General features: G+C 38.3%; 2 protein-coding genes and 2 pseudogenes across 6 annotated transcripts in view; 2 read left to right on the forward strand and 2 right to left on the reverse strand.

Annotated features, from left to right (window-relative positions):
* LOC122726602 (putative ferric-chelate reductase 1) overlaps window positions 1-18,504 on the forward strand; it is a 67,016-nt gene extending 48,512 nt beyond the window's left edge. Inside the window, exons 10-16 of the mRNA XM_043964428.1 lie at window positions 1,184-1,296; window positions 4,519-4,602; window positions 5,929-6,026; window positions 8,618-8,676; window positions 10,101-10,238; window positions 10,339-10,361; window positions 18,395-18,504. Of these exons, the coding sequence (XP_043820363.1) occupies window positions 1,184-1,296; window positions 4,519-4,602; window positions 5,929-6,026; window positions 8,618-8,676; window positions 10,101-10,238; window positions 10,339-10,361; window positions 18,395-18,484 (605 nt within the window). The 3' untranslated portion in view covers window positions 18,485-18,504. The remainder of the gene's footprint in view (window positions 1-1,183; window positions 1,297-4,518; window positions 4,603-5,928; window positions 6,027-8,617; window positions 8,677-10,100; window positions 10,239-10,338; window positions 10,362-18,394) is intronic.
* A 27,669-nt stretch (window positions 18,505-46,173) lies between these two features.
* LOC122755190 lies at window positions 46,174-51,995 on the reverse strand (annotated as a pseudogene).
* A 6,791-nt stretch (window positions 51,996-58,786) lies between these two features.
* Window positions 58,787-117,015, forward strand: SLC35A3 (solute carrier family 35 member A3). 5 transcript variants are annotated; one of them, XM_044005382.1, is made up of 9 exons: window positions 58,970-59,108; window positions 71,602-71,692; window positions 76,218-76,422; window positions 86,907-87,061; window positions 87,147-87,269; window positions 93,174-93,345; window positions 96,385-96,503; window positions 103,620-103,753; window positions 112,782-117,015. In XM_044005382.1, exons 2-9 carry the CDS (start codon window positions 71,648-71,650, stop codon window positions 112,870-112,872), a joined length of 1,044 nt encoding a protein of 347 aa, XP_043861317.1. In that variant the 5' UTR covers window positions 58,970-59,108; window positions 71,602-71,647; the 3' UTR covers window positions 112,873-117,015. The 5 variants fall into 5 exon arrangements, with proteins under 5 accessions (XP_043861320.1, XP_043861317.1, XP_043861316.1 ...); XM_044005381.1 differs by having other exon boundaries at window positions 58,997-59,108; window positions 71,599-71,692; XM_044005384.1 differs by lacking the exon at window positions 112,782-117,015 and adding an exon at window positions 104,883-104,975 and having other exon boundaries at window positions 58,997-59,108; window positions 71,599-71,692.
* LOC122756208 lies at window positions 88,870-89,600 on the reverse strand (annotated as a pseudogene).
* Window positions 117,016-121,896: the final 4,881 nt, after the last annotated feature.

Genomic DNA, 121,896 nt, shown 5'->3' on the forward strand with positions numbered 1-121,896 from the left:
AAGGAGAATCTAAGCTGTGTTTGTGTTCAGTTAACATTTATATTAAATACTCAGAATAGAAAAAAAATTTAACACTGTGGAAGGATATTGATGTCTCAGTTTAAATGTCTACCTTGATAAGAGCTCTTTTCCAACCTTGAATTTTATTTGTTTAGCAGCAAATATACACGTGTTCAGTAATAATAATAATAATAATATCATTTTAAGTTTGCAAAGCACTGTCTGTGCCTAGTTTGTGTGCACGTGAATGTGTGTGCTCGTGGTGTGTGTTATGTCACTTGATCCTTGACAGAACCCTGGAAGATAAGTTTTATTATTATCCTCATTTTACTGATAAGGAAACTAGGGCTGAAAGAGGTTGAACCTTGCCCTGCTAATAACAGCCTAAGGCAGGAAATGAATTGCTAATTCCAGGTCCATCTCGATCCAGCATACCACCTAACTGCCTCTAGCAGAATACAAAGTTTGAAGATGTGTATTGTTTGTCAGAGAAGAAAAGAGCAAATGACGGGGAGTTAAGGGTCAGGGAGACACCTTTAGGATTCCTATGTAAAAGCTGGAATCAATTCACACCCTCTTTTTGGGCATGAACCCTTTAAATTGCTGTTCTTCCAATAATATAACACAGCAATTAGGTTGCAAGTTTGGGGTTTTTTTTCCTACTAAATGGTTAAATTAATCAACAAGCATTTATTAAATGCCTAGTGTGTGCCAGAAACCATGCTTGGTGCTGGAGATATACACAGTGAATGAAACAATCCCTGCTAGCAAGGACGTTATATTCTGATAGGGGACTATATTAAAGCATATTCTTTTATTACACAAAATGGTAGGAGAGTGGCAAATCTCATGATCACAGGAACGAGAATGAAGTCATTAATACCAATTTTTCCTGTAGTAATCAATTCTCTTATTTAATGCCATAGTTATCCCCATCTTAATGATGGTCGGAATGCCTGTGGAGATCTGAAGAGAAAGAGGCCTAGGGTCCAGTGGGGAAAAAAATTCTACTGTTCTGCAGGCAAGAGGTTTCATAAAGGTATAAATTGGGCTTTAAACATTGAATGAGCAAGAGAAGAGATTTAAATAACAGCATACAACAACTTTAGTCAGAGAACTGGTTAGAATATAAGGCCTATTAAGATAAAAAGTTTTATGATTGTTCCTGCCCTTCTAAAAACAGGTTCCATGATGCTTATTGCCTGGGTGACAGTAGGAAGTGTAGGCATGGTCTTCGCCCGGTTCTGGAAAGGTGTGATGGTAAAACAAGTTCTTGGCAAAGATCTCTGGTTCCAGGTTCGTGAATCATTCTTAATGTATAGTATCTGAAAATGTATCTGGCATTTTGACATCATTTGTCATGATAACCAACCCATCCCATTTTTATAACAGTTTTTTTATTTTCCTTAAATGTGGGTTTTCACTGTGAATTATCATCTTGCCTTTATTATAGGTTGTTAAACTTTACATTTGTTCTGTTTATAATATTAGCAGCTTCTTTTGTACTGAAAATCCCATTATCCTAAAAAACAAAGAGAGAAGTCAGATTAAGTAGCTAAAGTTACTGCATATCACAAACTAAATCGAATCATTTAGCCATGTTGGATTTTTTCTTTAATTTTAGTTAACAGAGATTATGTTTTAAAGTCATGCTATCTTCTCCCTTTAGAATGTAAGCTCCTTAAGGGCAGACACTGTCTTTCTTTTTCCTTTTATTTACATCCCCAGAGCTAAGCACAGAGTCTAGCACAGGAGAAGTGATTAATTAATGTTTGTTGGCAGGGGCAGCTAGGTGGCGCAGTGGATAGAGCACCGACCCTGGAGTCAGGAGGATGTGATTTCAAATCCAGCCTCAGACACTTAACACTTACTAGCTGTGTGACCCTGGGCCAGTCACTTAACCCCAATTGCCTCACAAAACAAAACAAAACAAAAAAACCCCAACAAATTAACGTTTGTTGGCATAGCTTGACTTGAAATGGACAGAAATATGATAGACAAAGTGAATCTACAGTCAATTAGTTAACAACCATTTATTGACCACGCATTATGTACCAGTTTGTGCTAAGCACAAGAAAGACAAAAACATGATCTCTATCCTCAAAGAACTCGCCTGGTAATAGGGAGAAAACATGTAAAAAACTGTGTACATACAAGATATATTGTTGAGTCATTCTTCATTTGTGTCTGGCTCTTCATGACACTATTGGAGGTTTTCTTGACAAAGATACTGGAGTGGTTTGCCATTTCATTCTCCAGCTCATTTTACAGATGGGGAAACTGAGGCAAAGAGGGCTAAGTGACTTGCCCAGGGTCATGCAGCTAGTAAGTGTCTGAGGCCAGATTTGAACTCAGGAACAGGAGTCTTCCTGATTTCGGTGAATTCCCTACCCCCACCTGATTTCAGGCCCAGCACTCTATCTACTACATCAGCTAGCTGTCCATATACAAGATATATGTAGTGTAAATGGAAGGTGTTCTCAAAGGGAAGAACTTGGCAATGGGGAATTGAGTTGAGTTGAGGCAAACCAAGAAATGGAAGTGAGGAGGGAGAGCATCCATATGCACAGGTGGCAATGGAGAAAGACTACTGGCAAGAGGGCTATGCTTGGAGGAAAGAGAGATTTGGGTTTGAATCTTGGCTTTAACACTTACTAGCGGGGGCAGCTAGGTGGCGCAGTGGATAGAGCACCGGCCCTGGATTCAGGAGGACCTGAGTTCAAATCTGGCCTCAGACACTTGACACTTACTAGCTGTGTGACCCTGGGCAAGTCACTTAACCCCAATTGCCTCATCAACAACAACAACAACAACAACAACAACAACAAACCACTTACTAGCTAGTAATTATTTGTGACCCTAGACATATCATATCATCTTTCTGATCCCCAGTTTTCCCAATATAAAATGAGGACAGTGCCTGCACTAACTGTTCCCACAGGGTTGGTGTAAGCATAACACACAGTAAACCTTAAAAGCAGCATAGAAATGTGACTTTTTAAAATGTCAGTTCATACTAAAGCATCTTTGGATATTTTTAAAACAGCTTTCTAAAATTGTTCATTGAATAATTGGTATCTATAACTTAATTGTTGAGAGGCCATATGGCACTGAAACCAAGAAGATGTAGGTTCGAGTCCCTCCTCAGACACATAGTGGCTATGATCTGGGGATGTACTGGTAAATGTTTTACAACTGGCTCTCGAAAGGAAGGAAGGAAAGAAGGATACATAATACACTTAAGTTTAACCTGCTTAAGTAACATTTTCTCTATAACTTTAAGTCCAGTCAATCAACAAAACAGTAAAGCGAGCTGTGATTTGTATCATTTGCCAATTTCAAAGGTGTAAATGCTCGTACCAGTGGTAGCCAGCAAGCAAACTCCTAGAGTTCTATGTCCTTGAACAAGTCATAGTTCTCTAGATAACTCTCTGAGACTACAGCTTGCAGAGAAAGTGTCAGCCTTCCTTGGTAAAGGGAGTTTCCTTACCTAGGAGTTCCCTAGATCAATGAAATTAGAATGTGAGCTCCCTGAAGGCAAAGGACCAAGTCTTTTTGTTATTATTGTTTGTTTATTTTGTGTTGTCTTATTTTGTTGACAATTCCAATAAAGAAATTATTATTGATTGATTGAAAGCACAGGTCTGGCCCCTACCCCTGTCCTAACCTATTAATTAAAAGAAAGACTTATTTTTAGTATAAGAATGAATTCCCTGCCCCCACCCCCACCCCAATGGCAACAAACTATAATGAAAAGAATAGCTCTGAGGGAAAGTAAGATCAAGAGAGAATTTTGAAATATTGAGAACATTCATATTTCTGTTTGAACACTATGCCCTTTAGTTGGATAAAATAAACACAACTACAAAGGATTCTATTGATGAGAAATGTGTCAACAGCACTTCTACAAATTTACTTTGTAATGAAAATTAACATTCTTAATGAGGACCAATGTGATTCAGTTACCAATTTATGCATAATATGTTTTAGCATTAAATGTATTTTTATTCTTGTATTTTTAAAACTGTAATTCATGTAATGTGTTGTTAATCAGATAACCTCATGTCAGATGAAAATTTACTGTAACTGTATTGTTATTAGCAAACGTTTTATGGAAATATCTTTCAATGATCGTTAAGATACCTGTCTTTCCAGTTTAAAAAACAGGAGGATTCTTTTTGTTGTTGTTGTTGTTGTTGTTGTTCAGTCACATCTGGCTTTTTGTGATTCCATTTGGGTAAACCATACTGGACTGGTTTGCCATTTCCTTCTCCAGATCATTTTGCGGATGAGGAAGGAAATTGTGGCAAACAGGGTTAAGTGACTTGCCCAGGGTCATAGGCTAGATTTGAAGTCGGGTCTTTCTGGCTCCAGGTCTGGTACACTGTATCACCCAGTTACCCAAGATTCTTTTACCCCAAGGATAAAATCATCAATGGCTAGCTATAATAATTGCCTATTCAGTTAAAACTGAAATGTCAGTTAAATCTTCTAAAGCTAGATGTCATTTTTCTTTAGGTCCACAGATCTCTGATGACATTAACAGTGGTATCCACAATGATAGCCTTTATACTGCCTTTTATACAAGCCCAAGGATGGAGTGTAAGTTTATCTTCTGTTTTATTGTTGTTGAGTACCTATTGATTTTGTATCAAAATGTAAATATCTTCTGATTATTTACACCTTGGTTTCATTAATAGCTGATGATTCATTGATGAATATGGGGTTATATCTAGAAGATTATAGAAAGAACATGAGTCATGTTTGCTAAATGACATCTAATAGATATCAGGGCCAAAGTTCCTACTTTCATCTCCAGATTGAGTTCCAAGTTCTTTCAAGAAGTAGGTCTACAATGACACATAGGTGTAGATAAAGACGGAAATATACCGGTATTCTCATCTGAGGTCAGTACTCCTCAATCTTTTGCATGTGTAAATCTCTAAATTTGTCAAAGTAAACCTAAAAGGGCAGTGAGAGGAAGATGAATGAATCGAAGGGGATAATGGATGCCTCTGGGCTACTCACCAAAATCAGTGAAGGGCATATGATGATGAGGTGGTACTATATTTTTTCTTTGCTACAAGACACTTGAAAATGTGGTACGAAAGGAGAGCTAGAGACAAATTAATTTCAATTAGGGAAATATTTATTAGACAGCTGCTATGTGATAGTCCTCTTGTTCTTCAGAGTAGTTGGAGAGGGATTATTGAGGGTGGAAAATCCATTGACTATGGTCCAGGGAACATTTGAAGAATAGATCAACTCTCCACTGTTGGAACTATGTTTGCTGAGGTGGGAAGTGGGAAGAGAGAGTACTCTCCTCAGTCTGCCTTTAGGCTTGCCAACTTTTGCCATACTTTGCCAAAAACATGGATATGTGGTGATTTGGGCTCATAACTGGCCAGGCCATGAATCTTTCTGCTATAAGAGGTTGGATTTTTTTTGTTTTTTAGGGTGGTAACTGTGGGAATACATATATATTCAAATATGTTCTTACATATGATTTAAATGTTATAAAGCCTTTGAGAGAGCATAGACCCCTCTCTCTTCAATATTTCAGCATATATCATATTGCAATACATATGTATTGTTCAGTCATGTCTGACTATTAAAGTACACATGTACCCCAGTGAATCTGTGATCTCCATGATGGGTTATTGCTTCCAATGATGCAAATCATAACTCACCAATGACTACCCATCCATGAGCTTTTTATCCATGTCCTTCCATAAATACTCCACTGGGGATCCACCTATTGTGTTGGGTGGGAAGACCTTTCCCATGTTTTCCTGATATCATGATCACTCCTTACTTTCACTAAATACACCAATCTCTCCTTTTTTATCAAACATTTATTTGATTTTTTTCTAAAACTTATTTCTAAAAAATATATATATCAAAACAGGCAATTTATTTCCTCTGCAGGGCAACTGGCCTCATCCTATTATGGGATGTGTTGTAATGTCACTGGCTTTCCTTCAACCAGTGGTTGCTCTCTTTCGACCTCTACCTCATCACAAAAGGTAAATCCCCTTTAAAATGGGAAATTCCAAATAAGAGTTATTCAAATCACTACAAACCAATGGCCCAGTTCCAGATGCCCTTGAAATCCACTTATCTGAGAGTTAGGACTTCAAGGAATAATGTAAGTGAGAAGTACAAAGAATAGTAGACCTAGAGTGAGTGGGTACAGTGGAGTAGAATGGGCAATTTTGAAATCATATGAATTGCTTTCGGAATTTTACATGATCTAATATAATCATAAAATATAAAAGCTATAAAGTACTACAGACACCTGCACTAACCTAAACCTAAGTAAAATCCCTTTCTATAATATCTCTAAAAAGTGCTCATCAAGGCATTCCTCAGCTCCAATGAAAGGAGAAATACTAGACAGCCTATTCCACTTTTAAATATGTCCAATTGTTAGAAATTTTCTAGATTGAGCCTAAATCTGCGTCTCTGTCCTCCACCTATTACTATTCCTAGCTCTATTCTCCACAGTCAAGCCCAACCATTTCTCATGTTGCTCCTTCAAATACTCAAAATGGCTTAACCAGTTTTCCCTTTGGAAAGTTTTCTCCATAGTGTATATCTTCATTCCTTCAGCTATCCTTCATTTATATTGGATTCTAGTACTTTTTGACATTCTGGTCACCTCCTCTTGATACATTTTAGTTTATCAATATCCTTCCAAAAATGTGGTTTCTAAGTTCCTAAAATACAAGATTCCAGATATGGTCTAATCAAAGCACAGTAGAATATACCCAAAAGGACTTGTCTTGTTTCAGACACAATTACTATTTTCTATGGTCCCATCTCTTAACCATATGAATTTACTAATGCGGCCTAAGCTTACAATAACATTTTTGGCTGACAACTTTTATCTGTATAATTTTTTTAACTGAAGTATAAGAGATTATTTAGTTTATTCTTACTCAGTTTCACTACCTTAGATTAAGCTCATTGTTCTAGTCTATAGAGATATTTTGGGATTCTGATTCTGTCACCCAACATCAATCAAACAATAACATAATCAAAACATTTATTAAGTGCCTACTGTGTGCCAGGCACTAAGTGCTCTGCATACCAAAAAAAAGGCAAAAGACAGTACCTTCTCTCAAGGAATTTACAATCTAATGGGGAAGGCAACATGAGAGTGAATATGTAGATATATAGATATAGATAGATTGATAGATAGACAGACTGTATATATATAGTGACATGTATGTGTGTATATCTATATATAGATATGTATTTATATCACAACCTATATACAGGATAAATAGGAAATGATTACAGAGGGAAGGCACTGGAGTTAAGAGGGGTTAAGAAAGGCTTCCTATCGAAGGTAAGATTTTAGTTGGAACTTAAAGGAAGTCAACAAGGCCAGTAGTCAGAGCAGAGGAACTATTCCCAATTTGATACTATCTTGAAATTTTGTCTTTGTTCAAGTCATCAGTTAAAATATTGAACAGTTCAGTGCCCAAGAAGTGAGCTTTACTAGAAAGTTTTCCCCAATTTAGTATCAATCTATCAGTCAGCCCTCTACCATCCTTTATCCTCATTTTCTGTCTGTAAAACAGGAATAATAATGCCTGTAGTACCTATCACAGGGTTGTTGTGAAGTTCAAATGAGATCATATAGGCAAAATGCTTCACAAACTTTAAAACACTAGAATGATGAATTTTAAGACCATGACATCAAGCTTATGACAAGTCAGACCATTACCCACCCTCTGCCATACCATACCACACTACATCCTACCACCATACTGACCAAACCAAAGTATCACACTCCACCCCTTCATCCTTACCCCATTCAAGACAACACTACATTTAATTCCACTGCTTCCTCACTATCTTTTTCTTCTTGGCTTCATTTATTTTTTTTCCATCCTACCTAGGAACGCTTCATTCTTTCTAAGACATCACTCTATTGTTTTTCCTTGTCTTATATGAAGGAAAAAAACTTCCATTTAATTTGTGGCTGCCACCAACAGAAAGAAAGACATAGCACAAACCCTGTGAATCTTCTATTTCCTTTTCCCTCTGTTTTGCTTCCTCTCCCATGTCAATTTTTTCTTTATCTAGCTAAATCTTAGGTCCTGCCAGTAGCACTTACAGGCATTTCTTAGTCCCATTGGACTAAAGGACTTGAGTACCTAGAATCCAAATCATACCAATCCCGAAACTCCTCTGATTGAAGTTATAAAAATAAAAATTTCCATGAAGAAAAAAAGGCAATAAAAAACAAAGCCCAGAGGCAGCTAGGTGGTGCAGTGGATAAAATCACCGGCTCTGGATTCAGGAGGACCTGAGTTCAAATTCGACCTGAGACACTGGACACTTACTAGCTGTGTGACCCTGGGCAAGTCACTTAACCCTGTTTGCCTCACCAAAACAAACAAACAACAACAACAACAACAACAAACCCATAAAAACAAAGCCCAGATTTAGTTCTGTACCTTTTTTGTTTCCAGTAAAAATAGCCCCAGATAATGTCACTAACTTCCTTGTAATATCTAGTGTCAAAGTAAAATTCAGAAATTCTTAATAAAAATGCTATTAAAAGGAAGATGTGAACCTTATACTGTTTTTGTTGTTTCTATAGGAGATTTATCTTTAATTGGTTCCATGCTCTAACTGGTTTTGCATTAAGGGTTTTATCAGGTAACTACTTCAACTTCTTTGTATGTGTAAATCTTTTTTTTTTAATTCTTGAATATTATTAGCTTGAAATTATTTTGGATGTTTAGATATTAAATTAATATGTCATTACATAATGTTTTCATTTAAGTGTCACTGGAAACGTTTCAAATCCCTGATTCCAGACACACAAATTTTATTACAAAGCATGGTATAAATTTCTTTTTATCCAAAAGTAGTCAATGCCTTACGATCTTTCTGTTAGTTAGCACAAGAGAAAAATATTAGGTGTACCTGAATAGTTGTTTCACTACTAGTGACTTGACACTTTACAAGCTGCCTCTTCAGCAAGCATTGAACCAGTTAAGAAAGCAAAGTTTCCCACAGAATGAACTACTTTTGATCTCCAAAAGAAAAAGTGTGATCCTTTTTAAGAGGTAGCTCTGATTTTAAAGGTACTTGGTTTAACATGAAAAGACTGTAAATGCTGAAGAAAAAATGAATACTTTAATAAAAGACAACCAAAGGCAAGGAATCTTAATTTCAAATTCAAAAGAAGGTTAGGAAATTCTTTGTTGGTTATCCTTTTTTTTTTTTTTTTTTTTTGCGGGGCAATGGGGGTTAAGTGACTTGCCCAGGGTCACACAGCTAGTTAAGTGTCAAGTGTGTGAGGCCGGATTTGAACTCAGGTACTCCTGAATCCAAGGCCAGTGCTTTATCCACTGCACCACCTAGCCGCCCCGGTTATCTTTTTTTGACATTGAAGTTGTCACCCCCAAAGTGAGGGGTCATCTTAGAAAATACAAGTATGAAGAATTATCTTACCTTTTTTATTCAAGAGATGGAGAAGAAAAGACTCAGAATTGTTTATTTCAGTCTAAGTTTCTTCACAGATAATAAATTGTTATATTTAATCCATCTTAAAGCATTCCTATCAGTAGATATTTATTGAACTATTATTAAATGTCAGGCTCTGTGTAAGGTAGTTTACCACAGAGAAAGACAATAATGACTAGCATTTATATAATGGATGGCATTTACATTGTACTTTGAGGCTTGTGAAACACTTTATTTTACGAATATGATTTCATTTTATCCTCACAAACCACCCTGGGAGGTAGCTGCTATTCCCATTTTACAGAAGAGGAAATTGGGACACAGAGAGGTTGATTGTATTGCCAGGATCATATAGTCAGTAAGTGTCTGAGGCTGGATTTGGAGTGACTCCAAATTCCACACTATCAGCTGTACTACTTAGCTGCCCCCCATTCATTTCAACAATGAATAAATCAAAAGGCAGTTTAACACATCTCGATTTCAATATTTTGTACCTTAACTGTAAAAAAACAATAATAAAACCAATTCATAAGGCAACCCTGCCTGAATAATTTTATATATAGTCAAAAAAGACAATATTTACCTTGGACAATATTCCCCTTTCTTTTTAGATGCTACTATATTTCTAGGATTTCGGATGATTGATGAGTCTTCAAATGGATGGATGAAAAAAGTGATGGGAGGATTAATTGGCTGGGGAATATTAAGAGATGTGCTGTTCTATGTAAATGTTTATTTCTGGAAGAAAGGTAAGCATCAGCTTCAACCACTTGAAAAGTAACAAAATTCACTTGCTTGACAAAATTATTTCTCTTTATTTTTGTTAATTTTAATGTTTCTATTTTTCAGATGGTGGTAACCCAAAAGGAAAGGTAAAGTCTTTGCTTTTACAGCAACACTGATTTCTCTTAATGGACTATAAAAGCTCCTTGGGGGTTGTCCAGTCCAACTTTAAAATATCTGGTCAATAAACATATCCCAGCTCCAGTAATTTGAAATTTATATCATTTAGATAAGGCTAGAATTTACTGTTTGGTTGCAGGTTTAATAGGGAAAAGAAGGAAGAAAAGAGGCCTCTAAGAAATTATACCATAAATAAGAAAACAAACTAGTTAAAAGAAATCATTTAGAGTATCAATCAGCAAGCACTTATAAAGCACCTACTATATGACAGACACTATGCCAAAGCGCAGATACAAAGGAAAAAGCCAAATACTTCCTGCCTTCAAAGAACTTCTATTCTAACTGGGACCAACATGAAGGTGTATGGGGATATACTGAACAGATAATGAAATGACCATGGGGTGAGAGGAGAGCACTAGTAGATAGTGGCAATTGTAGGACGAGTACCAGGAAAGGCAACATGTAGAATTGAAGTGTACAATGCAGCCCATAACAGTCCCGAGTACAGCCAGAACCAAAAGTAATTTAGGGAAAATGTAATTGGGAAATACCAAAATTAAAATACAAGATAGCATTCCTTTTTTTTGGGGGGGGGGGCAGGGCAATGAGGGTTAAGTGACTTGCCCAGGGTCACAGAGCTAGTAAGTGTCAAGTGTCTGAGGCCACATTTGAACTCAGGTCCTCCCGAATCCAGGGCCGGTACTTTATCCACTGTGCCACCTAGCTGCCCCAGCATTACTTTTTAAAACTAAGCCAGTATGTGGCCTATAGGGATCCTTATGTGTAAAATAGTGGCCCCTGCTTCTATTTGAGTTTGATACCACTGATAGGGAAGATGGAGCCCAGGCTGAATTTTGCAGGAAACCAAGAATTCTAAAGGGGCAGCTAGGTGGCATGGTGGATAGAATGCCGGACCTGGAGTCAGGAAGATCTGAGTTCACATTTTACCTCAGACACTTAGTAGTGTGACACTAGTTTGCCTCAGTTTCCAAACCACTCCAGCATCTCTACCAAGAAAACCCCAAATGGGGTTGAGAAGAGTTAAACAACAGACTGAACAACAAGAATCCTGAGAGAGGGAGTGCTTCTTAGGTATGGGCAACGGTTCATGAGAAGAACAGCAAGTAGGCCCCATTAGAGCCAGATTATAGAGTGTGTGAAGAGGTGATAGAACCCAATCCTCACCTGAACAAGGATCTACCAAATGGTTATCCGATCCTTTCTTGAAGTGTTCCAGAGAGAGATAAGCCGCTAGGCCCCCATTAAGACCAGTCTGTGCTGGTCTATTTCTGATTATTAAGGAGTTTATCTTTACACCGAGGCTAAATCTGCTTCTTCATCTCCTATCCATTGCTTCTTGCTGTATCCCATCAAAGAGAGAGACTCATCCATCTTCCATATGACAGTTCCTCCCAAATTTGAAAATAGCATCACGTTCTCCCCCAACTCTACTTATCTTTATGGCTAATGGAACTCTGTTCCTTCAACCAAATCACTTATGGCATGACCTTGAATACCCTGACCAGAAAAATCATTCACTTGCCTACATGGGCACATGGACCCTTTACCGTTTGATAAAAAGTCTGATGCTCTACTACTATACTGCCATTTTACACATAATAAGTTAAGTTATAACTCATTTTTATTAAAATTTTTTAAAATTCACAAGCATTTTTTTTCTTTCCCTTTTATCTCTTCTCCACATACACATTAGAAAAAGAAAAAAAGAACAAAACCCTGGTAACAAACATATATAAATCAAGCAAAACTAACTCCCCATTGGCCAAGTCCAAATATGCTTATTTAGTCTATGAAATTTAGTCTAGCACCTCTCTGTCAGGAGATGGGTAGTATCCTTCATCATTGGTCATTTGGAATTGACCTCCTTGAAACCTTTTAAATTGTCAATTTTATGCATTTGGAAGCCATTTAACTTCATCTATTTTTTTACAAATTAATTTAGATGGGCCTTCTTCATGCTCTAAATAAGTGTTTAATGTATTAACATGTATCTTAGTCTGTTATTTTGCATGAATATTAAAAGGACACTAATGAGGAGATTAAGAATTTGTGACCCTGTTTCTTCCTGGCTGTTGCTTTTCCCCTTTGTCTGAACTTGGTTTAAAAAAAAAAAAAAGAGCAGTTACTCATTTTATTTATGGCAACCCTTCCTAATTGAATGTCTTTATCAAGGCGTACTTTGCCTTCTTATGGCAGACCTATCCTGTGTGACTCATCAATCTTACGATTCACAATGACTCTTCTTTTTCTCTCACACATTTATGTATGTAGCCTTTGTGTTAGATGGTCTGAGCCTATCTGGGGTGTTTCTTCCTCCTTCTCCTGACTTGGATGTTTCCACCCTAGAAACTTGGAGAAATCTACACTTGACACGTTGCTCCCACCACAAAAGAACTAATACTAACCCCCCACTATCAATTAGGCAGTTCACAGTATTAGTGAAACAAGTTTTATTTTTTTTTAATGAATTGAAACCCACTGATAGACTGATAACCACCAGCCAAACATCTATGAAAATTCCCAGAGTCATCAATAATCCTATATACCACCAACCAAACATCTATGAAAATTCCCAGTCATCAATAATCCTATAAATTTACTTCCTCATCTGTTACAGTTTTCATTAGATAGTTTCAAATGCTACTCTCAGCTGCTCTTTACTATTCTTCATGAAGAATATCATTTTCTCTTGCTGTTGTCTTTTTTTTTTTTTTTGGTGAGGCAATTGGGGTTAAGTGACTTGCCCAAGGTCACACAGCTAGTAAGTTGGCAGGTGTCTGAGGTCATATTTGAACTCAGGTCCTACTGACTCCAAGGCCAATGCTCTATCCACTGTGCCACCTAGCTGCCCCTTACTGTTGTCTTTTGACCCTAGAAGACAATAGCAAAACAAAGCAAAGTCCTGTCTGAGACAAAGGTTTCTCTGTTTAAGAGTATTATCTTCAGGAACTAAATCTGCTGCTAGACATTACTGCTCCAAGCTACACTATGAGCTCAAGGGGATGCCCTCTCAACATCTGGCCCCACAACCTAGTGGAGAGACTGTCTGCTTGTTTCCCAGCTTCAGAATCTCTTCCCAAATTTCAATGCAGTGACTACCAGTCTTTCCCCGTGTGATCAATGTGATCAAAGGAACCTTCCCTATTTGTATAGCATTGTAGGGGCTCTGAAGTTAGCTCTTAGCATTTTGATCAGAGATATCAAACTGTGGGAGAGCTGTCTTTATATAAGAGTTCTACTAAAGGTGGAACCTCAGGCCTGGTATGCCCTTAAGAGGACACTGTTCTGGCTCAGCGGGAAAAGAGCAAAGAGGTTAGAGTTAGAGACAAAGATCCCAGTGCAGGCTACATATTTATCCTCATTTGTCAAATGAAGGGATGGAGCTCTTTATGGTAACCTTGACCTCTAAATTCTTTTCCAGACCTAAATCCAGAATCTTAGGATCCATGGCTACATTGTTTCTAAAAGTGGCTACTATCACTATAGTCAGTCAGTCAGTCAGTCAACTAGAATTGATTAAGCATCTATTATGTGTCAAGAAATCTGCTAAACACTGGGATACAAGGAAAAAGAAAACAATCCCTTTTCTCAAGGAGCTCACAATCTAACACAGAAGACAACATGCAAACAGCTTTGTATAAGCAAGATATATAGGCTAAATTGGAGGTAATCTCAGAGGGAAGTGATTAAAGTGAATGGAAAACATTTCTTGCAGAAGGCGAGATTGTAGCTGAGAACTGAAGATAGGGGAGCTGGGTGATGGAAGTGAGGATGGAGGTGTTCCAGGCATGTAGGACACCCAGTGAAAATGCTTAGAATTGAGAGATGGAATGACATCTTTGAGAACAGCGAGGAAGCCCAGTGTCACTGGATCTCAGTATATGGAGGGGAATGAGGTATAAGACTAGAGAGGAAGGAAGGTGGTATGTTATGAAGGGCTTTAAAAGCCAGGCAGAGGAGTTCATATTTGATCCTGGAGGTAATAGGGAGCCACTAGGATTTAGTGAATCGGAGGTTATATGATCGGACCTGCATTTTAGGAGTGAGGAGAGAGAGACCTGTCACAGGAAGATCAGCCAGTAGGCTGTTGCAGTAGTTCAGGCATTAAGGTGAAGTGGTCCTACACCAGAGTAGTTGCAGTATCAGAAGAGAAGGGGACACATGCAACAGATGTTACAAAGGTAAAAACAACATGACTTGGGGCAGCTAGGTGGCGCAGTGGATAAAGCACCGGCCCTGGAGTCAGGAGTACCTGAGTTCAAATCCGACCTCAGACACTTGACATGTACTAGCTGTGTGACCCTGGGCAAGTCACTTGACCCTCATAGTCCCGCCAAAAAAAACCAAAACAAAACAAAACAAAATGACTTGACCATTGATTCGATATGGGGGATGAGAGAATGTGAGGAGTTGAGTATGATGCCTTGGTTGTGAGCTTAGGTGACAGAGAGGACGGTGGTGCCCTCAAAAGAAATAGGGAAGTTAGGACGAGAGGAGGATTTGAGAGGAAACATAAGTTCCATTTTTGACATGCTGAGTTTTAGACATGTTGAGTCTGAGATGGCTAAAATGCAGCTGGAGATACAAGACTGGCAGTGGGGAGAGAGGTTAGGGTTGAACAAGTAAATCTGAGGGTGATTTACATGGAGACGTTAATTGAAACAATGGGAGCTGATAAGATCACCGAGTGAGATAGTATAGAGGGAGAAGAGAAGATGCCTCAGAGCCCTTGGGGGATACTCATGGTCAGTTTGATCAGGATGAAGATCCAGTGAAGGAAACAGGGAATGGTCAGACAAGGAAGAAGAAAACCAGGGGAGAGCAATATCATGAAAACCTAGGTAAGAGAGTTCAAGGATAAAAGGATGATTTACAGGATCAAAGGCTGCAGAGAGGTCCATAAGGATGAGGATTGAGAAAAGACCATTAGATTTGGCCTTTAAGAAATCATTAGCATCCTTGTCGAAAGCCATTTCAGTTGAATGATGAGATCAGAAGCCAGACTGCAAAGCGTTAGGAAGAGAGTGAGAAAAAATGAATTAGAGGCACTTGTTGTAGACAGGTCACAAAGAGTTTAGATCTACAAAAGGGAAGAGAGCTATAGGATGAGAGTTGGAATGGATGGACAGATCAAGTGGCAGGTCTTTGAGAATAGGGGAGACATAAGCATGTTTGTAGGTACCAGGAAAACATCGAGTAGACAGGAAGTGACTGAAGATTAGTGAGAGGTTAGGGATGATAGAAGGGGCAATACCGCTGGAAAAGCTGGGATGGAATAGGAAGTCTTGTGCATGTAGTGGGGTTAACTCTGGCAAGGAAAAAGGCTACCTCCTTCATTTAAATTGGATACAAGAAGAAATAGTGGCAAAAGGCATTTGAGTGATATGAAATGAGAAAGGGGAGAAGAAGAGGAAGATTCTCAACTGAGAGAGTGGAAGGAGAGGGAGCTCTAGAAAGATTGAGGAAGAGCTAACAGGGTATGTTTTGTGCTCTCAAAGTCACTTATGATTAATGTTAACTGGTACAGAACTCGGAATCTGTTCCTATTGGGCATTATTTCATGCCTATTTGTCTACTGAGGGAAACAGAATTATTGATTGCCTGTTGACATGATATTTCCAAAAGTTTGAGAAGACAGTTCTCTGTTATCACAGAGAAGCTGATAAAGATAATATGATAATGAGATATTATCACAAAATATCCATAATAAATCACCATATTTTCCTAACACCAACTTGAAAACATATTGATAGTGCTTTAATGTTTAAAAAGGAACCAAAAAGGGGCAGCTAGATGGTACCTAGTCAGGAGTACCTGAGTTCAAATCCGGCCTCAGACACTTAACACTTACTAGCTGTGTGACCCTGGGCAGGTCACTTAACCCCAATTGCCTCACTAAAAAAACCCAAAAAAACACCAAAAAGAAAAAAAAAAAAAAGGAAGCAGGACATGAGAGGGATGATGAATTCAAGGTGCAGATTGACCCAGATCCAGTTTTTTGAAATGGCATATATATGGATTTGCTTTGTTTGACCATGATTGTTAGTTAAAGTATCGTGTTTTTCTTTTTTGATGGGGAGAACTAGCAATAGTGTTCTCCCCATAACAAAAAAAAAATTGAAAAGGTGATATTGACACAATTTTTGAAATGCTTCGAAGAGAACAGAAGCAAGTTCATAAGGAAACATATAAGCAGGATAGCTTTGAAAGTAATATGTCAAAGTTATTATACACTTTTTTAAAAAGCAAGCTGTACACTATAGTTTTGCTGTTTCACATATAATCCTCTTTTTCTGTTCTATTTTTTACATGGAAATGTTCCCTTTTTGGTGTTTGTTATATTCAGAATATAAAAAAAAATACTTTAAAAAGTTAACAAGGAGGGGACAGCTAGGTGGCGCAGTGGATAAAGCACTGGTCCACTGGCCCTGGATTCAGAAGGACCTGAATTCAAATCCGACCTCAGACACTTGACACTTACTAGCTGGTCAAGTAACTTAATCCTCATTACCCTGAAAAAAAAAGTTAACAAGGAGAAATTTACCCTCCTAAAATCATAGTTTGTAAAGCTTAGACCTCAGAAGGACCTTGAGGGTCATCCATTTCAACTGCCTCTTTTTTATATATATTTTCTTTTTAAAGAAATATTTTATTGATGCTCTTAATTTGAATTCCATTACTTCCCAGTTCCTTATATAGTTTGTTTATATATTCTTGTTTGCTTGTTGTCTCCCCCTTTAGATTGTGAATTCCTTGAGGGCAGGGACTGCCTTTCTGCCTCTTTGTATCCCCAGAGCTTAGCACAGTGCCTGACACATAGTAGGTGCTTAATAGATGTGTATTGACCGACTTCCTTATTTAAAAAAAGGAGGGGGGGGGGACAGTTCAGCAAAATATTGGCCATATCTAAATATTTCTCAATCTGCAACTGCCTCTAATAAGAGATGTGGGAATCATGTTTCACCATCAAGTCTCTGAAGTCATGACTGGGCTGTAATTCCATTGCCAAACTGTTCATTTTACAGATAGGGAAAGTGAGGCCCTGAGAGATTGTGGCTTGCATAAATCATGAGAAGTTATCTCAGATCCTGCTCTAGAGGTGGGAGGATTTGGGTAGGGATGATCCTAAATATGGGGGAGGGAGGGGTATATAGGTCTGTACACACATGCTTGGGCCCAGTGCCCCACCCCTAGGTGTCTGCATAGAGTTAGGGTTAAACACTGAAACATCTGTTAGCTTGACCCTAATAAGAAAACAATTAGCCAATTTATGATTTTTCTCCTTATAAAAGTACTCCACTTCCCTCAACCAAATTGAGTTGTCTCAGGACATATTTGAGATCTGAGTTAGGTTTCTTGGTTTCTTTTCATCATATGAATAAAAATAATACATCATATGACTGAAAAAAATAATTGACCTGGGTTCAAATTACACCTCGGACACTTAAACCTTAGGTGAATGAAATAAGTTGAAACCTGCAAAGAGAGTTCTCATGCTGAAGCCACCATGCCCACTGACCGTTTCATTATTTGGGTATCATTGAAAAGTACATTTGCTTTATTCAGAGTCCTAAAGCTGGGGCAGCTAGGTGTCACAGTGGATAAAGCGCCGGCCCTGGATTCAGGAGTACCTGAGTTCAAATCCGACCTCAGACACTTGACACTTACCAGCTATGTGACCCTGGGCAAGTCACTTAACCCCCATTGCCCCGCCAAAAAAAAACAAAAACAAAAAAACAAAGTCCTAAAGCTTTGAATCTAAAACTAAAACTGTCCAATCCAGTTAAGTGACTGTCAGAGTTGAAGTATACCTGTGCCTACTAGATGCAAAAATGTTCTAATGTCTTCTATGGTAGTAGAGTCTTTAAAGGTATTTCATAGCATCCTAGGATTTAGGGCTAGAAGAGACCTTTGAAATAATAGATCGTCTTGGAACAGACTTACAAAGTAAATGTTTAACTGATTTTTCTTCTTTTCTCAGATAAGAAATGAAAAAATTCTGCTAATAGCTTACTTGTGTGGAAACCTCATGTTTGTAATAGCCCTGCTTGTTGGAATTGGACAATCGTAGAGAAAGGACTTTTCGCCCAATTTTTTTATTAAATGAAGATTCTCAGAATCACTCAGTTTGACTAAATTTTCTACCTAATAAAAACTAGGAAAATAAACAGTTTGAACAGAGTTTCCAAGTCAAGGGGTTTTTTTGTTTGTTTTTTTGTCTTCACAATATTGTTGTTCTTATATGCTTTTCTCCTGGTTCTGTTTCCATTTCCTTTTATTGAATTTACTCATTTTTATTATAGTTTTTTTTCTTTCTGAAAATTTAAAGCCATCTTGTTCCCTGAGTATTTATAATTTCTAATGATTATTTCTAGGTACAATTAGACATTCATTTTTATGATTCAGTCAGTCATCAAGCATTTATTAAGTACCAAGCACTGTCCTGAGTGCTGGGGATACAAAGATGAAAAGTAAAAATATCTCCTATCCTCCAGGAGTTTGCCTTCTTTCAGGGGAGACAATGTGTGCTCATGGAAATAGATACAAAAAAAAAGGTAAGAGGACACAATAGTGGTTATGGACAATAGGAAAAGAAAGCCTCGTGTAGAAGAAGGTACTTGAACTTGGAACTATGTCTCCAGAATTATTAAACTGCATATCAGTTGCCCCAGCAAAACCATTACTTGTTCTATATGCCAAAGAGGTTAAAGAAAGAAGAAAAGGAATGCAATGGACACAAATATCTATAGCAGCTCATTGTTTGTTGGCAAAGAACTAAAAACTAAGGAATTTGTACCCATAAATTGGTGACTAGCTGAACAAAATATGGTATATGAATGTAATAATATTGTTGGGGTTGTAAAAAATGATAAAGGATATATAACCTATATCAGATTGCTTGCTGTCTTGGGGAGGGGGGAGGGAAGGAAGGGAGGGAGTAAAACTTGGAACTAGAAATCTTATAAAAACAAATGCTGACCTCTATCTCTACATGTAACTAGAAAATAATAACATATTTTTATGATTTAAAAAAATGATGGAGGGGGCAGCTAAGTGGTGCAGTGGATAGAGCACCGGCCCTGGATTCAGGAGGACCTGAGTTCAAATCCAGCCTTAGACACTTAACACTTACTAGCTGTGTGACCCTGGGCAAGTCACTTAACCCCAATTGCCTCACCAAAAAAAAAAAATTATGGAGATTTTTTTTTAAGTGAGGCAATTGGGGTTAAGTGACTTGCCCAGGGTCACACAGCTAGTAAGTGTTAAGTGTCTAAGGCTGGATTTGAACTCAGGTCCTCCTGAATCCAGGGCCGGTGCTCTATCCACTGCGCCATCTAGCTGCCCCACGGAGATGCTTTCTAAGAAACCTGGGAAGACTTTTATGAACTGATACATAGTAAAGTAAGTAGAACAAGAACAATTTATACAATAAGAATATTCTAAAGACAACTTTAAAAGGCTTAGAAACTGTTCAAGGCAATGATCAACCATGGTGAAGCATACTACCCACCTCCTGACCCAGAATACAGATTGAAACATTATACACATACACATATGCATGCATATATATATATATATATATACACGTATTACATTATGTGTGTGTATTTGACACAGCTCAAGTGGGAATTTGTTTTTGCTTCATTGTTGTTTGTACTTTGTTCTCAAAGAGGGCCATGACATTGGGGTGATGTCATGACTTTCACTGAATTGGATTTAAGTGAGGGAGGGCTGTGCAAGGTCACCAATCTCTCTTCTCCAGAGCCTTCTGGGTCCAGTGGCCCAGATAGAGATGGACCTGGATGTTTAAGGGGATTGGGGTTAAGTAACTTGTTCAGGGTCACACAGCTAATAAGTGTCTGAGGTAAGATTTGAAATCAGGTCTTCCTGACTTCAGGACCAGTGCTTTATCCACAGTGCCACCTAGTTGCCCCCTTCTTACTATATATGCCCTTGCTTCACTATATATGTATTAAAGGATTTTTTTTCTCTTTTTAAAAACATTTAATTAATTTTCTTTTTTTGTGAGGCAATTTTTGTACAAACAGAAGCAATGCATCCAAAATTGGAAGGGAGGCAGAAAGCTGGGAAACAATTTTTGAGGCCAGTGCTTCTGATAAAGGCCTCATCTCTAAAATATATAGGGAATTAAATCAAATTTATAAGAATCCAAGTCATTCCCCAATTGAGAAATGGTCAAAGGATATGAACAGGCAGTTTTCTGATGAAGAAACCAAAGCTATCTATTCCCATATGAAAAAATGCTCTAAATCTCTAATGATTAGAGAGATGCAAATTAAAACAACTCTGAGGTACCACCTGACACCTATCAGATTGGCTAAAATGACAAAAAAGGAAGATAATAAATGTTGGAGAGGCTGTGGGAAAATTGGAACACTAATGCATTGTTGGTGGAGCTGTGAGCTGATCCAACCATTCTGGAGAGCAATTTGGAATTATGCCCAAAGGGCGATAAAGCTGTGCATACCCTTTGACCCAGCAATCCCACTTTTAGGTCTTTTGCCCAAAGAAATCATGGAAGGGGGAAAGGGACCCACATGTACAAAAATATTTATAGCTGCTCTTTACGTGGTAGCAAGGAATTGGAAGTTGAGGGGGTGCCCATCAATTGGGGAATGGCTGGACAAGTTGTGGTATATGAATACAATGGAATACTATTGTGCTGTAAGAAATGATGAGCAGGAAGAGTTCAGAGAAACCTGGAGGGTCTTACGTGAGCTGATGATGAGTGAGATGAGCAGAACCAGAAGAACATTGTACACAGTATCATCAACATTGAGTGTTGACCTACTGTGATAGACTATATTCTTCTCACCAATGCAATGGTACAGAAGAGTTCCAGGGAACTCATGATAGAAGAGGATCTCCAAATCCAAGGAAAAAAAAGAAAGAAAGAACTGTGGAGTATAGATGCTGATTGAACCATATTATTTCTTTTGTTTTGGGTGCTGTTGGTTGTTTTTTTTCTTTCTATTTTGAGGTTTTGCATCACTGCTCTGATTCTTTCTCTTGTAACAGGATGAATGCAGAAATAAGATTAATGTTATTATGTGTATATATATGTGTGTGTATATATATATCTATATGTATATGTATATGTATAGAGATATATAGATATAACCTATATCAGATTACCTGCTGTCTAGGGGAGGGGGGAGGGAGGGGTGGGAGGGAGAAAAATCTGAAATTGTAAAGCATGTATAAGCAGAAGTTGAGAACTATCTTTACATGTAATGGAAAAAATAAAATACCTCATACATTAAAAAAAATAACAACAACAAAAAAAACATTTAATTAATTTTTTTTTTTTTGGTGAGGCAATTTGGGTTAAGTGACTTGCTCAGGGTCACACAGCTAATAAGTGTTAAGTGTCTGAGGCCAGATTTGAACCCAGGTCCTCCTGAACCCAGGGCTGGTACTCTATCCACTGCGTCACCTAGCTGCCGCCGATTTTTTTTTTTCTTAATGGAAAGAGAGAAAAGCTGGATTTTCACTGACTGAAAAAAAAAAACAGTTAAAAAATGTAGAGACAAAAAAGGAGATATTTGAGCTAAATCTTGAAAAAGACTATGGATTCTAAAAGGCTAAGGAAACAGTACATAATCAGGCATGGGAGCAGGTGTAGCCAGTACTAAGGCAAGGAAACTAGGGATAGAGGAGTTATAGTTGAAGAATAATAAGAAGGCCATTTAGGCTAGACCATAGAGTTCACAGAAGAGAGTGACCTATGATAAGGCTAAAAAAAGGTAGAATGGAATCAAGAGCTTGCGATACCAAACACAGTGGTTTATTGAATCCTGGAGATAATGGCGAACACTGGAGTTTGATTCAGACCTGCACCTTAGAAAAAACACCTTGGGTGTTAAGTGGAAAGTGGATTTGGGGGAAGCTAGGTGGCGCAGTGGATAGACCACCGGCCCTGGAGTCAGGAGTACCTGAGTTCAAATCCGGCCTCAGACACTTAACACTTACTAGCTGTGTGACCCTGGGCAAGTCACTTAACCCCAATTGCCTCACTAAAAAAAAAGAAAAAAAAAAGAAGGAAAGTGGATTTGAATGAGGATGGAGATGAGGAAAGGAGACAGGAGATGATGAGGTTGAGACTTTATTATGTGGAGAGAAAAGAATGATTATGAGAAGTGTTCTATAAAGATAACAAGATTTGACAACAGATGGGAGGTGCAGGTGAGAATAAGTGGTAGAGGATGACAAAGAGGATGCAAAGCTAAGAGTCTAAAAAGACAGTGTCCTCAACAAAAATAGGGAATTTCAAAGGAGACCTGAGTTTGGGGAAAACACGAGTTCTGTTTTAGACATGTTGAATTTGAAATGCCTATCAGAAAGAGGTTTCATGTAGTCTGTGTAGTCCACATCTATTTTACACTGAGGCTTTCAAAGTCAGAGGACCTGAATTCAAATTCCAGCCCTACCCCTTACTGTGCGACCTTGGGCAAGTTACTTTACAACTCTGGTCCTCAGTTTCTTGGTTTTTGGTTGTTGTTGGTGGTGGTGGTTTTTTTTTTTTTTTTGGTGAGGCAATTGGGGTTAAGTGACTTGCCCAGGGTCACATAGCTAGTAAGTGTTTGAGGTCGGATTTGAACTCAGGTCCTCCTGAATCCAGGGCCAGTGCTTTATCTACCTCGCCACCTAGCCACCCATGGTCCTCAGTTTCTTAATCTGTAAAATGAGTGGGTTGGGCTAGATGGTGTCTCAGAGGCTTTTTCTAGCTTTAAACCTATTACTTTACTCCTCTGCTTCATTTTGGTGGGAAAAAAAACCCTCCCTTCTTGAAAGCTGTGTCATTAGAGACAAACTCAAGTAAATCCTACTAAAGTGGAAAGGTTTGGAGTATGGTCCTCATAATGAACTCTGTGTGTGTGGTCCGAGGATCATCCTCACTGAGTTTGGAGAACTGTGTTGTTACTGTTTGTCCTTCATTCTCTAAGAGGACATCGGGGTGATGTCATGACTTGTACTGAATTGGATTTAAGTGAGGGAGGGCTGTGCAAGGTCACCAACCTCACTCTCTCCTCCAGAGCCACCTGGGCCCAGTGGCAAGATATACATTAGGATGACTGGAAATGGCCCTGGATGTTTTAAGGTAATTGGGTTAAGTGACTTGCTGAGGGTCACACAGCTAATAAGTGTCTGAGGTGAGATTTGAAGTCAGGTCCTCCTGACTCCAGGGCAATTGCTTTATCCACTGTGACACCTAGCTGCCCCTAACATCTGGGGCTATCTCCAGTTGTCCTGGAGAGCTGTGAGTGAATGAGTGAGTAATTTCCTGCTGTGCTAGCCAAAGGTGACAAATTTTTTTATTACAACCACTTCCTAAAGTAATTATGAATTGAATGCAGTCAAAGTTAGTGAAAGGAGTGGACACCAATTAAACCAAAGATCCTTAAATACTGTTTTAAGAAAGGAAGGGTGGGGATGAATGAATATTGCACAGCAACACAGGCCTGATGATGAGTGTTTATTTACAATTAGGAAGGCCTAATTCATCATGAAAACCTGCCGCAATCTAGATAATCCAGTTACTCCTTTTTTGACTGTATCCATGGAGCTAATGGCCTCTGTAATTCACCTAACATGAAGTTTTCATGGAGCCAGCTTCCCACTGCGTGGCTATCAATCAATTCCACTTGGTAAAGTACAACAAATCCTCAAAGAATTACAATTGATTGCAATTCGAGAAGATGTTTTATGAAAGAGGAGTAGGATTTTGATAATGGAATATGTATGTATACACATGTGTAAATAGACATGTATAAATATATATGTACACAGAGAGAATAATTTTTATTACAGTAAAAGCATTGTAAAGAAAAATAACTGTGAAAGCTATAAGAAGTATGATCAATATGATGGAGGAGGCAAAAAGGGGTTAATAAATAAACTGAAGCTTGAGTCCTTATCAATAGTACCGGAGGGGTGGCTAGGTGGCGCAGTGGATAAAGCACCGGCCCTAGAGTCAGGAGTACCTGAGTTCAAATCCGGCCTCAGACACCTAACACTTACTAGTTGTGTGACCCTGGGCAAGTCACTTAACCCCAAGTGCCTCACTAAAAAAACAAACAAACAAAAAACAATAGTACCTGAAAGGGTTAACAGAGAAATTTAGGTTTGTTTTCTTAGAGTAACCAAGAGGGTTCAAGTCCCTATTAACCAACACTATCAACAGAGACAGTAACCAGGGACCATTAACCATTAATAGTCATTAATATTCCTAGATGACCCAATACCTAGAAACCAGATCTTAAGTAAAAGGATACCATCAACAGAGAGACCCTCTGGGTCTGACAAGTTTAAACATGTCTTTAGGAACATGTGCAAAAAGGGCCACATATGTCCTCAGGTTCATTCACCTTATGACTATAAACCCCAAAAACACTCCTCCAAGGAAAAAGTTACCTGCCTTAGGGGTTCTCTTAGGACCCCAGGAAGTCCAAATTAGAATAAGACCTCCCATGAACCTCCCACAAGGAGGAGATTAAGATAATGAGGAAATAACCTACTTTTTCTCACTATAAATACAACTATTCTTCTTCCCCCTACTGGAGACACCTCCCTAGTGTTCTCCCTGTGGTCATCAGTGTTTTAATAAAACTTGGAGAACTGAGTCACTGAGTCTTGCAATTCTTTGGGACACCTCACGATCAATTTGATCAATTAAACCCCACATCAAATACAGGGTAGTCTGTACAATGTAGTGTGTAGATCAATATAATGACCATCCTTAATTCTGGAGGACCTGTGATGCACCATAGTATCTACTTCCTGACAGAGAGGTGATAGATTAGGGTGCAGAATACACATAATTCTTGTAACTTTCACCGTTATCTGTATGGTTTTGTTGTGTAAATTGTTATGTTGGTTCTGCTTATTTCATTTTTCATCGTTTTATAAAATTTTCCAAATTGTTCATTTTTATAACATTGTTGTTACATTAAAAATTGTTTTTCTGGCTCTGCTTACCACCCTCTGATTCAGTTTGTAATTCTTTTTATATCTCTTAAAAATTATCTATTTCCATGTTTAATGTGATTGTACATGTATATATCAGATTGCTTTCTGTCTTGGGGAGGGGGAGGGAAGGAAGGGAGAGAGAAAAATTCAGAATTCAAAATCTTATAAAAACAAATGTTGAGGGCAGCTAGGTGGTGCAGTGGATAAAGCACCGGCCCTGGATTCAGGAGGACTTGAGTTCAAATCCGGCCTCAGACACAACACTTACTAGTTGTGTGACCCTGGGCAAGTCACTTAACCCTCATTGCCCTGCCCCCCCCCAAATTTTTTTAAACGTTGAAAACTAGATTGAAAAATAATTATCTATTTCCTCATTTCCTTTTCCTACAGAGATTAATGAATTAGCTGGGCCCTAGGAAAGAAGAGTAGAACCCCACCGATCTTCAATGATAGTAACATAATTTTTTAAAAATAAGCTTTATTGCTGTATTAACCTTGAAAAAGAAAAACTGTTAAGCAAAAGCAACCTACACAATAACTACCTCCAATGAAATCCAACATTCTGCTCTTGTAGTACTTTCTCTACTGAGTGGAACAGGGAAGGAGAAATGTTTCATTATCTGTTTCTGAGGACCATTATTGGGGTTTCAATTACTCAGAGTTCAGTGTCCTCTTAGTGATCTTTTCATTTACATTAGTATAGACGCTATGTCTATTGTTCATATAAATCTTTCCATAGACAATGGCATAAAAGCAAGCCATTTCCTGCTATTACTTGCTCTAGAGCAAACTTTAATTGAAATGCTGAGTAAAATGTTTCAATAGAGGGTGTGTAACAGTTTGGGTACAAAAAACTACCTGGGTATAGTTCATAAAAATCCAGAGCACAATTTTTCCTTTCTGTCTTTATCTGACCCTTAAAAAATACACACACACACACACACACACACACACACACACACACACACACACACACAAACTTAGAAGCAATCCAATGGATTACCACTGTTCCAAGTCAAGTGTACTTACTCTAAATACCACTCTGAGCTCAATTCCCTGAATAGCAAACATACATTTTTTAGTCTGGAAGCTTTGTAAGGTGGTAACATAGGACTGGCTTAATGTATGTAACTGTCTCTGGTGAACTGGATAGGGCAATGGACTTGGAGTCAAAAAAAGGCTGTGTTCAAATTCTGCCTCTGATGTTAGCCACACAACCCTAGGCAAGTGATTTAATTTCTATGAACCTCAGTTCCCTCTTCTGTAAAATGGGAGTAGTAATAGTATCTACTTTACAGGTTTGTTGTGAAGTTTAAATGAGATGATTCACATAAAGTGCTTTGCAAACCTTGAAGCAGAATATTAACACATATTATTATTATAGTTGGAGAATGGAGAATAGTCTACTAATGATCCCCCACTTACAGCATTATCTCCCCTCCTGGCCTTTCATGACTAAATGCTCACCAGGCATTGAATATTGTTAAAATATACACCATTTAACAGAAACCCCAGGGGTAGAGCCAAGAAGGCGGAGGAAAGACATTAAACATATAGAGCTCCTGACACAATTACCCCCAAAACAGTGATAAAACAAGCCCTGGAACAGCAAAACCCACAAAAAGATGGCTGAAATTATTTTCCAGATTAAAGGGGGCCATATTGGGTTGCAAGAAGAATCCAGCCCCGTGATTGTGCCTACACAGACCCCAAACACGATGTGCAAGGGGAACTTAACCCCAGCCTCCAAATCAGCTACAGTACCAGCGTCTTCTGGAACTAAGCTTACTGTTGGGTGAGAGGGCTGAATGGCTGGCCAGGAGGGGGGGATTGGAAAATACAGGGGTGTCTGTGGGACATGAGGAGGAATTTGGCTATCCTACCCAGCAAGGAACCAGGAAGTGTGATAAAATAATGGGACTTGGCAGACACCCAGGAGCCCCACCTGAAGATTGATTTGGAATTGATTGAATTGGGTGAGACTGAGAGACTGAGAACCTACTTAAAGATGATCAAATCAGGACCACACCTGGCCAGCCCTGAGTAGAGTGTGTTCTCAGAGGTTGTGGACTACAACATCAACAGGAGACCACTCTCAACCAATCAACTTGAAGAACCTCCCATTTTGGGGGAGGAAGACAAGAAGTAGGAAGCTGAGGCTGTCTGACTGGATCTTCCTCTTTTGGTTCAAGACATCGGCTTGGCAGCAGAACTTCACATGGGCTGCTAGGAAAACTAGGATTTCCATGCTATAAGGAATCTGTTCTCAATCTTTCTCTCTCTTCACTATCTTATATCTTTTTTTTTTTTTTTTTGGTGAGGCAATTGCAGTTAGGTGACTTGCCCAGGGTCACACAGCTAGTAAGTATCAAGTGTCTGAGGTCGTATTTGAACTCAGGTCCTCCTGAATCCAGGGCCGGTGCTCTATCCACTGAGCCACCTAGCTGCCACTGTAATATATCTTTTAATAAATGCTTAAAAGCCTAAACTCTTGCTGAATTTATCAGTGATTTTAGCCAATTTTCCCCATTTAGATTTTTAAACAACACAGAAGAAATCCTGAGCATCGAGAGGCCCAGGTAGGGGAGGGGCACAGGCTCGTCAAAGCTAAAAACCACCATAGCACTCTGATGGCTGGTTAACTAGCAAGTTGGCTTAAGGTTACCTTTGAACCAGAGAACAGGCCAGGCAAGAGAAAAGCCTGCCCTCCCTCAAACCAAAACACCTGGGACCCTTTAAGCTTGGAACAGTGTAGCTTGGAAGTAGGGCCCCACTGTAAGAGGGAGCTAAAAGTCAAGTAAAAAACAGCAAGATGAGCAAGCAAAGAAAGTTGGGAATAATAGAAAGTTTCTTTAGCAATGAGGAAGATTGAGGTGCACCCTCAGAAGAGGCTATACCCTCAGGGCCCCTACATCTAAAGCTTCCAAGAAAAATATGAATTGGTCTCAGGCCATGGAAGTGCTCAAAAGGGACTTTGAAGAGAAAGTAGGAGAGATAGAAGGAAGATTTAGAGAGGTGGAGGAAAGAATGAAAAGAGAAATGAGATCAATGCAGGAGAGCTATGAGAAAAAAGTCAACAGCTTGAAAAGCCAAATGGGAAAGGAGATAGAAAAGCTCTCTGATGAAAATTATTGCCTAAAAACTAGGATTGAACAAATGGAAGCTAGTGACTTTATGAGAAACCAAGACATGGTAAAGCAAATCCAAATGATTTTTTTAAAAGAGGGCAATATCAAAGATCTCCTTGGAAAAATAACTAACCTGGAAAATAGATCCAGGAGATATAATTTGAAAATCACTGGACTACCTGAAAACCATGACCAAAATAAGAGTTTAGACAGCATCTTCCAAGAGATTGTCTGGGAAAATTGCCCTGATATTCTAGAAGCAGGATGTAAAATAGAAATTGAAAGAATCCACCAATTGATCACCTCCTGAAAGAGATCCCAAAGGGAGGGAATTGCTATATTATAAATAAATTTTTTTTAATTTAAAAAAAAGAAAAGAAATGAAAAAGTGAGGATGAGAGAAGAGGCAATCTGTGAGAGGAGACAGAATGGAATGGAATAGCTTGAACAAGTAGAGGGATTCACCTTTGTAAAAATATAAAACAGGCAACAACCTATATGAAAATGATCAAGTCATTTAACCATCCTGGGTCCTAGTTTCTTCATCTGTAAAATAAGAGGTTTAGATTATATGACCAGGGGCAAGTGACCCTGGGCAAGTCACTTAACCCCAATTGCCTCACCAAAAAAAAAAAAAAAAGATTATATGACCTATATTTCTCCTCACCCTGTCCCAACCTCCCTTCTTTTGGAGATCTCATTAAGCTCTTCTTTTCCTGATTTTCTGCCTTCAACATCTGGGAGCAATGCTCCTAGTACAAACAACAAATTCTGTGTCAATTGTAAAGAAAAAGGATTTTGGTTACTTATGTGGATCTCTCCCTCTCCAGGGCAGTCCCTTCTTCTCATTACTTTTTTTTTTTTGGGGGGGGGGGGAAATGAGGGTTAAGTGACTTGCCCAGGTTCACACAGCTAGCAGGTACCAAGTGTCTGAGGTCGGATTTGAGCTCAGGTCCTCCTGAATCCAAAGCCAGTGCTTTATCTATTGCGCCACCTAGCTGCTTGTCCCTTTTTCTTATATTGGACTGAGTCACATGAAACCATCTTGATATTCTTTAGGAAACAAGACTTGGCAGTCTTCATTTTAAGGACCTGTCTAGCAGGAAGGGCATGTGAAGATGACTCATTCCTATTCTTCATTCTTACCCTCTGTCTCCGAAAGGAAGGGGAAAGTCAAGAGGAGTACATTGGAAATATAAAGAGGGAGGAATTGAACCAAGGTTATAGAAGAAATATATCAAATGCAACCTTCACCTAAGGTTCTACCAAGATTGTTTTCTGTTACGTTGTCCAATAATCATCTAGCAAAGCTACATTCTCTTTGTCCTTTCATATCTCTATTGCGTAGAGAGGAAAGAAGGGCTTAATGCCTTTACAGATTAGAAAAGCTGCAGAGATTCCAAGAACCCCACTAAAGCAAGTGACATTATGCTTATGAATGCTCTCTAGAATGCCTGGCTGTGCAATGCTCTTAGAAAGAAAAATGTCATATCTGAGATCAGAGCCAGGATTCAAATGAAGTCTACTTATATCCTGAGCATCTAGAATAGAGCCTTGAACTTTGGGGGAGAGCAGGGGTAGTTTGCTGCCTCAAATATAGGAGGTACTTAACAAATATTTGTTGAACAGAATGGAAACATCTGTTAGCACATCTCTTAGCAGTTAAGATTTATTATAAGACTTGTAGAAGTCTTATTTGAATACAGTGTTGTTGCCCAACTTCCCATTAATACATTCCTCTGATAATGTGTACACAAGTATAGCATTTAGAATATTATTATGTAAGACAAATACGAATAAAGGCCTATCAGTTTTGATATGGTGGGAAAATGGGTACGGGTAGGTGGGAGTTGGGGTTCTTGGGAATTCCTCTTTAAAGAATTATGCCCTCTTGCACACAAAACGTAGTTAGAATAAGGTGATAGTTTATTGAGGAACAAGGGAAGGGAAGGGTGGGGGGAGGGAAACCATGAAAGAAATCCTTGGACTTTTCATGGGGAGATTTGGCATAAAGCACATGGCTCAGAGGTACCAAATCTCCTCGAACAGGAGACTGGAAGGTACTTTTATAGAGGCCAGATGGGGGTGGACCATCTGCCTATGGAAAGTTCCTTTAATGAAGGTGGACCATCCCCCACTGGTGGTAGCTGGGGGAATTGGGTGAGGAGTGGAGGACCATCCCCCACTGGTAGTGACTAAAGGAATTGGATAAGGGGTGGCTACAGATCCCTCTTCAGGACACAAAGGCCGCAGCCACACCCAAATTTATCTCCCCAGGGTAAGGGAGACCAGAATGAAGGGTAGGAATCCGAAGCTAGCTCAGTCCAATTTGGTTCAGCTTATCTCTCTAGGCGTTATCTGTCTTCTGGTTTAGTTTCTCAAGGAGAAGATTCCTTGGTGTGCCCCAGAGAACTTCTGGGGTGCTCTGCACTCCATGACAGTTTGAATGAGGGAAAACTCACTGTCAGGTCAGAAATCAGGGAAGGCTTCACGTTGGAGATTGTATATGGTTCAGACCTTGATAATAAGTAGGTTTTCCAGGGGCAGTCACAGAGGAGAGAGATTAGAAGGCCTTCCAGGAATGTGGGATGGAGGGAAAATGTTGTTGTTGTTGTTGTTCAGTTGCATCAGACATCTCATGATCCTGTTTGGGGTTTTCTTGGCAAAGATTCTGGAGTGGTTTGCCATTTCTTTCTCCAGCTCATTTTATAGATGAGGAAACTAAGGCAAACAGGGTGAAGTGACTTGCCCAGGGTCATAAAACTGCTAAGTGTCTGAGGTCAGGTTTGAACTCAGGTCTTTCTGACCCCAGACCCATCACTTCATCCACTGGGACACGTGGCTTCCCTGGAACATGTCTGTAGATGATCATACTAAATGTGAGAAAATAATGGGATTTAGCAGATACTCAAAGGCTCACCTGGAGATTAATCTAAACCAATTGAATTAAGTGAGAGTGAGTGACTTTGCTGATTAGCCTACTTCAAGTTAATTAGATTGTAACCATGCCTGGCTGGCCCTTAAGGAGGTATTGTTCTCAGAAGCTAAGGACTTTGAACTCAACTCAAGACCACCTTCAAATCCAGTGAACCAATGGATTTGGATCATGCTAACCAATCATCGTTAAGCAGTGTGTAAGGACCGCCTCTGCTCCAGACCTATAAAAAGCTTCCACGCTCAGTTTGAGGAAAGTTCATGGTTGAAGTAGGCTCATGGTGGAGGACTTGAGGAAGAACCTGACTAGGCTGGAACTCTAGGCTAGATAGGCCTTTTCTTAACTTTCTGAACTCCACGTGAATACCTGGTACGCTTTAATAAATGCTTAATGCCCAAAGAGTAGTGCTAAAGCTTCTAATTTAAGGCAACCACACATTAAATTTTAAACATCTCATAAAAGAATCATAATAGCATTTACATAACAATTCGAGGTTCACAGAGTACTTTACATGTATTAAGTGATTTGATCCTCATAACAACCCTGTGAGTTGGGCACTGCTGTTATTCATGTTTTACAGATGAGGAAACTGTAGATGAAAGAGTTTAAGTGACTTGCCTAGGATCACACTAGGGTTTGAGGTAAATTGATGAACTGAGGCATATCTGATTCTAAATATATCACTTTATCAGTGGATAGAACATTTAATCCCTAGGAGATGTCAAGAAAACTATTATATATTATATATTATATATTATATATTAGAGACGCCACCAGGTGGCAGTCTCCTGCCTGTAGAAGACAGTTTAGGCAAGTTTTATCCGGCTCATGTACAGCCGTGGTGTCAAATTCAAACAGAAGTAGGGGCCACTGAACCATACATAAGGATCCTCACAGGCTGCATCTTGCCTTGCTTTTTAAAATGTGATGTTGTGGGGGCAGCTAGTTTCCCCATATGTAAAGGAGAGGTTGACCTACATGAACTCTGATGTTCCTTACAACTCTGGATTTATAATTTATGATTCTATGGGATAGCATGAATCATTCAAATTAATAGCAGAATTGGGGCTAGCACCTAGTTCTCCTTACTGTCTATCAAGTGCTTTTTCAACCACCTGCTTTTGAGTTTTAGTATTATGAATGCTTAGGTATACTTTTATGCTTTTAAAACTGGAACTCCATGATTGAGATCAGTGGAAATTCTCTATTAACTAGAGAATTCCCTATTAACCAGATTAGCCAGAATCTCCCTACCAATTCCTTAACTCTGCTAGATAATAGAAAATATACTTTACCCAAAATGTAGCTGGCATTCCGTAGTCCTGTATCCAATCTGACGACGAACTGACTGATGATGATATTTAGGTCACATAAGCATCCCAGGCAGGTTTTGGACCCAGGGACTCTAAATGTAGAATAATCTATGCTCTTTCTCCCATATCACCTCTGAACTTTAGTTCCCTTGTCTGCAAAGTAAAAGGATTGGAAGAGGCAATTCTCAATTGTCCCTTCCATCTCTAAAATTTCAAATACTGGAGTTTTCATCAAGAGCCATGATCAGTTAAACTGCTTTTTTTTAGACCTAGGTCTTAGTGTATATTGATATTGAATGACGATATTCAGATGCCTTTTTCCTAGAGGGCACAATTGCTACATTTTCACTCTAACTTATAGGTAAAATGCCACGGCTTTCAGCCAGAGCCTAGAGACTCCTCACTCAGACCGCCATCCTTAATTTTTACAAATTTCTGTTTCTGGTCATACTTCTGAAGGATTGTTATTTTGTACATAGGATCATACACTTAGAGCTGGAAAGAACTTTAGAGGTCATATAGTCCATTCCCCTATTTTACAAATAAGGAAACTGAGGTTTAGAGAAATAAAATAACTTGCCCAAGGTCACACAGATAAAAAGTAGTAGAGCCCAGGTTTTGAACCTCAGAAATCTGATTCCAAATCACCCACTCTTTCCACTCTACCAAATTGCTTCCCTTGAAAGTCTTTATGGGCACTGGAGACTACTGATGAGTAGGGCAAGGTGGAGCAGAATATCAGGACCCTCAACCTGTCCTGCCTAAACTATGGGCAGAGAAGGGAGAACCATTCTGATGCAGTTACTTTAAAGCCGAGGCTATTTACCTCAAGACAGATTCCATAGGATAGATTGGCAGAAAAAAGACTACCTACTTCCCATCAAAGATGTCACCTTGAGTCCTTCTATGGTCTGTCAGGCCTCCCATTCCAACAGTCCCTGTTGAGAATAAGAAAAAAGAAATTCATACCACAGAATGGGGGACATCATTCTCATGGTTATTTGTTTTACTTGTTAGCCTAATTATCTTGAAATTTATCATTTATACAAGAAGTTTTCAAAGGTAATTGTATAAAAAGTGTTCCAAAATACTAATATAAATAGAAATGCAAATTAAAACAAATTTGACATCAAATTTTACCTCAAACCCAGTAGACTGGCTAAAATGACAAAAAAGGTAAATGTTGGAGGGACTGGGGCAGCAAGGTGGCACAGTGGATAAAGCACCAGCCCTGGATTCAGGAGGAGCTGAGTTCAAACCCAGCCTTAGACACTTGGCACTTACTAGCTGTGTGACCCTGGACAAGTCGCTTAACCCTCATTGCCCCACCAAAAAACAAAACAATGTTGGAGGGACTGTGGAAAAACAGGCACAAAAATATAGCACAAGCTATGAACTGATAGAAACAAATATTGTGGAAAATTATTTGGAACTATACCTTAAAAGTCATTAAAATGTACATATCCTTTGATCCATGGATAACATTATTGGACAGAGAGAAAGGCCTAAAGTATGCAAAAAATATTTGTAATAGAACTTTTTATGGCAGAAAAAATAACCCTGGAAACAAAATGGGTGCCCATTAATTGGAGAATGGCCAAACAAGTTGTGTAGCCTATATAAAACAACAGTTCTCCAACGTTTTTTGTCTCTGGACCCCTTTACATACTTGAAAATTATTAAGAACACACTCCCAAAGACTCTTTGTTTGTATTTATTGGTATTTACCATATTAGAAATTAAAACACCTTAGTATTTATGTGGGCTAGAATAGTTTTGCCCTTATTGATCCCCTGAACAGTCCTCAGGGGGACCCCCAAGGGTCCCCAGACTACACATTAAGAACTGCTGTCAGGGCAGCTAGGGGGCACAGTGGATAGAGCACTGGCCCTGGAGTCAGGAGCACCTGAGTTCAAATCCGGCCTCAGACACTTAACATTTACTAGTTGTGTGACCCTGGGCAAGTCACTTAACCTCAATTGCCTCAGTAAAACAAAAACAAAAACAAAAACAAACTACTGTCAAATTCATCTGGAAGAACAAAAGGTCAAAAATATCAAGGGAACTAATGAAAAAAAAATGCACAGGAAGGTGGGCTAGCTGTACCAAATCTGAAGCTTTACTATAAAGCAGCAGTCATCAAAACTATTTGGTATTAGCTAAGAAATAGAGTGGTGGATCAATGGAATAGGTTAGGCACAGGAGACACAGTAGTAAATGACTTTAGTAATATACTGTTTGATAAACCCAAAGACTCCAGGTTCTGGGATAGGAACTCAGCATTTGACAAAAAATGCTGGGAAAACTGGAAGAGAGTATGGCAGAAACTAGGCACAGACCAACATCTTACAACTTATACTAAAATAAGGTCAAAATGGTCAAATGGTTTAGACATAAAAGGTGATACCATAGGTAAATTAAGAGAGAAAGGAATGGTTCACCTCTCAGATTTATGGAAAGGAGAACAGTTTATGACCAAACAAGAGATAGAGAATATTATGAAATGCGAAATATATGATTTTGATTACATTAAATTAAAAAGTTTTTGTACAAACAGAAGCAATGCATCTAAAATTAGAAGGGAGGCAGAAAGCTGGGAAACAATTTTTATGGCCAGTACTTCTGATAAAGGGCTCATTTCTAAAATATATAGGGAACTGGGGCAGCTAGGTGGCGCAGTGGATAGAGTACTGGCCCTGGATTCAGGAGTACCTGAGTTCAAATCCGGCCTCAGACACCTAACACTTACTAGCTGTGTGACCCTGGGCAAGTCACTTAACCCCAATTGCCTCACTTAAAAAAAATTAAAATATATATATAAGGAACTAAATCAAATTTATAAGAATCCAAGTCATTCCCCAACTGAGAAATGGTCAAAGGATATGGACAGGCAGTTTTCTGATGAAGAAATCAAAGCTATCTATTCCCATATGAAAAAATGCTCTAAATCACTAATGATTAGAGAGATGCAAATTAAAACAACTCTGAGGTACCACCTGACACCTATCAGATTGGTTAAAATAACAAAAAAGGAAAATAATAAATGTTGGAGAAGCTGTGGGAAAATTGGAACACTAATGCATTGTTGGTGGAGCTGTGAACTGATACAACCATTCTGGAGAGCAATTTGGAACTATGCCCAAAGGGCTATAAAGCTGTGCATACCCTTTGGCCCAGCAATACCACTATTAGGTCTTTTCTCCAAAGAGATCATAAAAAAGGGGAAAAAACCCACATGTACAAAAATATTTATAGCTGCTCTTTTTGTGGTGACAAGGAATTGGAAATTGAGGGGATGCCCATCAATTGGGGAATGGCTGAACAAGTTGAGGTATATGAATATAATGGAATACTATTGTGCTGTTAGAAATGATGAACAGGCAGATTTCAGAGAAATCTGATGCTGAAAGAGATGAGCAGAACCAGGAGAACATTATATACAATATCAACAACATTATGTGTTGATCAATTGTGATAGACTTGACTCTTCTCAGCAATACAATAGTTCAAGAGAGTTCCAAAGGACTTATGATGGAAAATGCTCTCCATCCAGAAAAATAGAACTGTGGCATCTAGATACAGATTGAAACATACTATTTCTATTTATTTTTTGTTGTTGTTGTTTTTCTTTTTTGAGGCTTTTCCCTTTTGCTCTGTGGGTGTTAAAATTAGCCTCAGGCTCCATAAGTGGAGCTTCCCCTCCCCCTCTGTTTCAGCTGGGGAGGGGGAGGGGCCTGAGCCGGGCTAAGCTGTGCAGACAAAAACCCGAAAACCTGAGCCACACGTGTGGCATGGCGCAGCCCTGTTCACACAGTGGAAAGACCCACAAAAAACCTCCGGGACACTGGGGTTTGCTTCACCCAGCCCCAGCTGCAGGCTTGCAAAGCACAGGGTCAGTCAGCCCGGGGGTGGCCAGCCCCGAGTTTCACCTGAGAGCAGGTTAATAAAAAGGGGAGCTGACAAGACAAAGGGGTGGGGAGATGGTACAGGGGGATGGAGAAAGCGAGAAAAGGCTATGATACAGAGAAGCTAGAGATGCCAGGGGGTTGGCAACTGAGGTGAGGACAATAAGGGGCTTTTCAGGGGGTCGACAAAGTGAAGGGGGCTTGGAGTTAGAAGAAAGGAGCTTAGCAGTGAAAGGGGAGCTAGAGTGAAGGAGAAAAAGAGTGAAAATTGGAGAAAGCTGGAGCATACCCTAAGGCAAGAGGAGGCAACAGCCCTTATTATATTAAAAGTAGACAGGTTAGGGGCAGCTAGGTGGCGCAGTGGATAGAGCACTGGCCCTGGATTTAGGAGGACCTGAGTTCAAATCTAGCCTCAGACAGTTAACACTTACTAGCTGTGTGACCCTGGGCAAGTCACTTAACTCCAATTGCCCCCCCCCACACACACACACGCAAAGTAGACAGGTTGTATAATTTGCATTTCTTAACCCTTATCGTTTACATTGATTTTTTTTGGGGGGGGGTGAGGCAATTGGGGTTAAGTGACTTGCCCAGGGTCACTCAGCTAGTAAGTGTTAAGTGTCTGAGGCTGGATTTGAACTCAGGTCCTCCTGAATCCAGGGCCAGTGCTCTATCCACTGCGCCACCTAGCTGCCCCTACATTGATTTTTATAAATAAATTCTGCTTTGATTATTTAATTAAGAGGCGTCTTAATTGTTTGCTTATCAATTTGGGAGCAGTGTGGAAAAATTTTTAAACAGCCCATATTAAATTAATAGCAGTCAGATAATCAGCCAGTCAAAAGTCCCCACATTAGTCCCCAGATAGATTAATCCCCCCATGTCAGTTAAAATATTCTTACATTTGGATGGCAACTGCAGCAGGACTTACGACCCCAATTATAATTTTTCTAAAGTTATAATTTTTCATATAAGTCCAATTATATAATTTTTTCAGATTAAGATTAGCTAGTTAATAATTTTTTTTTACAACTCTGATTCTTCTTTCACATCATGACTAATGTAGAAATATGTTTAATGGGATTGTACATACATAACCTATATCAGATTGCTTGCTGTCTTGGGGAGGGGGAGGGAGGGGAGGGAGAAAAATTTGAAACTAGAAATCTTATAAAAACAAATGTTGAAAACTATCCCTACATGTCTCTAAAAAATAATAAAATACTTTTATGATTAAAAAAAACCTGCTGTCATAAAGCATCATGAAATTGTCTTTAATCCTTCTGGTTGACCTTGTGGGAGCTTTGAGGTATGCTTCAAGCAATATAAGTTTCATCACTGACAGGCTTGCACTGTGAGATGATAGAGAATCTTTATTTAGCTACTAAGTCAGAGGAGTTAATGATTCAATGGATATGTAAAAGTGATTGACCAGGGACAGCTAGGTGGTGCAGTGGATAGAGCACCGGCCCTGGAGTCAGGAGGACCTGAGTTCAAATCCAGCCTCAGACAATTAACACTTACTAGCTGTGTGACCCTGGGCAAGTCACTTAACCCCAATTACCTCACACACACAAAAAAAAGTGATTGACCAGGCCCTCTACCTCCCTTTTCCTTACCAACTGTGAAGTGTGTGAGGACTTTTTTGAGTTATCTCCTGAGAGTTGGGTGAGGCAAGGGATGATTGTCCTTTTTTTCACCCAGCCTCTATGCTATCTTCCATGGGCATATTTCCTGCCCATGTAAGCTTGTGCCCATTCTTACATCCCTTCCTGTCTTTTTAATTCTTCACTATTCATAAGTGAATGAGTACTCCAAGATAGATGTGTTCAGTTTTGGAAGCAACCTTGTGAGTATGAGAGGTCAGAAGGCATTAGGTTCCATTGGGTTGAAGCTGGCTGTTAGCAGGAAAAATTTCTTCTTAAGAGAGTTTGAACCAGGACAAGACTGTTTTACCAGCAGAATTGTAAAAGACAGTGCTGAAATGAGGTGAAATGTAATATGCCTAAAAGCAGTACTGCAGACTGCTTCGTGCTTTGATAAGGTTTAAACATTAGTTTAACTGCATTGTAATAGTAGTTATAAGTTGTTATTGAACCCTATCAATACACATTTGTGAGTGTCCTTATCAATAATTCCGTTTGTGTTCAGGAGTAAATTACCTGTCTCATCCATGATTCATATTGTATATTGAATACTTCTTTTGTTCCTTCCCTCTACCCTTTTAGGGAGACCTAGGTGTGAGTCATAGCCTAAGTTTTAAGCATTTTTCCCCACGCAATTTAACAAGCTCAATGGTGTGAGAAAGAAGATCTTAATCCCCCTAATTAGGGGCATATTCCCCCAGGATTAAACCCAAAACATATGCCTAAGTATAAAACAGGGAGTTGTAAAATGTCGAAGCTCCACTGTGTCCAGAAGTGGTTTCTCAATACTTTACATGTTATTAAAATATTATTGTTCCATAAAAAAATGACAATAGTAAAGAATTTCAGAATTACTTGGGAAGACTGTGAACTGATGTGCAGCAAAGAAGGAAGAACAAATAAAGCAATTAATACAATGAACACAATAATATAAAGGATAACAACTTTGAAAAGCATTAGAACTTTGATTGATACAAGGACCAAGTTTGACTTCAGAAGGCTGACAGAAAATATTCCTCCTCAAAATCTTTTTATCAGAGAGGTGATGTTCTATATAGGTGTAGAATGAGGCATATGGTGTCAAATATGGCCATTATATTGGTTTGTTTTACATAGCTATACTTTGCTGCAAGGAGAATTCTATTGGGAGAACAGTTATTGCGAAGTGACAGTAAAGGGTTTTTTTAAGTATTAAGAAATCATTGAATTAAAAATTAATAATTTCTGGGGCAGCTAGGTGGCGCAGTGGGCTTTGCCATTCAGAAACCTGTGATGCTATCATTATAACGAATGGTATTAAAATTTTTGTCTCCTTTCTCTTTCTACAGAGCCTGCTCCAAACCTTCTTGATTGTCAAGCTAATTAAAGACATAGCTCTGAAAACTTTACAATATACTTTCTATGCAATTATTCTCTTAGGTGAGAAGTAAAGTTATTATAATCCTGATTTTACAGATGAGGAAATTAAAGACCAAAAAGGGAATACCTTGCCCATGATAATGTGAGTGAGAGCTGGGAAACAATTTTTACAGCCAATGTTTTGGAGAAAGGCCTCATATCTAACAAATATAAAGAACAGAATCAAATATATAAGAATGAAAGTCATTCCCCAATTGAGAAATGGTCAAAGGATATGATGAACAGGCAGTTTTCAGATGAAGAAATGAAAGCTATCTATAGCCATATGAAAAAAATGTTCTCAATCACTACTGATTAGAGAAATGCAAATTAAAACTACTCTGAGGGGGCAGCTAGGTGGCACAGTGAATAAAGCACCGGCCCTGGATTCAGGAGGACCTGAGTTCAAATCCAGCCTCAGACACTTGACACTTATTAGCTGTGTGACCCTGGGCAAGTCACTTAACCCCCATTGTCCTGCAAAACAAAACACAAAAAACTACTCTGAGGTACCATCTCACACCTATCTCATTGGTTAATATGAAAAAAAAGAAAAATAATAGATTTTGGAGATGTGGGGAAATTGGAACACTAATGTATTGTTGGTGGAGTTGTGAACTGAACAACCATTCTGGAGAGCAATTTGGAACCATAAAACTGTGTATACCCTTTGACCCAGCAATACCACCACTAAATCTATATCCCAAAGAGATCATAAAAAAGGGAAAAGGACCCATATGTACAAAAATATTTCTAGCAGCTCTCTCTGTGGTGGCAAAGAACTGGAAATCGAGGGAATGCCCATCAATTGGGGAATGGCTGAATTAACAGCAACATTGTGTGATGATCAACTGTGATAGACTTGGCTCTTCTCAGCAGTGCAATGATCCAAGACAATTCCAAAGAACTCATGATAGAAAATGTTCTCCACATCCAGAAAAAAAGAACTGTGGATTCTGTCTTTTTTTTTTTTTTGGCAGGCCAATGAGGGTTAAGTGACTTGCCCAGGGTCACACAGCTAGTGTCAAGTGTCTGAGGCTGGATTTGAACTCAGGTCCTCCTGAATCCAAGGCTAGTGCTTTATCCACTGCGCCACCTAGCTGCCCCATGGATTCTGAATATAGAATGACCCATACTGTTTCTACTTTTTGCTATTTTTCCCTTATGTTCTGATTCTTATTTCACAATATCACTAATGCAGGCATATGTTTAATGTGATTGTACATATATAACCTATATCCAATTGCTTTCTGTCCTGGGGAGTGAAGAGGGATGGGAAGGAAGGAGAAAAATTTGGAACTAAAAGTCTTATGAAAACAAATGTTGAAAACTATCTTTACATGTAACTGGAAAATAATAAAATACTTTTATGATTAAAAAAATATAGGTCTAGGGGCAGCTAGGTGGCGCAGTGGATAGAGCACCGGCCCTGGAGTCAGGAGTACCTGAGTTCAAATCCGGCCTCAGACACTTAATACACACTTACTAGCTGTGTGACCCTGGGCAAGTCACTTAACCCCAATTGCCTTACCAAAAAAAAAAATATATATATATATATATATATATATATATATATATATATATATATATATATATATATAGGTCTAGAAAAAATAAATCAATTAAGCAAGCAATATTAATTTAGTGCTGTATATTCAGACAAAACCAAAACAGTCTCTGCCCTCAGCAAGCCTATATTCTGCCAAGGAAGGTTATTTGTACACATGAAATAGAGGCTTGGATTAAATTATTCTTCTGAAATCCATCCTAATTCTAAGGTTTCATAGTTCTATTTTTTTTAAAAAACAGTGTCTTTTGCTGGAATATTATACAGTGAATGAATGTTAACATATTTTTTCACATTTCTTTCCTAAAGTACGTAATTTGATGAAAGCTCTTCTTTAGGTTCTTCACAACCATAAAGGAACTGAGGAAAGGGAAAAAAATTATAAAAGCACATTGGATAAAAAATTCTGAGGCAATATTAGCCCCACACACACACCCCTTTTTTTGGCACCCAAACATCAAGAAAACTACTAAGCTAGAGGCAAGGCAAGTCTAAGGTGTTTCTTCCTCTTCATAGAAAGAGTCAGGTAAGTTTGGGAATCATCAAATTTTGAAAAGAAATATTTTAGGGGCATCTAGGTAGCATACTAAATAGAGCACTGGGCTTGGAATCAGGAAGACTCATCTTTCTGTGTTCAAAGCTGACCTCAGACATTTACTAGCTGTGTGACCCTGGGCAAGTCACTTAACCCTGTTTGCTTCAGTTCTTCATCTGTAAAATGAGCTAGAGAAGGAAATGGCAAGCCAGTTCAGTGTCTTTGCTAGGAAAACCCCAAATGGGTTCATGAAGAGTTGGACATGACTGAAATGACTCAACAACAAAATTCTAGCCCTTTCTTTCTAATTCATGGGGGCAAGAGAAAAAAGAGAAATGCTGACCTAAAATTCATGGCTTTGATGAGGTGGAAAAAGTGTACATGTTAGCTGTTGACTTTCTCAAGCAGGCCTATGAGAGCATGTATCTTCTCCTAACTTTAAACACCAATATTAGTCCTTATAGATGAGTGTAGATTAAAATCCCTTGGCATCCCGAGACACTGAGATTATGAAGAATTTTCTTCATGGTTTTGATGTTTTAAAAATATAATATCCTCAAAAAAAACTTTTACAAAATATACTCTTTTAACTATTGTGCTGTCAGAAATGATGAACAGGCAGATTTCAGAAAAACCTGGATTTACATGAATTGATGCTGAGTGAAATGAGCAGAACCAGGAGAACATTGTACACAGTATCAACAACATTGTATGATGATCAACTGTGAAAGACAACTCTTCTCAGCAATACAAATGATCCAAGATAATTCCAAAAGATTCATGATGAAAAATGCTCTCCACAAACAGAAAAAAAGAACTGTGGAATCTAGATGCAGATTGAACCATAGTATTTCTACTTTTTTTGTTTTTGTTTTTTCTTTTTTGAGGTTTTCCCCTTTTGTTTTCATTCTTCTTTCACAACATGACTAAGGCAGAAATATATTTAATTTGATTGTACATAGATAACATATCAGATTGTTTGCTGTCTTGGGAATGGAGGAGGGAAGGATGAAGGGAAGAAAAATTGGGAACTAGAAATCTTATAAAAACAAATGTTGAAAACTATCTCTACATGTAAATAGAAAATAATAAAATACTTTTGTGATAAAAATATAATGTTTTAAATGGAAACCCGATTTATCTTTTTTTCAAGTTGTTTTTATTATTTTGACTTTTTAAGATTAAAATGTGTTATGGGGGACTGATCAATGGGAGGTACAATAAGAATCCCCTTTGCATCTCTAAGTTTTGGTTACCACCAACTTACAGGGCAGGGAAGGGAGGTTGGTAAACCTGTTTCTGGAAGTGTATGATGATATGTAATGTAATTCAGAACACATATCTCTGTCAGAGGAGACATTCTCTGATTGTTTCCTATGAAGAAAAGCCCTTTACCTGGCTGCTGAGCCAAAATGAATAGTACAAGAGAAAGACTCCAACAGAGCCTTCTAGGGAAGAAATGCTGTAAACCTCCCAGGAAGGAGAAAAGCATCATCAGGCCCTTATCTCCTCACCTGTGTTGTCATGTGATTAGTGAATATATGGACCTGCTCTTACTTTTATCTTTATTATGTTTATTTTTTCCTTATCTTAGGTGAAAGTATGCTGGAGACAATATGACTTTGTTACCTTTGAAAGGTCAGAAGAATTAGCAGATTTTGCCAACTGTTGAGTACAATCAGAAGCAATCTGCTTGATCTTATCTAACAATGGATTGACCCAATAGTAGAAATACCATTTTCTGCAAGCAAGGAAATGACTTGTCCATTAGCTATGCTGCACCTGCAAGTGGAGATGGTAGTGGGAGGAATGTTTGTAGCAGCCACTTTAATTTTCAGTCTACTCTCCCCAGGCATCAAAGTGGTAGAAGGGAGTTTGTACCCTAGGCTCAGGGGCACACGTTTTTAACTTCTTTTCTTGTGATGTCTTCTCAGTAAATATCCCTTTGTAAAGGCCAATTAATGTTATCTGTTTATTGATTATATCTAGGGGATATCAGATGATCAAATTATACTGGGGAGACACTAGCTGACACTGGAAAATGATATATGGGGAAATACCAGAATCCAGCCTCAATCAATAGCACTAGAAAGATACAACTGCTTCTCAGGGAGACCCCATAGAGGGCAAAACATAGCCATAGACTCTCTAAGGGTTCTAATCAGCTTGATGTCATGGTCCTTTTCAAGAATGAAAGACAAAGAACTACAACAACTTGCTGGAATACATGAAGGGTTGGGATACAAAGTCCAAAGTCTTGCAACATAAGCTACAAATAAAATAATAAGCCATTAATATTATTTCATTTTAAATTGTATTAAAAATATAAAAATTATATTGATCATAAGTTGAAAGAGACTACAATAAAGGAAAAGGAAAATTGTATTAAAAATGTAAAAATTATATTGATTATAAGTTAAGGGGGCAGCCAGGTGGCGCAGTGGATAGAGTACTGGTCCTGGAGTCAGGAAGACCACAGTTCAAATCCAGCCTCAGACACTTGACACCTACTAGCTGTGTGACCCTGGGCAAGTCACTTAACCCCAATTGCCTCACCCAAAATAAATAAATAAATAAAGGAAGGAAAGGGAGAAGAGAAGGGAACAAGCATTTATTAAGCACCTACCATGTGCCAAGCATCATGCTAAGTACTTTACAAATATTATCTCATTTGAGCTTCACAGCAATCCCATGAGGTTACTGGTATCATTAGCTGCTCTTCTGCAGGGATAAGGTGGGGAAGGAGAAGAAAGTCATTAGCACAGCAACAATTTTATTGCTATTTAAGGCTCCCTAGCACATCAGGTTCCTTTCTTTGTTTTTGGCATTTAAAGAAATTTCACAAGATAAATATTTGGATCATTCTGCTACACAGACACCCATCGGCAGAACAAACTGAGTGAATCTTAAGCTTCCCCGGGGAGACTAGACTACAAGAGAGAAGCAGAAAGTGAGTTGAATTAGAGTTGCAGCAGTAAGATGAAGATACTTGTCATGCAGGGTCAGGAGAAGGAGTCCAAGAGGTAGGATTATGATTATGATTTTATAAATTCTTTATCCACTGGCTGACATGGCTCCTAAAGGCTAGTGCCCAGGAAATTTGCTTTATATTGGGCAGGGAGAACTCATCAAAAATAAGAAATGTGGGGGCAGCTAGGTGGCGCAGTGGATAAAGCACCAGCCCTGGAGTCAGGAGGACCTGAGTTCAAATCCGGCCTCAGACACTTGACACTTACTAGCTGTGTGACCCTGGGCAAGTCACTTAACCCCCATTGCCTCACTAAAAAAAAAAAAATAAGAATAAAATAAAATTAGAAATGTGACAGCTTAAATCTCTTTGTTCAAGGTCCAGTCCAACATGACATAAGAGACCACCACAAAGGATGGCGATGATGGTGGTGGTGGTGGTGGTGGTGGTGATGATCCTGGTGATGATTTAGATGAAGGCCCCTGTATGACCATAAGCATATTCCTTCCTCTGGGCTACAGTGGTATGTAAATGTGGACAGCGGAGAACTGTGCTGGTACACACGGAGGTTGGGCTGGAGTCTCTCCAGCTGTGTCTTTTTCCAGGCTTTGACCCGGGGTGGAATGAAGATTCCTCATGGTCAATGTGAGTGGAGTGTCAGCACCTCAGAACAGCTGGAGGGTGAACCTAAAAGGTCCCTCATATTTCTGAGACCCCAATATTTAGGCGAGTCACCCAATTAATGCTCCATATATCAAATTTTGGCCCTCACACTACTCCGTGGCCAAACAGCTATTGCAGAGGCTTTTCCTTCATCACACTTTGCTTAGAGATTACAGGAATCTAAAGCCCGTCTCTATCTCCCATGGAGTGGGCCCAGAGTCTGGCTCAGCACTGGAGAGGTCTCTGTCTCCAGACGTATGTACCTTTATGTGGGGTTGGGGTTTGGGGGGAGAAAATTAGGTCAGGGATAAGGGTAAACCGACAATGATTTCTTGGGATGAGGGCCCTCGATGTTGTCTCAGTAGGAGGCTGTTTACACAGATTTTACAGTCATCTCAGGTACACAGGGCTCTGAAGATGCTGGCAACTTGGCAATTCTCACAGACAGGCTGGAGGTTGACGGCAGTCCTGGGTTGCTGCACAAAATGGATAAATTCCTCTGGGCCCTCATTTGGGGACTGAAGCCCCCAGTCTTTTCCAAGAGCTCACCCAACTTCTTCACAGACTCCAGCCTCACCTGCAAGCCATCATACCTTTTGCAACCTCTATGCTGCCCAAGATCCTTCCTTTACAAAGAAGGCTCCCTTCTCATCCTCTCCCCATCTTTTTTTTTTTTTTGAAGAGCTGAAATATTTTATTGCAGGATCAGAGTCAGTCTCCAAGAAATAGGGCAACCTCATGAGAAATGCTTCTTTACTACTAAGTCCAATAAGGCATGAACATCCTGAGCTACCTGGAAAGATACTTCTAGTGCCTGCTGCAGGTATTCCTCATGCATGTGGGCATCCGTCCAGCAGAGAAAGTTGGCTGGAGGCAGATAGCAGGGCCAGAATCAGCTACCCATAGGGACTATGAGGAATCTTCATTCTACTCCACCTCTTCCATCCACCTGGCTTAGGTCAGCCAGGGGCTTGGCCATCCATGGATGGAGCTGGCTGAACAGGGGCACACAAAATCCCTCAATGGGATTCCTGTATGCAACATGGATAGTGTAGCTGCTTTTATTCCCCAGTGCTGAATGCAGCTATGCTATGCTGGCAATTCACCATTGCTTGGTCTGGCAGTGCTCATGAATGTGAGACCTAAATCTCATGGGGTCCTTAGACCATGACCAGCACCGTATTCCTTGTCCTATATAAGCTGAACAGTCAGCCTGCCCTATGCCCATCTGGACCTGGATGGCACATCAACTCCAACAGTATAATCATCATTGTGTCTCACCCACCCCTGCATCCCCTTCTTTTCAGCTTCCTTTTGTGTATTGCTTTCCTCCTATTAGATTGTAAGCTTCTTGAGGACAGGGAATATCTTTCTTTTTCTTGATTGTTTCCCCACTGCTTAGCACAGTGTCTGGTCCACCAGTTGGCACCTAATAAATGTTTGTCATATTCTATTGATGTGGGATGGTATTAGGGATCAAATTGATCGTGAGTCATCCCAAAAGAATTACAACACTCAGTGACTCAGTTTCCCAAGTTTTATTGCAATACTGTGGGTGACCACAGGGAGAGAACCAGAATAGTGGAAAGGTATCTCTCAAATAGGGAAAGACAGTTATATTTATAGTATGGATAAATTGATTATCAGTCTCATTATAATAATCTCCACCTTTGGGAGGTACAGGGGAGGGCTTATCCTAATTTGGAGTTCCTTGAGTCCTAAACCAACCCCTGAGGTGGGTACTGTGAGAAATGGGTAGTTGTCTCCTCTCAATGTGGATATAACAGTCAGTCATACTCCCCCTGACCTGTTTGTAGGACAAAGATCTCAGATCCCCTCCTCCCCCTCAGGTTAGCAAGGTCACATGGTTCAAGGAGCCCTAGTCTCAATAAGGTCTGATCCAGAGTTGTGTCCATATAAGGAAGTATAAGGTCCTCTCCTGAGTTAATGCCCATACAAGGAAGAGGGGTGGGAATACTTCATTCTGATTAGCTAGTTTTTGCACATAGATTGTAACCCCACCAGTGATGAAAAGGGGGAGGATCCATTCAAGTTAGGGACTAGGGTATAAAACAGGACCTGTGCAGCCCCCTTTCTGGGCACCCACTAGCTGCACACTAGGGTGCCTCCTTCTCATGAGAAGAAAATAAAGCCTTTGTCACTTCACTGCTGAGTTCCTGAGAATTATTGAGAAGAGGATGGGTTTTTCCTTCACAGGTACCTTTTTCGGTGGAGGTGTGTTTTGGGGGTTTACATGTAATAAGGTGAATCTGGGGACAAATTTAGCCTTTTCTGTGCATGTCTCTTTCTGTTTCCCATGACTAGTTTCACATTTTTCATTAGAATTTCTATAGTCATGTCATTTTATTTAAGGTCTTATTGTTATATGACCTGACCGTTTATGGTCTTGTTATGGGTACTGATCACTGTGGGTACAATATCCTAGCACCCTGACTTGTAAGTTATCCATTAACTGGGGTCTGACTCCCTTTCGAAGCTAATATCTGAATTAGAGCTTGGATCTTAGGTTTTTCTGGGTTTTGCCTCCTACATCACTATCATGTTATTCCAGTTAGTTACTGAGTTAGTTATTAAGCATTTATTAAGCACCTACTCTATGCTAGGTACTATACTAAGCTCTGGAGAGATTTTTTAAAAAGGTAAAAAGTCTCTGCCCTCAAGTTCAAAATCTAATGGAAGAGACAATATGCATACAATTATATACAAATAAACTACATAGCAGATAAATAGGAAATAATCAACAGGGGGAAGGCACTAGAAATAAGATAGGCTAGAAAAGGCTTCGAAAAGAAGATGGGGTTTAAGCTGGGACTTGAAGAAAACCAGGGAAGTCAGGAGGCAGAGATAAGGAGGGAGAGCATTTCAAGTATGAGGGACAGCCAGAGAAAAAGCCCAGAGCTGAGAGATGGAATGTCTTGTTTGTAGAACAGCAGGAAGGCCAGTGTCACTGGATGGAAGAGGATATAAAGTGGAATGGTAGAATATGTGGAAGACTGGAATGATAGGAGAGAGACAAGCTATGAAAGGCTTTGAACATCAGAGGATTTTGAGCTTGGAGGTGATAAAGAGTCCCTGTAGTTTATTGAGTTGGAGGGGAGGAAGGGTGACATTCCTAAAGCATGGTTAGACCCATGCTGCAGGAGAATCACTTTGGTGGATAAACGGAGAATGGATTGGAAGTGGGGAGAGACTTGAGGCTAGCACAGGGGTGAGGAAATGAGCATGGTAACTGTTTGGAGGGACTTTCAACCTGGTTGGGGGTGGGGGGCTAGCTCACCCAAGGAATTGGAGGTTCATCACGAATCTTGTAAAATAAAAAGAGATTTATTAGGAGAGGAACATATGGCTTAGGAACAGATTACCTTGGTGATTGTCCCACTAGAGTAAGAGAAGACTGGTCTTTTGTATTTTTTATTTTGTGGGGCAATGAGAGTTAAGTGACTTGCCCAGGGTCACACAGCTAGTAAGTGTCAATTGTCTGAGGTCACATTTGAACTCAGGTCCTCCTAAATCCAGGCAAGTTCTTTATCCACTGTGCCACCTAGCTGCCCCTAGCCCAACGTGGGGCGCCAGATGATATGGTGGGAAAATGGGGTACGGGTTGGGGTTGGGGTTCTTGGGAATTCCTCTTTAAAGAATTACACCCTCTTGCACACAAAGCGTAGTTAGAATAAGGTGATAGTTTATTGAGGAGCAAGGGAAGGGAAGGGTGGGGGGAGGGAAACCATGAAAGAAATCCTTAGACTTTTCATGGGGAGATTTGGCATAAAGCACATGGCTCAGAGGTACCAAATCTCCTCGAACAGGAGACCGGAAGGTACTTTTATAGGGGACTGATGGGGGTGGCCCATCTGCCCGTGAAAAGTTCCTTTAGTGAGAGAGGACCATCCCCCACTTGTAGTGACTAGAGGAATTGGGTGAGGGGTGGCTACGGATCCCTCTTCAGGACACAAAGGCCGCAGCCACACCCAAATTTATCTCCCCAGGGTAAGGGAGACCAGAATGAAGGGTAGGAATCCCAAGCTAGCTCAGTCCGATTTGGTTCCTCTAGGCGTTATCTGTCCTCTGGTTTAGTTTCTCAAGGAGAAGATTCCTCGGTGTGCCCCAGAGAAATTCTGGGGTGCTCTGCGCCCCATGACAAGAGGGTGATTGACAGCATCAAAGGATACAGAAAGATCGAGAAGGATAAGGATTGAACAAAGGCCTTTGGATCTGACAATTAAGAAATCTTTGGTAACTTTAAAGAGAACAGTTTCCTTAAGCAAGAAAGGAAGTGGAGGCACTTCTTGTAGATGGCATTTAGGAGTTCTTTAGTAACAAAATGCAGAAGAGATATGGGATGATAGTTATAAGGGGTGGAAGAATCAAGATAGGGTTTTCTGTTTTTGTTTTTAATTTATTATTTTCCAGTTACATGTAAAGATAGTTTTCAACATTTGTTTTTTTGTTTTGTTTTTGGTTTTTTCGGGTGAGGCAATTGGGATTAAGTGATTTGCCTAGGATCACACAGCTAGTAAATTGGCAAATGTCTGAAGTTAGATTTGAACTCAGGTTCTCCTGACTCCAGGGCTGGTGCTTTATCCACTGCCCCACCTAGCTGCCCCAACATTTGTTTTTATAAGATTTCTAGTTTCAAATTTTTCTCCCTCCCTCCCCCCTCAAGACAGCAAGTAATCTGATATAGGTTACATATGTACAATCACATTAAACATATTTTTGCATTAGTCATGTTATAAGAGAAGAATCAGAGCAAAAAGGAAAAACCTCAAAAAAGAAAAACAACAGCACCAAAACCAAAACAAAATAGTATGGTTCAATCTGCTTCTATATTCCACAGTTCTTCTTCTGGATTTGGAGAGCCTTTTCCATCATGAGTCCTTTGGAACAAGATAGGGTTTTTTTGAAGATGGGAGAGGCATGGTCATGTTTATAGGCAGTAGGAAAGTAGCCAGTTGACAGGGAGAGATTGAAGAGATAAAGACAGAGTGAAGATTACAAAGGAGGCAGATCTGCAGAAGAAGATGAGATGGGATTGCTTTTTGCAGGTAGAGTGGTTTGCATTGGCAAGGAGTAGGATCACTTCTTCAAGAGAGACAGGAGGAAAGGAGGAAATAGTTACAGAAGGCAGCTGAGTGATATGAGATGATATGAGATAAGGAAATAGGGAGAAGGAGTTTTCTGAGAATAACTTCAATTTTTTTCAGCAAAATATTTGATGTAGGAGGTAAAAAAGGGGTTAACAGAAAAACCTAAGACCTGAGCTCTAATTTAGATCTGAGCTCCAAGAGGGGCTATAATTTACAGGCCCCAGTTCTGAAAGGGATTAATGGATAACTTAAGACTTGGACCTTCATCAATACAAGCCAGGGCCTAGGTTCTTGTTAACTGGTACCTGGAGATCTAGCTCCTATTAATCATCCCCATTAATCACCACTCGTAACAAGAACATAAAGAGGCAGGTCACAGAGACCCTAACTACAACAAAAACTTAGAGACAGGCTATAGAAATCCTAATTGATAAATGTTAATACCCAGAAAATAGGCCTGGGAATGAAAAATACAGGGACACTCTGACCGTGGTAAGTTGAGGTAACATGCGCAGAAAAGGCCAAATTTGTCCCCAGATTCACCTTATGATGTGTAAACCCCCAAAACACACCTCCATGGAAAAAGGTACCTGCCTTGGGGGTTGGCTTAGGACCCCAGGAACTCCAAATTAGGATAAGCCCTCCCCTGTACCTCCCAAAGGTGGAGATTATTATAATGAGACTGATAATCAATTTATCCATACTGTAAATATAACTGTCTTCTCTTTCCCTATTCAAGAGATATCTTTCCATTTTTCTGGCTCTCTCTCTGTGGTCAACAGTCTTTCCATAAAACTTGGGAAACTGAGTCACTGAGTCTTGTAATTCTTTGAGATGCCTCACGATCAAATTGATCACCTTAATTCCATCTCACATCAGTATGAGGCAAGATTCTCAACCGAGAGTGGAGAGAAAAAGAGCCTTTTGGAGATTTGTGAAGGAATGAGAGGTTTGGAAGTCTCTGGTGAGTAGAGAGTGAATTGATTAGAAAGGTATAGGAGGATTGCCTAGCAGCAGCAAGAACCCAGTTGAGGTTGTATAACATAAATTTTAGTGGATCCAGCTAGAACAATTGTGTGCTTTTCTGCACCTTTGTTCAGCAGCATTTTTTTGTAGGAGCAAGGGCAGTCGATGGTGAGAATGATTCAAGACTGAAGCTTAGCAGGGTACCATTGTCAATGTTGTGGAAGGAATGTAATGTTATGGGAGGAGCTCCTAGTCCTAGCTAATTTCTCTTCTACTTCCACATATGGCCCTGAGTGATGTGTTTCACACACTTTCAAACTTTGATGGTCATTAGACTTAGCTTGGCAGCCATCACCAACCAACAAGAGCATCCCTTTCCTTTGCTTGTCAAGCAAATAAATCATTTCAGACATTTAGTGCCATCTTCACTTTTTCATTGCTGCTTTCACTTACCAGCATTTTGCTGCTGCTGCTATTATTTCTAGTTTTATTTGATGTTTGAGAGTGCCAGATGTTGGACTGCAGGATAATTGGGATGTTACCATATTTGTAAGGGCTTCTATTTCTCAATTATCTCATTCTTATGGTTTATTTCAAGGACTAAATAGAAGGCTTTTGTTTTCCTTGAGAAAGAATATTATGCAAATTATGAGTTTTCATTCTAAACTCTGCCCTTAAAGTGCTTTATCTTTGTCTTCTTCCTTAGTTTTCTCAGTAAACTTAGATGAATATTCAAGTCTAGTAGCAACACTATGGCAATGATCTCATTAACAGTCATTTGCCTTTATTTTTACTTCAGAGTAAACACCAAAAATCTGTCTATTCTAAAAGGGAATTATTCCTAAGAAGTCTGGGCTAATGGGTCCTCAACTAAACCATTATGGACTATCAAAACCAAACTAGAGAATTAGAGAACTATTGTCTTTAATGGGACCTCCTCCAGACGTTATTGAATCCATTCTGTGTATCCCTCCTAGACTGAGAAGGATCTATTGTTAAAATGTAATTGGAGGGGCAGCTAGGTGGTGCAGTGGATAGATCACTGGCCCTGGATTCAGGAGGACTTGAGTTCAAATCTGGTCTCAGACACTTAATACTTACTAGCCCTGTGACTCTGGGCAAGTCACTTAACCCCAATTGCCTCACCAAATACAAAACAAAACAAAAATGTAATTGAAGATTTCCTCCAACATTCTTGAATTTATAGAGGGGAGACCTGGTCATTGTAGCCTAGATAATCTCCACTCCAAAATGTATCCAATCAAAAATAACTCACATTTCATATCACTTTAAGTGTTAGAGGAAGGAAGGAATAAGCATTTATTAAGCACCTACTATATGCCAGGTACAGCTTTGAGTGCTTTACAAATATTATCTCATTTGATCCTCACAATAATCATGATAAGGAAACTGAGGCAAAAAGAGGCTAAGTGACTTGCCCAGGGTCACTAGTAAGTTAGTAAGCTTAAGTGTATGCAGCTAGATTTGAACTCAGGTGTTTCTGACTCCTTGCCTAGCACTCAAAGTTTCCTTGCTGTCTTTTGTTTTCCTATCACAGTCATTTCTAGATCTACCTAGTCCCCAACCCCAAACAGAAACTAACAACAAAAACAGTTAAGCAAAAACAATTTATATAGTGACTGTAACTTATAGCATCTCCAATATTCTTGTCACTGGAATACCTTGCCTCTCTTCTTTAAGGAAGAAGAATTTGTTATTCATTCTCCGGGACCAAAATTAGTTATTACTTCTCATTTTACAAAGGAGAAAAACTTAGACTCAGAATGACTGGCCCAGATTCTCACAATTAGTAGCAGATCTGGGCTTTGAATGGAAGTTTTCTTACTACAAATTCAGTAGTTTTCCCACTCCACCTATAAGTTTAGAATGATGTTATCCTTCAATTTCACAGACTTTTGTCCTCTAACTTTCTAGAGAGAATGAATTATAAAACAGGATCTTTTTTTTCCTGGTAAGCAAATATCATTTACAATGTATTGATAGTAGGTCAACAAAAGCCTAGATGGCTTTGGCTAGCCAAATAACATAATCTGCAGTGAACTGAATGTTCAAGTTAAAAGTCAAATGTCAGGCTTTCAAAATGCAAAGAAAGGAAACAAAAAGGAGTACCACACCTTAAGAAGCAATATAAAATATAATGATGAATCAGCCTATTAAAATGGAAAATGCAATCATGAATCAGCCTTACAACTTCCTTCTTTATTTAAACAATTCTGGTATTGATACAACCCTAGGATACTATAGGCCAAGGGAAAGAAACAGCTCCAGGATGGTGTAGCTAAATGGAATAGGAAAAAAACAATGGAACACCCCATTGCTTTACTAGGTGGGCCCAGAAGCTAAACATTCAAATAAGGTCTTCAGAAAAAAGAACTGAGTTCTTTAGCCAATTTTTCATGATTAATGCTATGTTACATTGTTAAAAGGAGGCAGCTTATCTAGAGTTATTTGAAAAAATGCTCTAAATCACTATTGATTAGAGAAATGCAAATAAAACCAACTCTGAGGTACTACCTCACACCTATCAACTGGGATATTATGATAGAAAAGGAAAATGACAAATGCTCAAGGGGATGTGGAAAAACTGGGGACACTGATGCATAGTTGGTGGAGGTGTGAACTAGTCAAACCATTCTGGAGAACAATTTGGAATTATGCCCAAAGGGCTATAAAACTGTGAATACCATTTAACCCAGTAATACCTCTATTTAGTCTGTGTCCCAAAGAGATCAAAGAAAAAGGAAAAGAACTTATATGTACAAAAATATTTATATCAGTTCTTTTTGTGGTGGCAAAGAATTGGAAACTGAGAGGATGCTCATCAGCTGGGGAATGGCTGAATAAGGTGGTGCATGATTGTGGTTGAATGCTATTGCGCTTTGAAAAATGATGAGCAGGATGGTTTTAGAAAAACCTGGAAAGACTTAGATGAACTGATACAAAGTGAAGTGAGCAGAACCAGAACATTGTACAAAGTAACAGCAATATTGTAATTTGATCACCTGTGAAAAAAATTAGTTACTCTCATCAATACAGTGATCCAAGATAATTCCAAAGGACCCATAATGAAAAATGCTATCCACCTCCAGAGAGAGAACTAATGGTCTCTGAGTGCAGACTGAAGTATAATTTTTTTTAACTTTCTTTATTTTTCTTGTTTTATGTTCGGGGTTTTTTTGCAACATGGCTAATTTGCATGATTTCACATGTGTAATTTATATCCTATTGTTTGACTACCCAACGGGTAGGGGAGGAACTGGAGGAAGAGAATTCCTAATGCAAAATTACTTTTTAAAATTATTTTAACATTTTAAAAAATAAAGAGATAAAAATTTATTTACAACTTTTTAAAGTTTAAAAATCAGGCAGCTTAAACTAAGTTTATGAAGGACCTTTAACTTAAAGATATTATGTCATACTACTGATGTGGGATGGATTTAGGGTCAAATTGATTTGTGAGTCATCCCAAAAGAATTATAAGACTCAATGACTCAGTTTCCCAAGTTTTATTGAAATATTGTCAGTGACCACAGGGAGAGTCATGGAGGTGTCTCTTGAATAGGGAAAAACAGTTATATTTATAGTATGCATAAATTGATTATCAGTCTCATTATAATAATCTCTACCTGAGGGAGGTACAGGGGAGGGCTTATCCTAATTTGGAGTTCCTGAGGGCTTAAACCAATCCCCAAGGCAGGTACCTTTTTCTCTGTGTTTTTGGGGTTTATATGTCATAAGGTGAGTCTGGGGACATATTTAGCCTTTTCTGTGCATGTCACCTTTTGATTCCCATGCTTAGTTTCAAAATATTTTCATTTATCAGTTTGAATTTCTCTGCCCTATCTGTATATCATTGTTATAGTTAAGCTCTCTATGACCTGCCTCTTTATGTTCTTGTTATAAGTGCTGGTTAATGTGGGTAATGAGAACCTAGGCCCTTCTTGAAGACTCAAGTCTTATGTTATCCATTAACTAGGGTCTGCATCCCTCTTAGAGCTCAGATCTAAATTAGAGCTTGGGTCTTGGGTTTTTCTGTTAACCTCTTTTTTGCCTCCTACATCACAACCACTATAATACTGAGGCAACATTGGTAGTGGATAAAAATTCTCAGCCAGAACAACTTGCTGTCACCATCCTGTCTCTGAACTATAAAGCTGTGTGATCTTGGACAAGTTATAGCCTCTAAGTGCACTATGCAACTCTTCAAGTTACAGAACATATACTTTGTATGAACGTTGTTATTTACATGTTGTCTTTCCCATTAGAATGTGAATTCCTTGGGCCTGACACATAATAATTAATTAATAAATGACTGTTGACTAAGTTGACTCCATCAACAAGCTTTTATTAAGTGTCTACCATAAGCCACTGGGATAGACAGAAGATAGAAAGACCAAAGGGAAACAGTGTCAGTTCTTAATCTTATAGTCTAATGGAAAATATAATCAATCAGTGATGAGGGACTAAAGTTTCAAAGATAGACTGAAGCTGGATATATAGGTCTGGGGATCATCTGCATAGACAAGATAATTTGATATATGGAAGCTAATGAGGTTACCAAGTAAAATATCTTAGGAAGAAGAGAAAGGCCTTGAGGGACAATCAAATCTAGTGGGTGTGACACATAAAGCAAAAAGACCAGGAATGGGCAGACAAATAGGAGTAGAACTAAGAGTAAGTAGCCACAAAATCCTAAAAAGAAGAGTGTCCAGGATTAGGTGGTCATTGTCCAATGCTGTAAAGAGGTCAAGAAGGAATGAGAAGAGGACAGCTAGGTGGCACAGTGGATACAGCACCAGCCCTAGATTCAGGAGGACCTGAGTTCAAATCTGCCCTCAGACACTTGACACTTACTAGCTGTGTGACCCTGGGGAAGTCACTTAACCCTCATTGCCCCACAAAACAAAACAAAGAAGGAATGAGGATTGAGAAGAGGTAATCTATTTATCAGTTGAGATCATTGGTAAATTTGGTGAGAGCAGTTTTAGTTGAATGAGTCTCGAAGCCAAGTCCCAGAGAGAGAGAGAGAGAGAAATACATAAAGAGATAGTTGGGGATGATGTCAGGGAGTTGTGAGACGAACAGGGGAGCTCTAGGACAAATAGGCCTTGATTTTTCTCAATAAAGTATGAGGGAAGGGCCTCATCTGAAAGACTAAGGGGAAGGGGGCAGTGTACAGAACTTGAGAAGAGGTTTAGAACAGTTGAAATGATAAGGAGGCTAAAGAATCTATTAGGAAGGAGTAAAAAGTATTGCCTTAGTGACATGGGAGCCCAGTTGAGATTAGATAACATTGATTTGTGGTAGACCCACTCACTTTCCCTAGCTTCATTCAGTGGAATGTGAGTAAATAAAGTAAATAAAGGGAAAGGATGGTGGGAATAAGGAATGGAATTAGACATCCAAATTAGTAGAGGGAATTGAGGAAGGGTACAGGGCAGGTATTATAATCCTGATTTTATAGATGAAGAAACTTTATTACATCCTAAATATGTTAAGTGACTTTCCAAAGGAGGTAAGACCTTGCAAGTATAGTCTTCTTTTATCTCCCATTCTGCCATTTGAAAATCATCCTTTGGCTAGAAATGGGTGATTTCTGTGATTACACGGTAGCCTTTGGCTTCCAGTATTTTTTTAAGAAAATTTTCTCTCTGTGTGTGTATGTGTGGCTGATTTTTTGTTTGTTTGTTTTGTGGGGCACTGAGGGCTGTGACTTGCCCAGGGTCACACAGCTAGTAAGTGTCAAGTGTCTGAGATCAGATTTGAACTCAGGTCCTCCTGAATCCAGGGCCTGTGCTTTATCCACTACGCCACCTAGCTGGCCCTGGCTGCTAGTATTTTTCATATGATCTTTTTTTTTTTTTTTTTTTTTGGTGAGGCAATTGCGGTTAAGTGACTCGCCCAGGGTCACATAGCTAGTAAGTGTCAAGTGTCTGAGGTCGGATTTGAACTCAGGTACTCCTGAATCCAGGGCTGGTGCTTTATCCACTGTGCCACCTAGCCGCCCCTTCTAGTATTTTTTTTTTTTTGCAGGCAATGGGGGTTAAGTGACTTGCCCGGGGTCACACAGCTAGTAAGTGTCAAGTGTCTGAGGCTAGATTTGAACTCAGGTCCTCCTGAATCCAGGGCAGCTGCTTTAACCACTGCGCCACCTAGCTGCCCCCCCTTCTAGTATTTTTAACAAAAACAAAAACAAAAACAAAAACAATCCAAATCTGAGCATTCCAACACTGCAGTTTTGTGCCGAGATTCCAATTCCAAGATTAGGCAAGAAAAAGTAAGAATAATTCACACTTATAAAGCATTTTAAATTTTACAATGTGCTCTCCTCACAATATACCCATATACAAATACTATTATTCCTCTCTTACAGATGAAGAGACTGTGGCTCAAAGAGGTTATGATTTGCCCAGGGTCACACAGCTGGTAAAAATGAAAGCTGTGCCAAAAGGTGGCAGAGCAGATCGCTATTAGGTGCGACTTCTACCCTCCATCCCCTGAACTTCTTTTCCACTTTCCCTGGTCAGCTCTTTTCTCAGTAGTTGTGTGTATGTTGTCCTCCTTCCCCTCTTACCCCATTGGAATGTGAGCTCTTTGAGGGCAGGGCGAGCGTTTGTTTGTTGTTACTGTTGTTCTGACATTCCTTGTGTCGCTAGTGTTGGCACTGACTGGAAGGACTCAGTAAATGTTGGTTCACTTAGCTTTGAGTTCAGGGCTCAAGAGACAGAAGAAGGTTCCAATCTCTTCTCTGATACTTAGTAGCTGGGACATTTCAGACTAGTCGCTTCTCTGAGACCTGTCTCCTCGCTTGTATAATGGGAATCGTGATACCTGCACTGTCTGTCTCAGAGGATTATGTGGGGACATCAGTGGTGTAAGTGAATTATTGGTTAACGGCATCCCCTCGGGCTTTGCGTGGGTCCGTGGTGGCGGGCCCCTTGCGTGGGTTCTACTCTTGCAGACCGTGAGTCCTTCCTTAGGGATCCAGTTGCTCGGCTAAGCGGGCTTTGAGGGTTTCTATTGTAAAGGTGACACGGGATCCTCCCCTAACTCCTATCGGGTGGCCTTCTGGGGAGCCTCCCCTTCCCCTTCCCGTCTTGGGGCTCTTTGAACCCTTGGACTTTGCCCTTTCCTCCGCAGGCACAGGCTCTGGACAGACCTCGGCCGCGCTGCTGGACACACGCACCCCAGGTCCGGCCCGAGCCCCCTCCGAAGACTTCACTGTAGAGGAGCGAGGTGAGTCCGGCTCCCAGCTGGGCTAAGGGAGCCCCACTCCGGCCTTCCAGACGCAGGCACACTCCAGGGGGCGCTCGTCAGGGCCCCGGGGTGGAGCAGCGGAGGAACTGTGTTCGCGAGGTCGCGAGCGCCGCCGGAGCGTTTGGGGAACGGCACCGCGGGAACCCGGAAACGCCAGAACTCGCCGGGCTGGCGGCGGCAGGCGCGGGAGGAGCTGCGGTGGCGGCTGGGCGCTCTGCGGCTGGGCGGACACGGCGGACCCGGCCACCCAGGGCTCCGCGCGAAGCGGAGCGGGGCCTCCCAGTGCGCACCGAGGTGAGCGCGCCGGCCCGGGGTGTGGTGGGGGTCGGGAGTTGGGGGAAGGCCGCGGGGGGCGGCGAGTGACCCACCCCCCTGAGTCGTGGCTGGGCTCGGCCAGGAGCCAGGGGCGGGCGCGGGCTGGGCGCCGTGGACTCGGCCGGCAGGAACTTGGAGGAGTGAGAGCTGGGACATTTAAAAATGCTTTTCTCAGCACAGCCACGCCGGGTAGGGTTGGGCCAGTGATTGCCTCCCCCTGAGGGGGAGGCCTGCCCAGAGTGGGCAGCAGCGATAGCTCGCGTTTGTGGGGGGCTTGCAGGCTTGCTGAGCTCTTTGCAGATTCTCTCACTTGATTCTTAGAACTTCCTGAGGGAGTCAAGTTAACAAGTATTTATCCAGCACCTACTATGTGCTGGGCACTGTGTGCTAAGCTCTGGAGATACAAAGAAAGGCAACCCCCCCACCCCCACCCCCAATCCCCCAAACTTCTGTAGAAGGTGGTAGCTGAGGCAAGCTTTGGTGCATAGGGACAGCTATGCACATACGTGGATGTGGGAGGTAGTTTGTTGAGTTCTGGAAATAGCTAATAGTTTGGCTACAACATAGTGTGTGAAGTAGAATAATAGCAACTTTGTGCAGTGTTTTCAAGTTTGCAGAGCACTTTACATCCAAGTAAACCACTCCTCTCACTCCCCAACAAACAAATCCAGTCCCTGTTCTCAAGGAGCACACAGTCTCACAGGGAGACAACATGCCAAAAGCTATGTGGATGCTGCTATTATCCCCATTTAACAGGCTAGGAAACTGAGATTCAGAAAGGTTAAGTTATTTGCAAAGGGTGACACAACTAGTCATTATCCCCGCCGGGACTTGAACCCATTGCTTCTGAATGAAAATCTGTCCCCTAAAGCTTTGCCACCTCTTAGAATATAAAGTCTACTAGTGATTAGTGGTGTGTAGTTTCAGAATCTTCGAATATTTGAATAGGAAGTGTCCTTGGAAACCTTCTAAACTCCTTATTTTATAGATCAGAAAACTAAGAGAAATTAACTTGGTTAAATGTCACACAGCTAATAAATGGCAGAGGCAGTGGGAGAGAAGTCAGTTATCCTCTCAGGGTCTATTTTTATATCAATGTTTGGAATAGATGATCACCAAAGGCTCTTGCGGCTCTAGTAGTTTGTGGTGCTGTGACTTTTCCTACATTGGCCTTAGACCCTGAAAGAGTAACTAACTTTTCTTCCCGATTCCAAGCCTGTCATTCTTAGAAGTGTTTGATTTGGGAGAGTGGAGGGAAGGGAAGAGATGGTATGCTTTAACCTGAGTGACTCACCTCCGATAAGAAGAATATAGGCCCCAATGAGTTATATAATATAACTCTGTTAACTTTGAGTAGCCATTCATGTAAACTAATTTCCAGTCCCATTTATCCACTGCCTATGACTCCAAAACCAATCAATCAATCTCTCTCTCTCTCTCTCTCTCTCTCTCTCTCTCCCTCTCTCCCTCCCTCTCTCCCTCTCTCTTCCTCCCTCTCTCCCTCCCTCTCTCTCCCTTTCTCTCCCCCTCTTTCCCTCTCCCTCCTTCCTTCCCTCTCTTTCTCTATCTCTCTCTCTCTCCCTCTTGCTCTTCTCTCTCTCCATCTCCTCCATTCTTTCTTCCTAAAATTATTCTGTCTTCACCTTGACCCCCAGCTCCTTCATCCTTTCCTGTTTTCTTAGTCTGGCACCCTTGCTCTGGCTTCATTTTTCTCTCCACACTCTTGAGGCTGTATTTTTATATCTTCATACTTAGTATATACACTATACTTTACTCTTGAAATTTAGCTTTTGCCAAGACCTAGCACTGTCTTACCTCTGCCGTTTACCTTTCCCATTCCTATTTTAATGCTTCTGGCCCATTCCAACTGCTACAAACTGAGGCCCCACTGCTATAGGTAGGGCAGTCCTTTTAATCTTCCCTGATCCACTATCCTGCTCTCATCAGCTGCCATGCCAGTCTTGTATCCTCAATCCATCCCCCTACACTTTTTCATCACCTTTCACACTCCACAGAGGACCTGACTTCTTATTTTACTAAGAAAATAGTGACTTCTCCTGACCTCACTCCACACCTCCAAACTGTTCTGTGTTCCTCATTCTTTTGTCCTTTGCTTCAGTCTCTGAGAAAGAGGTAGTCCTTCTTGGTAGGACCAGTTTCTCTACTTTTATTTTTCATTTATCCTGTCCTGTCACTTCTAGAGCTTGCCCTCTCCATCATTCCCTTTCTTATCTTTAATTTCTCCTTATCCATTGATTCCTGCCTGCCTGCTTAGATCTACCCTAAAAACAAAATAATACAAAACCCTTTACTTGATCCCTTCATCACTTCAAGCTGTTATTGTATATCTTTTCTCATATATTTGCTTCAGTTTCCTTGCCCCCTCAATTTCCCCATCCTCCTCCCAAATCTGTCCTGGTTCTGCTTTCCTGCTCTCTACTCATTTAGTGATATTAATATTTCCTATGTAATCAGTTACCATCTTAATGAAGATGACGCCAAAATCTGTATATCTTGTTGTTGTTTTTTGTTTTTTTTGGGGGGGGGGCAGGGCAATGAGGGTTAAGTGACTTGCCCAAGGTCACACAGCTAGTAAGTGTCAAGTGTCTGAGGTCAGATTTGAACTCAGGTCCTCCTGAATCCGGGGCCAGTGCTTTATCCACTGCGCCACCTAGCTGCCCCTGTATATCTTTTCCTAAACCCTTCCCTTAATTCCAGATCCAATTGCCAGCTGCCTCCTTGAAAACTCCACCTAGGTGTACTACCAGCATTTTACCCAGCATATCCCCAAACCAGACCCATTACTGTTTTCCCAAATCTATTTCTCTTCCACATCCCTCTTTACCTAAGTTTGCAAACTCACAATTACCCTTGATTCTTCCCCTTTACTTAGACTTAGTGAGTCTATTTTCACAATGTCTTTTGCATGCATGCTCCTCTCTTAAACCATCAAGATCTTAGTTTAGGACCTTTTGCCTGGCTTATTTCAGTAGTGGTCTTTTTGGTCTCCCTACTTCAGACTCTTTTCTCTTTAATCCGTATTCGATATAGTTGTCATATTAATATTCTTAAATCATGGGTCTGGCTGTATTACTTTGTTGTCCCTTGTTGCTAGTAGGGTGAAATACAAACTCCTCTGGTACCTAAAGCCCTTCATAATCAGGTTCCCACTTCTTTTGGCATTTCACATGAACTCCAATTACATCAAGTGTTTCGCAAGCACTTATAAAGCACTCTATAAAGTTGCTGCTGTTATTATGTTCTAGCAAAACTATTAGCTGTTTCCTGGACTTGGCATGCTATTTCCCACATCCATGTATGTGCATGGGCTGTTCCTATGCCTGGAATGTACTTTCTCCTTGATTCTGCCTTCTTCAAAGCTTGCCTCAGTTACCACCTTCTGAAGAAGTCTTCTGATCCACCTAGTTGTCAGTGCTCCCTGAAATGACTTTTTATTTGCTTTTCTATGTGTATGTTAAATCCCTAGAAATGCCTTTAGAACAGTGACTGTTTTTTTCTTTGTATCACTAGTATCCAGCACAGTGGGTGAAACGTTGTAATTACTAAAAAAAATTGTTGGACTGAATTGAAATTGAATTGCCTTAAAAATGTATTACATATTTTCTCTTGGTCTCAAAATTAATAGTATTTGCAAATGGATTTAGAACAAAGCTATTTTATCATCCTCAGTTTTAATTTTGTTTAGTATTTGAAAGGTGAAATTGCTTCCACTAATAAATATATTGTATTCCTTCATAATAGAGGTGCTTGAGGGGGGTGTATGGCCCTGTTATTAGTGGTTGTAAAGCATATTCTATTATTATTTACTGTATTTTCAATTTTTTAAAAACTTTCCACTGGGGAGAGGAAGTTAGCCTTGAGTAATCAACATGAACATTGGGCAATGTCCAGCCTCAGATACTTAGTAGCTATGTGACCCTGGACAAGTCACTTAACCACTGTCTCAGTTTCCTCTTCTGCAAAATGGTGATAATAATAACATTTATATTTGAGGATCAGATGAACCTTATTTGTGAGCATCAAATGAGATAATTGTAAAGTGTTTAACACAGTGCTTTGCACCTAAGTGCTAGGTAAATATTAGTTAACTAGATTGATGAGTAGAATTAGCAGCTGGTTGAGAGGAATGATGTTTGTTGGTTCCATGGTGTTATTGCAACTCTTTTACTAACTGGAAACGAGGGCAATTCATCAGGTGATATAAATTTGAGCAAGAAAACGCAAGTTAATCTGTGGGTACTCTTTCTCTTCCCTTAGGAAGGGAACTTGGGTGGAGGTTCCCCAAGTCTTAAGTCTACACTGAGATTCTCATTTCTTTTTCTTCAGTAATCTTTATAGCTTGACTTGTTGGCACCTTAGTTTGGTTTCTTGCCACTGCCTCCCCTCTTGGCTTTGGTTCATAATGAACCAGGCCTTTCCAGCTTTTCTGGAAAAGATGAAGACTTTCTCTTTCCAGGCTCTCTGAAAACATGACACAGTTCTCTTTTTGAGACATTACCAAATATTACAAAGAAAGCTTACATGGATTTAAAATAAGGGGAAGTTTTACACTTTTACCAGTTAATCCTTACCAAGGAACTAGTAATTTAACTTTCTTAATTTCCTATTTTTAGTCTGGGTAAAGCTCTTCTTTGTTTTATCCTTGAGTTTTGCTAGTTTTCCCCTGCTTGAACTGGATGCTAGATTCAGTTTGATAAGCTGCTAAATGTCTTGACTTAACCCTTTTAGAATGTGCTTCCTCAATTTAACTCCAGATGTTGTTGGAGCCCCAGGCTTACAGTAGGTATCCATCCCCTTTGCTGCATTCCTTTCTCTCCCTCCAGCCCCCATTGAATCTTCTCTTGAAGCAAGGCATTTATAGACTTACTTCACCATAGAACAGCTTCTGGACCTGTTGAAATCCTGTTCTTGATTCTAGATCCCAGAATAAGAAGCTTGCTATTATTTCACCCTGTAAGTATTTAGTGAGACTGGCCCCTGAAAGTTCTATCTTGCCCTTATTTCTCTTTTGGCCTTGGTTGGTTTCATCATACCAAAGTCAGTATTCAGATGTAGTGGATAGTTCTATCCTCTAGGTTTTGGCTTCTTCACTTGTTATCCTGGTAGACCTCTGGCCAAGGATTACAGGGACTGTGTTTCTTTCACTACAGCAAAAGTCTAACTAGATTAATTTGCTTCTTCCTGTTCAAGCTTGTGTTCTTTTGGTGGACATAACAGGTGACTCCCAAGCCAATGATCATTTTTCTTTCTATGGCTCCACTTTATGCTCCAGTGACCTCCCTTTCTCCAAATGATTTCTGTTCCCTGATCAGTGTTTCACAAGTCTCCCTTCAATGCAGATTTACAACTGGGGGAGGAAACACACCCTTATTTGTATAGTAAATTATAATAGGTAATCCCTTCCTCCCTTAACACCAGCAATGTCTGTGAGCAGGCAGTTGTGAGGCCTGAAAAACCATGGGGGTGGGGGGTGGGAGGATCCAAAGAAAGCTGCATACTTAGACCATCAATCCTTAGAGCTAAGGAATGGAGAGGGAAACTGTTTTGCAGCCATGCCAGACCAAGTCCATCTGCTAGAAACCTTGTTTGATCCAGCATTTAGTCTAGATAGGATTTGACTGGCTCCTTCCCAAGATGGACCTGGAAGAAGGGATTCAATTCGGACTGAAGGGGAGGGTGGAAAAAAGTGAGTTAGGCCTAGTTTTCTGCACATTTACAGAGAGAACTTGAGTTGCTTTTGTAAACTTACCTCTTTCTTAGTCAATGATGTGCTAGAGGCATCTCATGCTGGCTTTTGAGATTATTAAATTTTCAGTGTGAACTGTGGCACTTTGGAGATCAACTACAAATCAGGGCTTTATTATTTTGTTGATGGTCTAGTCTTAAAGTGATAGAGAAAATGTTAATATTGCAGATTAAACTTAAAACTGTCATGCTTATATTTTTTCCTTTCCAGAGAGCTGGTTGTTGAACATTTAGCAACAATCCTTGGTTATAGTGCACTCCTCATTTCCATGTAGTTTAAAGCCCTCTAAAAAGGAGAGAGCCTGATTTGGGGGGACTGTAGGAGAAAAAGGGAAAGCTGAGGACTCCTCCCCCATACCTCTTTAAAAAAATGTGGCAAGGAATTCAATTTAGGGAGATAGCTAGTAGAGAGTGCTTTAGAAACCAATCATTGAAGACTTGCTTGGAAGAAAAGTTGAGTAACTGGAATCTACTGGAATTCTATGTCTATGTCATTGCAGAGGAAGGATAAATTAGCAGGAAGAATCTGAGCCTTGGAGTTACCAGAACCTAGGTCCCATTTATAAAATAAGTATAGTGATACTTCTATTGCCTGTCTTCCAAGGCAGTGAGGATAATAATGTCTGTGAACCATAAAGCATTATGTAAATATGAACTTTGTTATTTGCCTATTGTTGGATAACCATATCATTTCAAGATATTGTGTATGTGTGTGTGCGTGCATGCACATGCATGCTTGCTCAAAACACACTTTTGAGGGAACATAATTTAGCATTTGTTATATCTGAAGTCACAAGTAAAAAGTTGTATAATGTGCTTAGCTATTAACCTTTTAAATGGGGGGAAAACCCCCAGTATCAATTAACAACTCTTCTCACTGGAAGATCTTAACTTTTAAGTATTTTCCAGTTCCTGTTTGTTCTTGAAACAAAGTATCCATTCAGTATTCAAAATATCAATTCAGTAAACATTTATTTATTTTTTTTTTCAGTAAACATTTATTAAGCATATACTGTATGCCAGGCACTGTGCTAAGTGCTAGGGATATAAATAAGACAAAGAAAGACAGTCTTTGACATCCAACATGAAATTGTGATAAATTCAGTGAATCAAAGAATTGTAATTGAGACCAGGGGTGTCCACAACACTCAGAAATCACCAGGCATAGATGACCTGCACTAGTTATTATTCACATCTTCCCACTATTCAGTAATAATTATGTTTTGGCTTGAAAAGCCATTTGTTAGGTTATATAGGAAAGTAAAAAAGAGTTAATACCAACAAATGAAATTATATCTACTTTTTTGGGGGGGGTGAGGCAATTGGGGTTAAGTGACTTGTCCAAGGTCACACAGCTAGTTACATGTTAAGTGTCTGAGGCTGGAGGTCCTCTTGACTCCAGGGCTGGTGCTCTATCTACTGCGCCACCTAGCTGCCCCTATATCTACTTTTTTTGAAAGGAAGTTTGTAACAATTTGAAAGAAAGGCCACAAAAACTCAAAAGGGAGAATTGAATCTTCATTCTTAGAATAAAGCAACTGTAGCATTCAAATAACATTTGAAGTGACTTTTTTTTACATGTATAACATGTAGGTGTTCAGTCCTGTAAAGAAAACTTTTTGAGAGAAAAGTTTGTTTCATTGGTTTGCGTATGTATCCCCAGTGTCTAGGACATAGTCACAGCTTTAAAAAGTTTATTAATTGATTGAATACTTACTGAAGTACTTAATTGTCATTGTATTAGGCGCCACAACCCTGGTTTAATCATTACCCCCAGTAAGCATTTCTTACAGACCTCTTTCATATTGTCCTGCATGACCAAATAGTGTCCTGTCAGATTTAGTCCCCAACCTCTAAGAATTTACAGTAAAAGATAGCACAGATAGGAATAAATATGAGGGCCACAGTTGAATAACAAATATTAATAGCTAACATTTATATATTACTTCAAGGTTTACAAAACATTTTTTATGTGTTATTTCCAGTGGTCCTTATTACCACCCTATGAGGTAGGTAGTGTTGCATTTTACAGATAAGGAAACTGAGGTTATAAAAAAGAGAATGACTTCTCAAGGTCACACAGCTAGTAAGTGTCTGAGGCAGGATTTAAACTCAAGTGTTCATGACTCACAAGTTTAGCACTACACACTGTGCCACCTAGTTACCTAAATGTTAAATGTTAAAAGTAATATTGAAGATTTATTAAGTGCCTACTATGTGTCATTCTCTGTTAAAGGAGATTTTTCTATATCTATCTGTTTGTATCTGTCAGTGGATCTATTCATCTATCTACAGCATATGCTTGTGAGACATCGAGTTTGGGAGTAGCTACAATTTTATATTTAGAGAGGGTATTTTTCAAAGAATTAAGCATTTGAATTTCAACAGTGAAATTCTATCTGGGCAATATCCAAGCACAGGAACAACAAAGAACAACATTAAACTTAAAAAACCTGTTTTTTATAAACATAAAGCTTCTTCTATTTGACACATTTATGTGTGTGTTAAAAAATAATTTTCTTTGTTGTAGTCATATACAATTTATACTAAGTTATGTAAATTATTAAAAAGTATCAGATGAGTTTGGGTAGATCCTTTTTAAGGATTTATGGGAGAAGATGGACAAGAATTGCATAGAATAAGAAGGCATTGTTGGATTATTTGTATTGCAAAATTGGGATGTCAAATTGATATTTGATCCAGGTTTATTTTTCTGAGTTCCACTCCAGTATATTACTGTAAACTTGGAAGAATTGAATTTTATTTTTGCCTTACCTTGTGTCCTTTAGTACTCAAATGTTACAAATGCAGTTTCAAACTACTTTAGCACCCTTTGAAAAATGTGAAACATCCCTTATAAGAGGGCTTTCCTGATTATCACAGTTGTTAGTCATTTCTCCAAATTATTATATATTTTGTATTTTTCTGTATACAGCTCATTTTTCCTCAGTAGAGTTTTAGGCACACTGAGGTTAGGGACAGTTTTGCATTTTGTCATTGTATTCTTTATCCTTCAAATAAAACCTGCCATACAGTGGACACTTAATAGATACTTGTTGAGTAAATGAATTTGAACATTGGTGACCAGAAACTATAATAACTCCTGCCTTTTAAGATAATTCTGTTTTGCTTTTCTATATGTGGTTATGCTTTATAGGCATTCAGGTTTTAAAAATAATAATAATGAATTATAGAATCTCATAGTTGGTTCGGACCACTTAGTTTATGCAGTCCAATCCCTCTCTGAACACAAATCTGGTCTGTAATATCTCCAACATATCTACTTCCTGTGAATGAAAATAGCTTATTAAGAAGCTATTCCGGGGGCGGCTAGGTGGCGCAGTGGATAAAGCACCGGCCCTGGATTCAGGAATATCTGAGTTCAAATCAGGCCTCAGACACTTGACACTTACTAGCTGTGTGACCCTGGACAAGTCACTTAACCCCCATTGCCCCGCCAAAAAAAAAAAAAAAAAAAGAAGCTATTCCTTCATCTTTTTTTTTTTTTTTTGCATTGGATTTAAGAATTACAGATTTCTGTAAACTGAGAGACAAATAAATATTTGTTGAATTTAATCAGATTTAGTACAGTCCCTTCATTCTGTGAGTAAGGAAACACAGTGCTAGAGAGGTTAAGTGATTTGTCCAAGGTCAAAAAAGAATAATATAAAGAATAAAATAATAAAGAAATAAAGAATAGCAGTACTCTTTTCAATTCAGTTCAACAATCACTTATTTTTGAGGGAGATGCAAAAATGAATGATATAGTTTATAGCCTAAGGAACCTATAAATCAATCTAGTACTTTGTTTCATTTTTTTCTCAACCTTTTAAGTATAAGCCTGATGTATATATTTGAAACAAATAAATCATAAGGATAGGGGCTATACTCATGGTATGACTAATATGGGTTTGATTGATACTCTTGGATGAGAACTTCCCTCTACCACTGCAGCTTGGAACTTTCTCTGCCACATAGCCTTCTGGAGTTTCCTAGAATGCATGTGATTTGCCTAGGGTCACACAGCCAGTATGTGTCAAAGGCAGGACTTGAACCTGGATCTTCCTGGATTTGAGGCCAGCTTGCTATCCAGTGTGCCATGCTGTTTCTCAAAATAAACCATTATAGAGAAATTTCACCTGCCTCTACCATTGGAAAAGTCATCTAAATTCCCTGCAAACTGAGGATATCTGTCTTTAGTTGAGGTGTTTGGACAAACTGAGACAATATGTGTGAAAATGCTGTAGGGTTTTCAAATTGAAGCCCTCTATAGTGCACAGGTGATGCATCAATCTGTTCTGTAATTATATTCTGAAATGATACCCTGTTCTCTCTTAATGAGATAAGACTCATACAAAGGCAGTAAAAATATTTAATCCTGCATTTTCAGGATGTGTTCTGCATTTACCTAGCATACAGTAACTATACCAATATCAGGTAAGTCTGTTGCTTTAAGCTCATTTTTCCCTAAAGTGTAAAAAGATATTGTGCTCTGTAATCAACAGATAAATAAATGCATAGCACTTTACAAAGTTTGAGGATGATATAATTTTATAAAATATTTAATTTTATTTATTTATAAATATTTATTAAGAAGGATTTGATTGTAGGTTCCTTGCAGCATTAATGCATGCAGATACACTCCAGTATGTCCTTATTCTCTTGATATTCTAGGGCAACTAAACTATCAGCTTCTAGTGAAGAAGTTAACCAACATTTTCAAAATAGATTGGTTTCTTCAGGGTTGTAAAACTTTTCATTGCTTAGACTGTACTTAGAAATTAATTCTGTGTGAAAGCCATGGTATTATGGTTTTATATTTATCACCTGAATAAATTGAGAGAAAAGTGCATTGCATGAGCCATGACCATGTATGATCCCTCCCAAAAGTGCTAATGTGGTAACCTGTAGACCTCATAAACCTGTCTGTTTGGAGAAATCTTGGTGTAGCTAGGTGGTACAGTGGATAGAGCACTGTCCCTGAAGTTGGGAGGATCTTAGTTCAAATCTCACCTCAGATACTTAATAGCTGTGTGACCCTGGACAAGTCACTTAACCCCATGGCCATCTCCAGTTGTCCTGATATATATTTGCCCAGATGGCTCTGGAAGAGAGTGTGAGGTTGGTGTCCTCCTTCACTTAAATCCAGTTCAGTGCAAGTCATGACATCACCCTAATGTCATGGTCCTCTTCGGGGAATGAAGGACAAACAACAACAATGGGGAACTCTTACTATGCTTATTTTCCATGTTTTTAATTATGCTGTTGCTTTCTTTCTTGGAAATGCCATCTGTTTGACTGGTAAAAGAAACACATTGGTGTGAACTTAGGAACTGTGGTCTTAAATAGATATTGATCTTCATCAGTAGTTGGCCTCAAACCTGGTTTAGTGTTCAGCACTACCTGAGTTGCTGCCTCCATTTTAATGGTGCTTTAAGATTTGTGAAGCCCTTACAATTACCTGGTAAGGTAGATTATGTGATATTTTTAGTTGTCTGGTATTATTAGGGCAACTAGGTGGTCCACTGGATAGAATGCCAGGCTTGGAGTCAGGAAGCCTCATCTTCCTGAGTTCAAATCTGTCCTTAGACACTTACTGACTGTGTGACCTTAAGCAAGTCACTTGCTTCAGTGCCTCATCTGTAAAATGAACTGGAGAAGGAAATGGCAAACTGCTCTAGTATCTCTGCCAAGAAAACCTCACATGGGGTTATGGAGAGTTGGGTATGACTGAAAAACAAATAGTATTATTATTTCCACTTTACAGATGAAAAAACAGGATCAGAAAACTTAAGTGATTCAAAGTCCCATGGCTACTAATGATTAGAGCTAAGATTCCAAACTAGATATTTTCATTCTAAATTCAGTGTTCTTATACTACACCATAGCTGCCTCCTAGAGCACCAGATTTTCTTCATATTAGTTAACTGTAGCTAGTTATGTGATAGTGTGGCAGCAGGGTTTGATGTGCCCTTGTGAAAGAAGATGGAGAAAAACACTTCTTAAAAGTAATGACATTATGGAAATAATATTCTTTTGTAAAAGGCACTAAAAGTGCAAACATAATACCTTTCATAGCTTTAGTCTCAAGATTGGAATTTTAAAATACCATACCTATTTCCCACTGAGAGGAAGTACTTAAAATTTGATTGCCAACACCTGACTATAGAAAAAGAAAAGTTGCTGCCTTTGAAATAGCAAGTTACTGATTGACAGCACAGGATAGATAAATGGATCCTGGTAATGTTTTCTTAAGCAAACAGACACCAGATACTTTTGAAAAGAAAAAGGAAGGAGAAATAAGGTGAAGCTGTTTGACATAGGATTCATTTAGCAACTAAAATGGTTGGACTGTTTTAGTGTAGCCATTAAAAAGAGTTGTTAGTAAAGCAGAGTGTATTTTCCAGGAACAAGAACTAGAGGAATTTAATAGAAGTCAGAATCCCTTGCTGTTCTCATGGTAACTCGAATGAGTTATACTAACCAGTATTGACAACTACTTTTATTTGTGTAAAATTGATTCTATTTTTAAAAATTTCCTGCATTACTTTTGGAAAGGATTACTCTTCAGTTCAAATATCCTCTTATTGCTAGATTTTGGAGATCAATAACTATTTTTGAGATATTTAATGTCAGATATGCATCATATCTGTTAGAAGTCAAGCCATTTGCTTGTGATTAATTTTATATCTTAATAATTTAGCAGCAAAAAGATTACAGTTCTTTAAATTCATAACATTGTGGAGTGAATCATGGAAGATAACGCGCTGAAAATTACAACTGGAAGCAACATTTCTGTATGTATTATTTTTTTCTATTCTTTTCATCGGGAAAACATTTTTTGGGATTTATATTTTGAGCTGTTTGACACCTCTAGCTAAAATACCAACTTAAATTTAATTTTTAAGATGATGTTTTTGATATATTTATGTTGTATATGTTTAGAACATATATAAGAAAAAAAAGAACTTATGAGAAATAGTTTATAGTAAATGAAAGCTTGATCTTCCTTAAAAATTAGTTGTCAGATGTGTTAGCAATTGAGTTTATTTTGAGTTTCTAATGTTATATGCTTGTATTGCAGTCTAAAGTTATTTTTTTTTCTTTACTGTTTAGATTTGTGGTTTTACCAGTGTAGGGAGCTCTTGGTGAGAAAGCTCCCTCTACCACTACATTCTGTGATTTATAGCTTTAGAGAGTTGCCTCAGTCCTTGAGAAGTTACGTGACTTGCCCAGGATCATACAATCTGTATGTATCAGAAATAGGACTTAACCTAGGTTGTCATGACTCTGAGACCTGATGTCTCTCCATCATGTTACATAGCCTCTTGCTGTCACTAATAGACATTTAAAGTATCGACATAAATTATTCAGAAGAGATAATATACATTTCAAACTTGGAACTTAAGTAGTCTCCTGCTACCATTCAAAATGAGATTTCTCAAATAGCCATTATTACCATAATTTTAGAGCTGAAAGAGACCAGCAGTTTAGTTTTAGATTTTTTCAGTCTTTCTTGACATTTGGATTTAAAAAAAAACTAAGTTGTTTATAATATTTATTTTGTTTTGTTTTGTTTTGCGGGGCAATGGGGGTTAAGTGACTTGCCCAGGGTCACATAGCTAGTAAGTGTTAAGTGTCTGAGGCCGGATTTGAACTCAGGAAACTCCTGAATCCAGGGCCAGTGCTTTATCCACTGCGCCACCTAACCACCCCCTGTTTATAATATTTAAAGGAAGTTGTTTTTAGGAGGTGAAAAACCTTTTGACTATGTATTACTGTGTGTGATTATCTGGGTACCAGATGTTGAAAGAATTTGTTTGAGGGATGTGAGGAGATACTGATCCTTTCTCTAATAAATAAGACAAAAGTAGCTGTAGAAACTTGAATATCTCTCAAAATGGGCAGGGAGATGCCTTCTGCCCTTATTACCTGTAGTAGCCCAATAAGTAAGTCTCAGTGCCCTCTACCTCCTTAGAAGGGATCCTCTAATCGTCTTTTTTCCTTTTTTTCTTTTTTCTTTTTTTTTAAAAGTGAGGCAATTGGGATTAAGTGACTTGCCCAGGGTCACACAGCTAGTAAGTGTTAAGTGTCTGAGGCCGGATTTGAACTCAGGTACTCCTGACTCCAGGGCCGGTGCTCTAACCACTGCGCCACCTAGCTGCCCCAATAGTCTTCTTTTCTTAAAGGAGGTCCAATAGATTTAGTCAACAGGGTCTTTTAACTAGAGGGTTGTTTTCAATAAATATGTATTTCCAAGATTCCTGGATAGACAGGAACTTTTTTTAATGAAATAAAGAACAGTTTGGAGAGCAGATAAAAGGTTAACAAGACAAAAAGACCATGAATGGCAATAAGAAGTGGGAATTAAGCTGAGAATAAAGTAAGGCCTTGAAGGTAGAAAATTAAATTCAGTGTCATAAGTCTGGAAGGAAATTATGGAGATTCCAATATAAAAATAATAATATTTTAAGTAATAGAAGTATAAAGAAGTGTTTTGCTTTTTCAGTTGTTTCTGTTTGCATAGTTTTTGCTGTCCTCATTCAGTGCTGCCAAAATGAACATTTTAATTTTATTTTATAAATTAAGTGAAGGCCAACATATTTCTTTGCATAATCTTGAAGATTCATTGGTGGATCTATTTTTTTCATCAACTTGGGTACTTCTTCAGTTGATTCATATTGAAATCCCTTCAAACCTCTTATCTGTAAGATTCTTGCTCTTGTTTTCCAGCAATTCTCCACAGATGATCTACTGAACAACCTGGAGGTTTTCTTTAAGTGTCTCTAGGGTAACAGTGTACCACTTAGGCCATACTTTTGTGTCATTCATGCTGCAATGACTAGCACACCCTTTTTTATGTCATTCATATTTTCAGAAATGTCATATGCTTTATCTCAAGTGGAAGTTGTTGATAGCATGATACCAGGCATATTTTCTTTGTTCAGCTTATTTGTAATTTTAATTTTTCAAAATTATGATGCATTATTTGCAGCCATATAGCATCACCAAGAGAATATTGATACTAAAAATAAAAATATTGGTGCTTTTGTAGAAGTGAGCAATTTGAAATCACTGAAAGTATTGTGTACTATCTACAACTCTGTCTCTTCCTCTTACTTAACTCTGGGTCCAGTTTGTAGAATGAATTAACATATGAGAAAGTTCCCATTCAGGTATAGGTTAGACTAGGAATGACATTTGAAGTCCATTTCACCTCTGAGAATGGATGGAGAATATGATGAATTGCTTCTCAGTTGAGATGCCATTATTTAGATGATTATATATATATATATATATATATATATATATATATATATATATATATATATATATAATTTTTTTTTTTAGTGAGGCAATTGGGGTTAAGTGACTTGCCCAGGGTCACACAGCTAGTAAGTGTTAAGTGTCTGAGGCCGGATTTGAACTCAGGTACTCCTGAATCCAGGGCCGGTGCTTTATCCACTGTGCCACCTAGCTGCCCCGATAATATATTTTTATATACTTTTTTTTTTCATTTGGATGGTTAGACACTTTTTGAGAATGAGATAATGTTTCCCAAATCTCTTGACCCTCTTTCTTTTTCTTTCTGAGGGAAGCACTGGTAGTATAGCAAATAAAATTATTCTTTACATTTCTGCTGGCATAAATTATTACTTAATATGAGCAAATGGCTACTTAGTAGCTATTTTAGCATATTAAGTAGCCTATAAGATCTCTTTAAAACAGGAATTAGGTATTTTATATTGATTTTTTAATACTCTAAGCTTAATGTGTATATAAAAAAAGGCCTTCATTAATTTAAATGAAAATTGATGGAAAAAATGTAAGTAAAAGAGAAAATAAATAGAAATTGGAAAAAATGCACTCTGGCTTAGGGTCTGACTTTTTTTAATTTGAAAAAAATGGAATTACCATGATTGTAGGTGCATTGTGTCCTCAGGTGTACTTTAGAAAGATAAAATTCTTTGAATAGATTTGGAATCAGTATTTGACATTTTCCAGGAGATTTAGATACCCATGCCAAAAGTAGGTTTCTGGCACCTAGTTCTCTTTTATGTTACTCTTAACACAGGAAGTTCAGGCCCAGATTTTTTTTTTTTCTGGACTTTTATAAAGCTTACTTCTAGGTTTGCTGAAGTGGTAGCATGACACGGTAGAAACAGTATTGGAATAGAAGATCCAAGTGCTAGTTCCTTCTCTTCCAGTTACTGTCTTTTGGCTTTGGTAAATTCATTTAGCATCTTTTTGCATCACTTTGTTCATGTGTCATGAAAGTTCTCTAAGGTTCCTTCCAGGTCTAAAATTATATAATTCTGTCATTCTGTGTAATGACTCTTTAGCTGGTAGAGCTTTGAAGCATGACTTGAGCATAAACAGAAGTGTTTGGTTCCATACCATAGGGCACTTGTCTGGTACAAGAAACATTCAATATTTACTTTTTCCTTTATAATATGAAGTTTCATTAAACTCTTTTCCCATTGATTCATACAAACTTTCCACCAGCATAAAAAAAATTTGATATTTACATTTCATGGTATTTTTCTGGGCACTATACAAATCAAGTTGAACAGATATTTAATATTTTACCCCAAAAGAATGTGATAGTAAAAACAATCTGAAGTTTGCAGGTGTTTTTTTTTATTATCAGTAGAAGTTTAGTATGTTAGTATTTAGTTTCTTACAGCACTGAGTCCCATCCATTATCCTCAGTAACATGCTTTAGAGTTTCCAGAGCCCATGTGCCCCATACCAGTTGACACAGGCTGAAGTTGGGGCTGGATGTATTGTGAAATAAACTTTTGTATAGAATATACTTGATGTAACTAGTAGCAATAAAGAGGCTGAAAAACAGAAAGGTGAGTATACAGAACAGTAAAATAGGTAGTTTAATTGTTTTTTAGGCAAAGTCTAAGTAAGATTCTGATCCAAAAGGGTGGATATTAATCCAGTGAGATAAGTTGGGATGGAATAGAGACAAAAAACATCCATGTAGAGCATCTTTGTTACTATTTTGTATTGTAGAGGAGCCAGAAGCAGAGAAAATTTGGTTAAAAAAAAAAAAAAAAAGCGGGGCAGCTAGGTGGCGCAGTGGATAGAGCACTGGCCCTGGAGTCGGGAGGACCTGAGTTCAAAGCCAGCCTCAGACACTTAACACTTACTAGCTGTGTGACCTTGGGCAAGTCACTTAACCCCAATTGCCTGGGGGGGGGGGAAGCAGTGCCATACATAATGTATTCATTTTTTCATTAGTTTTTAATATATTTGTTTCTACTTTTTGCATTTTGGCTAATTAGTTGTTTTCTGCTTTTATTTTTTCAGGCACCTGAAGAAAAGGCAATGTCTACCAATTTAAAGTACCTCTCTTTGGGAATCCTGGTCTTTCAGACTACCAGCTTGGTTCTTACTATGCGTTATTCGAGGACTTTGAAAGAAGATGGGCCTCGTTATTTGTCATCTACTGCAGTAGTCATTGCTGAACTTTTGAAGATCATTGCCTGCATTTTATTAGTCTACAAAGATAGCAGTACGTATCTAGTTTTGAGCCTAAGAACAACAGTGAGTTTATTGAGTTGAAGTTGTTTATGAATTATAAATGATGCTCCTATTTTTATTTCTTTCACTATTTTATCATGTAGTTCTGTTCTGTTGCAGTAGTTTTTTAGTGCCATAATATTTTTACTTTTTTAGTATTTTTAATTTTATGAGAACAGTTTTCATTTAACTAATTACAAGGTTTTTATGTCATATTCAATTAAATTCAACTTTTACTGCATTCTCTGTGTAAAACACTATTCTAAACATTGAGTTAAATACAAAATTTAGATAAAACATGGCCCTGGCCTCTCAGGGCTTATAGTCCAGTGGGACAATATAAGAAATACAAAAATAACCATTATCTTGTTAGATTCTAAGCCCCTCAAAGGCAGGTCACTATTTTATCTAAAATGTGTTTTTACTCCCAATATCAAGCTTAGTGTTCTTTATAAATAAAGCCTTATAAATGTTTCTTTTCTTATTTGTTTAATATGAAATTGTTCATGATGAATGCATAAGAGAGGTATAAGCAAAATGCTGCCATTACAAATTGGAGGATCACAGAGGATTTTCTGGAAGAGGGGGCATCTGAATTGGGCTTTAAAGGTTGGGTAGGAATTCAATGGAGTATGTTGGGATAGGAGAGGAGGAGTCAGTTTCGACACAAGAAAGAGCATGATTAAAGCCATGGAAATGAGGCAGTTGATTTTATAAGAGAGACAGCAGGTATGGTGGATAGAGTACTAGACTTGGAATCAGGAAGACCTAGCTTTGGATCCTACCTCAGACACTTCGGTATGACCACGGGCAAATCATTTAGCTTCTCTGAGCCTCCGTTTCCTAAACTGTAAATCGAGGGTGCTAGACTCGACTTTTGTGGCCCTTTTCAGCTTTAACTCTATAATTCTGTGATGCTGTGAAATGAACTGCATGGGGAGTAGTCTAGTTTGTCTGGAGTATAGCATACACCTAGAAAAGTAGTTTGAGATAAGGCTGGAAAGATCAGGACTGGTACAAGATTGGGAAGACCTTGGTGCAGGCCAAGGAGTTTCAACTCTATTTAGAAGTCATTAAAAACTTTGGAAAGGCTTGAGTAGAAGTAAGCCTAGGCAGTGTATGGTATAGTGGGTAAAACACAGTTTTGGAGTCAGGATACATGGGTCTCCTGGAATCTTGTCATGTGTGTCCTTGGGTAAGTCACAATCTCTGAACAACTGTTTCCTCATAAATAAAATTTATATAGTTCTTTATGGCTTACTGTCTTTCCACAAAATTGTTGTAAGAGAAGAATTTTAGTTGTGTTTATTATTATTGTTACACAAAAGGAGAATGCCTGGGAGTATGGGTCAGACCTGACTTAAGCCAGTCTAGTATTTCAGGATTGTCATGCAATGAGATACTTGTTGCACATAAAATATTTAACAAATAGGAGTTTTCTGAATCATAAAAGTGATTAATAAGGATACAGCATTGATTCAGGTGGATGAGGCTCCCTTTTGCTCCTGCGTCTGTCATGGTCGCAATGCATAATTAGAGAGGTGTGATGACTGTTGTTGCAGTGGGAATTACACCAAACCTGCGCCCTGACTTCTCATATGCTGAGCTTTTTGTACCACAGGAAGTCATGTCGATTGACTAGTTTAAATCCTATTTCACAGGGCCAGTCAAGTCCAATTCCAGGGATAGCCTCTTTGTTGCTTTAAAGGAGAACTAGTGGGACAGCTAGGTGGCACAGTGGATAGAGTACCAGCTTGGATTCAGGAGGACCTGAGTTCAAATCCAGCCTCAGACACTTGACTCTTACTAGCTGTGTGACCCTGGGCAAGTCACTTAACCCCAATTGCCTCACCACCACCACCACCCCCTCCTCTTCCTCCCCAAAAAAAGAAGAACTAGCTCCTGCTACATAAAATAAATGTGCCTCACTACATTGTATCCTTTGGTGAGAAGGTTCCTCAGGTTCTCTAAGTAATCTTCCACAATGGTCCTATGGTTGCTGGTAGATAATCCTGACCTTGAAGATTCAGAAAACCTTGGCATGGGTAACACTGGAGGAAAAGCTTAATATAGGCATAAGAACAGTAAAAATGGAAAGACAACAAACAATTTAATGCTCCTTTTCCAAGTTCATGTAGTGGAAGTGATGTCAGGGCTGTTCCACAGTGGGTCTCCCTGATGTAAAATAGCAAAGATAAAGGGAATCATCTTTGTCGTCATCAGGACCTCAGCACAGTGATGCCACTTTCCAGAGAGCTGTTGATCCCATCACAGCCGAGGATCATTTTAGCAAGATAACTAAGAGGTCATAATGATGGATGGCTTAGAGTGGGAATAGAGGAGAAGCAAAAAGACCTGTTAAGAATCTCTTGAAATAGGGGCGGCTAGGTGGTGCAGTGGATAGAGCACTGGCCCTGGATTCAGGAGGACCTGAGTTCCAATCCGGCCTCAGACACTTGACACTTAATGGCTGTGTGACCCTGGGCAAGTCACTTAACCCCCATTGTCCCGCCAAAAAAAAAAAAAAAAAAAAGAATCTCTTGAAATAGTTCAGGTTGGTCACGAGTGCCTGTACCAGATGTTAGCAGTGGGAGTGGAATAATGAATGGATTGGAAAGATATTATAGAAGTGAAATCTTCAGGTCTTGCTAACTGGATATGAGAAGTGAGAGAGAGGGAACAGTCAATGATTATCCCAAGTTTTAGACATGGATTTTGGGGTAAATGGTGGTACCACTGAAAGAAATAGTGCAGTTAGGAGGAGTAGCAGGTTGGAGTATCCTGGTAGAGATATTTAGTGGGCATTTGGAGATGTGCATCTGAAGCTCAGGAGAGAAATGAATATTTACTGGGAATGAAAGAAAATCACTTTGTTTTATATGATATCCTGTGCTTAATTTGCTACAAATATAATGAATGTTCACCCAGTCTATTTTTTTGTTGTTCAGTTGGCTATTCCACTTGTTTCTTTGATGCTCTCTTGAGATTACATGGTATTTAGGATTGCAAACCTTGAGTTCCATCATGTGTGTCTATAAGATACTAATAGCTTAAGATCTTATGGAGGCAAAGTATAACTTCATAAACATTCTCTGAATATTAATATTAAGTACCAATCTCAAGATAGTTAATTGATCAGATATTTTGGTTTCTTTGTGTATCAAAGTCTATCTTTGGGTTAATGAAGAATTTGTGTAGCCATGCTACTGGTCTTTGGTGAGGCCTTTGGGGCAAATTCCATGTTTCCTTAGGTAACTGGATTCTGGGCAAATTAGCATTTCAGTTTGTGTTGTAGTAGTCACTTTCAAAATAAGGACAAACAAGACTTGCCTTCCTACCTTTCTAAGGCCCACCTTTTTAGACCTGTTTCTTTGAGATTTCATGCTTGATTTCCCGAAATAAAGGATTCATTTCCCCAAATAAGGGAAGGTTCTGTTGTGTTTCACATTGCCTTGTACATAGTACTTTTTTTTTTTTTTGGACAGCACCTGTAATTTCCTAGTGGTAGGGAGCTCTCTGGGAGGACATTCTCACAAACAAAGTAGATTATAGTTTTAGAAAGTTGCCTGGGGTTATTTGAGAGAGCAAGTGATATTCTGAAGCCAGTAGGCCTCAGAGGCAGGCCTTGAGCAGAGTTCTTTCTGCCTATTAGGTTAGTTTGCCATCCACTGCTCCATGCTACCTTTTGCATATATTATGTACTTAATGAATATTTGAATTATCTGATGAATGCAGCTAGTAGGAAGGTAGGCCGACCTACTTGCTTCGTGTAACTATCATAAGGGTAAACAAATAGAACTGTTGCTCAGTTATTTTGTGGCTCAGGTTTTTGAGGTATCCAGGGATTTTGAGAGGCACTATTTACAGATGCAGATTGCATATTTAATCTAGATTAAACTAGAAGTTGTGAAGGTAGAAATTCCAAGATTTGAGAACAAATCGTATACATAGGGTGTGTAAGAGGGAGGAGTTGAGGATGATACAGAGGTTTTGAAGCCCAATGACTAGAAGGATGTTAATACCCTCAACAATAATAAGAAAAAGTTAAAATTCAAAAGAGGGAAAGATTTTAGGGGAAAGAAAATACATTTTCTTTTGGACAGGTTAAGATTGAGGTGCTTTTGGATCATACTTTTCAAGAAGCCCAAAGGTAGCTGGTGATGGCAAATTATTGGGGGAGTCTAAGGCTAATTATATAGATTTGTGAATCATTTACATAGAGATGTGAATTGAACTATGAGTGATGGTCACTGAGTGAGATAACATAGAGCAGGGTTCTGCAAACTGGTCCTCGGGTCAGATCTGGTCCCTTGCCTGTTTTTGTATGGCCAGTAAGCTATGAGTGATTTTTACATCATTAAATAAATTTTTATTTTAAAATGTAATATCATACTTAGCCTACTGTCTATGCAAAAAACAGGTGGCAGGCTGGATGCTGGATTTATCCCAAGAATAAGTTTGTTGACCCATAGTAGAGAGGGAAAATTGAAGACTCAGGAGAGAGATTGGGGCGGGGGGGGGGCACCCATGGTCCGTAGCCATGATATGAATGAAGAACCTGCTAAAGAAACAGAGAAGGAAATGTCAGACAGATAGAACAAGGAAAGAAAAATATCATGAAAACTCAAAAAAGGGAGAAATTATCCAGAAAGAGAAAGTGGGCAGCAGAGACATGATGTAGAGAGGTCAAGAAGGATGAGGATTCATTCAGAAAAGGCTTAGGTTGCACAATTAAAAGATCATTGGTAACTTTGTAGGGAGTAGTTTCTGTTGAATAATGAAGTCGAAAGCCTAATTGCAGATGGTTTAGAGGAAAAGAAGTGAAAATACCTATTATAGATAGCCTTCTCAAGTTTTAGATATAAAAGGCAGGAAAGATAGAAGACAGTAGCTAGTGGGGGTAGTGGGTTCTTATATGAGGTCCCCCCCCCTTTTCTCTAAATAGATTTAAGAGACCAGGAATTGATAAATAGGAAAAGATTAAAGGTTAGAGAAGTAGAGTGGGAATAGATAGTCTGCTGGAGAAGACCCAAGGGATGGGATCAAGGATACATGTAGAGGGCTTGGTCTTGAGGATGAGAAGGGGAGAAGGAGGAACCCAGAAATTGGCCTGGATATTTTAGCTGAAGTATGAGATGAGGCTCTCAGCTGAAAGGGTTGGAGGAAAGATGCCAAGGGAAGCTTGTAGGATAGCAAATAGATTAGGGAGGAGTAGGATTCAGTTGAGATCAGATAACCCAAATATACTCTGGAAGCAGAGAGTGGATATAATCCAGGATTGGGTTTTGTCTAGGCGTGATTGGTGATAAGAAATGTCTGAGGGAAATTGTATAAGGTTCATTTATTTCACAAAGGAGTCAAGATAAGGAAGGGAGCAGAAGGTCACCTGTATAGAGGTGTTAGCCTGGAAAGAACTGAAGGGTGGAGAAGATCTTGGTGAAGACTTAAGAACAGGGTCATGGGGTCAGAAGACAAAGGGGAAAATGTAATGATGAAAGGCCAAAGGAAATTTTGGAGTTTTTGAACATGAAGTGAAACACTTGTGGGTAGTGGCAAAATCAAGAGCATCTGTGTGTGTAGCTAAGGTAGAATAGCAAAATAAGCCATGGAAATTGAGTAGTTTGAGAAGCCGGGAAGTTAGAGTATTTAAGAGAGCATAAATTTGTATATTGAGATCCCTTTAGTATCAGGGCAGGAGTTAGAATAGAGAGAAAGACTGTTAGCCAGACACTGAACTCATTGAAGAAGGAAGAATGTCTTAGAGGCAACTAAAATCAGGACTGGTTGATAAATTTATACACTGACCATCTGCTGAGAGATGGTAGTAGATTATATAGATGGAAAGTCTGCACATGGTAATGGGAAGGAAGAAGTATTCCAACTCCCTCACTACAGTCAGTTCAGTATAAAAGAAGGTATTGGGGGGTGGGGGGACAGCTAGATGGTGCAGTGGATAAAGCACCGGCCCTGGATGCAAGAGAACCTGAGTTCAAATCCAGCCTCAGACACTTGACACTTACTAGCTGTGTGACCCTGGGCAAGTCACTTAATCCTTATTGCCCCACAAGAAAAAAAAAAAGAAGGTATCAGCAGTGGATGTAGAAAGAGTAGCTAAGGTATCAATGTCACAAGGAGGGAACCAGGTCTCAAGTGAATGCCAGAAGGTTAAGAGTGAGAAAGGAAGTTTAAGTTGAAAGAAAGTTTATTAATTGAGCAGTTGAACGTGAGGAGAAATTTGTACTTTGGCAGCTCAGAATCACTAGAATAAGACAAGTGTGCGGGGTTTGGAGTATGCTAACCAGTGAGGAATGTAACCAAGCAAAGTGTCAGTGGTTAGAAAGAGATCCATTAAGTGAAATATATGGTTAGATTGTTCAAGGTCTTCCTATCAGATCCAGCCATGTGGCAGGTGGTGCTGTGTCCTGTGTATTGAGCAGAAAGAACATGTAGGGAGTCCATTTGGGAGCTGTTGGTGCTAAATCTGGGTTAGAGAAGGTCATAGAGGATGGTAGATGGAGGACATTTTTGTCCCAGGTCAGGGCAGCACTGGAGAAAGCCTAGTATGCCACAGAAGTCAGGAAATAGGAAGTGGGATCTTATTCCAGAAAGCTGGGCTAGACCCAGAAGGCACGTGGCAGGGTGCTGGGTAGAGATGGTCCTGGGGTAGAATCAGAAAACCAAAACTATTGTTAAGGGTTAAAATTCTAGCTAAACTGTCTAAAATATCTAATGAGTGGTCGCCAATAAATTATAAGCTTTAGCAAGAGTTAGACTTTTAAGCATTTATTAAGGAGAATAAGAATTTGATAAAGAGAGAGAGAAAGGCCTAGATTCCTATCTATTAAAGGGAGAGCGCATTTCTAGCTCCCTTCTCCGCCAGAGTCCAGAGGAAAGAGAGTGAGACCGAGCGCCAGTCTCTTCCTTCCTCCTCCCACTAGCCCGCGTCACTTCCTGACTCCTGGTCTTGCCCTCAAAGACCTTCCCTTCATGGGCAGAACTCTTCTACAGTAAGTATCCAGCAGGTGGCGTTATTCCAATCGTTACAGTCCCCCCTGTTGTTCCTCAAGAAACAAAATGTTTCCTTGACAGAACAGTAAAAAGAATATAATAACTATTGCTAACTAATAATATGTGAACAACAATATTGCTAACTAATAATATGTGAACAACAATATAGAAAAGGAAGACAGGAAAGTTTTGTCCAGAGGGGCGATTTTTTTTTTTGTCCTCATGAACCGACGCTTTGACATTAGTCTTGCAAAGGGAGGGCCTCTGCAGAGAATACATGTTACAGATGGTGTATATTATAACAGAAAGAAAAAAACAACAAAAACAACAAAAACAACAAATCAAAACTGTTCATTTAAAGTCTCTGAAAGTCTTTTCTTAGATGTCCTCTAGGTGTAGTCGTGGAATGGAAGTCTTTTCAGGGGTTGAGGTGTAGATGCTGGTAATCAGCCAGGAAAACTTCCTACAAAATTGAGCTTAACACAACTTTAAAATAGCTTTGTCAATAATCAAATCAAACAATGAAAGTTCTCAAAAACATGTCTAAGGGAATACAGAATCTTAGTTGTTAACATGTGAAACATACAATAAAACAAAAATTGAACCATTCTTTAAAATTATAATATTATTATAGTCCCCCCTTATGGAGGGTAATTGAGAAGACAATTGCTGCAACATTAATTATTGAAAATAATTTTTATCTTTGTTTCATCACTTTTTGCATCATCTGCCTAATTATCCTCATGCCATTATGAGAAATTAAAAATCTAATATAATTGGTAACAGATGTCAAGTCCAAATTCAACAGTGTATTTATCATGACACCTGAGATAATAATGGGTGTTACCATAAAAGAACAGAGAAATGATGGGATATGAGCACTCCCACACTTGAGCAGTATATACTGTCCATACAGTATGCCAGGCTTAAAATAGGTGGATGGAATATATGTCCATGCCACCGAACATATTGGAGGAAACTGAGTCAGACTTAATCAGATGCATGGGATTGAGATGTCCATGGCATCAGGCATATAGGGAGCATAGAAGCCAGGTGTAGAAGTGAGATGGGTGGGATCAATACTTCCAGCCATCTGTACAATATTGTGGGGAAAAATAAAATAAAATATTAAACCAAGAGAATCCAACCTCAACATTAGTCAAAAGCCGTTCCCTCGGCCATACCTTGATTTCATGCATGTCTCCCCTCATGTGACAGTTCAGTGTCTGCTCTTGCATGTATTCCTCTTGTGATTGGATGGCATCTTGGCCAACTGGCATCTGATAACTCAGAATAAAGGCAATTAATGTCTTAAATGATAAGTTCCCATAATCCAAGTCTCATATGGATTTAAAATTGAGGATAATAAATGATTGCAAAAATGCGAATACATCTTGACTCAGAACACAATATATAATTATGCAACAATTCAAATAATACCCCCTTTTTTTACTTAGTATACAATCCACTTTTGTGAAAAATCAGAACATATTTAAATATAAGTTAAAGCACAACACAATCTCAAAGAAAACTTTTACAAATGTTCCCCTCTTTTTTTTTTTTTTTTTGGAATATGCTTATCAAAAATAATACTTCTAGAATCAATTTACACTTGCCATGGCAAACAATTTGCCAGGGAAATGCTTTAAAGAGTTTGATCAAATAATCAGTTGAGAAAAAATAGCAAAAACAAATAACTCAGAATATGGGAGCACAATACTCCTAGAATTAACATTGTATTATGAATCAAAACCATGTTTTCAAAATTAGATAGATGAATGAATAGAAGAAAATACATGTGGAATAATAAAAGACAATGAAATTCAAACTAGGGAAATCTAAATGAATATGAACTTAATATTAATAAGAGTATTACAAAATATAAACTTGATCACATGACTATAAAAGCTTTACAAATATTCTCCTTGTTTTAGAAACTAAGTATAAGACACAATCTCAAAAGCATAAAATCTCTATGAAAATAAACCTATACCATTAATTCCAAAATGTATATGTAATAGCATAGAAATCCTATGTAACCTCTGAACTGACATTAATAATCTGAGTGAATTCAGAACACTCTTGATTCCAATATCTAAAATCCCCAATACTCATATCAATACCTTGCTGCTTACTTCTACATTTCTGTAAAATATATACCCTTCCATGGCAAAAGAAGCAGAGTCTTGAACTATGTTGATTGTCATTCTTATTCAGCCTAAGTTTTTCTTCTTTAACCCCTCTATATTGTCTGTCGGGCTTTTCACCATACAAATGCTTTATAAGATTACTAATTAAAGACAAAAGCAGGTTAGCAAAATTATGAACAAACGAGCATATCTGGAATTTAAAGAGTTTTCTAAGATTGTCTCAAAAGCACAGCCAGGCCAGGGAAGGGCTGAGCCTGAAGCTGCAAATGCAGGTAGAAAAAGTTGAGCATGCGCATCAGATCTCTGGACTTCCCAGGCAGGGGAAGCAATGGGCTTGGCCATGGGAGGAGTAGAGGGTGGGGTCTGGAGAGGAGGGGAGGGACCAGGGCAATTTGAATCAGACTTGATTTTGAACTCAGGCCTGGATTCCTCTTCCCCCACTTTGCCTCCAGGTGCTAGGGGATTAAAAGCTTCTAGAGGGTGGGTCATTGCCTCCAGGCATGCAAAATTAAAGCAACAATTAGTGTTAGAACTGGGAAAAGCTGCGGGAATCTCTTCAGGTTTCTCTGAAAAAGCATGGTTGGGAGAGGGAGAGATATTTCCTTGTGTGAGTAAGTTGCTGGCTCTTTTAACAAAAATAAAAGAAAAATAGAAAATCCACAAAAACAAAGCATTAACATGATCTTATCTCCCATTTGTCTGGTTAAACAGACTAAAATCAAAAATAGGGTAATTAGGGAGTTTAAAAGGTCCATTTGAAAAAATTTAAAGGAAAACACAGCCAGTGCGCCAGTACTTAGCAATTTAAAGGGTAGGGGAAATTTCTTACCCAACCAGAAGATCAGAAGACTGAGGTTTAGCTTTCCTCTTCGTGGTCAGCCATCTGTTAAGGGCTAAAATTCTAGCTAAACTGTCTAAAATATCTAATGAGTGGTCGCCAATAAATTATAAGCTTTAGCAAGAGTTAGACTTTTAAGCATTTATTAAGGAGAATAAGAATTTGGTAAAGAGAGAGAAAAAGGCCTAGATTTCTATCTATTAAAGGGAGAGCACATTTCTAGCTCCCTTCTCCACCAGCGTCTTCAGGAAAGAGCCGCGAGACTGAGCGCCAGTCTCTTCCTTCCTCCTCCCACTAGCCCGCGTCACTTCCTGACTCCTGGTCTTGCCCTCAAAGACCTTCCCTTCATGGGCAGAACTCTTCTACAGTAAGTATCCAGCAGGTGGCGTTATTCCAATCGTTACACTATGAGCGGTTGTGACTTGCAATGAGTGAAGTTACTTAATTATGTTGCTCTTTTTTATGTGTTTTTTCCCGTAGAATGCAGTCTTCGAGCATTGAATAGAGTATTACATGATGAAATTCTAAACAAGCCTATGGAAACACTTAAGCTTGCTATTCCATCAGGAATATATACTCTTCAGAATAATTTACTTTATGTAGCATTATCAAACCTAGATGCAGCTACTTATCAGGTACTTTAGAAAAAAATTTTCTTACAGTGCTTTTAAAAAGTGACTATAACAACAACAACAATAATACCTGTTCTCTTTTTTTTAGGTTACTTATCAGCTAAAAATTCTTACAACAGCACTGTTTTCTGTATCCATGCTTAGTAAAAAATTAGGTTTGTACCAGTGGCTCTCTCTAGTGATTTTAATGGCAGGTGTCACTTTTGTACAGGTAAGTTATTCAAGATAAGTTTGTCTTCCATTTCATTGTGGTTTATTTTTTAAATTATGAGTAAATATTATATCATCTTTGTGACTATTTACCCATTACATCAAATCAAATATTTATTGAACATTACTTTTCATGGGTACTTTAAGTAGGTCACTTAACTTCTCTGGACTTCAGCTTCATCTGTAAATGAGGGAATGAATTGAATTAAATGATTTCTGTGGTTACTTTCATATCTAAATATTTGACCTTATGAACTCGATTGTAAGATTCTGTGTTTTTAAAGATAATTACTATTGCTATAGATATCAGTTGTGGATAAGCATATATTAATTTATTAATATTATATATCAGTAAAGGACAGACCACGAGTCTTCCTAACTTCTCATGGTTTAAAAAAGAGGAGCCAATCAGGGGGCAGCTAGGTGGTGCAGTGGATAGAGCACTGGCCCTGGATTCAAGAGGACCTGAGTTCAAATCCAGCCTCAGACACTTGACCCTTACTAATTTTGTAACCCTGGGCGAGTCACTTAACCCTCATTGCCCCACCAAAAAAACAGAAAATTTAAAAATTAAAAAAAAAAAAAGAGGAGCCAAGTGGGCTCCTGGCTTCTTCTCAAGTTTTTTATCCTCTTTAGATAGAGGCAGGTTATTATACATTGATTAAAGCTAATTGGTTAGCATCATTCAGTTCCATTGGTTGACATGACTTGAAGGTGATTCACATTAAAATGAACTCGACTGATGACATTTAGGAAAAGACCCTCCCATAAGTTGCTTAAGGTAAAGTCCATTATCTAGGTGTGGTTTGATCCCATCTGTCTTTCACTGAGCTAGACTAAAGAGTCTGTCTCCATTTCTTTTGTTCTCTTGGGTTTGTCCCAGATGAGATCTGAAGTTTTTCAAGAACTGGACTTTTTGGAAGGGGGTTGGAGGAGGGGGAGAAGCAGGGAGAGATTGATCCCTGGGTCCCCCAAGAAATCCATTATTAATAATTATTTTCTTGGAAATAATTTAACCCAACCCCTTCATTTTGTAGGTGAGGAAACTGAGTCATAGAGATTATGACTTGCCTAAGGTCAAACAGGTAGCAAGTATCAGAACATAGTTAGGAAGAAAAGTCCTAAATGTATGAAAAAGTTAAGTAGCAGTCAAGCAATCAGAGACATATCAGTTCAAGGTAGGAATAGAAGAAATATCATACATTACAAATTTCTAGTGCACAGTAAGGGCTTAATAAGTGTTTTTTTCTACTTTTAAATAAGTGTTTCAGGCAGGAAGTGCTATTGGAATTCAGAGGAAGTCACTTTTTTTTTTTCACCGAAATTCATGTTTATTTTTAATTTCCAGAGCAGGTTCACAAGATTGCAGGGAGGGATAAGGGAGGTCAGGGAAGGAGGGAGGCCCTTTTTCTAGCCCCATTGGCATCTACCTGTCTTCCCCATCCTTAGGCCCATACCCTGACTCAGTGACCACACCTCCCCCAGACCCATCTCCAGAACAGTGGGGAGCAGACTGGAGGGAGACACAAATGTGTCTCAGAAGCAGCAAGGGCAGGACCAGGGAACCCTGTCAATCAGACTAGGCCACTCAGAGCAGAGAAGGGCCAGTAGGAAGCCCCTTTCCTGATTGGGTCTTGGCACAGCTAAGCCTTTTTATTTCCCCATTTGGCCATCTTGGCATTGATTGACTGTTTGTAGAATTTGTCAGAGCACATGTAGGCTGCAATCTTCTCCAGGGCCTCAAAGCGTGCAATGAAATCTTCAGATTTGGGAATTCATCCAAGCACTTAGGCTCAAACAATTGGTTCTGGTCTAGGACATCATACATGACTAAGTCCACAAAAGTGATCTTGTCTCCTACAAGCCATGTCTGCTTTCCCAGGAACTGGGAGAAGAACTTCAGCTGCCCTGGGAGATGCTCCAGGTACCCAGGTTTCAGTTTCTCAAAATCTGGGCTGTAGTTGACTCTACCCAGTTGCATACAGAAATCCATGATCTGGTTCTCCAGCAAATGTACAAGAATCTTTTCTTCCTCAGTCTCACCACACATGTTGTGCTTTCTTGCAATGTAGCGCAAGATGGCATTGCTCTGGGTGATCTTCCGTTTCCCATCAATCAGGTATGGCAGATTAGGGAAGGCCAGGCCCAGCTTGAACTTGACATCCAGCCACTCTTTGGAAGTATAGTCAGGAGCTTCCCCACATTGGTAGAGCTTCTCCTCATAATTAGTATCAGTGTACTGCAGGAGCAGGCGGATGGCATGGGCCAGCCCGCAGATGTCCCAGTAGTCTAAGATCATAGGCATGTCGGCAGCAGGGTGGATCAGGGAGCTCTGAACTCAACAGGCCTAGATAACTTATGTGTAGTTCGAGGGGGAATGGCCTGGTGGGAGGTGGCAGACCTAGGCTCGAGGAAGTCACTTTTGACTAGTATGTCCAGGGTTCTTGAAGGATAGGTAATTTGACATAGTTAGAATTTTTACAGTTGGAAAGGAGAGGAGGGCATTGCAGGAAGAAGTATTGGTGTGAATAAAGGCATAGAGACAGGAAAATACAAGAAATAATGGGTAAATCAGTTTGGCTGGAGCAGAAGTAGTGCGGTGCTGAGAAGTAGTGGGAAATAAAGGTAGAAAATATAGATTGGGGTCAGGTTGATGAGGGTTTTGAATGCCTCTGTAAGGATCTGGATTTTGTTTTATAGGCAATACAGAACCATAGGATAATTGAATACTTTCACAAAGGAAATGGCATTCTCTCAGTGGTATTATAACAAAGTTAATTTGATAGTGATATTCAATAGGGTTTAAACAGAGAAGCCAGTTAATAGGTGGTTGAAAATTCCAGGTGTAATGCAATAAGCGCTTGAACAAGGGTGAGAAAATTGAAAGGAAGAAATGGTGATGACATATAGTGAAGGAATAACTGACAGGACTTGGCTACTGTTTTGGATATGGAGGATGTCTCTTTGGTCTGATCATCTATGATGACTTTGACTTAAAAAGAAATCATTTAAGAAAAATGGAAAGGGCTGTGTGTGTGTAAAAAACTAGGTTATGACAGCCTTTGAATACCAAACAGGATTTTATATTTGATCCTAGAGATGATAGGAAACCACTGGGGTTTATTGAATAGGCAGGTGACATGCACAGGCCTACACAAGGTAGTAGGTTCTGATGAAAGCAAAAGATGTCTCTAGGTTTTGTAATCAGGAAAATATTGATGACAATAATGGAAGTAGGGTAATCAGGAAGAACTTTGGAGAGTGTGTGATGAGGTAGTGAAAATAAAAGCCATAGGACTAGTAATAGGATTAGAGGAGACCTCTACATTAACTTATATGTAACATACATGCCACATTGTGTATGATAAGCTACTGTACTAAGCATGAAAGCCCCATATGCCCAGCTTTTATTCTTTGTCTTTAGCATCTTCCATTACTCCTCCTATTCCATATCACTATTTTTCCCATCACTATTTTGGGTTCTGCTGTCACTGGCTCCCTTCAGCTTCCTTGGAATTCTGCAGTTCTTCCATGTTCATTTCTGCGTTGACTTAGGTAGTAGAGGGACAGTGAGGGATATTGTAGGAAGAAGTGGTGATAGGCATTCAGTAAGGGATATTGTAAACATTAAGTCATATCTGCCTACTGCCATTAGACTTGCAGTGTTTTCATTCACTGATCTACCATGATCATCTGCTGACAGACTTAAAAAGAAATTTTATTTCAGTCATTAACATTTATTAAGCATCTGTCACATGCCAGGCACTGCACTTAGTGAGTGAAGAAAATAGAAAGAAAAGCAAAAGACAGTTCCTATTTTCAAGGAGCTCACAGTCTAATGGGAGAAACAACATATAAATGATTATGTACAAACGAGCTTTGGAGAGGATAAATCTGAAGCAATCAACAGATGGAAGGCACTAGAATAAAGAGATCAGGAGGGGTTTCCTGAAAAAAAAAAAATGAGATTTCAACTGGCACTGAAAGGAAGCTAAGAAGCAGACACTCCAGGCATGTGAGATGGCTAGTGGTAGTGCCTGGAATTAGAAGGTAGAGTGTCTTGTTCTTGGAACAGGAAGGAGGCCAGTGTCACTGGATCAGGGACTATGGAGAGGAAATAAAAGCATATAAGAAAATTGGAAAGACTGAGTCATGGAGGGTTTTGAATGCCAAACACTTTTAACTTTGATTCTAGAGGTAAGAGGAAGCTGTTGATAACTTATTGAATAGGAAGGTGACATTGTCAGACCTGAGCTTTAGATCACACTGACAACTGAGTAAAGAATGGACTGGTGTCAGAAGAAACTTGTCATGGGGTGACCAAATAGCAGGCTGTTGGAATAATCTAGGTGTGAGATGATGAGAGCCTGCCCCAGGGCGGTGGCAATGTCAGAGGAGAGAAAGGAGCATATGCAAACGTTGTGATAAGGGTAAAATAGGCCTTGTCAGCAGATTGGATATGTGGGTGGGAGAAAGAAGAGTCGAGGATGACACCTAGGTTTTAAACCTGGATAACTTGGGGGATGGTGGTGTTTCAGTATGTTTCTATAGGAAGCTTTTCCTAACCAGTCTTAATTTAGTGCCTTCCCTTTCTTAATTATTCCCTATTTATTCTGTATGTAACTTGTTTGCAACATATTGTTTCCCCCTTTAGTCAGCTCATTGAGAGCAGGGTCTGTCTTTTGCCTTTTTTTAAATTCCCATAGGTTAGCACAGCACTTGGCACATAGTAGTCACTTAATAAATGTTTATTGACTGACTGATTGGACAGTAATAGGGAAACTTTGAAGAAGGGGGCTTGGGAGGAGAAGATAACAAGTTTAGTTTTAGACATGATTCATTTAAGATGTCTACAGGGCATTGAGTTCAGCATGCCTGACAGTCAGTTGGAGATTTAATACTGGTGGTCAGCAGAGATGTTAGGGCTGGAAAAGTAATTTGAGAATCGTCATTATAGGAATTGATGAACTCACCAAATTAAGTAGTATAGAAGGAGACAAGAAGAGGTCTCAGGACAGAGAGAGTCTTGGGATACCAATGATGAGTAGGCTTGGCATGATTGAAGATTCAGCAGAGGTGACTGAGAAAGAACAGATAGATTAGGTAGGAGTAGAACTAAGAGAGAATAGTGTTAGAAAAACCTAGAGAGAAGGGATTGTCAAGAAGAAGAGGGATGATCAGCAATGTCAAAGACTGCAGAGAGGTCAAGAAGGATGATGACTGAGAAAAGGCCTTTTTTTCTTTTTTTTCCTGGCAGTTTAGGGAGCATTAGTAACTTGGAAGAAAGAAGTTCAATTGAATGATATCAGAAGCTAGACTATAGAGTTAAGAGGAGAATGAAGGGAAAAGAAGTGGAGGCACTGATTGTAGACATCTTTCTCCAGAAGTTGAGCCATAAGAGGGAGGAGAGATATGAGACACAGGTGTTTTGTTTTGTTTTTTGAGGATATCAAGGTGATTTTGTTGTTAGTCATTTCAGTCGTGTCCAACTCTTCATGACCCTGTTTGAGGTTTTCTTGACAGATATTGGAGCAATTTGTCATTTCCTTTTCCAGATCATTTTACAGATGAAGAAACTAAAGAAAACAGGTTTCAGTGACTCACCTAGGGTCACAGAAGTAGTAAGTTTCTGAGGCCATATTTGGACTCAGGAAGATGAGTTTTCCATGCTTCAGGCCCAACACCCTCTCTGTTGCCCCCTAAGGTTGTAGTCTGAGCTACATATGAAAGATGAAACCTGAAATACTGATCAAGTTTACATGGAACTTGAATTTATTTTTACTCTATTTTTTGGACTTTGAGGAATGCTGTTGAATTTTTATCTTAGGATTTAAGGGTTTAAGTGTATAACATGCAAAATACCACATACATTTAACCTTCAAATTCTGTTCTGATCTTTTTTTAGTGGCCCTCAGATTCTCAAGAATCAACTTCTAAGGAACTCTCAGCAGGCTCTCAGTTTGTAGGTCTGATGGCAGTTCTTACAGCTTGTTTTTCAAGTGGCTTTGCAGGAGTTTATTTTGAGAAAATTTTGAAAGAAACCAAACAATCTGTGTGGATTAGAAATATTCAACTTGGTAAGTCTTTAGTGTGCACATTTAATGTGTTTTTTTAGAAAGTAGTTATTGTTATGTGTAAAGAATCACTATCTACAAAAATATCTGTGTAAGCATATCTAGCAGAGGGCTTCTTGGCCAGCATAATTTGCAGTAATGTTATTTATGTTTCATCACTGAACCACAGCATAAAGTCTTGCTACCCCAGTGTTGTGTTCTTGGACCAGTTATATTTATGACATTCTTTTTTTTTTTTAAGTGAGGCATTTGGGGTTAAGTGACTTGCCCAGGGTCACACAGCTAGTAAGTGTTAAGTGTCTGAGGCCGGATTTGAACTCAGGTACTCCTGACTCCAGGGCTGTTGCTCTATCTACTGCGTCACCTAGCTGCCCCTCCACTGCGCCACCTGGCTGCCCCTATTTATGACTTTCTTATGGAACTAATTACACCTAGTGATGTTTCAACTGATGTATTTTTTTCCAAAACCAATTAGCTACATTTTAACAGTATATTTTAAAATTAATGTAGCATATTACAAGAAAAGTGCTAAAAAACAAACAGAAAAGTGCTCTCCTTTTCTCTTTCCCTCCCTTTGCTATATCTTTTTATTCCATTTCCATCCTTTTTTTTTTTTCTTTAGACAAAAAATTTTGTAAGATATAACTTGCTTTATATTTCAGATGTAGGCATATGAAGAAGCATCTTTTTATACTTGGCAGATTACTTTTGCTCTGGAGGGATGAAATATTTAAGAAGAAAGTAATTAGAAGTCAAGTAATATAAGTAATATGATAAAACCACTTTTAATCTTTGTTTTAAAAACCTCATACTTCTTTTTCAAAGTACTTTGACCCTTTTAGAGAACAGGTTCTGAAGAGCTGTGAAACTGAAGGCCCAGGTCTTATGTATCATGTCATCCCTACTCAGTGGTTCATCATTGCTTCTAGGATAAAATACAAATTACGCAGTCTGGCATTTAAAGCCATCCACATTTTGCCTCCAGTTTCCTTTTTTAGACATTACTTTTTGCGTTTCCACATTCTGCATTCCATTTCCTGCCTTTGTGCATTCGCGCAGCCTGCTTTCCAGGCTTGGAATTCACTCCCCATTTTTGTCCCCAAGAATTCATAAGAAGGGATTGTATTCTGTTTACTACCTCCTTCGTGAAACCTTTCGTTATCCTCCCAGTTACTATTTTTCTCTTTTCAAATTACCTTGCATTATGCTTGTGTGCATGTTGCATCCTTCAGAATGTAAACAACTTGAGGACCTTTTCTGTTGAATGGTTGGTTGCTGTGCCTAAAATTCTATCTGTACTGTCTAAAAATCTAATGAGTGGTCACCAATAAATTAGAAGCTTTAGCAAGAGTTTAGACTTTTAAGCATTTATTAAGGAGCATAAGAATTTGGTGAAGAGAGAGAAAGAGGCCTAGATGACCACATCTATCTGTCTCAGGGAGCCAGCATTTCTAGCTCCACTCTCCATGAGGTCCTGGCGAAAGAGAGAAAAGAGCAAGCCTTGCCCCTTCTTCCTCCCAGAAGCCTCCTGTGAAAACGGGAACATCCCATCCACACAGCACACACGCACACACAGCTCCAAGCTAATTGGCTGGTAGCTTTGATAGACAGTACCCATGAGCAAACTTACTTCCTGATGCCAAGGAACTGACCTTCCAAGCCACATGGCTTGCCCTCAGACACCTTCTCCTCAGGGCAGCGCTTTCCTACAGCATCTCTCCAGCAGGGGGCGCCACTCCAAATTGTCACCCTATTTATTGTCACCACCTCACACTCACCTTGCATATTATAAGAAATGCATATTTAAGATTTTCTTAGATAAATGTTAAGGTTTTCAAGTCTGTCTTAGATATTATTGCAAAAATTGATCAAAAGTCATTCCTTACAAATCAGAAAACTGAGGCTCAGATAGGTTCCCTAGTCTGGCCATTAGTTCTCTTAATTACCTTTTTTTTTTTTTTTTTTTGGTGAGGCAGTTGGAGTCAAGTGACTTGCCCAGGGTCACACAGCTAGTAAGAGTCAAGTGTCTGAGGCTGGATTTGAACTCAGGTCCTCCTGAATCCAGGCTGGTGCTTTATCCACTGCACCACCTAGCTGCCTCCCTCTTAATTACTTTTTAAATGGTAAGCTTTTCTTCATGGCAGCTTTTCCAAAGCTGAGAAAATAGATGGCAAGCTTTATTATTTTTTTAATCAGTTAAATAGATTAAATAGACTCTGGTCTTGAATGACATCCCAATGATTTTCCTACTGTTAATCTAGACATTAACATAGCTCTAAAGGGACAGGATTGTCTCAAATGGTTGAATCTCATAGCCCTTTCCAAATTCAGCCCCTCAGTGCTGCCAGGGTTAGTTAAGGTGTTACACTGGAGTTAGTTTTAACCTTTTGCTCTCTGGCTGTGTGCCTCTTACCAATGAACTTCCTAGATAGTTTGGGCTACTTTTAGCCTCTCATTCATTAATTCTGTTCTTAGATTTTATTATATGTTGATCTCAATAGAGAGTAAATAGTTTGCCCCCTACACAGAAGTTCTAACAAAGATTGATCTTATACTTCTTTTTGAAGGAAATAAGCAGCAGGTGGCTAACTAGGACTGAGATCCTTGTATAGGATGGGCCAAAACTCACAATGTTTGAATAACTTTTTGAAATTTTTTTTTCTTTATTTTTTGCCATTTATGAGATTTGATTGTTCACAATGATATAAATTTATTTCCTATATAGACTGTATATGATGCTGTGATATTATAAATTAAAAACAAAAAATAAAGAGATTATTAAATATTGAAAGTCCTTCGTGACTTTTGGCCCACCCTGTATTACATGCCACCTAAATTATCTTATTTCATCTGTATATATCAAGTACCTGGGACTTAGTAAGTGTTCAATAAATGCTGGTTGAACTGAATTGAAAATTGATGTATTTTGTTAATAAGTCATCAGATATCATGAAAAAGGAAAAAATAAACATTCAGTTTTATGACAGGTTGGATTAAAGCAGTGCAAAACAAGTGATTGGACTTTTCTCTTAACTTTTTAAGGTGCTTTTGGGAGCATATTCGGATTAATGGGTGTTTACATTTATGATGGAGAATTAGTATCAAAGAATGGATTTTTTCAGGGATATAACAAACTGACCTGGATAGTTGTTGTTCTGCAGGTAAAGCATTTAAAATCCTATATTTGCATAGAATAAAACTCTTTTTTTTTTTTTTGAAGGTCTCAGAGCAAGCTCTGATATTAAAGTTATTCCCATTAATGTCCATTATAGCGTCTATATCTGCTTTCTAAAAGGAAGTTCAAAGGTAAAGTGGAATGGGATTTAATGTCCTAAAGTATAGCAGAAACTTGAAAACAAAAATCGGTGCTGATTGGAAAGGGGAATGACTGAGGAAGAGGGAAGGAGAAGTAATGGAAGTGTGGTAGAAGAGAGTGAAAAATCTTGTGATACACCCAGTTTTAAACATGTCAAAATACTGGAAAAAATCATAAAGAAACTTTCCTGTTTGCTGAACTGAATAGCTCTATCATCTATAAAATTCAGTTTCACCATGAGAAATATATTTTAGTATAGATGGAAATTGATCTTGACTAGAATGTTATTCACAAATATTTCAGGATAACGTATAATAAAGTTCTGACCAAGATTGGGAAATTTTTTAAATGGAAGAAATCCTACCACTCACTTATAATACAACTGTATGTTAAACCTCTTTGTCTCTGTTTTAAATTCAAGATCCAGTCTTTCTTTCAAAGACTAGCATAACATGAATAATTAACATCCCTTGGAATTGGGAATTACCATGAACTACATATGCCTAATATAGCCAGAATATATCATCATAAACTCTAACATGGTACCCACTATTTCGTGCAGTATATGCAGTTCCTGCTTGGGTAGTTTTTATTTTAAGTCCTGAATAGATTTTTTTACATTAGGGTATGTCTGTGTATATGTGTACCATCATGAAAATACAAGCTTACTGACTGATTGTGGTATAGCTGTAGACATGTCCAGTATAATTTTTTTTGGCTTTGTAACAAATCTTAATAAATTACAGAATAGTGGTCCTTACTTTGACGCTCATGGGGGACTTGTATTGATATTCAAACCTAGAATGTGTTTCATGTTACCACATGATATAGTTGTATATTCTTGTCTGTATCATACAATGTACATATACATATAATCATATAGTTATATATCTTCCTGAATAGTTTAATATGTTCAAGTCTTAATTATTGCCAGTAATTCCATTTGCATAACCTCTTTACATGCATTATCTTATTTGATCTTCAGCAATCCTTTGAAGTAGGTGTTAAAAATAACAATGAATCCATTTTTTTTTTTTTAGCGAGGTAATTGGGGTTAAGTGACTTGCCCAGGGTCACACAGCTAGTAAGTGTTAAGTGTCTGAGGTCGGATTTGAACTCAGGTACTCTTGACTCCAGAGCCAGTGCTCCATCCACTGCGCCATCTAGCTGCCCCACAATGAATCCATTTTACAGATGAAGAAATTGAATCAGGTTAAGTGCTTTGTTTAAGGTGACAGCTGATAAGTGCTGGTAGTGAGAATAGAATGAAAGTTTGATGTTTTATTGATAATTTTTTTAATCACTAAATTTCCCAGTAATTTTCTCTATGTAACAAATAAATATAGTTAAGCAGAGCAGAGAAAACTGTCCCATCCATTGCCTGACAATGTGTGCATCATTCTCCACATGTGGGAATAGAACCAAAATGTTTTTACTCTGATTTCCAAGGTTCTTTCCATTACCGTGCAATTGTTTATTCATTCAGCAGATTTTTATTGAGGCCAGCAAGGTGCAAACCATTGTTACATGTTGTGGGAAATACAGAGATGAGGAAGACTTCATCCCTTTCCTCAAGAAGCTTATAATTTAGTAGAGGAGATGAAATGTGTACAAGTAGTTGTGAATGTAGATGGAATGTGTTAAATCCTGTAGAATGATTTGGAACTTCAGAAGGAAGCAATCAATCACTTCTATTTTGGGTTTGTTGAAAATGAGAGAGGCCTACAGGGACATAGTAGTATTGAAAGGCAGAAAGATAGAACAATAACAGTAATATTACTACAATGGAAATTTATATATGACTTGAAAGATTGCACAGTGCTTTATGAACATTATCTGTTCCTTCTAGCCCTACTGTGAGGTAAGTATGACAGTTATGTTTATCCTCATTTTATAAACGAGGAAACTAAAGCTCAAAGATGTTGCTCATGGTCTCTCAGCTAATAAGTCTCAATGGTGTGATTTGGACTCAAGGTGGCTGTATAGAGCCTAGGAGATGAGACTTAGGAATTCCCACTGAATTCTGTGCATTGGAGAATCATTGGGATTTTTTGAACAAAAGTAAGAGAGCTGTGCTTAAGGAAATTCATTTGATTCCAGAACTATAGGGTATCAGAGAGAGTGAGTTAGGAAGCTAATTCCAAGTGGCATAAAGATAGTGTCATTGGAAATGGCAAGAAAGAGGCATTGCAGAGAGAATAGATAGGACTCTGGTGATTGACTGTCTATAAGAAGAAAGGAGAGAGTCAGAGATGGCATCTCAATTTGTAGTCTGGATTCCTGGAATAATAACAACTTGTATTTATGTACTGTTTTAATGTTTGCAAAGCATCTTAAATACATTATCTAATTTGAAATAATGATAATGGTATTTAAAGAACTAGAAAGAAATTGCAGAGAGATAATGGTCAATTTTGGACCCAGTGAGTTTGAAGTGTGGGCACGACTTAAATCAGAAATATTTAAAGGTAAAGAATGGAAATATAGATCCTCATTTTATTTTCTTGTGGGGGGGAGTGGGGCTCATGTAGTCATTTACATAAAAGTGAACTACACTTTGAGAATAGATGAAGGATCAGAAATCAAGTTATGGAAGGTAAGGAGACTTTCTATGCCCCTTGTAATTTTATCATTTGAGTAGGCCAGTGTCCTTCAGGAGGAGAACATCTGGCTTTGTTTGCTAGCTCTTAGAGGGCATAGTTTGTTTAATGCCTGTCCACAGATTTTTGGACTGATTTTCTGAAAACTCTTTCATGGCTCTTGGATCCTTTCCAGATGCTTTAAAGATACCTTCAGGGGATTTCATTCTTTTTTTTTGTTTGTTTTTTTTAGTGAGGCAATTTGGGGTTAAGTGACTTGCCCAGGGTCACACAGCTAGTAAGTGTTAAGTGTCTGAGGCCGGATTTGAACTCAGGTACTCCTGACTCCAGGGCTGGTGCTCTATCTACTACGCCACCTAGCTACCCCAGATTTCACTCTTGAAATGAAATTAGAAACATAGCAGTTCTGAAGGAAAGTCTTCAGAATAATAAGAAAAACTGACTTATTGAAGATTTTTGTCTGCCCCTGCAGTGTGGAGAAGAACCATGTAAATCAAACCATTCCCACCTATGTATCATACACATTTATTAAGCCTTTCTGGGAGCCAGGTACATGAGGCACAAATTAGACAAACTTCTGCCTATGGTTTATTCTTATTTGATGATGATCCCAGGAAAGCCTTTAGTTGAAAATAAGTCCAATGTTGGACTATTACATAATGCTGCAGAATAAGGGGCAGCTAGGTAGCACAGTGGATAGATACTAGGCCTGGAGTCAGGAAGACCTGAATTCAAATTTGGCCTCAGATACTTATTAGCTTTATGACACTGAACAAATCACTTTACCTTGTTTGCCTCAGTGCCTTCATTTATAAAATGAGCTGGAGAAGGAAATAGCAAACTGTTGCAGTATCTTTGCCAAGAAAACCCCAATTGGGCTTGCAAAGAGTCAGATAGAACTGAAACAACTGAACAACAGCAGAATAAGGATATGTAGAAATAGAAAAGGAAACAAGAGAACTCAGAAAATAACTGATGGATGGATCAATGAAGATGGTTATGTGGGTTAAATGTAAAAATTATGAAAAATGTTATGTCAGTAGGTTTGAAGAAAAGAAGGATTGGATACACTCAAAGAAGGATGCAGCACTTACAAGATAGAAGAAAGATGGTGATGTTAAAATACAGACTTCATACAGATGATGACTTAAATTGGCTAGATCATAGCCAAATGTATAGAGAAAGAGGGGTGCACAAAAATGAAACATTGCTTCTTCAATTTTATTATTTAGATTAGAATATATGCTTATGAATTCCTCTACAGCTAAATTTACTTTTTGTTCTGACTTGGGAAGATACCCAGTGTCTTCCATTCAGCTTCCATTTTAAGGCCAAATATAGTTTAAATATCACGTAAAACTTAAACATAAATTCAGATTCTTAGATCTAAAGAAATTTCTGCCCTAAAAATGCACAGGCAAAGAGGAGCCAAAAATTATTTTGGAAGACAAAAACTGGTAGTATAGAAACTGAGGTAGCATATGCAAAATTCTTAACTTTTAAAAATAGGTATATGAATTCTCCATTCACCCCTTTTAGGCATTGAACATTCTCAGCTAAGAGACTCTGCCAATTTAGGGAAATATCAGGAAAGCTATTCTTCTGTACAAGTGACTGAAAGAGAGCAGAGATCTGGGGGGGGGGGGGGAGGCATTAAGATGAACAGGGAAATTTCCCAGGGATTTTGCTATCCTGAGTAGGAGGGTTGCTTTGGTATGTCTTGAAGTCTAGGTGAAGCCTCAGTTGGGGCTATAAGCAAATATTCAGAAAAGCATTTATAAGATTGTTTAAAGCCAGGAGCAGCCAGATTGGTAAAAGGCTTCAAGAGCATGCCATGGAGGCTTAGTTGAAGGAACTGCAGGTGTTTAGCAGCTGTCTGTAAACATTTGAAACATTATCACATGGAAGAAGGTTAGAATTGTTACACAACTAGCAGCAATGGATGGAAGTTTGAGAAAGATAATTTTAGGTTTCGAATGGACATTTGAGAAAGGTCGTTTTAGGCTCAGGTTAAGAAAAACTTCCTGATAGTTGGACTTTTCTGAAGGTACGGTTGGGTTCACTTCACTGGACATCTTAAGGCAAAGACTGGATGATCACTTGTCTGGTTTGCTGTTTAGGGGACTAGCTGGCCTATGGAGAGTAGACAGAAGAGAATGCTTTCCATGGGAAAAAAGCCTTTATTTACCCTATAGGTTGAGGAAGAAGAGCCTATGAAAGAGACAGAAAAGAATCAGTTACAGAGGTAGGAAGAGAACCAAGAGAGAACAGTAACTTAGAAGCTAATAGAGAAAAATTTCAGGCTAGTCATGACTTCAGAAAACTCAATGTACAAGCCTCTTGGCAAAGAAGCGATGGCCTAGAGGTAAAGAATGAGGCATACATTTTCAGACATTTTGCTTCATTATGCTTTTTTGTCACATTGGAAGGCTTCTCCAAAAAAGGGAAAAAGTTAGTAGGAAGTGGAAGGGATGAAAAAAGAAAAGGAAAATAGTGAATAAATAAAAATACAGAGAAGAAAACAAAGTTCAGAAGGGGACCTAAACAGGGAAATTTTGTTACCACCTAGTTAAGTTTAATATACACTTAAATTGGGACATTATTTTTGTTGATTGTGTACATCAATAATGTATGAATACATTTGTAATAAAAAGAACATTTTTTAAAAGAGAAGAGTTTCAAGGAGACAGTAGGCATAATGTTAAAGAATATAAGGACTGAGTGAATGGTATTGGATTTGGTAATTAGAAGATCATGGGGTGCTTGGAGTATGCATTATTCGTAGAGTCAGAGGAGAAGACAGATTTCTGTGCTGATCACCTCTCCTTTGAACCTCCACCACCTTTTCTTAATCTAGTTACATTTTTCTATATTAAAGTACCCATGTTATTTCAATAGGCGTCATATGAACAGAAATCCATAAGCATAGGCTGTGTGAAATTTGATTTCAGCAGTTTTATGAAAGAATATGTTTTTACAGAGCCAGGTAGATTCAGTTATTTGGCCAGAGTTTAGCCATATAGTCAGAAATTTCATGTGGTTAGGCCCTGCCAGTCTAAAAGATAAACACATTATACTAAGTATCTTGGGCTGCATTTGTCTTACGTCTACTTCTAAGTCTGTGACTGGTAAGTCCATTTGATTAGTAAGAGCACCGTGCTATTGAGAACCAGATTGTAGATTCTATCTACAAATTAATGGAAGTGATCAATAGGGAGGTTGGATACAGGACTGTGTATGAATCTGCCAAAATTCTTTAATTACTATTTTTCGTTTGTTTTGTTTTTTGGGGTTTTTTTGTGAGGCAATTGGGGTTTAGTGACTTGCCCAGGGTCACACAGCTACTAAGTGTTAAGTGTCTGAGGCTGGATTTGAACTCAGGTCCTCCTGATTCCAGGGCGGGTGCTCTATCCACTACGCCACCTAGATGTCCCTCTTTAATTACTATTGGAAAAAATAACCACTGTCAGCAATGTTGTCTTTATTTACAAAGAACAGCATATGAATGAATGCCCTTGATGGTAGGTAAATGGATAAACAAATTGTAAAATAATTCAGTGTGAATTTTTCCCATCCTCTCCCTAGGTAATACAAATTAGGTAGGCTGTATTAACTAATGAATGAGAATTCTGTTCAAAATATTGCTAACGTTATAGTATAAAGAACTGCCATGAACTATTGTCCAGAAATTGTATCATAAGATCAAAGATTTAGAGTTGGAAGCAGCCTTCAGTATGACTGACCTGGAATTTGAACCTGGGTTCTCTATCTCAAAATCCAGGGCTCTTTTCATTGTAATAATAATACCAACTAATGTTTATCCACTTCTTTTAAGGTTTGTTTTTTTTTTATGAAGCTCTTCACATATATGATTTCATTTAATCCTGACACCAATCCTACAGGTGTTATTATGCCCTTCTTTTTACATATGAGGAAACTGAGATTAAATGACTTCTCAGGATTGTATGGCTAATAAAGGTGTCAGGCTGGAGTTCAGAGTTTCCAGACTCCAAGGTTGCTCTCCATCCATTGTACCCCCTACCGTGTCTCTAGGTGGTCTTTAAGATATTTATTGAAAAAAAATTTCAGATCAGTTGTATCAGATATTGTTTGAACAATTCCATTGATTGAAAAATCTTATTGTTTCTAAAGAGGGTTTTTTTTTTCATTATAATCTTTGGTTATGGGATTTTGAATCCTATAACTCTCACTCCTAAAATTTATATTTGAGTTAAAAAGAAAATATTGCAGAGAAGTTAAGAACCTACATTGGCTGAGAGTTCCCTTATTTCAGAATTATTTGCAAGAGTGAAATTGCTTATATATCCCTAAAAATAACTTTTTTTTTTTACCTTTTGCAGGCACTTGGAGGCCTTGTTATAGCTGCTGTTATTAAGTATGCAGATAATATTTTAAAAGGATTTGCAACATCTTTGTCTATAATATTATCAACACTAATATCATATTTTTGGCTGCAAGATTTTGTTCCAACCAGGTAAACAAATCATTTTTCAACATTTAAATACGCCTTAGTAGTAAATTGAATATATTTCCTATTTTAGTAAAGTAATATCAGATGTTACACTAGCAGCTGTAAATGACATCAGTCAGCATTTATTAATGAGAGTTTACTATGTGCTATATAGTGAGAAAAAATTTTTAAATAGAAAGGAAATATGAAACATTACCTTTACCTTCAAGAACTCATTGTGGTATGGTTGCTTTAAGACATATTAAATTAAGCAACTAAATAACAAACTATGTAGTACTTCCACTCATTAATTTGGCAGAAATAAATATAAATGATAATATCCAAAGTTAGTGGGCCTGGGGGGCAGCTAGGTGGTGCAGTGGATAAAGCACTGGCCCTGGATTCAGGAGGACCTGAGTTCAAATGCGGCCTCAGACACTTGACACTTACTAGCTGTATGACCTTGGGCAAGTCACTTGACCCTCATTGCCCCACAGAAAAAGAAAAAGAAATTCTGTGAGGTTTTCTGGGATAATTTCTTGAAGTATAGTGTTTAGATTTTTTTGTTATGTGCTTCTGGGACACTTGTGATGTAAGAGATCATGTGTTCTTTAAGCACGAGTGTTTTGGGGTTTTTTTGCTTCTTCTAGATTAGCTGTCATTTAAATATTTGTGTGTGTGTATCCCTATATGTGTATATGTGTGTATGTATGTGTATATATGTATATGTATTCCCAATTAGTTGTCCTTTCACTTCTTTGGAGACGCTCATTACCATGAATTCAAGTTTTTTATTCTTTTACCTGCCATTTGTTCCCTTTAACTTCTTTAAAGATTCTGATTTCATCTCTTGACCCATTCACAAATATCCTGCTATTGTCGTATGCTCTCTTGGGAATTCACAGGGTTCTCTGTCATCAGATATTGGTTAAATTTCCTTTGTCTTGTAATCTTTATGTAAAGATGTTTGCAGTTGTTTAGATAACTTGGTGGCCATCTTCCCTTTTGTTCTAATGACTTCTCTGTTGATTTATCTTCTTGTGCTCTAGATTTTTGACTAAATTTTTCCCCCCTAAAATCTTTGTCAATTTTAGGCTTGTTTCCTTATGTTCTTCTTTTGCTCACTTTCTTGCATTTCCCTTTTTGATGACAGGTTTGCCCCGAGGAGCTGTATCTCAAAGTTGTCTTGGCATCCTCTCACATTGGATAATTGACTTTTTAAACACATTTTAATAAACATTTTTATTTAAAGTTTTGAGTTTGGATAATTGACCTTTCATCAGTTTCAGTCCCTGATAGAGTGTGGGAGCTTGGGGGAGGTGGGGTGGTGGTGGTACTGATTAAATGGTAAGGATTAACATTCTTTGCTTTTAATTCCGAGAGACTTATCTTGTTAAGCTTCTTGGTATCTTAGCCTGTGGAGATAGGTGTAGTTTCATTAACTCTTAAACAGACTTCCTATTTGGGGGAGTTTTTGAGAGTTAATGAAAACTGGAGAAAATATGTAGTCCTCCATATCTTATAGGTCATTCTTTTTTTCTTTCTCCTTAGTGCCATTTCTACTTTCTCATGTAACAAACTTTTCTATATACACAAATCATCTCATTCCATGCCATATGCACATTGCCCCCTATGTGATCTCCACTCACTTATTTCCAATCTCTTTCACTTTATTGGCTGCTTCCCTACTGAATACAGATACACGCATGTCTCCCTCATCCTCAAAAATCCTCTCACTTTATCCATCTGTTCCCCCCTTCCCTTCAACTATCTCTCCTGCCTTCTGTGACTTAATTCCTTGAGAAGGCCTTCTACAATAGGTGTCTCAACCTCCTTTATTCTCACTCTCTTCTTAACTCTTTGTAGTGTGACTAATCTATCTCATCATTCAACTGAATCTGCTCTCTCTAAGGTTACTAATGATATAATCACCAAATCTAATGTCCTTTTCTCAGTTGTTATCTTTCTTGATCATTCTGTAGCCATTGACACTGTTGACAAGGCCAATCTCTTTTACCCTTACAATATCTCTTGCATATACTTCTTTCTCTCCTCTAACACTGCCACCACCCTGGTATAGACCTTCACTACCACATGTCTGGATTATTCCAGTAGCCTACTGGTTGGTCTCCCTGTCACAACTGAGCTTCATGCCAAGATTTCTCAAACTCATTTTTTTATTCCATTTTATTATTTTATGGAATGATACTACTCATTACATTTAGCCTTTCCACATCGCAACTTTCTCCATCATGGTTTTGCTTTATCAGGGGGTCTGCATAAGAAATTAAATGGGAATTTTTGAGGAGTTTTGCAGAAGCTGCAGACTTCACACAAAGGTCAGCAGATGATACACAAAAAAGTTTAGAAACTCAGAAATTCATAAAACATATGTATAGTATTGCATAATATAGATCATGGGGGTGCCACACTCCTAACCTCCATGATGTGAAAGGGATAACTGTATTTTCCCTCTCTTCATCTGTAGTGCATTCGTTCTTGTCCTTTAGAATCTGCACTTTACTCTCAAATTAATTCCCATAAATACTCAGTTTTTTTTTTCATTCGTCATTCATTCATTCATTTATATTTTTTGTGAGACAATGAGGGTTAAATAACTTGCACAGGGTCACACAGCTAGTGAGTGTCAAGTGTCTGAGGCTGGATTTGAACTCAGGTCATCCTGAATCCAGGGCTGGTGTTTTATCCACTGCACCACCTAGCTGCCCCCATTGTTTTTGTTTTGTTTTTTGTTTTTGTTTTTGGTGAGGCAATTGGGTTTAAGTGACTTACCCAGGGTCATACAGCTAGTGAGTGTCAAGTGTCTGAGGCCAGATTTGAACTCAGGTCCTCCTTACTCCAGGGCTGGTGATCTATCCACTGCACCACCTAGCTGCACCAATATTCAATGTTTTTCTTTCTTTTTTGGTGAGGCATTTGGGGTTAAGTGACTTGCCCAGGGTCACACAGCTAGTGAGTGTGAAGTGTCTGAGGCTGGATTTGAACTCAGGTCCTCCTGAATCCAGGGCCAGTGCTCTATCCACTGTGCCACCTAGCTGTCCCCCACAATTTATTACCTTTATGATGTTGCCTTACTCATTCAATCTCGTATGACTTATCCTCACCCATCAACTTCACCACATATTACCCTAAAGAAGAAACTAGTAGGGAACCTCATACCTATGATTTCAAATGTGCTCTAGACAACTGATTATAGAGCTTTTCATTCTTGCTTACTTCATAATATGCTGCATGTGTATATATTTTTTTTATTAGCAACCCAGTCACAGCTTTAAGTCTGTTCATAGTCTCTTGTCTCATTCTATTCACAGGTATTGTAAAATATTCTGAACCCAGGAGTGAATGAATAAATCAATGAAAAAAAACTTTCTAAAGTACTTAATATGTGCAAAGTACTGTTCTAAATGCTAGGGATACAACTAGAAAAGTAAGATAGTGCCTATTTTCAAGGAGCTCATATTCTAATTAGGAAAGAAAACATACTGAAGGTTCCAACTGCAAGTCAGATGGAGAAGCCCAGTAGTTCTTATGGTACAGTAGCAAAGCAGATTTAAGGGTATCTTAAGTATTGTTTCCATTGATAAAACTATCCCACATTTGACAATGCTAAGGAGTTTGGTGTTGAGAATTTTCTGAGTCTTTAGTAGCTTCGGGTTTTTGAGGAAATAGGGGCTGGCGCTCTTGCATAGCAATTACTAGCTGGGAGTGAGTTCACTTAAAGGGCTGCTTCTCTGGCCCATACCTGTGATACCTAGGCTGGAAGAAGGGTGGGTAGACTGGGGACACTACTTTTTCCAGGGCTCTTGGGCTTAACTGTCTATCATTGTCATTCAGTGTTATTGATGTAACAGTGACTGTGTCATCAAGGCAGAAAGCAGAACAGGTGGTCTAGAGGATAAGACTGAAATGATTATTTCCCTTCCTATTTCCTCATTCTCTACCAGGTCAAATCAGCTTCTGAAGAACAGGACTGACCGAGATCGGATTTAACATTCTCCTCAGTCTTGTTCAGATCCCATCCAACTGGGGAAGCTTAGTTCTGATTAAAGAGTTAAAAGAATCTAGTCTAGGTGAATTCCATCCGATTTTCTGTTCAGGTTTGGATGGGTGGGGGAGATCCTTTGTCTAGATTGACAAGTCACCTCCCCTAGCCTCTCTTTAGAATAAATAAATATGGATAAAACACCGGCCCTAGATTCAGGAGTACCTGAGTTCAAATCCAGCCTCAGACACTTGACACTAGCTGTGTGACCCTGGGCAAGTCACTTAACCCTCATTGCCCCACCCCCCACCCCCAAGGAATAAATAAATAAATAAATAAACCTACCTCTCATTATAATATTCATTCTTTCATTGTTAACCAATCAGAGTTGGTTGCTGCTCCTTGGAAATACCCACTTTTCCAAAGCTATATAAGCATCAAGAGGCTTTCAGGTGGGGAGGGGTCTTTTGGTTTAGGAGAGACAGCCAAATGACCATCCTTTTTAAAAAAAAAATAATGAACATTTTTATTTATAATTTTGTGTTCTAATTTTTATCCCTCTTTCCATCCCTTTCCCCCTCCCTGAGGTGGCAAACAATCATATATGGGTTACACGTGTATGATTATGTAAGACATTACCATATTTGTCATTTTGTATAAGAAAACTTGATTAAAAGGAAAAAAATGAAAGAAAGTGAAAAGTAGCAGGCTTCAGTCTGTTCCATCAATATTAGTTCTTTTTTTGGAGGTGGATAGTATGTTTCATCAATAGTCCTTTGGGATTGTCTTGGATCATCATATTGTTGAGAATAAAGCCATTCAAAGTTCTTCATCAAACAATATAGCTGCTGTCTCTGTGTACAATGTTCTTTTGGTTCTGCTCACTTCACAATACATCATTTCATGCATTTCTTTCCAGGCCTTTCTGAAGTCATCCTGCTTGTCATTTCTTATAGCACAATAACATTTCATTACCATCATATACCACAGTTTGTTTAGCCATTCCCCAATTGATGGGCATTCCTTTGATTTCCAATTCTTAGCCACCACAAAAAAGAGCTGCTGTAAATATTTTTGCACAACTAGGTCTTTTTCTCATTTTGGAGGTGTCTTTGGGAATATAAATCTAGCAGGACCATCCTTTTTTAAAAAATTATTTTTAATTTATGGAATAAAACAAGCATCTCTGTAACATAGCACAACAACAAAAATGCACATGAAACTGCAAATCTACTACACAACTTGCTATTCCTTTCAAATATACAACAGAATTATCACGTAAATTTCTTTTTTTCCCTTTCTTTTTCTTCCCCCCCAATGGCTATCATTACACATAAATAGGTGTATATATGTTATATAAGTATATGTGTGTATGTGTGTAAAATTATTCTATACATATTTCTATTTATCAGTTCTTTCTCTGGATGTAGATAGTATCTTTCTTTATATAGTCTTTATAGTTAATTTGATTATTTATAATAAACAAAATAACATTTGCTCAAAGTTGTTCTTAAAATAGTATTGCTTTTACTATATACAGTGTTCTCTTGGTTCTTCTCATTTCACTCTTCATTGTTTTGTACGAGTCTTTCTTTACATGCATTTATAAAATCATTGAGCTCATCATTTCTTCTAACACAGTAGTATTTCATCAGAATCATATATACCACAATTTGTTCAGCCATTTCCCAATTGGGCATCCCTGTAATTTCCAGTTCTTTGTCACCACAAAGAGAGCTGCTATAAACATTTCCGAACATATTAGTTCTTTTCCTTTTTCTCTTATCATCTTTGGAAATAGACCAAGTAGTGATATCGCTGGATTAAAGGATATAGGTAGTTTAATAACTCTTTGGGCATAATTCCAGATTGCTCTCCAAAATGACTGGATCAGTTCACAATTCCACCAGCAATGAATTAGTGTCCCAATTTTTCCCCATCCTTTCCAAATTTTGTCACTTTCTCCTATCATTTTAGTCTATCTATCTGGTGGTTGTAAAATGATATCTCGAGGTTGTTTTAATCTGCATTTCTCTAATCAGTGATGTAGAGCACTTTTTCATATGACTATAAATTGTTTTGATTTCTTCATTTTAAGATGTTCATATCCTTTGACGATTTAACCATTGGGAAATGACTTGTATTCTTATAGATTTGACAAAGTTCTTCATATATGGGGTTTATGAAAAAGTATTCAGCCACCATATTCAACTGTAATGCCTGTCCCTGGTCTTTCTAAACTATTTTCACTTTATGTTTTGTTTTGTCTTGTTTTTTGCGGGGCAGTGGGGGTTAAGTGACTTGTCCAAGGTCACACAGCTAGTAAGTGTCAAGTGTCTGAGGCCAGATTTGAACTCAGGAACTCCTGAATCCAGGGCCGGTGCTTTATCCACTGTGCCACCTAGCCGCCCCCCTTTTTTTGTTTGTTTGTTTGTTTTTTTGTTTGTTTGTTTTTTTGTTTGTTTTTAACTATTTTCACTTTAAAGACTCTTCTGTATTTTCATGAAATTAGGAAGTGAATAAGACAGACTCTAATTACAGCTTCGGTCTTGCTGTGCTCATGTGCTTCAGGATGGTCTCTAAATCAAAACTTGACACATATGAACCCTAGAACCTATATCCTGATGTTCCTAAATATCTTAACAAAATTGCAGTTGCTTGGTTCCACTTTGCCCCTGTGAGGTTAAGATGGGGGAGGAAGTATTCCTGTAGAGTGTATTTCTGTCTTTCCCTCTCAGTCTTATGGTGACCTGTGGTCCTGATACTCCTTAGGACACCGCATCTTTTTTTTTTTTTTTTTAGTGGGGCAATTGGGGTTAAGTGACTTGCCCAGGGTCACACAGCTAGTAAGTGTTAAGTGTCTGAGGCCGGATTTGAACTCAGGTACTCCTGAGTCCAGGGCTGGTGCTCTATCCACTGCGCCACCTAGCTGCCCCTGACACCGCATCTTTTTCAACTCTATCCAATGGAAGCTACTTCACTTATTTTTTCTAACTCATAGGATCAGGAGGAAGACTGTATATTTTTCTTTCTTCCCTATTCCAGTTTTAGATCATTTTTATGTACTTTCCTCTATGATCTTTCAGCTTTTAAGGTTCTTCAATTCATGTATATCACCATATTTATTTGGTTCCACATTACTCTCTTAACTTTCTCAGGGTCTTATTGAATTGTTTTCCAGAATAGTTATACCAATCCGCCTCTTCACCAATAGTGCCTGGGTATTCCTGTCTTTCTCTGGTCCTTTCAAAATTTACTATTTCCATTTTTTGTCACTTTGCTAGTTTGCTAGATATGAGGTGAGAGCTAGTAGGGAGAAAAGGTATGGGTTATGGTGTCAGAACAGTGATTTTGAATTGATAAGAGACAAGCACTGTATAAAATCAATCTTTCTGCCTCATCCTGAGAGTACGCAGGAAGCAAGGGAAAGTGTAGTCTTCGCTATACTTGTAGTTTTTTCAGAGATAGAGTGTTTTCAGGTGATAAGTGAAACACATTTTGATTAAAGGCAAGAAGTAGCGGTAATACCTCAGGAAAAAGTCAAAGAAGTTTGTGCAGGCATACCTCAGGTATATTACAGGTTCAGTTCCAGACCACTGAAATAAAGCAAGTCATAGATTTTTTGGTTTTTCAGAGCATATAAAAGTTATGTTTCCACTATACTGTAGTCTATAAGTCTGTTAAAGACACTTATGTCTTTAAAAAAATGTATATGCCTTAATTTAAAAATACGTTATTGCTAAAAAATGCTAAACCATCACCTGAGGTTTCCGTAAATTATAATCTTTTTGCTGGTAGAGAGTCTTGCCTTGATTTTGATGGTTGCTGACTGATTAGGGTGGTGGTTGGTGAAGATTGGACTGGCTGTGGCAATTTCTTAAAATAAGATAACAATGGAGTTTGGGCATCAGTTAACTTTTCCTTTCACTTGAACACTTAGAGGCCATTTTAGGATTATTAATTGGCCTAATTTCAGTATTGTTGTGTCTCGGGAAATAGGGAGGCCTGAGGAGAGGGAGATAGACTAGGGAATGGCAGATCTGTAGAGGAGTCAGAACACAAATAACACTTAGCCATTAAGTTTGCTGTCTTGTGTGGGCACAGTTCATGGTACCCCCAAAACAATTATAATAGTAACACTAAAGATCACTGATGACAGATCATCACAATAAGTAAAATAATAATGAATAAGTTTAAAATATTGTGAGAATTACCAAAATGTGATACAGAATGATACGAGCACATGCTGTTGGAAAAATAGTTCTAATAAACTTGCTCAACACAGGGTTACCACAAACTTTCACTTTGTAAAAAACAGTATCTGTGAAGCGCAATAAAGCATAGCACAATAAAATGAAGTATGCCGTTATATAATAGAATAAGATTCAAGAGGTCTTAGTGGAAGGGATCAATATAGTGGTGGATAGAACCAGAGATATATGGACCAGAGTATGGGATAGGGAAAATATGTATAGTGCTTTGTTAATACCTAGAATGTGGGGCAGCTAGGTGGCATGTAGATAAAGCACTGACCCTGGATTCAGGAGGACCTGAGTTCAAATATGACCTCAGACACTTGGCACTTACTAGCTGTGTGACCCTGGGCAAGTCACTTAACCCTCATTGCCCCACCCCACCCCCCCAAAGAAAAAAGAAAATAACTGTAGAATGCTATATAAAGTGAGCTAATCTTATTCCCTGTAGTTCAGGATTATAGTGATTTGGTCAGTAGCTGAAGGAGACAAGTAGAAAAAAGAATTGTTTAGGTAGGCACAGTTTAATGGGTGAACCAATAATTGCTTTTTACTCTTAAGGTGTATTTTTCCTCTTCCTATTTTTAAATAATGAAGAGTAGAAGTTTGGTAAATTATTCAGTCTTTTTTTTAACCGGCTAAAGATATCTTGATGAGAAACATAGAATAATTTTTAAATCCTTTGCTATTAGAGGAAAATTCTAAGTGATGCAGTTCTTTTTAACTTAAAAAAGAGGAAAAATATTTTTTATAACTAATTTCTTTTTTTGTTTGTTTGCTTCTTTTTTTTTCTTAGTGTCTTTTTCCTTGGAGCCATCCTTGTAATAGCAGCTACTTTCCTGTATGGCTATGATCCCAAACCTGCAGGAAATCCTACTAAGGCCTAGTTATTTTCTGAAACTTATTTCTCAGGATTCTCCAAGTATTAAGCTCTTCAAGCATCATTCACACACAGAGAATGTCAACATAAATTCTGTGAGAGATCATCAAACTGAGTCTGATCATGATTGTTTAAATGATTTGAAGTCACAATGGTTTAGAAACCGTAAGAAATTTGTTTCAGGTGGAAGTAAAATATTTAGTGCACCCAAAAGTAAAAACTTGAAAGAAACAATGTTTTCAGTGACTAAAATCAGGAATGTTTACAACTTGAACTCTGAAGTTAATGAAAAAGGTTTTTACAATATTGATTGCTGCAGAAATGTCCTATGCACTCTTTGCAAGAGCACATGACAACATTTGTCAGATATAAATTTTTGCAAATCAAATCTATTTAATCTTAGTAAATGTTTTTAATTTGTTATTTGTGTATAGATCACACTGAATATAATTCATTATTCTGTAATTAAGATTATAATTAGCTATTTCTTATTAAAGCTGTGAAGAAATTGAAGTATGATTTGAAAATTTTTTTTCATATGTCCAAGATTTTTATATTTATAAAGGGATTACTAAACATCTGAATTCTGTTATTTGTCAAGCTCCATAAAATTAATATTATGGGTCTGATTTACTATAAGAAGGGGAAATTTACATGTAAAGTTTTCTGTGTAATGGTATATAATATAACCAAATACAAGCTACAGGTGGAGTTTGGGTCTGGATTTCTTTTTCTTTTTTTTTTTTTTATAAATTAGATGTTTAATTTTATTGTGTGTGATTCAGTTTCCTTTAAAGTTATTAAATGTAACTTAAGATGAAGTAAATACTTAAAATATGTAATGGTTTATAAAAATACATAATTGTATCCACTCTATTTGGAGTCATTATGGACTATCATGTATATATTCTACCTTATTACAGAGTTTTAAATGGATGTTTTACTCAAATCTGTAAGAGCTTCTTTAAGGCTATAACAGTAAAGATATTTTTAGTTTGAAGATGAGAAAGTTGTCATCAAAATGATTTCTAGAACCATTTTAGATGACCATTTTATTGTTTGAAATGATATAATAATATAATAAGTTTAAATTCAGGGTTCCCAAACACAATTTTGTAAGCCTACCACCTACAGAAGTGCCCTTCTTATGTACTTGCTTGAAGGGGATATTACTTGTATATAGCTTCAAGCACTGCATGGGGCTGCTTGGGCAGAAGCTGTTATTTGTTTCTTTGTGTGTGTACATACGTGAATGTGTGTATGTGTGTATATGTGTATATATACACACATATACACAAACATAAAATTCATTTTTTTATATAAAAGTGGTATGTGTATATATGTGCATATGTTATATATTTATGTATATAACTACACAAATGCACCTCTGTTAAAATAATATTTCTATGATATGCTCTTATGAACATTGAAGTAGAATATGTTATAAGCCATTTAATAATTTTAATTAATTTCAGATGTCATAAATGATTAGTTAAAAACCTTCTAAAATTATCATGTTGTGTTAATTCCTTTGTGAACAAGAATAGTATTCACATTCTAGCTTGTTCTCTGAATAATGTGCTTTAAAACACATAAAATTCTGGTTTTTAAAAATTTGCATAAACAACTCAAATTCAATTCAGTAGTCACCTATTATAATTAGAGTTTTAAAAAATAAAATTCAAAAGTTTTTCACTTAAAATAATATTGTTGCATTAAGACTACCACTGAGTTAACGTACTGTCAGATTTCTTTGAAAACACTTAAAACCCTCCTGTATCCATAAACCAGGAGACCACTCCTACCTCTTCTGTCCAAGGTTTCGATTCCTTGTAGATGTGTTGAGTTATAAAACACTTGGAATCTATGTGTAGTACATATTGCAAACTGGCTCTTGTTGGACAGAATTCCAGGCACATATAGCTTTCACTAACCTCCTTTGGGAGTTGTTAAACTGTTAACAATTTGGGGTATGTTCTTATCATGCTACAAAATTCTGGCCTAATTGAAATGCAAATCCTTAGGTTAAATAGGAACTTTAATGCACAAAATTCCAGGACCAAGTTTACTTCTCAAATATTGGCTAGGTATCTAAATAGTAATTCAGTATAATTTCTTAGCCAGTTGACACTATATGGCCTGTCTCTCATTTTAATACTTTGCAAATACTAATAAAGTATTGGTATGTGATTAGTGTAGTGGCATGCTCCCAGTGACTAAAAACTTAAAGTTATTCAAGTATTCCAGCAAGTAGATCAAATCAGGCTAGTTTCAGGAAATAAGCAAATATTGTTATTCAGAGCAATGTAGTATAGCAGAAAGATTGAGGACACCTGACTTCTAGTCCATCTATGCCACTAATTCACTTACTTAGTGATCTTGGGCAAATTACTTCTCTAGGAAATGGTTTTGTTTTCTGTCAAATGAGAATGTTGGACCCGGAGGTTCTTTCCAGCCCTAATATTTTATGATATGACCTTTTGGGGTGGGGTTGGATGGGGCAGTGAGGGTTAAGTGACTTGCCCAGGGTCACACAGCTAGTAAGTGTCAAGTGTCTGTGGCATAATTTGAACTCAGGTCTTCTTTAATCCAGGGCTGGTGTTTTATCCACTGTGCCACCGAGCTGTCTGAGAATGTATATTTCTGGTAGTTAAGAAAATGCTTATTCTTGAACACTATAGTATATGATTTATATTTTGTGTTCACAGGGAAATATAATAGAACACAAAAATTGAAATGGACCACTGGAGTTATTGATTGGCTTTTACCAACTGCTAATGCTGACATTTTCTTGACATTGTTTTTTGGATCAGTTGGACAGTTTTTCCTCCAAAATCTTGTCTATTAACCATTTAATTAAAAATTAATAATTCCATTACTAATATAGGGTTTGGGCACCTAAATAATTCCAGCATTTTAAGAAATTTTGACTTTTTTTTTTTTACTTCTCAACTATTTTATTCACTGAAAAGAAGCCATTTTGTAGAGAAATGTGCCAATATCTAGCACTATGATAAATTAAGATTATTGTGTCCAATTTAAAACTGGATGAAAAGTTTTAAATATAAAGAATGGATTTACCAACAACAGTAATAAACAATTTTAGGAGTATCATAGGTGTGAGTTCTTGATCATTTCTTTTATGTTAAAATCTGTATCACCAAGAGGAATGAGTAATGATTTCCATTTCTAGTTATTTTCAGTGGGGGAAAACTTGAAAGCCACTTTAGGATCTGGACAAAAACATAAGGAAGAAGAATTTGTAAATTAAAAGGCTGCCCTTATTGATTGAAGAAATTTTTTTGTAGTAAGTTTAGGATATGATTCTTATAACCTTTAAGAACTGACAAACCTTTCAGACAAAGTAGTTTTCTAGTCTATAAAAATATTGTTATTTGCTTCCAATGTAGGTATTGTTTTTGAGAAACAGGGTTTACTTTTGCCTTTAAATCATCTTTTAATTTAAATTTTGTCATGACAGTATTTATTTATATCATGAACGTGTGCTTTTCAATAGAAAAGCCTTCTAGAAGTTGTTTTTGCTGTTTGTAAGTCACCTTAAGAACCTCCAAAATGTAGCATATTTAGTAATAAATATAGGACCAAAACAAGCACCTTTTACAAATTATGGTCCCATGTGCCTTGCTTACCAAATACCTGACTTTTTCTGGAGGTTGTTATTGTAATTCACAATTATGGATATCTGATGATAATATCAGGAATTTTTTAAGTAGTTCTCAGTTGATTTTTTTTTTAAATCTGTATCTACAATTATTCATCAAATCTATTTTATGATGCAGGAAATTAAGTGTGCTGTGCAGGTAATTGATAACCATTATATGTTTGAGTAAATTGCAACACAATTACTCATCATCAAGCATTTTGAAACTTTAAAAGTGGAGTACAAACCAGATTACTGTTATAGTTGCTTGTTCTTATATAACATTTTACTGTGTTTTTTTTGTTCTTTAAAATTTGGATTTCTTGTTGTGTCTCCATGTTTTATTTGCACAGATACCTTTTGGTTTGAGGAACAATGTGTGATTTTGTATATTTAAACTTTTATGAACAAAATTCAGAAATTGTACAATTGGTCTTTTTATGTCATGTTTTTGATTGATAAATATATCAAATTCTTTTCAATATCTAATTATCACATTGCTTAATGAGTTTTATTGGAATGTAGGCCTAGTTTTATTACTGGAATTGATTGTGACCGTGTTCACCAATATCTATGAACCTGAATGTGAATTAAATTTCTCCTCTTTTAATACCAATGATAAATTACTGGTCATCCCTGTTACTCTAGTCATTATTACCACAGCTCACATATGAAGCTTTAATTTGCTTCATCTGCTCTAGCTCCTATTTAAGTTATTGTGAATTTCTCTACTTGTACATAGAATGACAGAAAACTTAAGTTTTCTACAAGATGCTTATCAGTCAGCTAGAAGGGAAATTAATCACATTAAACAACTGATCATGTGTTCTATTTTCTTTACTATTTACATATAATTTATTTCATGTATCATAATTGGTGCAATTCAAGAAGCAAAAGGTACCTAAATGTTGAAGATCTTGTGACTTATTGATAATAAATTCAAAGGATTCATGTTACCTTTTATAAAATTGATGTAATCTGAGACAAATCACTTAAATTGTAAAAAGTTTGAAGGATTAGCATAATTTTTAATATAAATTTCATTTGGTTCCTCTAATGGAAAAAACTAATTATAAAATATTTTTAGTATTACTTTCCCCTTACTTTTGAATAGCATTTTTAAAGTTTATAGCATACCATTATTCTAATATTTTTAATGTGTATTTTCAAATGCAAAATATAACATGTCAATTAACTTACACATACCACTGTCCTTCAACAAAACACTAACTGGCAAATGGTATCTGCATTATCATACCAGTCCTTAATATAGTCCTTGAAAATTAACTGAAATAGAATTCCAGCACTGGTAATACACTCCAGAGAAAAAAATATTACACTGAAAATATGCCTTGAATTTCCCCAAATTCAGTTTCTCAACATTTTTTTTTCTCAGCATCCATGTGCTTTTGAATTCTTTCCCCTTAATTAGGATAGTTCAGATCAAACCTCTTATTTACCAGTGACTTTAACACTTTACAATGAGAGAAGCTTCAAAAATTTTTAAAAATAATTCTGAGCCCAGAATCTAAGAACTTTCAAAATACAAGTTTTGATCATTGCTGACAACAGAACATATAAAATATTACTATATATTTTTCTAGTGGTAAATACTACTTATGCTTTTAAAAGTGATTTAGTTTCATATAATTATGTTAAATTTAGCAAAAAGCTTTCATCTGTCCTTGAACGGTTTTACACACACAGAGACACACTAAAAGGCAAATAAAAATAAACTGATTTTTCAATCTGCAAATGATCACCATTAGGCGTTTATTCTTTTTTTTTTTTTTTGCAGGGCAATGAGTGTTAAGTGATTTGCCCAGGGTCACATAGCTAGTAAGTATCAAGTGTCTAAGGCTGGATTTGAACTCAGGTCCTCCTGAATCCAGGGCCGATGCTTTATCCACTGTACCACCTAGCTGCCCCCAGCCATTTATTCTTAAATAATGTTAATAGGATAAATTGATCTGTAATATATTTATTCACTTCATTCTAGCTTCACTAGTCATTGATGTTGTATTACTGTATGTTTTTCCCCATGCATAAGTTAAGCCAAAGTTAAACCAAGATGTTCCATTTTAAGTAAAAATAGTGACATTTTTTAATTTTCCCAAGTGCTATCCTTTGAAGTTCTTTTCTGTGGTATCTGCTACAGGAGCCATTGGTCTGGATATTTGAAGCCTGAGGAAACTAGAAACCACAAAGATTCCCAGAACCACGTTCAAGGTATTGTACCAGAAAAAGCCTAGATTTCTGTTCTACTCTGGTAGATTTTTTGTTATTTGATTCCAACAAACAAAGGCTAGACAACCACATGTTGGGTATTGTGATGTTTAAAATCTCAATGTGTGGTCACCTTAAATTAGAAGCTTTAGCACCAGTATTTGGCCATTAAGCATTTATTAAAGCACACTAGGTATTAGAAAAAAATAGAACACGTGGAGTTAAGAAAAGGCCTATCTAGCCTAGAGTTCCAGCCTGGTCAGGTTCTTCCTCAAGTCCTCCACCATGAGCCTACTTCAACCATGAACTCCCCTCAAACTGAGTGTGGAAGCTTTTTATAGGTCTGGAACAGAGGCAGTCTTTTCACACTGCTTCAAGCTGATTGGTAGGTGTCATCCAAATCCATTGGTTCACTGGACTTGAAGGTGGCCTCAAGTTGAGTTCAAAGTCCTTAGCTTCTGAGAACAATCCCTCCTTAAGGGCTAGCCAGGTGTGCTTACAATCTAATTAACTTGAAGTAGACTAATCAGCAAAGTCAGTCACTCTCACTTAATTCAATCAATTTAGATAAATCTCCAGGTGGGCCTTTGAGTATCTGCCAAATCCTATTATTTTCTCACAGTATGTATCATAGACTTTTTTTCCTTCAGATAATGGTTAGACTGGCGGGCCACTGAGTTAACTTTTGGGACAACTAAAAAGTTCAATAGACATAATTTCTGGGTAATTTAATAATTTTATTAATATGGCCAGCAGGTTTCTAATAAGAGGATGGTCATTTAGGAGTCTCTTATACCAAAGATATAACCTTCTAAACCATATGTGGTCACCCATAGGTTTATGCTATCAATTCAAGATTGGGAGGGTGGGGGTGGGGGTCTCTGAGTTACATGGATGTAGAGATTATCTCTACTCACACCACCCTAGCCTTAGGCTATCTAGACAAAAGAATCAGTCTCCCCAGAATACAATTGACTTCCCTACTTTAGATAAATTCCTTCTGAGGTTGGATAGACAAGTTATGGATGACAGTTAAATATAATCTCCGTATCAGTGGTTGAGATTCAAGAAAAACTGATCTGTCAGGACTTTGGAAGAAGGGGAGAACACTGAATCTCTCCACAAATTATTAGTTATTAATAATCACCTCACACTTCCAATTCTTGAACCTGAAATTTTATAACTCTCAGGAATGCGATTAAGTCCAGTTTTCATAGAAAATGATTACTGTCCAATTGAGACATTCCCCAGCTGTCACATAAACTTTGTAACTGTTGATGAGTATAACCTCACTGTTAACCTGGAAATTAATGAAACAATAAATATAGGAGAAATAAGGTCTTTAATTGGGGCAAAGGAACCATAGCTCATGGTATAACAAAGCAAGATACCAGGAATACCCAAAGATGGGAACCAAGGACAGGGTTTATATGGGGTAACAGAACAAAGGGAACTAAAAGACTGTTCTTGAGTTAAGAGTAGAAGCTACTTAACTCTCAGTAGAAATTACTTAATGTAAATGGAACCTTTTACATAATAATAAAGGCCACTGAGTAAGGTAGAGAATCATTGGGAGGGAATAGTTTGCTTGGGTGGAGGTCCATAAGTCAATCAAGAGTCTGGAATTGACAAAGATTGGTTAGTCCCAGACAATTAATTTGCCTGGGAAGGGGGGATCAGTCAGTTCTCAGTAAATTTGTGGTTATCATCACCTAAGTATTCAATAAAGCTGTCAAATAGCATTTAGTTCTGACTACAGATCTCTAGGTTGACAGCTCCCAGCACAGTTTTTGGTTATTCATTCATTTGTAAATCTGCTGATTTATCTCCAATATTTCCATTTTATCTACAAGGTTTTCATGGAAGATTGCCAAAACCTTTGCTAAAATCCAGATATGGCATCTGCAGCATTCACCTGATCAGTCTAGCAGCTTTGTCAAAAAAGGAGATGAGGTTAGTCTCACATTATATGTTCTTTTTACAGCACATGTTGCAGCATTCACCTGATCAGTCTAGCAGCTTTGTCAAAAAAGGAGATGAGGTTAGTCTCACATTATATGTTCTTTTTACAGCACATGTTTCTTTTATCATTACTGCTTCCCATTCTAAATGCTCAAACTCTCCCTTTAGTACTAAAGTTTGTAACAGGTTTGTTTTGGGGAAAGGTACTTTGAGGTTGCATTATTACAGTCAGAGGGTTCAGAATAAAGGATGTGATAATATGTTGCCCATGTCAGACTACAATTGTAGTATTGTATTTAATCAGCCACATTTTGGAAAGGACATTGACAAACTGGAAGGAGATGAGCAACAAGGACAATATGCAGTGCCTGGCACAAAAATAATTAACATTTACATAGCACTTAAAGGTGTATGAAGTGCTTCTCTCTCTCTCTCTCTCTCTCTCTCTCTCTCTCTCTCTCTCTCTCTCTCTCTCTCTCTCTCTCTTTTTTTGCTGGGCAATGAGGGTTAAGTGACTTCTCCAGGGTCACACAGCTAGTAATCCACTGGACTACCTAGCTGCCCCAAGAAGTACTTCTTTCTTAATAACTTTGCCAGGTAAATAGAGCAAGTAGTATTGTACTCATTTTATAGATGAGGAAATTGAGACTCCGTGAGATTCAGGGTTACACATAGTAGCATGATGGGGGAAAGAGGTAGTGATGGTGGCAGGGGGGATGGGGCATCCTTAGGTATTCCTCTTTAAATTGGAACACAATTCAATTAGAATAAAATAGTCTTTTATTTGGGCTCTTAGAGACAAATTGCTCTAACAGAAGAAAGGCAAAAGCTTTTATAGAGGAGGGATGGTGTGGGGGATGGATGGGGTGACCACCTTACTATGGACAAGTTCCTTTGGGGGTGGGGTAAAGATTCCAGTGAGTCAAAGAGAAATTTCTTTTGGAATGATAGTCTTGACCTCTAGAATTTTCTGTCTCCTAGCTGAGGTAGTAGCCATACCTAACTGACTTCTTGCTATAGAATTTAATCTCACCCTGCTTCTTAGGTGTATCCGTCCTGCTAGCTAGTTGGTCAGTTTAAACTTTACTAGTCCCAACCCCCATGTCAGTAGGTAATTGTCTACAACAAGAATTGAACCCATATCTCCCAACTCTATGTCTCAGCATTCTTTCCACTGCTCCT

The sequence above is a fragment of the Dromiciops gliroides genome, chromosome 4 (assembly GCF_019393635.1).
Source record: "Dromiciops gliroides isolate mDroGli1 chromosome 4, mDroGli1.pri, whole genome shotgun sequence".
NCBI classification, from domain to species: Eukaryota; Metazoa; Chordata; class Mammalia; order Microbiotheria; family Microbiotheriidae; genus Dromiciops; species Dromiciops gliroides.

Excerpts from the sequence above, each read along its gene's own strand:
- SLC35A3 (XM_044005382.1), top strand. The coding sequence starts at position 71,648 with ATGGAAGATAACGCGCTGAAAATTACAACTGGAAGCAACATTTCT. Across the intron at positions 71,693-76,217 it reads CAACTGGAAGCAACATTTCT|GCACCTGAAGAAAAGGCAAT; the intron begins GTATGTATTATT and ends TTATTTTTTCAG. Across the intron at positions 96,504-103,619 it reads GGATAGTTGTTGTTCTGCAG|GCACTTGGAGGCCTTGTTAT; the intron begins GTAAAGCATTTA and ends TACCTTTTGCAG.